The sequence below is a fragment of the Numenius arquata genome, chromosome 1 (assembly GCF_964106895.1).
Source record: "Numenius arquata chromosome 1, bNumArq3.hap1.1, whole genome shotgun sequence".
Taxonomy (NCBI): domain Eukaryota; kingdom Metazoa; phylum Chordata; class Aves; order Charadriiformes; family Scolopacidae; genus Numenius; species Numenius arquata.
The window spans coordinates 66,970,794-67,084,718 of NC_133576.1; the positions used below are offsets into that span (position 1 = coordinate 66,970,794).

Sequence of the window (113,925 nt, forward strand, 5' to 3'; positions counted from 1 at the left end):
GTTCCTCATCCAGGACAGTGTTGCTGAACAGCCGGGAGCGGCACAGAGAAATCCCTGCTACACCACTCATCGTGCCATCTCAGGTACAGATTCACAAACCTGTGTATCTGAAGTAGCGAATTTATCACTAACATCTCTTAGTGAAGCTTACCAAAGAAAACTCAAGTCATTTTACTACCATTCAAAGGAGTTTTACGAATAAAATCAGGGTTGATTGTTCTGGTTTTAATGGGCACTCGTCAAATGTCTCGAGCGTTGGTCAGACACCTTTCACTGCCTGCCTGCGGTTTGGGGATTTTCAAGAGTAAAGAAAGACACACAGAGGATTTACGTTAAGCTCTGTTACCAAGGTGCTGTGGGAAAGGATAACCAACTGGCTTTCCAGAAGATAATCCTGAACGTCTATTGCTCTTCAAGGGGTGGTCACTTTTCTCTACCTCCAACCCTTCAGCTGGAGCCCCCCTTCTTAAAAAGGTGGGGTTTGTGAACGGGCAGGTTCAGCAAAGGGCACTCTCACTGCACACTTCTCCACGGGAGCAGGGCAGACCTCTTCTGCAGAGCCTGTAGCTGTTGTTGCCATTTTGTGTTTAATGAAATGCCTGTTAAATCCTGCTCCCTATTATATTTTGGATAACCAAGTCCCTCTTTTCCTAAAGAATTTGCACAGCTCTTGTAGAGCAAATTATGGTTTTATTGTGGAAGTGACTTGTCTTGCAACACATGAACTCTAAGGATTACCGTACCTCCCCCCAGAAGAGTAATTCCCAGCCCTAGTCCTTTGCTGCAAGAAGTAAAGCATCTGCATTTTTGATGTGGTCCCAGGTGTGTTTTCTTAGTCCAAATCCAGCTGTCTTCTCCATACCTGGTAAGTGTTTAGGGCTACAGCCACAGCTCTAGGTGAATGAGGGAAACATCACTGTCACAGTTGAGGTTTGGGGTGGGAGGGAGTCAAAGGGGAACTGAAAACAAGTTGATCTGGGTGAGCATCAGCATTGTCTTGTCGAGTGCTACCTCTCCTCTTGAATTAGCCTACTGCATACTTAAAACTATGGAAAATGAAGCATAATGGTTTTACTCTTGCCTGGAAGACATTCATGGCTTTCACGTCCATGTTCATAGGAGCTCACTTCTTGTTTTGTTTAGTAACAGGGCAAACTAGGCGGCCAGTAGCACTGTCCTGCTCTTCTTTCTCCAGGCTTAGTGTGGGACTATTGCCTGCACTTTCAGTACTGCTGGGTAGCAATGGTTATGTAGTTTATTTTACACAGTTACAATCCAAAATATATATATATATATATATCAAAAAATAAAGCTGATTGATTGATAGGATTAATGAAGCGTACAATTCCATGGAGCAGTGACACAGGGTCAGCGAAAGCAGCCAGCACTCCCCAGCTTCCTGCTTCTGAAACACTCTTAGGTGAAGATCATTTGCAAATTCTTAATGGAAAAAACACTTTTGAAGGGCCACGTTTACAGTCTATTTACATCGTCTTTTCAAGCTTTATATCTTCCAAGTAAATACCACATGATTACTGTGTGCAAAGGATTTCTTCCAGAGGAAAATACTCGGTCATCTGGTCCGCTATTTCTTTCTAACTTGGACACCTTGACACAAGTCTCCTGGCAACACGTCCTCATCCCCACAGACCCCTAACCATGTCTCTGTAAGCACTAGAATTTAGAAATACTTTCAGACAATTTGATCCATGTTTTCTGCTTTACAGGCAGGAAAGGGCACTGCCAAGTCACCTCCATCACCCAGCAGGTCACAGCTGGGCCGAGCTCCTTCCTCCCTGGAGTCAGGTACAAGGAAACAAGTAGATATCCATCATCTTGGTTATCTCAAATGGTAAAGAATACACCCAGCAGAACGCTGCCCCTGCGCTGACTTGAGCAAGCTTGTCTCATCTCGTTTGTAGAGTCTCTGACTCAATACTTGTCAATACCCCGATTCCAATCCTTAGGCTGGGAATTGTTCCATGTCAGCATCAAGGACCAGGATGCAGCTTGATGTTCATAACGCCCCACAACCTTAGAAGCGCAACAGCCAAATTGGCGACACCACGAACGGCAACGTGGAGAAATCAACCACAGTGCTAGTACCTACTGGTTGTGGGTAGATGCCTACAGGCAGGGATTCGACTTGATCCGTAGCTCCTGCTGCCTTGCTTGATGCCATCACAACCCCATTTTCAGTTAAACAAACCGCAGAAAAAAGAAATGGTAGCATGTTCTTCACTTCCATTGATGCTTTCAGCTTCTTAACTCTCCTGTACCACAAGGAAAAAAAAGATTCAGTCTTATACCATCAAGAAAACAACATATAAGAACCCATAAGGAACCAGAATAAAAGCGTAGCCTCTAACCATTTAGCAGCTTGGCCATAGTTGGCTCTTGGAAAGCACTATATTTAGCTTCCACAAAAGGAAAGAAGCATTTCTATACCACAAGGAGCCCAGAAAAGGCACTAGAGGGACAGCAAGACACTTGCCACGTGCAAGACAAGTAGTGCATTTTCTGTATGTTTCAGTCCTGACCCACAGATTTAAATTCTTTTATTACCTATCTACAATAGGAGCTGCTCCAAGGACATGGTCCAAACAAATAGTCTACATTTTAAAAGGCATATGTCTGGAAAAAAAGGTAGAGGCTCCTTTTTCCTTCTACTCCTCTTTAAAAAAAACCCACCGCTCAAGTATGAAAAGAAACTATTTGTTTAGGAGGAAAATTTTTAAATGAGGAAAAACTCATTTAAAAAGCCAAATATCAGGCCAGGTCTTCAAATGTGGCTCTTAAATCCCAGATAGCCAGAGCCACCGGAAATCAAGGGGTTGCATCAATCACTGCAAAAAAACCTATCTGCCACACACCGGGTTTGCATTCCATTAGGAGTTCAGAGAGCAGGGGGAAAAACAGGAGAAAAACCTGAAGGAACTGCTCAGCCCCTTGCAATGGTTGACACAGCAAACCCTTAGAGGAGGGGAGGGTTGTCACAGGCTGCAGCACAGGAAACCTCATGGCATCCGTTATTTTTTCCCCCCCTTTCAGTACCATCACTGCTGCAACACCCACGGTGTCCTTGCACTCCGCTGTCCCAAAGGGCTAAAAGTCCTTCCCTGCAGCCGGTGCCCATTGCAGGGCGGAGCTGAGCCCCAGGCAGGCAGCTGCAGTTTTGCCAAACTATTATCTGATCCCAAAGGTGCCCACAAGACAACCCCCAGGCTACGCCGGCTGCCGCTCCAAGCCCACAGCGTTCGCGTGCTTCCCTTTTCAAATCCCCAGCTGGTTTGGGGACAGCTTAATCTCCCCAAACAGCCTTGACTGGAAAAGGGCAAGAAACAAGGGACGCTGCGGCGAGAGCCCTGGGCTGAGCAGTGATCAGACACATGCCGAGTCTTTCCATCTAAAGAGCACAATGCAAACCCCATTTGTGAAGCAGACATTCCCCGCAGCGTTGCCATCTCTGCAATGTGTCACTAACGTGAAGCAACTGCGGCAAATGGCTCTTAACTAAGGAGCTTCCCAGTATGGGGAAAAAAAGGAAACCGGCTCCTCCTCTCAATGCACCCTGGCTTTTTTAGTTCAATGTACCTAAGGGTGTTGAGAGCCTGCAATAAGAATTGCCTTAAAAATGCAGATCAACCCAAAGGAGGAGACTACAGCTGCAGCTAAGAAGGGAAGAGGGGAGAACCCCTTTTCTCAGCCCGAAAGGGGCCACAAAAGAGCATCCCCTTTGCCGCTTGACGGGTTACTCGTGAGATTCTGAGCTCACATTCACCCACCTCAATGACAACTGTCCTCAGAGCTGGAAAACCTGAGCCCGAATTACCTGGTCTGCACCAACCACATCAACATGGACATCTTCAATTACGTTTTCTGCTTGACCCTCCTCCGAGACGTCTTCCGTCTTAATCTCATCTTTGCTGGGGGGAGAAAAAAAAAAAAAAAAAAGCTAAGTCTTGAGAAACTTTGTAACAGGTTGCACCCTTGTACAAGTGTGCTTACCACAGAGCAGCTCACATGTTAACATCTGCTGCTGAGATATCCTTGTAAGGTGGCCCAAAGTTCCTAGCTCAGTATTTCCCAGGTATGAAAGAGGTTACACTCCGAGGAACTTCCAATAAAGCAGTTCAGAAACAAAAGTTCATTTAAAAAGGGGCTGGATCTGTAACCAACTACATATTTAATAATTTTGCGTTCTATTTTACTCGTATTCACCAGGTACATTCAACAAGTGTCTCAAAACTTGGAAAAGCATGCGTCTTTTTCGGACTTGTGTTTCATCTTTTAACTTATCAGTATGGGAAATGGCACCTAAAACCTCAATAAATGACCTGTATTAAAGAAAAATATGCCAATGGAGCACTCTTGAGTGCTTTACACAGCTCTTTGCAGAGCTCTTTAAAGAGCTCAAAAGCAGACTCCATAGAATCATAGAATTGTCTAGGTTGGAAGGGACCTTCAAGATCAAGATCATCTAACCATCAACCTAACTCTGACAAAAAACCATCACTAAACCATGTCACTAAGCTCTATATCAACCCATCTTTTGAACGCCTCCAGGGATGGTGCCTCAACCACTTCCCTGGGCAGCCCATTCCAATGCTTAATAACCCTTTCAGTGTAAAAAATTTTCCTAATACCCAATTATTAGTATCCATATTTTTTATATCCATAAAATTACTAATATCCAGGGTTCACCTCCCCTGGTGCAATTTGGGGCCACTTCCTCTTGTCCTATCGCCTGTGACTTGGGAGAAGAGACCAACCCCCACCTCTCTACAACCTCCTTTCAGGTAGTTGCAGAGAGCAATAAGGTCCCCCCTCAGCCTCCTTTTCTCCAGGCTGAACAACCCCAGCTCCCTCAGCCGCTCCTCATAAGACTTCTTCTCCAGACCCCTCACCAGCTTCGTTGCCCTTCTCTGGACCCCCTCCAGCACCTCAATGTCTTTTTCTGGTACGGGGCCCAGAACTGGACACAGCACACGAGGTGGGGCCTCACCAGTGCCAAGTACAGGGGGACGATCACCTCTCGGGTTCTACTCACCACACTGTTCCTGATACAGGCCAGGATGCCGTTGGCCGCCTTGGCCACCTGGGCACACCGCTGGCTCATGTTCAGCCAACTATTATTAGCTCCCTAATATCCAGATTCCCTATTTCTGCGATACCTCTCTTACATCCAAGTTCTGAGGGGTTTCACTCAGGCGTATGTGCATGTTGCACATGGAAATGCACCCCTCTAAAAGGAATTCATCAGTCACACAGTAGTTAATAGCAGATCTGCAGAGACAAGAGCCCTCCTTCATTTCCTGAGATGCAGAAGACACTCATGGTCAGGCTGCAGCAAACAGCCAGCGAGTAACCAACACCACAGCCCTCTCATCAGGACCAGAGGCACAAGAAGCAGGACAGGGAGCCTTCCTCCTTCCTGGTCTTTTCCTCTGCATACTCGATGTTAGTCCAAGGCACGGAAGCCCTGTGGCAGTGGGGGACAATCAGGCTAAAGCAGCAAATGCAGATGACTGATGAAATCAAAATCCCAACCTGTCCTTGGGACACAGCCCATAAGAAAATCAGGAAGGTACACACCCTCTGCCCTTTGCCCATGGAAGTATTACAAAAACCAGAAGCAGAGGTGGACAGAGAGAACCAAACTGTTAACACCAGGACAAGTGAAGGAGCTTGTAAGACATAAAACTCTCACCAGTATCTTCTCCGCAGCCCTCCCGGACAAAGGAATGGCAAGTGTTCCTGCAAGTGCACCTCTCGAGATTTTAGCCTCTTCCTGCTTTTCCCTGCCGCAGAGGCAAGCTGGGAAGGCCGCTGCAGGGCTGCAGCTTTGCTCGCTGCTTCCGTCTGGCTGGTTTCAGGCAAAGACCCTGTAACAGACAGTGAACAGTCTCATTCTCCAGCTTCACTCTCAAAGGTCTTGAGAGGGACAGTTCCAACACGTTCCCTACAGCAGTGAAGCAATGGGGCCAAACTCAAAGGGAGATTTGGAGCAAAGCATTCTTTTAATGAAGGAATCAGCTAAAAGCCACATAAAAGAAAATTAATTTACTTTGCCCACTGGTCATTTTTGCAATCTAGATCTATGATCTTGGCCCCAGTCCACAAGTGCTATCAGTACTGCTGAGTCTGTATAACCCTCAAGAAAGGAGGGCCTTTGGGACACAAAGGAACAAGCTTTCTGAAGGCAGGTCACTGAGAAGAAAATTTCTGAGAAAGCATGAAAAAGAAACTAAAGGATGCTCTGGAAAAATTCCCTTTCCTGCACATGCAACTGCACATGTCCATAGCACTTAGCATTTTTACTGGGAATTCTTTTCATATTGGCTTTACTACATTTAACTAAGTCCCATCATATCCGTGCAATGAATACCTCATTATGGATTGGAAGTCCATGAAGCTGCTAAAGCCTGGATCCAGCCCACCTAACTATAAGTCCTTAAGCTAGGAGTATAATCCTACAGGCTCCCGAGAAATTCAACAGTGAGAAAGACCCCAGAAGATGATTTGGCCCAGATCATCTGGGCTGAAGATCTGAATCAACTTCTGGAAATACCTCTCCTGTCTCTATTATCTGCAGGGTCTAAAGTAAAAACACCCTTAACTAACAACTGAAAGCAGTGAACGAAATCTCAATGGCACAGACAAATGCCAGAGCTTGGTACAGAGCAGAATTCAAGATTATCTGAATTCAGCTCACTCAAAGTCTCCAGACCAACCTTACTGCTACTGAGGGATGAAGAGACCTTTAACAACAACAGAGCTGAAGGCAAAAGCCACAGTTCAAACTGGAAAGTCCACAATATCCACCACACTGTGGTACTGCTAATGCAAAGCATGAAGTGCATTTTAGCTAGGACAAAGCAATACAGCTGATCCAGAACAGAAAAGTTTTCATACCGTTAGACAATTTCCTTTTAAAAGAAGGCATCTTAGATGTGCCCACGGGGGTCCACTCTCCTGAACTGCCGAGGACAGAGCTCTCCTCATCTTCATTTGCCAGTAAAGAGCTTCTGTACCATATCAACGGCTGCCATTCGTCTCCTCTGCAAGGCAGTGGTTCTGCTATATACCTCTGTAAGTAAGCGTACCTGGAGAAAACGAAAAGCAAGCACAAGAAAACTCAGTATCTTTCCTCTCAATATCTAGGGAAGGTATTGCTAGAAAGGCATTTTCCCTTTACTCTCCAAAGGTGAAGACAGGTCTGTCGAAGGAAAAAAAAGGGCATCCCTTTTCTCAGAAATATCTGACATCTCTGAAATACCTGAATATTTAAAATGCAAATGCCTTCAAAGCTAGAAGAGTGCTTCAATTTTAGCATTAGAAACAACAGTAGATCCACAGGAATTACAGAATTACGTCAGTCTCTAGAAAGAACTTCCTGTGCAGGAAAAGTCGCTGCTAGGAGCAGTCTGAACAGAGCAGACCTTTGTGAGGATGCACTCCTTCTCCTGGTGACCCTTTTCTGCTTCATGGACTGCAACACAAAGGAGATCCCAGGCAAGAGATGCTCCTTGTGATTCAACAGTACAGCAGGTCAGGACATGGGGTGTTTACACCATGAATACCTGTTTTGTCAAAATTTTAAAAAAAAGAACAACCAATAAAACCACTCTTCTATAATACCATCTCAAACTCCATCTAATTCTCTCAGGTTCCCAAAAAAATGTCAAGTGTCTGCAAGAAGCTGTTAACAGCTCTGCAGTTATGACAACACACAGGACGTGGGAAGCATTGGTTCAAATCCCTGTTCTGCCTGATTCAATCCAGAGGCTTGACACAGGGCCTCCCTGAATCCCAGGTGAAGCTATCACCTTTTCTGGAGCAAAGAGGTCTCCTTCAAACATTCCTTCTGAAAAACGGGGCATTTCTGACAAGGTCTTTCTGACCCATTCCTACTTATAACAATAAGAAAAGAATACCAAAGTCTGACTCGGGATTAGAAACTGGATACTCACTACATTTCAGCTACAGCTCATCGGTTCAAAATCAAGGCCGGTGTTGTTAAAACAGACGCCAACTTAGCAAATACCAGAAGTGACAGTTTTAACGCCAGCCTGTACAGTATATTATTCTTTCTTTGATTAGGAGTGTGGCCTGGAAAATATCAGACATTTCATTCACTTTGCAAAACAAGAAAACCGGTGCTGGGAGGAGGTTAGGGTAAGCACCGACTCTGAAACAATTAGAGTCATGGACTCTGCGGGCCCCAGGGATCAAGAAAACCGGGTAATGGAATTTGTTGGTTTCGAACAAGAGTGTATTGTAACTACTGTTTTAGGGTCTAATCCAACTGCTATCAATGTCAATGGAAAGACTCCTACTGATTCAGGAATCAGGCCCTTTGTGCTGCTTGTTATTCAATAATTCATTTCTTGTGTGCATGTTGTGGCACAGAGCAATTGACAAGTTAGATATTTTACTGCTATGACCTGGGCAATTACAGGGGAGGAGGTTAAAATCCATATACTTTGATGGTGTTGAAATATACTCCTTTCTAACAAATGCCCATATTCTGTATCTCATCTGTTACAGGTACATTCACACATGTTAGCATACAGACCTGGACATCAATCCTATGATTAATAATAAAAATGAAAATAACCAGATGTTTATTTCTAAAAGTTCATGTTGACCTAAAACATTCCATCCAGTAATTTATGATGGAGCTAAACCTAAATATTTCTAAGAGGAAATATAATCTCCAGCCCCTGCAAGACATTTTAGGCCTCCCAGAATAGAAACTCTTACTCCACAAACATAGTCTGAATGTAGTTGTGGATAAAATTGCAATTTCCCCCCTTGTGAATTTTATTGTTTTCCATTTGTTCCCAGCAGCAGTGGGAGGGTCCAAAGCAGTAAGAACTGAAGTCAAAGAGCATTCCCTGCCAGGTTCTGTATTTCCCACAAAAGTTATCAATGAATAAACCTACCTGAATGTATCTAATACATTCAGGAATACACTTCTGGAATATATCCACTGGTCAAGAAGTTAAATACAGCCCTACGAAAAATGTCATCTGGACTTTACATCTGCCCACATTAATGACGAAATATTTTCCTCTTGTTTAATTAAAAAATACTCCTTGGAGGTAAATGAAATGACAAAGCTTTTCAAGGACGGATTAGCAGAAATGTACTTATTGCACGAGTGTCACCACACAGATGGCAATCGCTCTTTAAAATCCAGACAACATGGACAGAGTTGTACAGAAACTGTACAAAACCAATTCTAGTCATAAATCTCAAAGATTGTCTCTGAGAAAAATGCAAGAACAGAAAAGGCAGTTATCACTACCCATAGCTCATCCGCTTTAGATTTACCAGGGGTTGTAATCAGTATATGTCAAATATTTTTCTTCTGTATTTTGCATTTTGGAGTTGAATCAATTTTTTAAAATATATTATTATGGTAGCTGGCAATCATTAATAAATTGTATTTGTCATGTAAAGTAACAGGAAAGCAGACATTTTACCACTCTCAACCCTTGTTACATAAAAACTGGTTGATGATCCCCATGGAAATTAACTTCCCGTTTAAGACAAAGTGACACAGGAGCAAACAAGTTACACAGAGCTCAGCAAAATGTAGCTCTTGGGGTGTTTTTCCATTTCTGTTGACTTATTCTCCAAAGCATAACTCTTCCTGTCGGGTACAGGAGCGATTTCCTCAGAAATTCAAAAAGGCAGATGTGTCTTAATGTTTCATCTTACATTCCCATGTCTTCATGTATGCTCCCAGGAAAATGAAAATAGCTGTTATATATTTTGCAATAGTTTTTACAGTATCTGTAAATAGAAGACTGAAGTGCAGAGATCCAGATCCAAAATAAGCGGCAAATAAAAGGAAGGTCAAATAGAAGGAAAACTATTACCTCCTTCCCAAAAATGACTGGAGTCAAGGCAGGTGAAGGCAGCAGTAAGAGACATAATCATACGTCTCTCTGTTCAGATGCATAATGTCTCATGATGCCAAAATAAGACTATCATTCTTATATTATTAAATGTAAATATCTAAAGCACTAAAACACAGAAGGCCCGACTGCATCAGGGCATATTCCCCTGTAAAAAGTAAATTCTTGAATTTAAATATCTCCATTATGAATAGTGTCACTATGTTTCTATTCCAAATACATTCCACAGAACTCATGTAATTCAGTCCTGAAGCTATGGGGTTAGATAATTACAGAATAACGGTCTGGGCAATACCTCTTCCTCAATCTTTTCTGCTTTACTTTTCCGTTCAGAATAGCATTCCTGGCCAGTCAAGCTGCAAACCTCTTCCACCTAGTTAATATTGTCTTTCCCTTAGAAGAATTGCCACGAGGCCACAAGTATGTCTGAAAAAGATCTAGAATGCATACTGCACATACAATCTGAAATAACTACTACTACAAAATTCAACAAGTGTCTCTCAAACTAACAGCCTCAGGGACAGACTCATTTCAAAAGTTCACTGAAAAGCAACTTCTGCAACAGTGAAGGTCAAATGTCCCATGTATCCCCCAGGGATACACAAAACACAAACTCTGTATGACTGTACAAGAACTTAACTTACACTAGTCTTTTGTCAGGCTTTAGCAGCTTGTTGGAAAATTCACTGATGATTAACAGAAAGCTCAAGTTAGGAGGCAAGCATTTTCCATCTACTCCAGTCGCTCCTTGAAAAGCAAATTCAATCCCTTCCCTGTTGGAAGAGAAAACGAGAGAGAGAACAGAGCAATAAAACAGACAACTAACAAAAACAATGACCATGGACAAAGTGATGCTACGTGGCACATACTTGTGTATCATAGCTACAGATTCTCTAGATTTCACCTGGTCCCAGCCAAATGTTAGTGAAAAGCGGCGAGCAAGTTCTTTCATATTTGTGAAGGAAGCCGAGGAGAAGTCCATGCCACTACTGCTGTCTTGGCTTTCTGTATGTCTCTGAAACAGCTGCAAAAGAACTCTCAGGTGAGCAACCAGATGTAATCCTACAAAGGCAAACAAAGCACCAGAAAGACACGGAGACAGGCACAGCAATCAACAGTTCGCTTACACAGAAAGAAGCCTCACAAAAGAGCAGGTAAATTACGTGCTTCAAAAGCACACGACTGGAACAACAATGGACTGACACAAAGGACACTGTTGTGCTCAAGAGACAGGCACAAATTAAAAATAAATAGATAAATAACAATATGTGCATACACAGAGAACCAATTCCAGAAGATGATGCCTCCACTGACCCCATCTCCCATTGGGACTTCTGAATCAAGCTCAAGAGGCCTAATTTGCCCAAGAGGATTTCAGAATATCAGAATGCAGAAATAAAGCAGCAAGTTTGGCAGCAGCACAGTCCAATTTCTGAGATTGAGACTGGGTCAAAAGCAAGTTTTGAGCCAAATTAACTATGTTTCGGTATTTTTTTTCCTGACAGAACATGGAGGTAGCTTGTTCCCTTCAACCTGTTAACTCTCAAGGTCAAGCAAAGGCCAAAAAGGGCCTGTTGTCTATGTGATACCTAAACACAAAGTCCTGACTATGTCAGCAGAATATATGTAGCCAAATACTGCTTAGCCTCATCTAAGCTCCGATTTCAGGGGCTAGTTCACAGATCTAAGCCCCTGGCAATGTGCGTGAAATGAGCAAAGCTCATGTATCGGCACCCCCTGGGAGGAGCCTGCTCTGTGGGTTACAGCACGACTCCAAGCTAGAAGTAGCTCTGGTCATGGGCAGAGCTGGCAAAAAGCAGCTGCTAAAACAGTGAACTGGCCCCATCAGTCAGCAGCTGCAAGCCCCAGCAACCGAGACCCTGGAGAAGAGCTGCGCCCCACTTTCTTCCAGAAAAAAAAAAATACTGAAAATACCAGGGATTAAAGATTAAAGCTGGCCAGCCGCAGATACATTTGTGGTTCCTCAAATTCAACAGGAATTGAGGTAGTCCAAAAAATGACAGAATAATATCTTTAACCTTTGTTAAGGTTAAGAAACACCTACAATGTCCCAGGAAACACTCTGTGGTCTCACATCAATCCTAATACACTGTGCCTTTGAAGGTTAAAAACAAGACAAAAAAATCATGCACAAAATTGCATTTTAAAACAGATCTAATGATTAGAAAGGTACAAAACCAACATGCACATAGAAAGTGCAGTCAAGGAAATAATTTCTTCCACTAGTTTTTTTAATGAATTTGAATAATTATGGCAAAGTAGGTAAAAGATTCCAATATGAATACAGCTGTCATAAAAGCCCGGAGCCTCTTGCTTTAATCTTAACCTTACCTGCTGCAGACAGAGAATCAGTGTCTTGGCACTCTGAATTTTGTTATTGTGCCTGGTCCTGCTTAATGTTTCTTTAATTATGTCTCCAAAATCATTGTAGGTCTATTAACAGCAACAAAACACACGAGAATTATGATTCCCCTTCTTTAGCACAGGGAGTACACAAAACACATGATTCTGTTCATGTCAAACAAGAAGTTCATAAAACACTCCCAAATATCAGAACATTCAAGCTAAAAGATGAAAACTGGACTTCTTATATTATTTCATAGGTAAACCAATGGTATGCTCCTTTAAGAGAAATGTAAGGATTAAAGTTCCACTTGAATTGTTGAGCATTTATTATAGCAAAAGAACAAAGCCTACTCAGGAGAGAAATAGAGAGTTTTCTGTATTTAACCAACGCTTGCCTTGGGCCCAATAAAGAACAAGATCCATATTCAGGCATTTCCAAAGTCCTGTTGGTTGACTCAAGGCAACTGCCCGCTCTGTGCTGTTCTCGGCCCTCCTTAAACCCACTTCAGAGTGGCTGAAGCTCTACCAGTTGTCTAAATACCGGGACCCATGTGAAATCTAGGCCATCTGCATATGGACTGTGTGAGCTGTATGAAGTACAGCTATACAGCTGTATGAAGTACAGTACAGAGCCTGGAAAATAAATCATAAGTCATATGAAGAGCGGCTGAAGGAGCTGGGACTGTTTAGTTTGAGGAAGAGAAGGCTGAGGGGAGACCTCATCACTCTCTACAACTACTTGAAAGGACACTGTAGAGAGGTTGGTGCTGGTCTCTTCTCACAGGTAATTAATGACAGAACAAGAGGGAATGGCTTCAAGCTCCAACAGGGTAGGTTTAGACTGAACATTAGGAAAGAATTTTTCACAGAAAGAGTGGTCGGGCATTGGAATAGGCTGCCCAGGGAGGTGGTTGAGTCACCATCCCTGGATGTGTTTAAGACACGTTTAGATGTGGTGTTGGGGGATATGGTATAGGGGAGAACTTTGTTGAGTAGGGTAGATGGTTGGACTCGATGATCCCAAGGGTCTCTTCCAACCTAGACGATTCTATGATTCTATTCTAAGTAGATTAACTGCTTCAATGCGGGAATCTCTATAGTTAAAACACTCTCCCAGCCCTAAACTGCTTGTCTGCAGTGGCCTCTCTGGAGAAACCGAGGAGCAGATGGTTCAAACAGACCTACCCCCAACTCGATTTTCAGTTACTTTGCCTGCAGTGAGGTACCTTTGCAGAGCCAAGAGCAGAGCCTTGTCCAACTCTTGCTTGATTTTACAGCCCTTTTGTGTTTATACAAGGATTCTGAGCCATAAGACCATTAACCCCACATCTTTCACAAACACTGCAGTTACTTTCAAAAATCTAAAATGCACTGATAGGCAAAACAACCTTATTTAAAACATTACCTTCACATAGTGCTTATAGATCTCAGCAGCCGCAGTCATCTCTACCACATTATACACTATTAACTTGCAATATGCTGCAAGAAGACTCCGCTTTCTGTGCAAGTCGTCAAGTTTGCAACTTTCATCCTTTGTCTCCTCCTCTTCTGTCAGGTCTAGGGAAACAAAAGCATTGAAGCTTTGTTCTACTACTTTATTCCAGATATCTCAATTTTAATGACCAACTTTCATCCAAATAGCACAGACTCAGCTGTTCACTCAACACGCTAAGCAACAGATGCCAGTGTCCATTCCGCTGTATGTAAGAAAACACAGGGTTATTTCCATTTCAAAGCCTGCAGCTGATGACAGTGAAAATGAGTTACTTGCAATCTTCTACTCTGATCTTCATAGGGTTTTCACATTTCTACTAGTCAGAATCTCCTTGTACAACACTGCTCACTGCTACAGAACAGAATTAAACAGACTGCAGAATAAAAGGCACGAACACACCAAATGGAAGAGACCAGGCAAACTACAACCATGGGTTTTTTCTTGGAATAACACAGACGCTAGAAAACCATCACATAGCTCATCAGAAACCCTACAAAAGTTGCCATACACAGTCAACAAGAGTTCAGGTGAAATTCTCCAGGTGCTTGGGGAGAACTTCTTGCAGCAGGAGAGCTGAGATGCTCTCTTTCCCGCTATGAATGTAATCTACAAACTGCCACAAGACTTCAGTCTTTAACCTGTCATTTTGATGTGGACTGTTTGCACTTCTAGCATGACTGTGGGCCTGGAAACAAACATAAGGCAAGTGACTGAGCAGAAGTATCTGCAAATTAGAGTTAAAACTAAAATAGGGCAGCTGCCGGCTGTGCACAAAGACAAACGCATCCACGGCATGACAGAATCACTCATTCAGGAAGGAATCTGCAGTGGGGTGACAAAGATCTTCTGTGGCGAGGACTGAGAAATTGAAAGCATCATACAAAGTGGGTCTGAAACAGATTTAAGGCCATCTAACCCAAAACAGGATCAATTTTATGTTTCAGACATATAACATATGCAACCTGAAACATAACCTGCTTCGAAAACTCCCATGACTAGGATACTACAATCTACTTGAGCTATCTTTTCTATTGTATCTCTACCTTTACCAATAAGGATTCTCTTCTACTATCTCCCTGATGCAATTTAGGCCCATCACTTCTTGCATATACACTGTGACCTGGAGAAGCGCAGTGCCCAAAACTAAACGCAGAACTCCATCTGAACAGCTCAAGAGTTTGACACAGCAATCTAGAGCAATGCTTGGTTTTTCAAAGTGTGACACTTAAACTCTGCCTCAAAACCACAATGAGCTAACCATCTATTTTCAAAACACTCTCAAAAGAAACCAGCCTTCACAATAACAGCCTCAATATGGCATCTCAATGTGTTTGAAAAAGGAAACAGAGCAACAAGTACAGAGATATTTCCCACTAACTCTGCCCCTCAACCCCAAATCAAAATCCACTAGTCCTTTACTCTGATGGCTTAGAAGTGTCCATGCATTGACAGAGTCACACTGTAACACTACAAAGCCTTCCTCTAACACCATCACCTGTACCACCAAAGTCAGTTTTACCAAATACTTTTACATTCTCACTCATCCCTGCATTACATCATCCCTTTTCATCCTACAAGTAAACTGGCAGCTATGTCCCATGGTTGATCAACAATGGATACAGATCAGTGAATAACAGCTCAGCCACTTTGTTCATAAAGGGGCTCAACCGAAATAAAACAAAAAAAAACCCCAGTCCCTTTTCCCGATACATTCAGTGCAGATGACAAATGACAGCAAAAGTGGTAGATTGTTTTCCCAGTGATGAGGATGTCTAACCTTTGCTTTCCTCTTCTTCCTCCAAGAAAACATGTTCCTGGATAAACAAAAGCAGTTTTTCCTGAAGTGACGTGCTGGGAAGATAATCTAGAAGTCCGACTGCTTCTTCATTATTATTTAAATCCTGATGACTCAAAATCAGCAACCAGTCACAGAGTATCATGAACGCCTGTATCAAACAAAGCCAAAGAAGGATTTAGAGACCATGTTACTTTTCATGCCACCTCCACTTTGCATCTCCATCAAACACCACAAGTCACAATCTAGCTTCTATCCCTCTTCTTCCTTGCAAGCTAAAGATTACTGTTTGCCCCAACGTATGGTAAAATGCCACAGCTAAGCTCTTCCAGAACTTCTATATACTGTATCCTAAGGAACAAGTATCATACATGAACACCACCTAAAGATTTTCAAACTTCCACATGAATCATTGGACAATTTGTCCACTTTTTTTTTAAGTAATATTCATAGCAAGGCATTAATAATGCAATGACAGCAACTGATCAGTCTAATCAGAAAAACAATGATTATCAACTGGCAAACTGAGTCATTCAGATTCAGGCCTAGATTTTGCAGATGGACCCATGCAGGCACATACCTATGCTTGATTAAAGCACCAACTTTTGTGGCATTTTGACTAACATAACTTTAATTTTCCTTTAAAACAAATAGTTGAAGATTGTTTTTTTAAAGAGTTATTTCTCTGCTAAGAAACAAAAAATAGCAAAAATCAGTAGAAGGAAACACTAGTATGAAAAGAAATGCAGGCATTTAAAAGGAGGACTGAGCACGAACGCCAGTCAAGTGATAGAGAAACACAAACCTTTTCTCTTACATCTTTTTCCTTATGATGGAGGAAGCACATGCAAATCTGACTGAAATGTCTCAGCTCTCTTCCTAGAGCAAAAGGAGTCTCCTAAAAACGTATTTAGGAAAAGTGACAGGACAAATATGTTAGGGACTATGATTCAATAGAGAATTATAGAACAAACAATGGTTACATCTTTCTTCCACGGATATTATTCATTTAAGATAGCAGTTAACGACACTACGAAAGAAGCTGACACTCCAGAGGGCTGTGCCGCCATCCAGCGTGACCTGAACAGGCTGGAGAGCTGGGCAGAGAAGAACCTAATGAGGTTCAACAAGGGCAAATGTAGGGTCCTGCACCTGGGGAGGAAGAACCCCAGGCACCAATATAGATTAGGGGTGGACCTGCTGGAAAGCACTTCTGAGGAGAAGGATCCGGGGGTCCTGGAAGATAGTAAACTATCCATGAGCCAGCAATGTGCCCTTGTCACCAAGAGGGCCAATGGGATCCTGGGCTGCATAGGGAAGAGTGTGGCCAGTAGGTTGACGGAGGTCATTCTTCCCCTCTACTCTGCACTGGTGAGGCCACAACTGGAATACTGTGTCCAGTTCTGGGCTCCCCAGCTCGAGAGACAGGGAACTACTGGAGAGAGTCCAACGTAGGGCAACAAAGATGGTTAAGGGAATGGGGCATCTCCCTTATGAGGAAAGGCTGAGAGAGCTGGGACTCTAGCCTGGAGAAGAGAAGGCTGAGGGGAGACCTTATTAATGCTTACAAGTATCTAAAGGGTGGGTTGAAGGAGGATGGAACCAGACCCTTTTCAGTGGTTCCCAGCGACAGGACGAGGGGCAATGGGCACAAACTGGAACACAGGAAGTTCCATTCAAATACAAGGAACAATTTCTTTACGCTGAGGGTGACAGAGCACTGGACCAGGCTGCCCAGGGAGGTCGTGGAGTCCCCTTCTCTGGAGACCTTCAAGACCCGCCTTGATGCAGTCCTGAGTAATGTGCTATAGGCAATCCTGCTTTAGCAGGGGAGTTGGACTAGATGATCTCTAGAGGTCCCTTCCATCCAACTCTGATGATTCCTTGATTCTGTGATCTCACAGTAGCAACAGCTTACTAGCTATGAATGACTTTAAAATGTCTTGTTTTCAGGCACAGAACCTGGGATAGAAAGGTCAATCCATAAAATTATATACTTCCCCCCCACTTTGGTGCAGAAATGTGACAAATACTAGTAGGACATGTGCATCTGTCACACTTGCTGAGGCTAGTGGTATTCAGCGAATCACAAACTCTTTGTTTCTCCATCTGTAGGATGGGCAGCTCTAATAGCATGTATTCCCTCACTCACTTCAGCTTATCGTTATAAAGCAGTGATAACAATTTCCACTTCAGAGATGCAAGTAGACTTACTGCCTTCTGGAATTGCTCTTCTCTCTCCCTTTATTGACCACAGAGAGAACGCAGTTTAACTACACTGCTAACTTTGGCACTCAGAAACTCAGACACCTCTATTTGTTAAGATTAATCCAGCAAGAGAGACTATTTGACTTGCCCACAGCCACATAAAAAGACTTTCTGATCCTTCACCAGGTCCCAGCTGTAGCACTGCACTGAGCTTTGAGAGCAGCCAATAGAAGAGGAATGCCCTTAGAGGAGGGCTGGATTTCATGCTATGCAACTGTATAAGTATGCAACTGATATATATATAAGAAAGGGGATCCATCCCAGGGCATGCTGAGTTCTTCTCAGCAGAGGGAGAGGCAAAACATTGCCTTAACGCTATTAGGGGGTGGGGGAAGAAACAGTCTTAGAGCTGCTGTCCAGGAAATGTTCTTTTTTTGCTCTTGGAACTTCTGTCTCTGCCAACATCTAGATTTGGCCCTACAGAGAGGGCCGTAACGTTGTGCTTCCAATCAAAATCTGCTCCCATACAAAAGGCCAAATTAAAAAATGTGCTGCCCCATTATCACTCAAGCTAACCGTGTCTAGACTGAAAGGCAGAACATATCAGAGCAGTGAGAGATGCGGACATCCACACAGGAATGGAACAGGACAGGAATAGAGGGTGAATCAGTCCCCAAATGGGTAACCTCCCAGCTAGCGTTTCTCACACAAAACAAATGTCCATGTCAGTGTCCTGTTCTGTACACACAGGAGCACGAGGGGAAGGGGACAGAATGACAGAAGCAGCAGCACTAGGTGTAGTCAGAAATCACCATAAAGAGGAGCCGCACGGGAACACACTCACATGCAAACCAAAGCATAAAGGAGTTTCCCTCTCTGGTGTCTTAAACTAGACTGTCTTCTGAAATACCTGGTACAGCTTGGCACTATATATAAACAATTAAAAAGTGTCAGCTGATGAGAAGATTACCAGTTTCCTCAAACTTTCTGCCAGAAATATGTAAGTAAAACAAGAAAATAAAACCAAAACAAAGCAATAGGAATTTCTGGAGTTTTCATTGAATATTCTTTGTTGCTTAAAAGAAGAAAACAACAAACTGTTTGGCAGTGGAACAAGTTCCCTATCTCCATCAAGCCCCAGGAATTTGATGCACACATTTTGCAGTAAAAATAGAGGTGAACCATTGTTCACATATTCTCTTGCAAACTGACAAAGCATAAACACTTTATAAAAAAAGAGGGCAAGACAGAGAGAAAATGCCTCAACTCAATTTGGTTTCCTCAAGAAAACACACAAATTATCTTCTTGAGAAAGCTTGGTTTTTTTGCCGATCTGAAAACAGAAAAGCAACTTAAACTTCTAGAAGAACAACCCTGGGTTTCAAAATTATGTGGAGTGGCTAACCTTGGAAGGATTTTCTGAAACTGCAGCTAGTTGCCACAGGAGAGAAAAATACGTGCACTGGAGAGCTGGCAGGATCATCTGCAAATAAAAACACGTCTTTTATTTACATGAAAGGCTCAACAGCAAAAAGCTTTGGACTAAACAAAGCATCCAAGCCTGACATTCTGCATGCTGCTTGCATGACCCATTTCTGTACTGTATTTAGACCCTCAAAATAAACACAACAGGTTTACATACAAGCAAACGTTGCCTCCTGAGAAATTTCATTACTAAGGTGCTGCTTCTGCAGAACTCTGACATCTTGCCGAGCTCAATGGAAAATAACCATGTACTACAAAGGGTGTTCACAGAGGCTAACTTTGGCCTAGCTTCTTAGGATTTTTTTGCAATCTTAGGGGAAAGGCAGAGTCCTCCTCCAGCAGGCAATTCAGAGCACTAGCCAAACCTTGGTGCTCTGATGCTCCATCTAAAGGAGTCCACCTCTACCCACTGGCTGCAAAGTTCTCTCTACCCAGCTAAATTTCATCCCTTTCCAAATAACCTCAAGTTCTTTCTTGAAAACATCCATGACTACTAGAGTACTTCCCCTTGTAATCCTATTATATAGCTCCATTTTGGCACCACCAACGCTTGATTTGAGGCAACCAGACAACCAAAAGGCTGCAGTTGAGACAACTAGTAATTATAAACCATTTTCACCAGGAGTCAAACCGCAAGCAACAGGTCTAAAGTACTCTAGTTCCAGGTTACATGCAATCTATAAAGGGCTCCTCACAGTCTCAACAATTTCGTATGTTCTGAGAGAAAAACTGTTCAATCAATGGGAAGTACTGAGCATCACAAAGGATCAATCCAGATGTCAGGTGATTACTCTATCATAGCTTTGGAGAACCTCCAAAATAAACAAATCCACAGCATGAATTTACCAATTCCAATAACATTACACCAAAGACAGTTTCTCAGATCGAGAAACAGTACCTTCCTTATGGACATTGATCTATAAGATTATTTAATATTTCCTAATTTTCCTGCTTTCAACAAGAAAAACCTCTTTCAATGTTAAATATTAACAACTCACCAGAACAGGCAAACTGCCACGTTCCGTTTCAAACACCAGCAACTTTAATGTCTTGTCATACAGATTCCACTTGGTGAGATCATGGGCACTGCAAGTGAAAAAGAAACAGTAATGATAACACTAAGCAAGAAATGAAATCTCACCTGATGAAGCAGGTTACATGTATCCTATTATTGCCTTCATCCGACATACAGCAAGAACTTTAAACAACTAATTATTAATTCTAAGGGGGGGAGGAATGAAATTAAGTTTGTCACGATCTAACGCTGCAACCTTTAGTCCATAGCTTTACAGTCTGCATTCCTACCACAAAACTGCAGTGTCATGAGGAGAGGAAAAAGAAGCTTGAGCTCTGTACCCTTTTCCTATACTCTATCCACACTCTCAAAAAGCTGCCCAAAAAGGTATAAAGAACAGTTTCCCCACCCCGCTTTAAAAGAGTGTTTCTAATACTCTTGAGCATTCACATCTTAACATTTGACTTCTCTTTGCAAAAACAAGAGCAGTCCTAGCACGCAGGATTGGTACAAGACACATTGAGAAGGCGGCCCAATTCCCCCACCCTCTAATATCTTGCATGACAGTTTACTTGGTGAACAATCCCTGGAGAACCAAGCTTTTGAGAAATCCATCTTTTAACAAAGATCAAATACACAAACAAACCAAGCAGATTATATCCGCTGGGAAAAAAAAGGCTGCATTCACTATACCCTCTTCAGACTGACCACCAGTGCTGACAGTGCAAAAAGCACTGCAGTGCTTTGGTTTTTTTTTGCACTGGCAGTGCAAAAGCACCCAGCTAGGAAGGAGGCATCACAGCAAGGATCTCTGTGTCCACTCTCACATCCTAACTCTGTAGCACACACTTCTTAGCCACATTAGAACTGATGCTCCAACCTCAAAAACAAGTCCAAAAAGAATTCCATATCCAAGAGCACAGTTCTGTTAAGAAGAAACTAAACCTTGCAGCACCTCTCATAGGGATCATTTTCATTTGCTTGTGAAAAATCTTATTAAGCCCAGCAAACAAGCAATTCTCATTTTGCATCTGTTGAATCAACACTTAAGTATATAAGAAAGTACATTGTGAAAATAAACATCTCACTTATGAAAAGCTGCTACTCTTCTCAAAGCAGAGTGCATCCGGGAAACTTCTCCTGCATCCGTACAAAATCCTTCTTCCTAAATTATGTAAATTTTGGAAAGAGAAGGGAATTAGCCAGGGTGGGGCAAGGTAACTGCTACGTTCTCTTCCCAACCAACCCGCAGGCTTGAATTAGTCTCCTCCAGCACCCCCCAGTCCCTTCACCTTCAACCACCCTACTCATGCCTTCCTCTACAGTAAAAAGAAAACAACACGTTGACTGCACAGAAGTTTTGTCTAAAGCAATGTCCCTGTCATTAATAAACTCACAGCAGCCTCCCTAGAATACAGCATTGCTAACACAGAGTAAAAACTAGCAATTAGGCTAAACACAGAAGTGCTAACCCTTAGACTCACAGGCCATTCATGGTCCCTCACACAGTTGTCAGGGGTCTCTGGAAAGCTAACTGTTCACATGGTGCTGACTCTCCTTGCTTCCAGCTGCCAGATCACATTCAAAGATAGCTAAAAATATATTAAATACTTTCCCATAGATGCAATTGCTGTAGTTTCCACAAGTATACTACGTGATTATGGGAGACACTATACACAACCAGGAATTAGAAGGGAGGGGTTCCAGGAGAAAATCTCTTTATTTAGATACAGATCACACTATGAAGGAGCTGAAGAATCCCTGGTCTACCACTTATCTTGTTTCTCATAAGTACACATTCTCCTACATTGACATAGATATCTATTTAAGACCAACAAAATAAATCCAATCTGAGGTTAGGGGATTTTTTGGCTTGACACATTTTACAATATCCCAGTGTCCAATAAAAACCTGCCAGTGTTAACTCTCATACCATGGCATGACACCTGTTCATGACGGCACAGTTGATCAGATCAGCTGCAGGCTTCTGTTGTTCAGCTCAGCCAGAAAGCTATTCATATCACCACCAGCTGTTTCTGCTTTTTAGAACTAATGAAAAACTTTGAGGGAGACTCTGCAGTCCTCCTTCAAGGAGAAAGTCATCATTTCAAAGACTACAAAGCTCTACAATCTGCATTACAGACTGCTGGTTTTGTTTTTTTTCCTAGAGCAAAAGTGGCAGCACAAAGGGCATCTTGTGTACAGTAAAATATGTAGAAGTGCAGAACTATACCTTTTTGGGAACAGTCTTATCACCTAGAGATCCACAGCACTTCTTAGCTGATCTTGGACGTGGTATTTTTGGCACAGTAATGGAGCAACTATGGAGCTTAGGTCCAGAATATTCAGAAGACATAAAATGCCTTGATGCTGGTGTGCACTACCTTGTTTATTATTTTCCCCACTCTATTCCTGCCAAAATACATCTGTTTCATTAAAATATAAACAGTCTTTTCAGAGGAGCAAATCTATCTTTGAAAGCTCTGCTCCCCTTAAGCAGAGAAACAGCGGGCAAAGAATAGATCCATATCCCCCTTAATTTTTTTGTCTTCTTTTTTTCATAGGGAAACAGTTTATTTATCTCCACAATGAGCCACAACTCACCTTTTGCCAGAAGCCATCTAGTAGCTGGTTAAGCTGTCCCATCAACTCATCTACCAGTTGAGTTCGGGCACAATCCACCTGGCTGTAGATGGCCATTTCTTCACTGCAGAGGACATAGTAAGTTCTTGAGGAAGCCTCAAGGACAGATATGTCCGAGTGTTTCATCACAATGTCTTTTACCTCTCTCAGCAAAGCATCCAAATGCTGCAAGTGATAAAAGGGGTATTATAGATAAATTGTACAAAAATCCACTTATGCTTTAGATACATATCACTAGGCCCATATATCTCTATAGGTCATACAACCAACATGAAATAAATGACAGTCTAAGGAGCAGAGGGACAGGACTGGAAGATACAACTTTTTTTTTCTGGGTTCATAGCTCTTTTTCATTATTATTGTCTCTGAATCTTCCTAAAGAATGAAGCAACTACTTTTAAGTTCTACTTTAGCAATACGTGTTTGGCACTACATAAAAATGAAGACAAAGGTAGGGAATAAAAAAATTCCTTCCAAAGGACGGGCGTGTCTTCAAACAACAGAAGTTGCCTCCTTCAGCAGCAGAGGATGGAGAATGTTTCGGATCATGTCAGCAACTGGGGCGTTCACTCTTAGTGAGAGGAGATAACTTGTGCCGTTCTGCTGACTTTCTCTTTTCCAGTTAATGTTTTGTGCTGAAATTAACCTAGGAGTGTTCGCCTAACATTACCTCCCCATAAACATCCCTGCTTAAGAATATATTAAGCTATTTCAAGGATTTCATCTATCCATTTCTGACCACCCCTCTCCCATCAGCAGATATACTATCTCCATTCTTATCTTTCAGTTCCTATCATTCCCCAGCAGCTGAGAGTCAGTTTGCAAGGAGAATGAAACCTATTCTGTAGTAAACTCCTGGGAGACACCAGCTCAGACACATGGCATAACACACCCTCTCTCCACCCAACAATGGAAAACCCAGGGCCGGTCTTGCCATGTGAAACCACAAATCACCACAATCCAGGGCCAGTCACAGCATATCAGAACTGACAAGCATTAAGGCTTTTCTTTGGCAGCCCCAAATCAAAAAGTAAAGCATAAATAAGAACACTTTCCTCAAGATATGAGACCATTTCTTTATGTTTCAACAGTCTCCTACTTGTTCCAGGTCCCACTAAACTCTGTACATTGTCACATAAATTTAGTACATTCCACATGAACCGACTACCCCAATTCCTATTCACCTTCTCTAGATGTCCTGTGCTGTAAACATCTAAATCATAATACTGAGGAATCTGCAGAAGATTTGCCACTTTTTGTGCATCTGTTGAATACTGCAGAGAAAAAACAGGATATGAGTACACTGCAGGAATTTTAATGAAATATTTAACATGCATTCACAGAGCAGCTGTTAGTTACCTTTGCCAAGAGCTGAGGAAGCACCATAATAAAGTGTTCAGTGATTTTGGTACAATCTTCCAATTGTATTTTCTTCTCTTTTACTGACAGAATCTGCAGATAAAGCATTTTGTTTCAATTACAAAATCGCTTAGATTTGAATGGAATTTTACATGTAGCCCAAGGTTAACTCACATGCCTTTGTCTAAAGCGTATCAAGCTAAGATAAAGATACTGTTCCATGGAGACAACCAGATGTTTTTTTTTTATTTTTTTGTTAGCCTTAAATTAGATGCAAATCACTTAACAGCTATATCTCATGGATAAAATGCTCACCATTTGCCAATAACATGCTTCAACTGGCTCTCCTCTAATGCCCATCTCCTTCAATAACCACTACTAATAAGATCTAGAGGTCAAAAGACACTGTGTCGTTTCATAAAAATAAGCCATTTTATTTCTGAAGATATACCTACCACCAGGAACATGCTGTCTGACAAAGCACATAAGGCAAAGAGAATATGATTACAGGACAATAAAAAAGACTAAGATGCACTGACTTTTTTGGCTGCACCTCTGCCCACTGGTGGATGACCTTCAGCTGCTTCTCTAACCGTTGCGAGGATAATTTCAATGAGAGCACTTTCGTGGGCATCACTCAGTTCTGTAAATAAATCAGTCTCCTTTCAGCATCACACAAAAGAAAAATGAAGACACAGCAACAGCTAATGAAAAGCCTATTCATGTATCTGAGCAACTGTGGAAGGACACTACAGAAAAAAAAAGATGCAGTGTTGCTAAACACCTAGAGAGTGTTTGATTTCATTTGGAGAAAACTATTTTTCTACATTTACTAAACACAAAACCAATTATTCCTCTCACGGCTAAATTTTTTAGGGCAGTTGGGCTCCCAAAAACACAGGCAGTTTTAATGAAGCCTACTCCTACTGACTACTATCTCATTAAGGACAAACCTGTTTCTTTGAGTACCAACATGCTTTAACTCACTGGCTCTACAAACTTTGATTTCAATCACACATCCACTTCCAGTTCTACTAAAACAGCTACTCATAGAAGCATAGAATGGCTTGGGTTGGAAGGGACCTTAAAGATTTATATAAGTTCACTTTAAAATAATTGTACAAAAAACTAATCCTCTAGAGTGCTAGATGTCGATGAACTTGACTCACTACTCATTTTCTTTTCAGGCATGAACAACAGTCTGAGAATACTGCACTTCAATCAATTAATACTTTTAGATTCTTAAGTTTTGGACAAACAAACAAAAATGTGAATGCTACATAAGCATTACGGCTTAATTATGCAAGCATTCTTGCAAAGTTTCTAAACTAACATTACATAAATACAGAATACTGAACAAAACAAATAATGTTGATATAAATATCACAGTGGTAGTACATTGAGTTGCATCTTCTTTGTGGCCTTGGGGACCACAATTTGGGATCAAAGGGTACTGTAGTATGGAATGACCCTAAACCAGTTGAAGGCAAAGTTAAAAAACAATATCAAGAGATTCATTCACACAAAACTAAGCTCTTTGCTTACCCACCTTCTCCATCTTCTTCAGTATTTTTTAATAGAAGAGCGGTCATGCACTCCCAATCCTTCAGGAATTTTCCTGCCCAGTCCCACAAGCTGTCTATGAGGTATGCAACATGTTTGTGTAGCTAGGGGTCAAAAACACAAGCTTATAGAAGCAAACACATCACTAAAAGAAACAGAGCTTCATATGTTCCTCTCCTTTTTTCTGATTACAAAGCTTTGTCATTCACACATATTCACACACAGTATTCTGTCATATTTAGTTTGAGGCTAATCAACATTTAAACACCATGTCTTCAATCTGATAAAAAGCAGGAAAGGGGGAGGGGAAAGCAAAAAAAGCAGGAAAAGCAGGAAAACAAACCCTTTGTTTTCTCTTTTTAGGATACCTTTCCTTTGTAATTTAAGTAATCTCTTTAAAACTAACTCCCGTATTGCTTTTATATTGCTGATCATAACAACTAAAAATCCAACCCTGAGACTAGAAACGAGTCAACATTTTAAGCAACATCTGTAAAATTCTTTGCAGAAGGATTCAAAACTGCTGTGCCTGAGACACTTTGGCCAGACATAGGTCTGCACTACTGCAAAAACCAAATAGTGAAGTACAGCACTTAAGCTGATAAAACTGTTGGCAAGACTATGCAGTTCTTAGTCAGCATAGAGCCATAGGACAGCAACCCGTATCCTCCTGCAGAAAGACATGAACACACACCAAAAAGCTCTCAGTCAGTGGCATGAGTCTTTCAGGTTGTTTCCAGAAGCTGCTTGAGCACTGATTCTCTCCATTAGCATAGTTGTAAATTAGTTTTAATACAACAGAACAGAAATGTCTTCATTAAAAACTCATCGTAGAGAGCAAAAACATCCCAAACACCAAACGTTTCGGAGCTCACCACCAGAAATAGCTTTCAAAAGGAAGCCAATACTTGATTTAACATGCAACTGTGGGTTTAAAAGGCTTACTGCAGGGGCTATTCTCCTCACCTCGCTCTCCAGGAAAAAACGTATTAATCTTTTCAACTGGTCAGTATTCGCCCCAAACTTCCCTCCTCCTTTGGGCTGAATTTCTTCATCTCCCTCATGACTAAGCAGCCTGCCAACAGAAAAGGAAGTCAGTCCAGTTCTGCCACATTCTCTTTATACTCATTTGCCAATGTAACACTAATTCTGTCAAGATCCCAAGGATTGTATTTCTTCTAAATGTCTACTTATTTACTCCAAATCACGTTACACTTTTTTTTATCAGATGAAAGGAAAAGACATTAGATTGTTTTTCATCATGAGAGATCTGCTGTCCCTGTGGATGCAGAGACTATTTCTGACAGTTTCACAGGTACCCTGCCAGCTTTCTGGACAACAGATGCAGATTCCACAGCATTGAATATATAAAGAGGTAGGCATTTGCTCATGCTTGAAAAGGGGCTTGCTCTAGACTGAATTTAAACCACAACAACAGAGTAGAGATATTACTACCCAACCGTTATTCACATCATGGGACATTTTAGAACTGAAGCTTCTTAAAGAAAGCATAGTATCTTGTATTTATAGGAGGCAATTTACTCAACTTCACAAATACAGTGGAAAAACTGTTCTTCCTCTTCTGCCTGAAGTATGAAGCACAATATGACACTCCAATTTTCATTTCCCTCTTTATGCAAAATGAGTGTGACTGTACTGCTCACCAAAAGACCTTATCCCAAGACAAATACAGGAAGGCCATCCCCGCAGATTAATGGAAGGCCCAAATGGCTGGAATTTATGAGCAGGACCATGCTTCTCCATGTCAGTAAAAGCTCATACTTTCAGACAGTGCTTCTGGTAGTATAATTTATGCCACCTAAGTAAGTAACCTAAGTTTAAAATGCAAACATTGAGGAGATTTCATGCAAACTAAGATGAAGGGGGGAAAAAAAAGCACAAATATTTATACTAACTTTTATCAGTATGACCAGGGAAAGGAGGGTGTCACTAGCACCTCTATCTCACTAGGGCGAACGTTTCTATACTGGCAAAAGTGCCAGAGAGAAGAACTGGGCAAACAAGAATCAGGTTTACAGGGTCAAAATGTCCACACTGCACTGGGAGGCTGGGTAGAAAAAGTAAAGTTATCAGGGCAATCAATTCAACGGCAAAAAGCAGCACTGTTCTGAGAGAAAAAACACCCAATTTATGATAGAATCATAGAATTGTCTAGGTTGGGAGGGACCTTTAAGATGGTCCCAACCATCAACCAACATTAGTCTTTTGTGTTGGTCCTAATATTCTAAGTAAGACTAGCAGACGTGATAGAAGACTCATCAAAACAGAAATTTATCTTCGTTTATCTTTCTGTTGGATTTGGCTCCACAAACCCCAGAACGTCAGCAGTTCAGCTAGACAGGAAGAGACAGTTAGGAGGAGATTCTACACATGTGAGAAACACAAATCATTATCTCTGAATTTTTCCCCACAAAATTCTTGCCAAAATATTTTTATTTTCATTCCTCTTTGTAAGGCAAAATTATTTCTCTCAGCCGTAGAGACAGAATAGTTATTTCTTCTCTTTTTAGCACGCCAACTCCATTCACATCATGCAACCATTGTTATAAGAAGCCATTTATAAGAGTTACTCCTGGGGAAGATAAACCCTGTACTTCATTAACCTGACAGAAAATTGGGAGGGCTTTTTAATCTGCTGCATTTCTCATTATTCAAAGCCTTTACAATGTATACGGCAACTTCCAAAGGGAGAAGAGGAGGCCATTTTTGTGATTAATCACCAAAGCTATGGAAATCCAGCAAATGCCAGGTGATGAATTAGCTTGTAAGAAGCAAAGCAACAGGAAAAGAAAGTAGAAAGAAAGGAGGTATGCTCTCAACATAGCATGGCATCTGTGGATCAGTGAGCTGTTTCATATTCTCTATGTTAGTCTTGCAACTTTTCTCATGCCTATTGTGCCAGGGCTGTGCGGGCGAACAAATGATTACCCCCAGACAGCATTTCTCTTCTGATTCAGAAGAAGAAAGCACATCTACCATCCTCACGGTACACACTTTCAGCAGAAAAATGAATACTTAATGTCCCTTTTAAATAAATCCACCTTCATTCAGAAACAAGTGAGAACACGCAAGAAGTAGGGAGGCATGCAGAGATACCTTTTATAAAGGAATTCCCCAGCTGCTACTGCAAGCGGACGGTGTGTGGTATAAACAAACTGGTATAACGTTTCACAGTCTTCAGCTGATAACACATCCTCACAGTTCCTAGGCAAAAATAACAACGGAAGTTATAGTTCATGTTTATCTGCAAAGAATATTATGAATGCTATGTCCAGCTTTTACTAGACCTGATTCCTCATAGCCGTGCAACTTGTTTACACAGCTAAATTTTTGTAGGGCATATCTAAAAATTCTATCAAATAAAATTAGCGGCATTCTTTTACTCACTGCGTAGAGAAACAGAGGTCTGTGCAAGCCATGATGAATCAGGCCCACTGCATGGACATGAACATTAATTTAAAGTATAATTAAGGTTGATTAGTGGTCATGTTAAAAAAGAGTAATAGTAATAAAACAGGAAAATCATGCCTCTACTTTATGCTTAGATGTTTAATAAACAAGAAGCCACCTTCATTTTGCAATAAAAATTATTTTACATTATTTATTACAGTATTTTAAAACCTATATTCTCTTACACTGAGCTTATACAGTCGCATGTAAAAAGAAATCAAAACTCGTTCTTGATAGCATGCTTATGAATTTCTGCACAAACATACTCAAAGTCACAATTTTTTCATTCAGCTATACATCTTGAGAATACTGTATGCCAGCTAGTAAGCCTCGAATGCTTTATGAGAGGTAGAAATAGTATTAATATCAACCTTTTACAAAAAGGAAACTGAGGCATCAAGGCTAGAAAACCCACTGAAGAGATACCAGAGAGTGAAGCCCAAAGCAAGGATTACAGTTTCAAAATGCCTGCTTCTTACTGCTATAGCAATGTCACTGGCCTAAGCTACTTCAGGCAATGAAAGAGCAACATATGAGATCCTTACGCTTACTACAGCCAGGTGAGGGAAAAGGGTTTTTGTTTATTACTACACTCAATCCTCAGATAGTAACAGTTTAAAACCACCTACAGCTGTGGTCCACTACCTTCTCTAAAACTGAGGATTCATACTCTTCATTTGCTGGGAGTGATGTCTTACAAAAATTAGCAGCCCTTCCTGCATTTGCCCATTTGTCTCCAAACCCATCGCATCCTTCAGCATCCTCACAAATCACTAAGCTCCAACACATCCTCCAACCTGACTGAAAAAAAGTGAGCTCACATGAGGTGAGAGTATCACTGGAGTGTCCATTACAAATATTTTTCAGCACTCTCTGGGATTTAAAATCAGGATGGGGGGGAAGACAGCACTCATTTCTCAAAGCCAATAGCCTCTCATTTATAAAAGTTGACACCCCATGAATTTTAGCTTTACAATATATGTACTCATGTATCACTTGAATTTTTCACATTTTTCTGTGGTTGTTTACAATGGTTACTGGAACAGTAAAAAGGTCTCTAAATGGAAATGTTGATGGTATGTCTCCAAAAGTGATGGGTCAATCTCACAAGGTAATGCTTGCCCTCAACCAGGGCATTGGGGCAGGTTTTGGTGGCCTCTGTTCACATGCAATTCCCTTGAGTGTATACTTGCAGTAATAGGACATACAGAAAGTGCTCTGAGCATATATATCATGAAATCAGCATGAAGAAAAACATTTATGTGACTCATATTCAGCCACCTACAGATGAAGAGTAAAAATGTGCTTATTGAGGTTAAACAGTAAGAAATTGAAAGAGGTAACATGGTGCATTAGAGTACATGAATAAGCATTGGTGTGTCCTGTGAAGCCATGGACAAAGTATCAAATTTATTAAACTTCTACAAGTGAGAGTAAAACAAAGACCGACAACAAATTGCACTCACAGGAGTGAAAATACATGACATAAAAAGTCATAACATATTAAAAGGCTACGGAGACTTTACTGAAATAAACTAGCAGTCTGACAAGGTTTCTTTTATTCTTTTTAATGTCAATCCATTACTTAGTTCTTTTAAAGCACCAGTTTCTGTGAAGCTGCCCTTGTCATTTTCTCTATATATGTTTTTTAAAAATTGTGGACAGCTTGAAAAAGAATTAAATTTCTATACAATCATACCGTGACCTAGAGTAGGCCAACACAGAATCACAGAACAGCTGAGGAAGGACTCTGCAGATCATCTAATCCAACCCCCTGCTCAGAGAAGGATCAGCTAGAGCAGGTTGCCGAGGGTTGTGTCCAATCAGGTTTTAGATAGCTACAAAGTCAGAGACTCCGCAATTTCTCTGGCAACCTGTTCCAGTACTGGACCATGCCCACAGTGAAAAAAAATGGTTTTTTATGCTTAAATGGAATTTCATGTATATACATGCTAGTCAAATGTACACATTTTTTTATTCTTTATATTTCAGGCTTCCTCTTCCTAGTATATTTATGGAAATACTGAATATAGACACACTACTTATGTGTCTCTATTTTAAAAAAATTCCTTGCCTAAATTGTTCAGGTAGCTCAAAGAGCTCAGCAATGTGCCTGCCATCTCTTTGGGTAGAAATTAAGGTCTCTCCAGTACAACTGAAACTGCCTTTCCTTAGAAATTTCCTTTTCTTAGGGAAGGGCCTGGGGGTGCTGGTGGACACCAAGCTGAACATAAGCCACCGATGTGCCCATGCAGCAAAGAAAGCTAATGGTGTCCTGGGCTGCATGAGGAGGAATGTTGCCAGCAGGCTGAGGGAGGTGATCCTTCCCCTCTACTCAGCACTGGTGAGGCCACACCTGGAATGCTGAGTCCAGTGCTGGGCTCCCCAATAGGAGAGACATGGACATACTGGAGGAAGTCCAATGAAGGGCCACAAAGATGATTAAGAGACTGGAGCATCTCTCCTATGAGGGAAGGCTGAGAGAGCTGGGAGTGTTTAGCCTGGAGAAGGGAACGTCAGGGAGAAACTTATCAATGTGTGTAAGTACCTGAAGGGAGGGTGTAAAGAAGATGGAGCCAGTCTCTACTCAGTGACAGGACTAGAGGCAATGGGCACAAACTGAAACACAGGAGGTTTCCTCTGAACACCACAAAACACTTTTTTACTGTGAGGGTGACAGAGCACTGTCGCAGGCTGCCAAGAGAGGTTGCGAAGTCTCCATCACTGAAGATATTCAAAAGCCATCTGGATGTAGTCCTGGGCAACCGGCTCCAGGTGCCCCTGCTTAAGGAAGGGAATTAGACAAGATGAACTCCAGAGGTTCCTTCTAACCTCAGCCATTCTGTGATTCTGAAATCCTAACCTCCTTGTTTATAAGTTTGCCTTCAAAGAGGCTAGGAATTTGCCCCAGTTACATTAATCGACAGCAGTGTTATTTCCTCCCTCCTCAAGACAAGAGTTGGTCAGATGCAATATCTCTGGCCACATATGAAGCACTCCCTAACAGCACAGGAGCAAAGGAGGGGAAAACAACCCATTTTCTTTGCAGCACAGGCTGACAGACACTCAGGACCCCACTTGAGTACCTGAACTTTTTATTTATTTATTTCTTGAATGGGAGGGAATACCTGTATGTACTACTACTACGTTTCACATGCTGCTCACCTGCCACTCCCCATGATACAATGAGGTTTATGCTCGTAATCCTCACTCAAATGAGTCCTTAGGGGTTCTACTTGCCCCTGGAAAGAGTAGTACTTGACTACACCTGCTACCACCAATTCTACCTCAGTAAAGGGGTGCCTTTCTTTTTTACATACAGAAGTCCATCATCAAACATTCAAATACTTCAAATACAGCAATAATACTGCTGCAAATTTACAGCTCTCAGAATGCCAAGCAACAGATAAAGGTTAAGTCTGAAGTGCCTGCCAGTGTTTAGGTGCCTAAAAATAAACAGGCACAGCCTTCTACATACCGATGTCATGACATACCATTTTCTCTGCACTTCAGTGTGAGCATGTCATGAAGAAATTGTTGGGATATTCTGTGGGGAGATCACAGATGCATTTTGTTCTGCATATGGCACTAGTTGAAAGATTTCATATCTTGCTTTTTTGTTCTATTTTACTGTACTCAAGAGACGTGACTGCTGGAGCCGCCTCTCTTGGTCTGTGCTATTGCTTATACCAACGATAACCAACAAAATCCCAACAGTGAAATAAAAATACACCTGAGGCATTTTTTGAAGTATTGCCACCTTATTCTTTTTGGTTTTAATACTGTGCAAGGAAAGATCTTGCACAACATTATGGAGACATTGGTAATCCATGGTATAGCATCTCAATAAAAAAAAAAAATCTGATAATTTTGCATTTGAAGTTAATTTGTTGAACACCCAAATTTGTGCACTGAGCACTATCAACCAAAAAAAAAAAAGTTGAAAGTATTCTAATGGCTGAGATAAAAATTTTAAGTAGAAAACAACAGATTAGCTGATTTATCTCCCTCTTTCTATCCTGCTGTCATTGCAGGTATTTCAAGATGACACTTTGGTGATCAGAAAGAGAGATGATAACATGGTTGCCACTACAGTATGACAAGAGTCCTTTCCCACCCACTTTAAAATAGGATTAGCATGTTGCAATACACTATGATCCTATGATTATGTTGTGATAAAATGCAAGATGCACATTAGACAGATGCTGTAGGGTATGTTGTTTTGGTTAAGAAACATAACCTTAGGAGACATGCAATTATTTTCTCTTATTAACCCTTCAGATAGGAAAGATAAGATTTCAGGATAGATCTCAAAGTTATTGAATAAAGGTGCATGTGCATGATGTCAGAAAATTACTGTAGGTAACTTGCGAGAAAGCATAAACCTGAGAGGATGGAAAAGAGGAGAAGACAGAGAAGAAAACACAGGCCTTTGTTCCATTTTGGTCTTTCACTTCTGCTTTGTTTGGAATAGGCTTGACGAAGTACCACTATAACTCTAACTCTACCTGAGCAGGAGTGCGGTGGACCTGAAGAATCACAGAGGAGCTCTGAAGAGCTCCATGCCCTTCCCTTTTGATAGTACCTGATCTGCTACAACCAAGTTACTGATGTAAGGAATCAGGACCATGCAGTATAATTTGCTTCACTGCTTCATATGCTAATTCTATCAACTTCAGATAACATTTCTTTATTTTTCCTAAAAGCCACTAAACAAAAGGTGGATAATTTCCTTATCTGTATGCAAAGCATGCCTCTCTTCAGCTTATTTTTTTTTTTTACAATCACATGAAAACACTTTTTATAATAGCATTTAAGCCTTCAATAAACTGAACTGTTTTTCTGCACAATGGCTTGACTGAATAACTTTGCTAGATACAGTGCATTTGCCTAACAAATGTCCATTTCTCCTCCAAAGTCCATGGCTTAGCTATAAAGTAACACCACACAATGTCAGAGTTCAGCTCTGTTGACACTGAATTACTTCTCATGAGACATCTACATCTACACTAGAAGCAGTAACTTATATTATTGGCCATGGCATCCTTTGCCAAATCCAGTTTTCAAGTTTCTCCTACAGTGTAGCCCCTCCCTCTCCAAACTAAAACATTCCTCCCAGTCTAGATGAGAATCGGAAGGGATACTTCAGGTTTTTAAGCACAACAGTCATGTACCTCTACTCGACTTGTGTCTCCTGTGCAAAGCAGGACACTGGGAACATACAAGCCCCAGTTTCTTGACTTTTAAGTTGGATTAACTCTACTGACCATTGTCAAAGCACTTTGGTGCTTTGGAGAATTAGTGTATTTATCAGCTCCATTAAAGAGTTTTCAAACTATTTATGTTAAGTCCTTAATGAGTGCAATATACTCACAGTTTTCACTAAAGCAGCTCTTCCAGATTTCAAACTTCAAAGTTCTACATTTAAAACTCAGTTTAATTTCTAGTTACGTTTAACATTAAGGTAATACAAAGAATTTTTACACTGCTATTTACATATTTAAGCTATTTGTAGATTTGTGTCTGTACCTGCACCACTTGTAACCTTTCCTCATTCATCTACTACAGTTACCTAATTACTTTTGCTGTTCTTTTCCAAAATCCCTCTACCCTTTCACGTAGTTAAGCACACAAAAATGAACAGAATTGTCTGGCAGTAGGCATACTAAACTAATTTGGCTCCTAAAGAGCAATGTTTTCAGTAAGATTATTAGTCTCTCATTGTCACTCATGTTTTCTCTCTATTTCCTTCCTAGTTCTATTCCCTCTCAGATCCTTTGCAACATTAATGCTAACAATTATGCATAATTCAGTAGCATTAATAATTTCTATTATGCTAAACCTCATAGGCTCATTTCAGTTTGAGGATTGCTTCATGCTGTGTAAAAATAGAAATCCGCTAGCCCAAAGACCTTGGCATTCAATTGAGACAACATGCAACAAACAAGGAGAAAAAAAATCTCTGCTCGTAGAGATAGACAAGATGAAAATACAAATATGGATATGAAAAAACAGGTAGATGCATAGCAAGAGGGTTTTGAGTCAGCACTGGAATATTTTTTTAATAATGCAACACATCTAAGCAAATTGAAAAGATCGATGTTTTCACTGCCTCTCTAGCTAGCAAGAGAGAGAACGTGAAGGCCAGCATAGCACTTTCGTGGGCCAGTAGCACGCAGAGTAGTCAACGTCCACAGGTCTGGAATGCAGTGATGGTCAAGAGACTGTCAAAGCTATTACCAACATATGTGGAGCACAGCTCCACCGCAAACGTAAAATGTGACAAAAATAATTAACTGGCAACGAGGTTTTGCTGCTCCACTCACCCAAAAGACAATTATGGAAGCCAGTAAAAGAAAATTACTGATACAGTAAATTTTCCCCAAGAAAGTCACAGAGTTCCCAATGGACTAACTGGAGGAAAAAAAAAATACTCCTGGCCAACACATCATGAAGCAAGAGATTTATTCCAAGATTAGAGACATGTTCTAGAGGTCAATACCTGACCAGTTAAGATTATATTATTTGTTAAGAAAATAATCCATGATTCCAAATCAAGTACAGGGAGTTCATGAGACAGAGGTTCTTGCCAGTAGCTTTAAAAATGGAAACTTCATCTGAAGAGTCTTTCAGGCCTCACTAGAAATACAAGTTGAGCAACTAGAACTCAGTTGCCAAGTTTGCAGATGACAAAAATGAGCCACCCAGAGAGAAGCCAATACAGCATTACACTAGCAGCAAAAAAAATTTATTACATCAATGTATACAAATAGAAGAGTCATTTATACAAGCTGTCATTTATTATTCTTTAAAGGTAGGGCAGTTGCTGTCCCCCAACCCCATTTCATGCTTTACTGCATGTATCTACCAAGCAGCATTATTGCTGAATATGCAGATACTGGGTTTGAGCTATGAGACACACCTATTTGAGAGAAGCTGGCCCTGAAACTTCTTTGCTTCTGCAATGGCAGCAGCGAGTCCTTTCTGACACTACTGTAGGTACTGAGGCATGAGCTTTTCCCCTGCTAGAAAGGCACCTTGATGCAGGCTCCTTTTAAGAAGTCCGAACACGTGACTGTCTATGTTGCCTGCATTCTCTTCACACAGGTTTTACAGACTGGTCAGTACTAGTCTTACCCAAGAGAAATGCTGTCACTGAGTTTGCTTATTGAGTCCCCAATTCCCACTTTCATTACTCCAATAACGAAGCCCAGAGCAACTGGGTGTTGCGGGGGGAGAGGGGCAGAAAAGAGGATGGCTACGCAACAGATGAGCAAAAAGAAGGAGAAGCATGTATTTGCTAGGCCTCCACACAGCCTAATTAAAAACAATTTCAAAATGTATTCATTTTACTTATGAAAACTACATTTTATGATAGAAAAATGTCATTCGGAAAACTTTAGAAGGCATATATTCACATTGGAAATCATATTTAAGAAAAATTAGCAAACAATTGCTTCAGGGGAAAAAGAAACATTGATCAAACTTTTATAGCTACAGCTTGCGCTAATGAGAACACGATCCCTTATAATAAAGCCTGAGATGATAAACAGCTGCAGTGCCAGTATAGCACTTGTTAGCTCAGATACAGAACAAGGGCAGCCATAACTGGTGTACAGCATCTTTGTACTTCAACAATGGTGCGCTGGTCCTCCTAGCACAGGGACACGTTATACAGGCACAGCATTGTGCTTTGTTTCAATAGCTACACACCAAGAGAGAGAACACCAAGGGATGTAGAAATGGACGTTGTAAACACAAAACCAATATAACCCTAGCTACTGGTAGCGAAGCCCAGACAATGGTAGCCCCTTCAGAAAAGCATTCTGTGCTTTACAGCATCATATGCTGTTCTGATGTGTATGTTGAAGTAAGTTTCAGGAAACGCCACTCAAATCAATGGACATGAAACGAGACAGGAATGAGTCTAGACTATAAAGGAGCAATTCGACATACAAACGTACTTGAAATTTAATGTAAATACCTACACTACCTTATTATTTGGTCCATTAAGGTCCACATATTCATCTAGCAATGATCAGTACTTCTGGCTTAAACAGAAAAGCAAATCCCGTAAGGCTATTGGACAACACATCACCACTGTACATGGAGGGAAGCATCTGCATCAGCAGAATTCAACTTATACCCTGAGACAGAAGTGACACTTACTGAGTCCTAACATCTGAACTGTATTAACAATGAAATTCAGCGAGTTTTTTGTTCTTATTTTGCATTGAGAAAGGGGGACAGAGAATTTATTCCTCACATATTTTGCAAATGAAGCTATTTCTAAAATAAGCCTGGTGCTCAAGGATGTATCAGAATAGGTTTCATATACTTGTGTAACATTAGTCTAGTTTATTCCCCACACTTCCAGCTTGCCGTTACCCTACCAAATCTACGGCTGGTGGGTAATTTCCCAACAAAACAACTCTCCTATTAGTTTTCCACTTCAGCAAAAACAAAATATCATACACTTGCTCATTTCCTGTCAGTCAGTCTGCTGTGGGCTCAATAGCTCCTGGGTTCTCTGCCATGGAGCCAAGAATCTGGAAGTCCAAATTCCAGCAACAATCTCAAAGCTCAAGGCTTCCTGCATCAGGTGGGGAGACAGGGAAGATGGCAGAGTTCCCTGAGCTTCTGGTCAAGACCTGGCAACTCTGAGACAAGAGATTCCTTGGTGGGGACTTCTGCCGAGACAGGCAGATGCTTTATATGAGAGAAGCCAAAATGAAAACACTGTGGAATTTCCTTTCAGAGGGAAGTATAAAGATATAAAAATGTAGTTTTCATACTGAATCTCAGCACAAGGGTTTACTTAATGTTGGCGTTTCCCACAGAAAGAAAATGCCATGTCTTGAGCAGCTTTAACTGTAACTCTCATCCTGCTAGGAGCAATTATTTCCCAGCATGCAACTGATTACAGGAAGAATCATCAGGATTGTATCTGAATCTTGTTGCCATTAAAACAATACAGTAAATTAAAAAAGAAATTATTTACTGTGACATAAGCATCAAGAGTTTCATGGCTTGAACTGCTACTTCATGGTCCTTGTCCAGAGGCATGGACACAATTCGATCCTAATGGATGTAAAATGACAATAAAAAGATGTGACATGGTTTGTTCTCAGTAAACACATATTTTTGCTACAGCTAGATCTTCTATACGAGTGGAGCAGAGATTTATTTTTATTTCAGTAGCTATTTCCTAAGAGACGTAAGGCAACTTGATTACTACCAAGTAGTTCCCCAGCCCCTGAAAATTAACAGCATGTTAATTTTTTGACTGAATTAATCATGCAGTAATATGATATTTTTATAGATGTAATGTATGCGTTCACAAGAAATCAACTACAGTCTACAAATTAGAAGTGACTGACATCTTGTTTCTAAGATGTTACTACTGGCACTTCAGTATGTTAAATGAAGGTAAGCCTCAAATTACAAGCATTATATAATCAGTTTCTCCCATCAAAAATAAAGTGCGTGTACCTACACATTCCAGAAGCCAGTGCCTTGCTGGAAAGACAATTTGGACTCGAGTCGTAAAGGTACGTCATGGAATAGCAGTAATAATCCCGACCTCCAGAATTAACACTATTGTAACTTGGTACACATGCAAACACCTCAGAAAAGAGTGGGAATCTTCCTGTCCTGTGTACCCAAGTGCAGTCTACATCTTTAAGGCATATTAAGCCTTTGGACTTGCTTGTTTGGGGATGAACAGCTTTCTCATTTAACATACCATTTCTAAATCTTTAGTTTCATTTTACCTTGCACCTTCCTTTTTCTCACAACCCAGCTGCAAGGTGTGGAAGTCCATGAATCCTGAGTTTGAATACTCAAGGGTAACAGAGGGAGCATTCAAACCTCCCGCTTGTGGAAAATGGATTGATGGTTATATGATTACATTTCCCATCACTGAGAAAGCATGACTTAAACTTTGAAAAACTCCTGGTCAGTCTGTGTGTTGTGTGTAGCTGTTTAGGTTTCTTTTTTTTTTTTTTTAGAGGGGAAGGAGTTGTTGTGTTTGGGTTGGGTTTTTTGATTGAAGGATGGAGTTTGCAATAATCTGTTTATATAGCATCCTCCACAGAGAGGTACAAACAGACTGGAGCTGTTTCATCAGCCTGTGAATACCAATCCTGCAGTTCCTTATGCAGCTTACAGCGACCTTCCTTTAATCAGAAAGATAAAGGACTACCACAAAGCTGTTTAAAACAGGTTAATCTTAGATAACCAAGTTTAAATCTGAATTATTTATTTTTAAGATACCAGTATTAATCTATTTCTTGTTCTTTGAGGATGTGCTATATAGGTGTTTTTTTACTATTAGTAACTGCTTTGACATACAGGTAAGCCCTGCAACTGCTGCACAAAGAACATGGATTATCACTACATGCAGGCATTGATTATCTCCTGATTCATAGGGACTGAGATGTCAAATCACAGCACTTTGAGTTTTCTTATTCAAATACTCAAAAAGGCCCAGCCCCAATGGGATAAGAGTAGCTGATGAAATCATTACCAAGGGCAGGATTACAAAAGTAAAGGGCTTACTTCTTAATTGAGTCAGGATGTTGGAATATGATAAAGGCAGTGTACAGGTCAGTGCAGTCACAGAACAAGCTCCCAAAACTACAGTATATCATTTGACTTGTTCGAAAAGGAGATAAGAGAACCTTCAAGATTCATACTGACGTGGTGAATCAATGGAGAACCATTCCCACATCAGTGTGATACATGGTCAGCCAATCCAGTATCTACAAGGTTAACCCTTTATCAGGAGCAGCAGAAAAAAAAGGGACCTTTAGAGTATGAAGTCCTTTGTCATGTGCCAAAGATCCTGTAAAGAAATCTAGGCCATTCTGGATGACTGGTGGAGATAACTGACCACACTGCATGCTAACACTGTTTTGTGCAAGAACTAAAGTGAAACAGAAAATTCCATGGGAACAGAGGGATGTACCTTTGCAAAACTCCTTCATCCACTCAGTCAAGAGGGCTGTTTCTGCAGTACTCTAAGCTCACGTCAGTCAAGAGGGTGGGGAGATCAGCTCTGATCAAAACATCACACCCCATGTATACACCCAACCCAGACTTAACAAATAGCAAACAGTAATCTATTTACCTTGAATCTGCTAGTAAAGAGATCCATCCTGGAAACAAGTTCTTTTCTGCTATAAATTCCCTGCAGTCCCAGAAGACACTTCAACCGCACTTCAGCTTGCTACAAGACAAAGAAATCAGCCAACAATAAAAAACATGTATCTTTGATGTTATTCACTACTGACATTTATATTGTGTAAATAAGAGGTCTTTGTGGGTATCTGCAGCAGTCTACCCAAATACTGACTCATCTTTATTAGTGATATCAGTACCATTTTGTTTGTGTACACACACACACACACACACAGAGAGAGAGAGAAAGCCTGCAGTGAGTCAAACTTAAAGGTGACATCAAAGTTTGTGTTAAAAACTCTCACAGACCTTACAGTTAATAAAAGCAACAGAATGCAAATGATGCAGGAATTGCACTATTTACCTGTTAAAGGGTTACAAAGACAAAACTATGGATGACCTACTTACTACAATCAGCACTCTTCCATACATGAGACTGTTTGCTTCCTTTCAACATTTGACTCGGACAATCACTAAAACACCAACAAGGATTCCAAGAAATTCTGGTCCAGTGAAAATTCCCAGAGGAAGAGGTACATCTCGGAAATGCACTAGCTTTTCATTGTGGGTTCTCAGAGTCAAATGTTACTTTTTCTCCCCATTTCTGTTTTACACTAGGGCACTATATGTTAAGCACTCTTAGAGAAGAGTTGCTTTGAATTTGGCCTAATTAGTTAACTTAGGCAAAATTTATTTATCCCTGCAAGGTGTTATTTCATACTATTAGTACTGCAGCTTCACAGGTGTCTCAAGAAGAGGACTCTTCCTTATCCAGGTTTTAAATTATCTTATGCATATAGCTAAAGCTTTCAAATTACAAAGCTTTAAATGTCATTGCAAAAGTCATTTTGAGGATCTAACACAGAAAAGTCATTATTTTCTGTAAACTTATAATACTAAGGATATCAGCAGAGTCACTTAAATTAACTGCAGGCTCTGAGTCAGTCTTCATATTTCTTCCTTAATTCCTCTTGCTAACAATAGCACTAAGAATAATCAAGGAAACCCAAGAAAGGAGACCACCTACACATAGGCTATCCATTACTACCAGTTCCTGTTCAGCTACTTAAATGGAAAGCAAAGGATGATTCCTAGCAGCAGGCTTTGACCAACAGTTTTGCATAAGACAGCTTTTGCTAGAAATATAAAATGAAAGATCAATGGGTACCGAGTGCTGCTCTGCAATCTGTCCATGACACACCAGCAGTATTAATGCTATATTGTACTTTACAATTAAAGGCCTTGTCTGAGAAAGAGACTGCTGCCCCCACTTGCTGCGTCCTACAGCCACAAGGGCTCCACAGCACAGAACCCACAAACAGTCCCAGCTTGGTACCCATCACTGCACGCTGGCACAAACTCAACTCAGCCAATGTACATCAAGCCTGGCTTCAGCTGCCCTCAGCATTTCATCACAAGGCTTTCCTTGTGAACAGGGATTGCATTTGTGCTTGGGGAAAAGTTAAAAAAAAGGAAAAAAGTTTGTGATAGTTTGTTGAATGGTCATACAGCCCTTGGCTATATGCAGCTAGTAATGTCATTTGCATTTGTCAGTCAGGTGGCATGATTCAAGTGTAGGTCTGCAGATAGAAAGTTTAATACATTAAACTACACTACCTGCCTTCTAAGGTATCCTGTTCCCACCCAAAAGCTCTCAGCCATAATCCCATATGTATATGTTTCTTTTAAGTGTTGAAATTAATCCTAGTAACTATAAACAAATAACTACTTCTACTATGACTAGTTCTGCCGTTTTCCTATGTTTTCAGCTGCATTTTTGCCTTCTCAACTACCTCGCTTTTTCTAGATTCATCATTCCTCGTAGCTTCTTGATCATTCAAAACTACTTCACATCCTTCTAAAACCATCTCACTGCTTACATTCAGCTCCCTTCAACAGTAACGTAGGCAAGTACGAACACTCAGCCACCTACTCCCCTTGCCAGAGCTACCATTCTAATCTTGAGGAAATACCTGCCTGTTTGGTCTTTCAAAGCTGTGACAGAGCGAAGGAGAATTATGGAAGCACATTTTCAGGATGCTCTGAACACACGCTGTCCCTCAGCTGTATCATAGTATATTTCGACCCTGACCTGCAAACAGACTGGCAGAAAACATCAGTAAGACAGTGGGCAGCTCTTGTGACCTCGGAGAGCTCTGCATGGGTTCCAGCACTGCTTAGATCCATTCAGTTATGAGATTTCAGTCTCACCACTATCACAGAGATGGAGCCGTTCAATAAGTCTTACAAATACAGACTGGGACCTGGATGATTTGACGGGGTCCTTGGGCCATGTTTTTTCTCCTCAGCATTCCCCAAATAATGAATTGGGGAAGCTAGGTCTACTTCTGGGTTACTCCTGAATAGTAAAGACAATCCAGCTCACCTGTCTTGTTAAGGTAAAACAATTTAAAAAACCACCCTCCCTTTCAAAATAAATAAATAAAATTAAAAAATCAGTACCTATGCACAGAGCAGAAAACCACTACATTAATATGACCATTTGAAGAAAGAAGTATTTCAGAAGTAGCCATAACCATGGGATCAGTTTTTATAGCCATGTTGAATGGAAGGCAAAACTAAAAACCCTTTGAATTTCCTGAAATTTGCCAGGAGGATCACGTAGTCAGGACACAGAAGTTTATTTCAGCAGCAAGTTCCTGTTTCCACAGGATTTCTTTGGGTATTTTTCATAGTCTAATGAGAAAACCTTAACAACTTGTCCTGAAGTTCCAGACAAAGCTAGTTTAACATAGTAGGAGGTCCCAAGTGTGCACCTCCGTTGTCTTTGCCTTCCTGTCTGATAGTATCTGCCTTCCACTTTCCCCATTCTTATTCTTCATTGTCTTGATTATTCTGGACTTTAACTCTGAACTTTTTACACAGCACTTCCCCTCAACACCTACTGCTCAGATCGGCACTGGTTTGATTGGATCTGGATGCTAATTTAGCAGCTATCTATTCCCTTGGAAGAACATCAGTTCTTCAGCATGAGTTAGGTGCTGCTTCTTCTCCAGCATGAGTTAGGTGCCTGGGTTTCACAAATGCACTGATGGGCGACTGGGCTTACGTTATAACATTGTTCAACTGCACACAGCTGTCAGATTTAGTATCAACTCTTACTCGGTCTTCAAAAATAAAAGGTTACATTATTTCTAGCATAAACCACTCAAAAAAGTGTCTTTACAGCACTGTTCCACAATTCTTACTGGGCCAGAAAGAGATCCTCATATACAATTTTGAGCGTTTTACCACTGAACGTAGAGCATCCTCTTGCACCTAGGAAATAACCTTTCACATGAAAATACAATGTTTCATATCAGGGTATAATGGCAAAATGGTATCTCATGGGGAAGAAAGAATGATTATATTCAAATAAAAGACTCCAAAGACAAAATGTTAATTTTATAGTTACTTCCCCCTCCCCCCTCCACTTTAAAGTTTCCCAAATGACTGAACTTAATCTCCGTTTACAGTACCATAGATGATCCTGGCCAGGTTTTCCCCCACCATTAGAATACTTCTGTGGTTGTTCCACTCTGGGGCCTAAATTATTTGGCAAACTTCTCTATGTTATATTCTAAAAGAAAATTGGCTCTGGGAGATATCAGTTTCTTGCCGCCTACCCCCAACAAGATGGGATGGAAATGCTTATTAAGGAAGAGGAGTGGGAAATAACATTCAGATGTATATAAAAGCACTGCTGCCCTTGTTGCTGCCAAAAATGCCCTGCTCTCATTTTGGAATCAAACAATTTAACAGTGGCTGCAAATCACAAAGCACAGCAGGGACTGCAACCACCAGTAGTGGCACACTACCAGGTCTTGGCCAAATGTGGAATACGGAAGACTTCTCGCTTTATCTCACTCCGCTTGCATCTGCGTTGCTTCCAGATAATAAGCTTTAGAAAAACAACCATTTCCAGTTTCCAATAAATGACACTGGATGAGCTACGTGCATTAATCAGAGACACCAGCTGTTAATTTTCACTGTACAGCACTGGGAATGAAGACACATCATATTCAAAAATGCCTCTTTCTTTTGAGAATTCTCCCAACTGAACATATACCGAAGAGATATTCTGACTAGATAAAATTTATGCAGGAAAAGATGACAGTTCTTGATAGATGTGTTGTTCTGAAAATCTACCACCTTTACTATACTGGCACAACACGGAGAAGTAAGAGGCTTTGTGCTCCCCCTCCTGGATTTGTGGTAAACTACAATTGCATTCACAGAACACAAACATTACTTTAAGCTGACACAAAACGGAGGACGTTTCAGAATTTATACAGAAGCTATATACATTTTAAAAGGTGGCTGCAGAAGTACAGCGTGCCAACTTCAGTAATTAGCCATTCATGATAAATATTCCTATGCCCCTAAAACCTCTCATGCATTTTAGAAGCACAAGAAAAAGCATATTTTTGAGTTACTGTTTTCTTTTGGTTGGGTTTTTTTTGTTGTTTTAGTGGGAGTTTTTTGGTTTTTTAAATGTGCCTCTACTAAAATAAAAAACAAACTTACTATAAGGAAAAGGAGAAAACCCTTTGGGAAATGACTGGTCTTTCTGGAAACATCTTCTATGTCCATGTACTTCCAAATGAGAAATACAACATTGAAGACTATTTTACTATAGGCAATATTTATGTGTTCATTTTTACAAAGAAACCAACATTTTAAACGTAGCCCTCAAATCTAAAAGCAGAATTTTAGTCAACACTTAACATTGCCTGGGCTCAAAGGATACAGGCCATTTTACAATTCAATAATAGCTCCCAATTCAGTAACATATAAAAATAACTGCACACCTGCACACACAGGGACACACACTGCTACAGAACTGGAAAAAAAATGTTCTCTGTTATTTAGTGCTACAGTGGCTTTAAAAACAAAATCTGAAATGGGGAAAAAAGTAAATTCTTTTTTATACCACCTCAATCTTAAATGTCTAATGTCAAGAATTTAAACATAAGGATTCTTTAAAAAAAATTAATAAAAAAAATTTAAAATCCCATCTACTGCCCCCAGAAAGAAAAATTAAAACTTTACCTTATCATACAGCATCCACCCAATGTATTTTAAGTAGCTATCATTTAAAAAAGCATCTGGGTATGTTTTAATCCAGCTGCCAATTTCTTCAATGCAAGTTGCTCGGATCTCAGGGATCACATCACTGTGAAATTGTAAGATTGTAATATTAATACATTTAAAATGCCTAATATATATTGATTATGTTATTTACAATATTTCTATTTTCTGGAATTGCAGAAGCCTGTATAATCCAAAATATTACAAGTTTCTTCATATTAATATTCTCAGTCTTCAAATCAGCAATTAGGCCACTTTTAGGCACAAATGTTTCATGCAATAATTATTTTGTAATTCTGGATATCTTCTCGATCACAAATGCACTGCTCCATAGCCTGCAGGAAGAACTTAACAAACATATACTTATGAGAGATTCTTTCCTAAGCCCAAATTCTATAAAATAATTTAACTGCTACCCTTTCCTTGACACCATCAGGGCCTTCAGGATGTTTAACTTGATTCTGGTATCTGGACAACCTGAGCAAGAGTTTCTTGGGAATGCAGATACACATCAGAGCTTTATTTTTATTCTTACCGGTAACGGTTTAGAAATGTCCCTTTGAAAATAGCGTTCATGATGTTCTGTATCTCTAGAAGCTTATGCTCATACTGAAATACAAAGAGAACTGAATGTTAATATTGGTCCCACATTTCACTGTATGTGAAAAATTTGCATCAGTGCACTTAAAATACTACTGTCATGCAAATCGCCAGCGTTTACACATGGTACCAAACACAAAACAAGTGGTCTGTATCTACACTAGCAACTGGCCTTTTTGTAGCTACATCCTGATGAAAGATTTATCAGATACCAACTACTAACCTGGATAACTGGGTACAGCACATAATAGGTTTGATATAGTGAGTCATACCCTATCAATACACAGAAAGAAACAGCATAACTACTAAGTAATCTTCACATATAGGTCCAAAATTCTCTTTTTATGCACTTAAACAGAGATGGAAGAAAGGCAGACTAGGAAATTTTCAAAATGCACCTATTCCACAGTGAGCATGTATTTTAACCGAGCTCTGAAAATCTGGTTTAGAACTTCTGGAGATTTCTAAGCCACTTAATAAAAACAGTCTCTCATCAACAGCATCAGGAAGGGTGACAAGTTTGTTTTCCCCCTACCCCAAACACACACATTTCCTCTGTTTTTCCCATAAAATCAGACTCATGATGATACTAAAAACCCCTGTGTCACCCAAACACTTCTTCCAACAAAAAAGGGTTTGTTTCTGTAACAAGAGAAGGCCATGGGCATCCAAAACTCAGAAGTAACTGATTCTAAGGTCAGCAGAGAAGGAACTATCCTTGATGTTCATACATCAAGTCACCTCCCCCCTCAAGCCAGAATTATTTCTTATAGTTATAGGCCTGTCTCTGGGAGTCATTATGGAGCTGTCCGGCTGAGCAGGGAAGAAATGACAGAAACTAAAGAGCAAGAAACATACAGGTCATAGCTGAAGTTATGACCATTTTCACAATGCATTACACAAAGATAACAGCTATCCCGTGTCCTTTTTCATTCATTGAAATTCAGTTCAAGAACTAACATTTTGGCTTATAATTTGTATAAGCATATGCAAAACTGCACTCCCACAACACCAGAGCTACTAATGCAATTGCATGTGTGTATGAATCCATATTTAAGTACAGATCAAGGGCTAATGATGCCAATTTAGAGAAGTAATTAGTAGGACGGACATCACAAGTTAACAGTACATAGGTCAGTTATTACCTTAATCATTTTTCTACCTCTCAATCTAGCCAGTCATGCCCACTCTGCACCATGCATTAGGTAAAAACATAAACCTCAAAGAACTGCAGTAACCCAAAAGCAAGCTGTCAGCAATCCCTCTTTTTACTTCTTCACACATCTCCCATAGAGGACACCTGCCTAACCTCTTTCCTTTTTCTCTCTAGCTGGTCAAGTCTATAATTGGTCCTCTTGCCACTTATCCTCTTCTTTTCCACCTCATATAATCTTTGAGCATTGTGCTTGTTGACATCAAGGTTCAGGTGTATGCTTACAACTGCTGTCAGAAGTTTCATTGCTAAAAAGGAAACAAACCCAACATAGTTAGCCCAGCTTAGAAATACACAGCATAAATACATTCACCACTTTAGCACAAAAAGGATATGGTTAGCCAAATCCAGTTTATTATCCAACATATGAACATCACTAGATTACAGTAATTTATTTTAAAGTATAGCGTTTATTTTAAAGGCAGACAATGATCAAAAAAGGAAAATTTGGAGATATTACTGGCAATTTACAACTTTTGTCCAGAGGTCTAGTCAGAGATGTAATTTACTGGACAACTCTCTTCTTATTTTATATAATTTTAATTTTTCTGCAAAAGAATCTAGAGTTGTGGAACAGATGATTTTAAGCACACATACGTCTTCCCCCCCACAAAAAATAAACAAATGTAAAAAAAAAAAAACAGTGAAGCTGGTCCATAAAAGACTGGGAATTTTAACATTTTACTTGAGTTGACAAAAATTCGTGTTTCTTTAGGATCACTAGATGCTGGTTTGCATAGATTTCAAATGGGTTTTTTGAGCCTTCAAAGCCAATGGTATGCTTTAGAACAAATTATACTTCAAAAATTCTTTGCATGGCAGACAGGGTATTTACAGGCTTTAGGAAAAGAAAACCAAACTACTAGGTTTGGTATCATCATGCTGCATGAAAAAAAAAAAGTGTTACAAGCAATGTTCTTTTTAGCACAGGTGCCACAAGAACAGCTCTCTCAAGGAAGCTTTCATAAGTGAAGCATTTAATGTAACCTCATCACATTTATTAGTGGAGGGAGGAAAATAGAAAACTGTGAAAAATCAGTTACTGAAAAAAAAAAAGAAGAATCAGAACACAGCATAATTCTAAAATTATTCATACTAGACATTAAAGAAATTTTCTTTAAAAAGAAAAGAATGGTCTAGACCTATAATACATAAAGCATCCAAATTCCATTCAGATACACATGGGAACAAATTATTTATATTAGAGTAACATAGATTAGGAGGAAGGCACTGTCAATGCATAAGAGAACAACTGCTCCAGTAAAGAGAACTTTTACATTTTGAGCAGTTTTTTTAGTATGCAAGTCAACAAAACTCATGATCTACGGCAATTCTGTGAGTTATTTTACCTGCCAAAGTGCTTGTATGTCTAAATGCTCTGACCATGGAGTCAGCTAAGCCTGTAAGCAGCGAGATGATGGTGTCCATCAAGTAGCTATCATACAGGATGCTGCACTGGCACTGTTGGACAAGCACTGCAATAAATTCACAGAAATTGGCCTTGAACTTCTTCCAATAGGGTCCTGTTCTGATCAGCGGGTAGTCCTCATTGTCCTGCACAAAAAAGAAGAGCCAACAGAAAACACACTAATTAGTTGTGTTTGTGCACACCATTTACATCTCTCCCGCTGAGCATCAGGGAGATTTTTGCTGACAGTTGGCTTCACCTCAGCTCCCCAATAACTTTGTTCATGGTCATTACTCGAAAGTAGGGATATGCAACTAGGTTACAAGCAACGACAGACTAGCCTCATTAGAGCTACACTGTCATGATAGCTCACACCTGAAAGCAATGCATGTGAGGTAGCTGAGAACGGAGAGGTGGGAGACGGTACATGAAGCTGCAGCACCATAAATAACTCTCACTGACATAAACCATGAGCACTCCTGGTCTCTTCTTCCCAGGTAGCAGTGCTTCCCCACTTCTCCATCCCTCCTGTTCCTGCAAGTGCATGGTCAAATCCAGGAGGACACTGAAGTGGCTGAAAGCGAACAGCTAGTTTGCCAAATTGTTTTGCAGTGGTATCAGTTCCCCATGATGGTTCAGCATGTAATTACACAAATGTGTCTTAAACAAAAGATCTGACGCTGCAGAAGTGAAAATAAACAACTGTGGTGTAGGGCAGGATGGGACCATTTTCCTCAGCAGCACTTCCAGCTTAACAAGTTTATCAGGCTACAGCTTAATGGCAAATACTGAGTCACTCACCTATACCACCAGCACCTAAGTCTTCAAAAACCTCCACAGAAACTGTAAGTAGGCAGTACCTTTGACATTTTCAAAAAGCAAGTTACAATAAAGTCACGAGAGTGTTCACAGCACAGTTGATACTGCCAGGAAGAAAGCAGACAGATGGCGGTTCAAACAACTTCTCACACCAAGTGGTGTGCCTCATGTGAGAGGCATGCTAGGAAGACTTTGTAGATGCCAACATCAGGCAATGTGAACATTTATTTCATTTGCACCTCCCAGATCCCAGGAATGGCTCTGAATATTAATTTGCATCCTGATAGTTTCCAGGTGTGAATGGAGCCAGGGAATTCCAAACATCACCCTGAAGGCAGGCCACTACTCAGCTCGTCTGTCACCTTCTCAGAGGTATTCTAACACGCAGGTTCACACCCAGAATAGCCTTCTGTACTTACAAAGTGGATTTTATGCTCTTCTCTTTTAACTTTGTTTCCAAACCACAGGATCCACTGCTTCCTTGAAAACTATACACAAGCACAGACTGATCTCTGGGATGTCTGCAACCCAAAGCACATTAGAAAGTTGGGATATGCTTGTGACCAGGTTGCAAGAGTCAGTTCTGAGCCTAAGAGCAGTAGCAAGCACCAAGACAGAAAGTCCCCAGCAGGCCCCATTACATGCTTTTTGATCATGACATAGACAGTAGAAAGAGAACCTACAACCTTCAAGAAGTACCTACTTGATCACAGTAGCTTACTCCTCAATCTGAAAAGCAGCACAAATACAGAAAGACATCTCACTTTTTAAAAGCATTTCTACTGTCCACGTATATCATACTGGGATAGTGTTTAACAGTAATATGCATAGTGTAAATATAAAGGCAGCTCAAAGGGCACACCACTCTAAATTTAGGCACCTAACTTGGTATTTGCTTAGATTCCCTCCATACCCAGTAGAGAGAAGCAACTCTATTTCCAGAAACCAAGTCAGATTAGGCACTTAACACAGGTTCTTCCAGAGAACCATTCAAATCACTCAACTGAGGCTCTTGCTTTGATTCATCCTGGAAATGTTTCTTTCCTTCATACAGTCTATGGAAAGAGAGGAAAAATCAAAGTGAAGTGCCAACAAGGAGCTACGATAATTGCCCACAATGCTGAAACTCTTTTATAGGAAGAGGCATTACAGAAAAGCTGTTTCCATTCTCAAAATATTCTTTCAATCAAACATTTATGTTTGCAAGAGAAGGTTTTGGCATAACAAGCCTTTGAACAAATCTACCTGCCGAGACTCCGCGTGCAAACACATGTGTGCCTGCGTGCATGCACACATGTGTGCAGAGCTTGCTGGGAGAGATGTGGAACACTCTTGAATACCACTGCAACTTGACATCCACCAGTCTGTTCAAAATGCTATAGGAGCAATTCATCACACCCAATTCAGCAAGTCACCTTCACCTCCCTTTAAAATCAACAGCAAGAAACAGGTACATCGAAAGCCTGAGTGCATTAATCCAAACTAGAGGTCTAAAACAGAGCTGATGAGGCAGACCCTCAGGAGTGCTTGATTATTCACTAATGTGGAGTTTAAGATGACTACTTCCGATATATTTGCCTACACCAGAAACAGGAAATACAGCCACAGAAAATGTTACACTACAGTTGCAGGGAACTACAAAAGAGCCTTACCATGTCCACCGGCCAAGTAACCGTCAGGATCCAAGGATAGGCCACGAATTTCTTGTACTGCAACCCAGTTTCCTGTAGTGCATGAGACAAAATTTTAAGAGCTTTTTGATGAAATGGCACAGTTAATTCATAAAGACAAAAATATCACAAACTACACATCATGTTTAAAAGCCTATTAAAACTTAAGACGTTTGTATTACATGTGGCTCATAAAATCCAATGCATTAAACAAAATCTAATCCCTTCTCATCCTGTTAATTACATTTATAAGCAACTATAGAAGAAAAACACACTTTTATATGAAACTTGAGTTTGCTTGCTACGAGACAACTTGGTTTTAAAATGTATAAACAAACATACACAAGGTATAATCCTCATTAATTCTAAGGTATGCCACCCCAATAAGTCTAAGTATATATCCCTTTCCAAAATTTAGTAACTAGGTACTGTAAAACATCTAAACTCTAGCAAATCACTCTGAGCTGTTCAAATTATGGAGAATTTTTTTCAGCACTAGTATGACTTGATTCAGAGATGTTTCCTCAACTCTGCAATTATTCCAAGACAAAAGGCATGAAATCTACAGCTCTAATAGGCTCAGCGAAGCACAACAAGTATTCCTATCCCCATCTGGCTGTATAGTTATGCATGAAACTTAACTCTTCTGTTGCTAAACATTTCAGCAACAAAATGGGAGAGGGAAGGAAACCTACAAAAGAAAAAAGAACTGCTGCAAGAAATAAAGAAATAAAATGCCACATACAGGAAGAAAAGCAGAAGAGAGAAAGAGAATAGGGGGGGTTTCTTGGGATTTTGGGGGGTTTGTGTTGGTTTGTTGGGTTTTTTTAACACATGGATGAGACCTGAGCTGCTTTTTTTCCAGATTGACTAGCCGCAGCTCTCTCAGCCTCTCCTCATATGAAAGATCATTAACAGTCTTTGTGGCCTTTTGCTGGATTCGCTCCAGTAAATCCATCTCTCTTGTACTGGAAAGCCCAGAACTTGACTCAGCACTCCAGATGTGGTCTCACTAGTATGAGCAGAGTTCATATTTTTGAAATCGCAGTAGTCCTATATAGCACTACTTCTCAGCTAACTTAGTGATTAAGTTACGTTTCCATCTTATTTATGAAAAAGATGAGACAGAACTAGGTGCAAAAAAAAAAAAAAACACACACAGAAGAAACAATTCACTTGAAAATAACAAACTACTTTGCTCTTACTCTTATCATAGTTCTGCTTTAAGAGAGATTGGTTTAATCCTCAAGCATTTTTTCAATCTCCTAATAACTGCAGTTGACATAAAAATGGTTGCTTCACACACTTTTTTTTTCCCTATATTAACACTGGCTTAATACTAGTCATAACATACCAATTAAACAAGCAGAGAGATACTGTCTTTGTGGGAAAGTAACAGAAGATTGTCAAGGAGGATTGTAAATGTGCTCAAGTGACTTGCAGCTGAAGGTGTCGAAAAACACATACATCACACTAATTGTTGTTTAGTCTTGTGTGCTTGATAAGTAGAACATCTGCACTTAGATAACACAGGCCTGTGATGGACTCAGAGGCACCTTATTGAACAAACTTGAGATTCCTGCCCTGCTGTCGGAAAGATCAAAGCACAGTGGAAAATTACACCTGCTTGAATCCCTGATATACAGGCGAAAACAGGAGGTTTGAACTCTCTCACTAGCAAGGACTCTTTCGCTAACAACGAAAAACTCTCTAGCAAGGACCGAGCTCCATGGTGCCTGCGTTCCGGTTTATGTGCCTCTGCCTGGGTGCTGCTTTGGAGATCCCCCAGTTCATGAGGTATCGAGATTAAATATACTCTTCGTATTTCATCCACGGTTTTTGTGGTTGTTCCCATGTCCTGCCTGTGTCAGCCTATAGTCTTTAAAAATACTTAATTCTGTATAAATCATTTTAGGAGGTTTTTTAGAGTCCATTTATCTAAAAACAGGCCAAGAACGTCAGAATTGACTGGATTTAGAATTACAGAAAAAGAAAAAATACAGAGACACAGAGTATCTAACAAAGAGATTATCACTTCCTTCACTAAAGTAGCATGTCAAAATAATGCCCCAAAAAAAAGTTAGGTTTTTTTTATAGCACGCAGAATACAGCTTCTAAGGCAACCGTAGAATCACCCTTTTTGCCCACCAGGACAGGTGAAAAGGTTACACAGCTGTAACACATCCAGGCTGATGATAACAATCACATCTTCCTACCTTCCACAGCACCTACCCTATCGTGAGCGCTATTCAGGGCTAATTTAGTTGGGAAAGAAGTGCCAGATTACTAATTCATATGGCCAGACACGTATCGGATCACTTCTGTCAAAAATTAGCCCAAGTGCTACTATACTTCTAAAACGAAGAAAACCATGTTGGCAAATTCATCCTCTGTGGGAATTTCTACAGCAGCTCGTCTTTGAGAGATGCTCAATTAAAGCAAGGCTGATGGCTGCTGCTTGACAAATCAATTCAGAGGTGGCAAATATAGAAAAAAGGCACAGAAGCAACTGTGAGAGTGCTGCAGAAAATTTGATGTTGGCATAATTAGCCAAGGAGCAGTCAAACAGAGAAACAGTATTGTAAAGCTATACACTCTTAGGAATCTTTAAGAAATGAGATATTCACTATTGTTTTGACAATTATCTAAAAATCAGAAATGCATTTTTTCACCTTTCATATGACATAATACAGTTATAAAAAAAAAAATCACATTACCTTCTGTTTTACTGACAAAGATTAAAATAAAAATATCAGCTAAAAAATATCTTTGAATTAGCTCATCAGTAATCCACAACAGTATTTTTAAAAAGACCTTTCATCCAAATACCAAAGGAACGGTTTACCTGCTGCAATGCCAGGTTATATTTATCTCTATAAAGTCACTATCAAAAGAACTCCTAGCAGAAAGACAGGTTCAGGAAGACTGCAGTTAGATAGCCCTAATAAAACTCTGAAAATAAAAGTGACTTACTAAAAAAATATCCTGCTGCTGCTAAAATGAGTCATTACAACACCAACTTTCTATTATGAAAAACAAGATTATTTTCCTAAATTAAGGAAATGGGACACAGCTCCTGATAAGCAGCAGGAACTCTGCCCAGGTTGGCTATTAAGGTAAAGCCTATTGTTTATATAAAAAAGACATGCAAAACCAAACTTGTGCCTACCTCATCAAAGGTCTCTGTCATTTTTTGCATGACATCCTTCTTCTGCAAACTTTGAAACATTTCTGCTGTTACCATGCCTAGAAAAGTAATGTTTTAAAAAGAACTACCAACAACTGTATTACATTAATCAATTCCAAACCACAGTAAGGACTTTATTTAAAATTTAGAAACAACAAGAAAGGGCAACTCTGTTTTATCTCTGTTTACACTAGTATGGGCAACATATATATAGGGAGACACAAATTCATTTATAGTAGAAAATACTGATGAACAAGAACTGAAATCCACAGTAGAGAAATCTGCCCTTTGTTCTCTGGCATGGCTATTTCTCTGTCCATTCATTTACTTCAAGGATTTACTAAAATTTTGTCCGCTACTAGTATAAGACCACCAAAGATTTTCCATAAGAGAAGGCACATTACTCAAAGACCTGGAAAAAACCTTGAGTGTAAAAAGGTACATTCTAGCTGCTTAAATACCCTCAGAAGTTTCAAGCTAACAGAATAGTCTTCTTATAACTCTTACTTAACATCCTGAAGCATTTCACTAGCAAACTGTCCCAAGAAGTCACTGTGTCTCAAAGTTTGTTATGAAACAAGACAGCTTCACAACCCCCTGATAAAAGTAACTACAATGAGGCAAGAGATTGCTCTCCTAGCCACCAAAGCAGGGAGCTTAATTTGCTAGTTGTTTATTTTCAAACAAAGATACTAGCAACACAAAAGATACTAAGAAATTACAAAACAAATAGCAACGGAAACACTGGATTTTATTTAGAATGGTCATCAAAGCCATCTTCCCTATGTGGGGATTCTGCAAAGTGATGAGACATGCCACTTCGCAACCCTGACCTTGCAAACCATGTTCAAATACAACTCCAAGAGCTGGTATGCTGTAAACACAGAGTCAAAGAATTTAACCAGCAACATTCTTTGCTGTTAGTTCTGCCCATCTGGAGTTTGTCTTAACAAACAGTAAAGATTTTAAGTACATGATTTACTGGAGAGAAAAAAATCCATTTTAGAAAGCACACTTCAGATTACTCTCACCCACAGACAATGGAAAGGGCTAATAAGAGGGTAAATTACCTTGACAGCCTGAACACTGAATGAAGAAGTTGATCAGATCTAAAAGTGCCACATTCCTGTCTTGTTTATAAGCTTCCACCCAGTCATCTACTACAGACTAGAACAATAAAAGAAACTCATTAGTCAGGAGCTGAACACAGCACGCTGCACTCCACCGAGGACATCCAGAATAAAGACACAAACTAACATTGTTCCATCTCCATTAAATTATAAAAGTGAGAATAAACTCCACACCACTTTGTTCCATTTCTAATAGTGCATGCAAAAGGTTCCTTCTGGGCCAAAATTAGGTCTTGAACTGCTCATTCAATGGCTCTAGGCAATGCTGCCATTCACAGACACTTAGCTCCCTGTTAACAGGGAACATAAGAACAGCTTTAATAAATTTAACATACAAAAAAAAAAAAAAAACCACACATCATCCTCATGATTTCTTGCCAGCACTGAGGCAACATTTTCATTTAAACAAAAAAAAAACAAATCACAACACCCCCAAAAAACCCCACCATATTTAACGTCTGCACCATCTAATAATTAATATGTAATTAATATTAGCAATTGTCCCTGGGAGTTCTTCTTCTCTTGTATCTAGTTTGTGCAGAAGGCTGAAACAGTTCACATACTACACTTAAGCAAAAAAAAAAAAACCAACTCCAAATTTCATTTCTAGGGTAGTCCAGCCTACAGCCTGTATGTGACACAGGCCTCTTGGGACAAGCCATCCAGGCTTCAACCCACCTGTAGTGCCACACCGGCCTAATGAATTCTAGTAGCAACAGCCTGGACTCAAGCTGCTGCCTTTCCAAGCCCTTCACATCATGCTTTGCAGAGCAGAAGCTGAGCTCTCAGGGAGCTCTACTGAAGTTAACAGAGCCATAGCATGGCAAAAGTCCATCCACACAAACATCTTGGAAAAACAAGGTCTCGCATCCAAAATAAAAATGTACTTTTCATGTGTGCACACACACACACTTTGCTTACAGACACTACGTACTGGAGACATAAACCTGTATAAAAATATTGGGGGCTCCAGATTTTAATCCCTCATACACATATACAAACATAATATACACATATGCTCACAGAGTATGAGGAAGTGGGCTTCCTCACACTGAAGAAAGTTCCTAAGTATATAGATGCACAGGGAACCTGATTATGCAAACTGCAGTCAAACTGCATTGGAATAGAGGTACAAGAAAAATACCAAAAGCTAAGCTCCCAGAAAAAGGAAAAAAAAGGCCTGATTTTCAGAATCTTGAACAATCAAAGTTTTCTAGTGATGAACCTTTACTGTATTTTTTAAAATAATTCCCTTTTAGCATGTTCAGACATTGCTTAAGGAAGACTGGTTTAGGTACGTACTTCCTTCCTCTTTTTAAATATCTGACAGCTACTTTTTCACCAATTTCTTGAAGATGCATTCTTTTTGAGAGCCATGCTCATAACAGTTTTTCAATCAAACATATTTCTTCCCCACCTGTACCAAAACCAGACAAAATTTCAATGCTTCAGAGTATAAATAAGTGAAATGACCACCATTTATCTGTCTTTCCTCCATCAACTCCACTCAGAATTCAGAGCTAGAAATACCTGCATGGCCTGCTTCCCCATGCTAACCACTTCAAACAACGTGACTGCCTCAACCACTTCGCCATTCTGCAGCTGGCTCACTCTTCTGCTACTGGAAGAGTTTCTCCTTACGTTTTCACACTGTTCTCGGACCTTCCGTTTCTCTCTCTGAAACAAACCAAGCGAACAAAGTACATGAGAAAATGCAACACGTAACAGTCATTCACAGATACATGAATTATCCCCTAAGAACAAGCTTATTTTACTCTCATTGTAATGATTTCCCCAGGGTGCTAACTTTTAAGCTTCAAGGACACTGATAAAGCCTTATCAAACATGACCATACTAGAATTTATCTAGTTCGAATTCTTTTCTCAACAACTAGTCATAAGCACAGGAAGGCATTAACAGCTTCTGAACAGTTGTGTTCTACCCAGAAGGCATTTTTCAGCAGCAGCTATAATTTCTAAAGAATAGTCAGCAAGCACAGAAGCTCTTCTACATCTTTTTTACTCACAGGGTAAACACACAACCTGCAAAGTAACACCAGCTGCACACAATGCACAGTTAAGGAAGAACACACACTGAAATGAACTGACTGTTCAAAAGCCATTATTGAGGCTCTGATGCCAATGGAAATTGGGGGTCAAGCTTTATCCAGTGACTCTCCACTGTATTGCGATTTTTTTTTTTTTTAATATAATTCTCAATTTTGTTACAATTGAATGAGAGAGAACATAAATTCCATAATTTAAAAAATTAAATCAACTTACTGGTGTTCTGAGGTTGCCATTTCTCACACAGCTGCCATTCTGCACAGCAGACTCAGGCACGGTCTCATCATGGACGGCATTCTCTCTGAAACATGTTGAAGGGGTTAACAGTGAGATCACAGAACTACACACTTCAGAACAAACAAGAGAAGAAAATAAAAACATATATATGTATTTTATTATTTTTAATGAATTGTTTGGAAGTTATGTCATTTTGTCACTAAAAACCAAACAGCTAAATGTACAACAGAAATTTGGGGGCTCTTTCAAACTATGAGATTTCCTGTAAGATATACAGATAATTAGAAAACTAGCAAAACTATCAAAGATATCAAGGAAGTAGAAAGTAAGTAAACGAAACAGAAAGCTGATGTTGACTTAAGGCAGCCTTTGTTGACTTAAGAGCTTTGCACCATGAACCAGTAACACAAGTACACATTCACTTCGTGGTTGCTCTGAACAAAACAAGGTAACAACATTTGATGGGTCTACAATTTAAAATGAGAGGAAGAAACTGTTTTACTTTGTCTATAAAACATGCTGAAGAATAAAAGACACATAAGAAATTCCATTTGCAAGTCATTGCTAGCGTAATGGAGGAATAATTTTATAAATAAAGATGCACCTTCTGGGAGATCTGAAGTCATACATTTATCTGCAATGAAATCATGCCACTTTTCATCATTCCCAACGCTAACAATATGCTTTGCCAAAGGTCGTGTTTGAGCAGACGAGCTGGATCCCACTTGTGCAGCAGGTCCAGTACTGGTGGCTGGCTGCTACGGCCTCCTTTTAAACTACAGTGGCCAGGACATGAAGCCAGTTGACTTGTACTATAAGAAGGCACAAAAAGAAAGTAAATATGAGAGTGCACAGTTACTTTTGCTTTCGTGATATGCAACATATCACAAGTGACCACTTTACAAAGAAGAGAAGAGTGTCTTACACTTTCAGATATAGTCAGCTCTCCAATATCCAGTGTTGGCTAACCCAGATGGAGAACTAACTGTGCTATGGACACAGAGCCAGCTCGATTCCAGCTAGGTTTATCAATGTCACGTAACCACTATTGCTGTTCTTCCCAAGACTGCTCTGCAGAGGCAAAGTCTGACTGAAACATATCCTGAGGCTGAACAGCATCAACTGCAGGACCAAGGTCCTGATGTTATTTTGTTAGTGAGAGCAGACAGTTTTCATTTAAACACATCTCTGTTTATTTTTTGAATTTCTTGGGACACTTCACCGTAAGTGATGTAGAATTAGACTTCTAAAGACTCCTACAAAAATCTATATAACTATAAAATTCTATTAAAACATACCAAATTTCTAAATTGTGCAAATGCTTAACTTCCCTATAGAGAAAAGTCCCGTGAAAGTTAAATTCAATTAACACTGTCATGGAAAAGTTCAACATGTACCACAGTGTTTCAGAGATGGAAGCCAAGACAATAGCTCAGGATGAACCAATTCTTACATCAGCTGTGTGGACATCTGCATGTTATAGAAAAGAAAGGGATGAAGTATAGTTCCCAACTGAGTCAGCATGCTATAAGCAATAGTTTGCAAAAGCTTTCAAATATCGTCTTTGATTTGTAACTGCAAGCCACAGAGATTAAGCATCTCAAGCACCACCAGAGACTTCCTAGTTGAAAAGAACAAGCAGCAAGAGATAGCAATATGTATTGCTTTTCTGATGCCAGTTAGCTTTTCCCAGATTCTTCTACAGACCACAAATAAACAAAAAGAATCCAAACATGTTTGTCAAGGAGCTGCTCCTCCTACATGATTAAATCCTTTCACTCTTCATTTCAAAGCAGAAAGCATCATTATGGGGTTGGACTAACATGTTCTTACTTGCACTGTTTCACCAGAACTACAACTGAGATGCCAGCCAACATTGTGGTAACATGTGCTACCTGTTTCTGCACTATACTTCAACATAACGCTCAACACACTCACAATGTTCCTGAACTGTTTGCATGTACTATTTAGCAAGTTACTCCATCCTATAATGAAAATAAATGCATTGCATTTGATTACAGGGACTACAATTGAGTCCAAGTTGAATTAAAACATTTAAATAATGGGAAAAAAATCAGAACTGCTGCAGGACAGTTCAGTCAAGTACTTGTTTGATCATGTACTGCTTTTAATATCTCTGTCTAGAATACCATTTGAAGCTTTAACTCGTGTCTCTTTCCCAGGAACATCCTGAAGGATGGCACTACAGATGGTATCTACTGGCTTGTCAGCTTATGCCAAGCAAAATGTACCTGTAGCAAAAGGGGGTCAACAAAGTAAGTGAATGCCTGGTATATGAATCAGCATGCCTACCAAAGCTCAGCAAAACCTGCAAGAATGAGAAGACTGTTGATCTACAGCTTCCTCATGTTGGGCTAACAACGCCAAGTAAAACAACATCTTGGTGATGAAAGCAGCTAGAGTAACTTTCACACATGCACTAAACATCTGTCTTAAACAGTCAACAAATGTAACTAAGCACTAAGTACTAATAAGCCACTGATTTTCTGAATTGATTTGGTTATCAGTGCACCACAGCATATAGCAATGCCACAGGAAGCACTGTGCTAGAACAGACAACCTACGCAGAAGTAGAGATCTTTTAAATCCAGATACTAGTAATACTCAAGTTTCTCTTTTCTCTGGTTTTTTTGTTTGTTTGTTTGTTTTGTTTGGTTGGTTTTTTGGGGTTTTTTTCTCTCCTTTTAATACTGATGTTTGACGTTTCCATTAAGGCTATTCATAAGGCAGGTACTTAAACATTTGCAGGCATTAGACCAGAGCCTAGAAACTGAACCTCATGAAACCACTTAAAAATTAAATGAGATATTTTAATGGACTTCTTATTAGCACAACTTCAACTTTCTGTTGAAGAAACTATTAAAAGAATTAAGACACCCTCTTATCTTATTGAGCAAAACAGGAACCACTGTACCTAGCTGAGGATGACAAGTGATCACTTCTGCAGCGATCCCTATACATAACTGCATTTAACATTTTTTCAAATATGGGACTGCAACAGTAGGCTTAACAAATTTTGAACCAGATTTTTTTTGGTTTTGGCTCCCCTCTATTAGTCTATACCATACCCAGCGCTATTGCATACCTAAATTCACTGTCTCATGCACCGATAAGAAACAGTTCTCAGCCATTTACTTTGTTTCCATCAGCAATCAGTAGGAAAGCATAGGCAGAATTCCATTCCTTCCTGACCCTAATTTTCAAGCTTGTAACCTGTTACACATGGCTCACAGACTTATTTTAACCTCGCATTCCTGCCACAATATGGCCCTTTCACTAGCACTTGAAGTACTACTGATAAGATAAAAACACTTGAAGTAGGGAGGAAGCAAAATCCTTCAGCTAGTCCTCAAACAATATTATTGTGAGAATTTCTGAGTTCAGCTTTCTCATCTCCATAAATACTTGGAGCAGATTTAGAGACTCACACTTAAAAAGAAAGCTACATCTTTAACAAAGACATAACACATTCCTTTAGCTGTGTAAAAGGGAGAATTAATTTGTTACTGGTAGAATCCTACCTGTAGATTTTGATATTTATAGATTTCAATACAACTGCTTCATCTTTTAGAAGCAACATAAGAAGCTTAGCTAAAAAATTGCCAAGTGCCTTCCTGACACTTCTGAAGCTAAGAAGCTGGCTTCAGATAAAACATACTGGAAAGAATACATGGGAAGCTATATTAACTGTCATCATGGACTATGAGGAATACATCTCTCAGCTTTCCATAGAGCTTAATGAAGCAAAAGACCTGGAGCAGACTTGCTCAGAAGATGACAGGATCAGCAAAGGTTGGGCTGCAACAAGTCCAAAGCATGCAACGCTGGACATCTAAGCAACTTCACTCTTTGAAACTGGATAAGATATGCCCAAGTGCTTTAAATTTATTTATGTCTGCTCTTTCTACTTCCAAATACCATTCTGTAAGTAGTGATACAAATACATTTGGTTTATAGATCACCTCAACTGATGGCTGAAAACATACATTATGAAAGGCAGAAGACCTGACGCATCCCTGACAAAGATAGCTGTAGAGAAGTAATGCCCCCCTCATCGCCAGCATAGGGAGACTACAAATTACTTCGCAGTCTTCCCTCTCAGCATCCCCAAATTTACCACGGAAATGAACACACATGTTGACTATGAATCTACTTATTATTTTTTTCAAAGTAGATTCATTTGCACTGTAGTGAATAAGGCACAAAAAAGCTTGTAAGGCCAAGGTTCCTGTCAATCAGCATAAAACACTACATCAAGAAGATGCTAAGCAATACATAAAAGGGAATAAAACAGAGACATTAGTAATAAGACACAGGGCACAGCAAATCCCTTATTTCTTCCCTCCCACCCAAAATGGCACATTGTAGACCACCCCGCTATCCACAGGGCACAAAATCAAGGGACAGCACCCGAATTTACCAACAAGTTTTACAGACAACCTGCACCAGGCCTTACTTTTGGCTGGGAAGGTTACTGGCTGCGTTGGGCTCGGCTATCATTTCCGCTACATCATTTCAGCAGCGCAGGCAGCAAGCTAACAGGACCAGCGCCGCTTAGGAGGAAACTTCAACAGGATCGGCAGCGCCAAACATTTAACGAAGCTTCGTGTCTTAAAGGCAAAATAGCAGTCAACAGCTGTCAGGAAAAAAGAAAACAGAAAGAGTTAGTTCTAGGTGGTTCCCCTAAAATTAAGTCACAAAGCCCCCTGCAAAACGAAGTCGCAGAATGGGATGTGACTTCGAGAGAAAGAAATTAATTGAAAGAGGAGAATTCGGAGACGGGAGCGCTGCACCTAGCGGGAGCCCTGGCCAGCCGGTGGGTACCGAGCCACCTGGGCGGCTTACCTGACCCTCCAGCCCCCTCAGGCCGACCCCCGCTCCGCCCGGCAGGCTGCCTCAGAGGCATCACCACCGCCCTGAGGAGACGTAACGGGCGGCGGGCCGGCCCTGGACGCGGGGGACCCTCGCCCACCCTTGCACACAAAGGCACAGCGGCGGACCGCGGCCCAAGCAGCAGCGTGAGGAGGAAAGGAGCGGGACAGGGCCCTGCCGCTCACCTGCCGCCGGGGAGGCGCTCCCCAGGCCCGGACCCGCGGCTGCGGCCCGCCGTCAATCACGGCCGGCCCTCAGGGGAGGCGCCCGGCCTATCAGAGGCTGGAGACCGCCGTCACGTGCCCCACGGCCGGTGGGTGGGCGGGGCGCCGGTGCCGTGGGGCTTCCGTAGCGGCGGGGGCGAGAGCGGAAGGACGCGGTTCACAACGGTCCCTCCCCGCTACTGCCCTTGGGGGAGGTGGCGGTGATGGGGCCCGGCCGACTCTTGCAGTCGCTCTTGCTGTGCTGCCGGCGGGCGGCGGCGGCTCTCGGCACGGCCCGCTGCGGCTGTGGGCCGTCCTCTGTCCGCCCGCTCAGCGCTGCCCTTGGCCTGCGGGCGCCTCAGCGGCCGCCCGGTAGGGGCGAGCCCCCGCGGGCGGGCGGCGGAGGTCGGTGGAAGGAGGTGGCGGGAGCCGGCGGGGATGAAGAAGAAGAGGATGATGATGAGGAAGACGTGGAGGAGGAAGACGTGGAGGAGCTGCTGGGCCCCCCTCCGCTGGCCTTGGGACTCGGCGCGCAGCGCCTGGCCGTGGTGCAGCCGGCTGTCAAGTGGGGCCCGAAGAAGTCGCCGCTCACCACGGGTGCGTGGGGACGGTGGGGGGGGCTCTGATGGCGGGGGTCGGGCCAGTTAACCCCTCACGGGGCTCACCAGCCAGCCGAGCCAGTGCCTGCCGCGGAAAAAAGGAATGCTTTGAGGGGGTTAGTGCTGGGAACGCGGAGTAGACCTGTAGTTACAGCAGTAAAACTGCGAAGTATTAGCTGTAAAAGTCGATAAAAGGTGTTAGGTCGGTGTTTTCTTCCCTGACAATGCGCTGTCAGTGACTGCAGATCGGTGCTTTAACTTGTAAATCACGAGAACTTTGGGTCTTGGGCACCAAAACAACTCGGTCCCTAGAGTGTGCAAGTCGCTTGAGGAAAGAGCCTGGTTTCCCCCTTAATTAGCCAAATGTTAATATCCTTCAGCATTCAACCGTGCTGCCTGGCCAGGCAGGCGGGAGTCCTTCAGCCTTAGGCTTACCCAGAAGTCTGCTGAAGAGCAGGAATACTCTCCTGTCCGCAGGAGTGAGGTAAAGATGAGGTCTTGTGTAGTGAAGTTCTCTCATGGAGTACTTTTCTGTAGTTACTTCTCTGCCGGGCAGCTAGAAACCTGCTGCACGAAAAAGGATCTGGGGGTATTTATTGGTCGACAGAAGGCTGAATATGAGCCAGCAGTGTGCCCAGGTGGCCAAGAAGGCCAAGATCCTGGCTTGTATCAAAAATAATGTGGCCAGCAAGACTAGGGAAGTGATCATCCCCCTCTACTCAGCGCTGGTGAGGCCCCACCTCAAGTACTGTGTCCAGTTCGGGGCCTCTCGCAACAAGAAACACACTGAGGTGCTGGAGCATGTCCAGAGAAGAGCAATGAAGCTGGTGAGGGGTCTCGAACTGGGGTTGTTTAGCCTTGAGAAAAGGAAGCTGAGGGGAAATCTTATCGCTCCCTATAACTACATGGAAGGAGGTTGTGTGGTCTCTTCTTCCAAGTAACAAGTGATGGGACAAGAGGAAATGGCCTGAAGTTGCACCAGGGGAGGTTTAGATTGGATATTAGGAAAAAACTCTTCACCGAAAGAGTTATCAAGCATTGGATCAGGCTGCCCAGGGAAGGGGTTAAATCATCATCCCTGAAGTTATTTAAAAGACGGGTAGACATGGTGCTGAGGGACACGGTTTAGTGGTGGTTTTCGCAGTGTTACGTTGATGGTTGAACTCGACGATCTGAAAGGTCCGTTCCAACCTAGATGATTATATGATTCTACTTAGGGAAGCAATTGCCAATGATTCCTTTATAAGGACCTAAATTAGCATTGCTATTCTTAGAGTTCCCTCAGAAATCCTTGTAGCTAGCTAATACATATATATTCATATAATATCATGCATGCTTAAGATATATGATCAACTTGGCCTGATGTCATTTCTCCAAATGCTTTGCTAATTACATGGTTGTTATAGAAAGGATTAAGCGATTTGGAAGTTAGTTTTTATATATATACATATATATGTCAATTTATATATGATACCCCTCCTTGTATTCAAGTTTATTACGCAGTGAACCTGCTAATTATAACAAATTCTCACTTTGCAGAATAGAATTTGTAATCTTATCAGAATTTACATAAGCATTCCCATTTTACATCTGAAAAAAAAAATAAATACAAAGGCACCTTTCTGTCTAGACGTGCAGAAGAATAGCAGTCATCCCTTTCCATTTATTTAGGCCCTCCAGATGAAGAGCCTGAAGTCTGAACAAATGTTTTGGAATGATTGTTGAAACACCACAAGCACAACAGGAAATCTGTGCGTTCTACAAGGAATGCTAACAATATGAGGAGAAAGAGGATCATGGTTATCTTTAAAATTATATTACCTTTTTGGACCAAGGTAACCTATTTAATATACCAATTACATTTTGCTCTCTAGAGAAACTTGACAAATCTGTTTATGAAAAGGGGATCTTAATCTCATTTGGCAAATCAAAACTGGATCTACTGATCTGATATACCCATGGAGTCTTCATGATTTCACAAAGTCCTCAGAAATTAGTGTTTGCCATGTAGATGTTTTTTTTTTTTTTTTAGAAAAAAAGTGACTAATGAACCAGAATACAGGACTGGAATCTGCTGGTTTTAGGAAGTCATAAATCAGTGCAGGTCCTTTATGAATAAGTACCAATGAAGTTGGCAGCAGGATATGTCATATTAGTAATGCTTTAAATATTGCCGCAAAACACTGAGGAATTAATCATGTGGTTTTGTGCTCATCTGGAATAACAGTTTATTTTCCAAGTAGTTATTAATTTCACTTGTTGAGGCAAAAAGCTTGGTAATTTCTTTGCTGACAATACCATTAAAAATTATTCTAAATCAACAACTACAGAAATAATTTGTACTGGCAGAAAGATGCTTTGTATGCTAAAATTGCATCAAACTAAAAGTTTAATTTTTCTGATTATCCTGATTAGCAAGAAAAGACATTTTGCTCCGTGCATTACTGGTTAAAATATATACCCTAATAGAATTTTGGTGTAGCTTAGTCTTTCCATGTTCATGTATGTACTGTAGTTATGTAATTATTGGAAATCTGAGCAAAGTTATGTTGATAAAATTATAATTATAATCTCTCTCCTTTTTTTTTTTTTTTTTTTTTGTTCTTAAAGCTGAATTACAGATTGCTGAGGCCATTGCTCTTGCAGATACCCTTCCGAACTGGACAGTTTTGGATAAAATAATTATCCCTACAAAAAATCCTGACAAGAAGCTTGTTTTTGGCAAAGGAAACTTTCAGGCTTTGACAGGTAAGGACTGAGATTTTTCAGCACTGCATCATTCTAAATGGAAGACTTCTGCAGCTGAACTGTTTAAGGATAGATATGAAAGCTGAAGAGAGAGAGAACTTTGTTTATCCATCATACAGGTTAGCAAACAAACTTCAAAGAATTTTTTTAAGGTTACAAAAGCAACACAGGAATAGAAATAACCCATGCTCACTGAAAATGTGAGACAACTTAATCCCTTCGTTTATGTGATTGACATAAGTGAAGCTGGCAGCTGTTCTTGACATAGTACTAAATTAGTGCAAATACAACTGTTCTGTGAACAAGGAATATGATGCCATTTGATTTTTTACGAGCTCTCTGCTCAGTGCAAAATGGTTTTATATTCAGTATATTTTTAAAAAGAGAATTGACATTTAACACTATTTTGTAATGGTTATCCATCTTTTAGAAAAGATTAAAAAATTGCCCCATGTGACAGCTGTCTTCTTGAATGTGGAAAGAATATCTTCACTAACAAAGGTAATTAATATCAAATCATGTTCTTTACATCACTATTGTTCAGAAGCTATTCATGTTATGAGAAGTAGGGTCAGTTATGACTCTGAATTTGCAAATGGTAATATATGAACCCACCTGGACTGAGTTTTGTTCAAATTGCATATTACATATGTCTAGTTGATATATGTGTTTGCAGCTCTCATGCATGAAATTTTCCAGCAGCCTAATAGCCATTTAGTATAGACTCTGCTCCTGCCTTTGCCCCTGGCTCTACTTAAAATGTTGAAAAAGTTACTCAAGGTCTTTTTCACAAAACGGAGGTGATAACACAGCTTTGGTTACGAAGAATGTCAACATTTTGGACTAGCTATATGCAGAAGTTTCTATACCTATATGGATAGTGTATTTATTTTTCTATAGTTCTGTGGATGCTGTATTGTATTTTGAATGTGAAGTGTAAATTCAGAGCAAGCTTATATTTGAACGTTTCAAATATTTAAACTTTGATTCCTAAGCCTTAAAAAGAAACTGTATCTTAAATGCATGGATTGCATTGAGAGGAGGAGCATGCTTCACTTTTTTTTTTTTTTTTTTTAACACTGGGAGTAAAACAACTGGTGCATGAACTGTAGATGCTCTTTGAAACGCTTAGGCAAACAGAAATAAATGCCTTTTTGGTTTTTTGCATGTACAGCATCATGCAGGGTGTAAAGCACATGCAAACTCCGCAAGCAGACGTTAGTGCTTTGCTGGTAGTTTTGAATGCTTTCCCTGATTATAAAATGAACAGAGATGGTAAATATCTCTAACAGATAGATTTCTTGAGCACTTCAATTTATTGATGAAATGGAAGTTGAAAATGTTTCATTTCACTTTTGTAGATTTTATTCCCTAATTTATAGTGTACTTTCAGTACTAGGTTTGCTAAAAAAAAAAAAAAAAAAAAAATTTCTTCTCGCAAATCTAGATCTTAAGAGCAATTTAACAGGGTTGATTCAAGAAAGTGTTTGAGAACATGTATAAAACACAAGCATTCTGGATTTTAGAGACAACAGAGGGGAACTACTGCGTACTTTAAGTGTCTTTTGCTGAATTAGAGCAAGTTTGGGGTTTTTGGTTGGTTGGGATTTTTTTAAGTATGCCATGAAAAGCTTGTTATGAAATAATTTTCCTGCTTTTCTCTCTAATTTTTTTTTTCATTTTCGATAATCTTTTTTTTCTTTTCCTATGTTTTCCCTATCCTTTCCTGTACCAGCATTTCATAATTATTTTTTGCAAGGGCTTAACCACTGTGATTCTTGATTCTGAGGTTTTCAGAATCCATTAAAGTCAAGGGAAGGATTCTCACTAAACTTGATGGGCCTAGACATAAAGTTCTACCTTATAAACTCTCTTTTTCATCCTTCTTCATGGTCAACCAAATTTTACCTTTGCATGCTCATAATCATTACCCATACATTGAAATGGAACCCTGAGATCCTGAGTTCAGGTGTCCATCAGCTAACTGTAACTATAGTGCTGTGTAGGAATTGATCTACTGGTACTGCGGGGGACAGAAAACATATAGGTTACTTTGTCTTACATGGCTAAAGAAAGAACTAGAAGATGCCTGGGGTGTGAAAGTCTTTGACAGATACACGGTTGTACTTCACATTTTTCGTTGTCATGCCCGGACCAAAGAAGCAAAACTTCAAGTAGCGTTGGCTGAAATTCCACTTCTCAGGTACCTCGAGCTGTGCAAATCACATACTGATACTTACTTATTTTAGTGACTGTTTCTTTACAGTAACAAAAATGGTAATACTGTACTGTAAATAAAAATGCTACTGTTGCTTGCATAGTATGCTTAATGATTGATTAGCGCATAGAAATACTTGTTTTGATGTCATTGTTTTAAGCTTCTGCTGTGCTGACAGGCAAAACCAGAAAGTGTTCAATATATAATCTTACAAAATATATTTCTCATTAAAAGGTCCCGGTTCTTTCTAATGCAGAAGATGGATTCCAAGAATGTGTAGGAATTGGATACATGTATCCCATGTATAATATTGATGGGTTTAATAAGGAAAGCTATGAACAAGGAACATTAAAGGCATTAACTTGTATCTGAATTTTCCACAGTTCTACATTACATGGCCTTGAAATATTTCTCCGTGGAAGTTCGTGTTGCATGGATGTATCAGGGGCATCTTTGGCTCTCTGAAATTTCAGAATAGCCATTATAATTTGCTAGGAGAGTTGCATGACTTTTCAAACCACAGTTGAGGAGCCAGAAAAATCTGGATTTTTTTTCACCAGGCTTCTTGCCATGGGCAGGCTTTATTTAGAGCTCTGTCATTTAGGGGGTTTATTTGTAGTATTAGAATAATCAGTACTGCTTCACATCTGTTAGGCATCTTAGGATAGCTTGATTAAAGAAAATTGCTTCTAATTAACTGTTACTCCGCTGCCAGGTCAAATCTGAAAAATGAGGTGTCTCAGCTAGATCAGCAGAGAGGTGGATCGAGATACATCATGGGCTCAGGTAAAGTCTAAATATTCTTATAAATTTGAGGATACTTTTTTCTCCATAGCCTTGAAATAAATTTAATTGCATCTTATTTTATTTGGAGAAGGCTGGGAGAAAAAACTGTTTGTGCTCTGCATCTAACTAAGTGAATGTACAAAAATTTATTGGAAAGTAATTTAAATAATAAAGTTTTGATCTGTACTGGTTCACTAAGTGGCCATGGACAGAGTACTTGCTGCAACAGGGGTTGGTTTATCATAAGTGTACATGGTTATTCTAGAGTGCTTAGCATATGCTTTAATAATTGCTTATCAGTCTGACTCTGTCTTAGGCAAGAATACATAGTTTTAGTTGTTTATAACTTCATGTGCCCTAGTGCTAACTCACTTGATTTCCAAATGCACGTCACTTGGTTTACTGTTTCTCTTGTAGACTATTCTGCCAATTATTAATTTGTATTTTGCAGGTGAAACATTCATGGAGACACAGAATCGTATCTTGAAAGAAAAAGAACTTAAAATTAGAAATGCCCTGGAGAAACTAAGAAGAAAAAGGTCTTTACTTAGAACTCAGCGCAGAAAACGCGAGTTTCCCATTATCTCAGTAATGGGCTATACTAACTGTGGTAAGCCAAAACTCATGACATTGTAACATGGAAGAGCTTACATCGTCGAATGTTTAATTAGAAACTCTAGCCAGAATCTCATTTCACTGTGAGTAGGCTTTGTCTTTTAATTAGTTTTTAAATTGTGTAATGAATATATATCAATTAGGATGTAGTTAGGAAGCAAATTATGCTTGTTGTAGATTTTCTTTTTTTTTTAATTTTTCAGTCTTGAAGACATGTTTTGGAGAAGTGCTTAGCACCTCTTATGCCAAAAAGATTTTTATACATAGTGCTGAAGACTGTGCTACTTTTGTCCCTTTATATGAATCTTTCTTACTTGATCAGAATAGGCAGAGAAAAGTACATGGGGTTTTAGATCACTTGAGGTGTAGGCGGAAAATTCAGGAGAATTGCAGCAGTTGATCTGAGAAATATGCTTAAGAAGCATTGTAGCTTTTCATTCTGAGGTGTGTTCATAAGAGATTCCAAATACAGCTAAAGTTTTTTTTCTTTTTTTTTTTTTTAATAGCTAACACAAGTGAATTCACACACAAGACATGTATAGTCCAAAGTCTATTTACTGTTTCCAGGTTACAGTGCCTTAAGACCATTTTATTTTCTTATTTAACAGCTTTATAAAAAACAAACTTACCTTGCACTGCTTTTGTTATCAGTTACATACTCAAAGATTTGGATTACACTGTACGTTTTTCTTAAATGTGATGCTTCCATAGTTTTAAAACTGAAGATTCAACAAAATATATATATTACAATTTTGTACACATAATTGAAATACTTTAACTAGGGTATATAGTGAGCACTTCAGTGTAATGACTAAATTCTGTGAAATATTCATTGAGTTTAAATAAATGTCTCTAGTGTTATGTTCATGAGGAAATGCCCGATAAAAGCATAAACCTAATAAGCTCCATATTATTAGTGTTTCTGTTCCTTGTTGGATATAACAAGTAACTGTTAAATTGTTTTATTTGACAACAACCACTGAGGAGTGCATAAATGTATGCTTCCTAGTGCTATTCTGGCAGTGCTCTTCAGATAGTCTTAGAGGTGAGAAATGTGAGAAGTTCACTTCGCAGGTCAGTTCAGTCTTTGGTCATCTTGTGATTTTGTAGCATACCTTCCAGACGTGGCCTTAAATTCAATTCCAAATTATAAAAGTTAAGACTGTCTTTGGATTTCCTAATATCATATAGATACCTAGTCATAGGCTAGATTTAAATTACTGAATAGATATGAAAAGATATGTTACATCAATAAAACTCACCTGAGCCTTGCGAATTAAATTTTTACTTGAAACAAGCCATTAAAATCTTGTCCTTTTTTTCCTTAATTAGGAAAAACTACCTTGATCAAAGCCTTGACTGGTGAAGCAGGACTTCAGCCCAGAGATCAGCTGTTTGCCACTCTTGATATTACAGCCCACGCTGGCTATCTGCCCTCACATATGGCAGTTATTTATGTTGACACTGTTGGGTTTCTGACTGATCTTCCACATAATCTGGTTGAGTCCTTTTCAGCTACATTAGAAGAAGTGGCTTACTCAGTAAGTAGTTCACGATAAAAATTGAGAACTCAAATTAATATTCTTTTAGATAATCCTCACCCCTTCAGAAAAGGCAAAGTTAATTGGCATGCTGTTCTTAGCAAAGTATCTGGCTGACTGTAGTAGTCTCCTAAGATAATGAGGTAAATATCTTACCATAAGCCAATTTTCTGACACTTGAAATTATGCAGAATATATAGATATGAAGAGATTTCAGAAAGGATTTATTTGGAGTATATGCGGCCTTCTCTATGTTATGTAAACCAGATAAATCAGATTTTGCTTATTAAACATATGAAAACCTAAACAGTGCATCAGAATAAGTTGAGGCTGGTTTTCTTACAAGTCAAAAATGAAATAAAGCCTCAGGAATTATCTTCTTTTTAACTTTAAGGTTTCCTATGGCACTAAAAGTGGGTGGTTGTGATGTGATGCAGGCAGCATGTAATAAACATAAATGTACTTTTCCAGTCACTTTCTCATTAAAGTTAGTTTTCTGTGTTATAGCAAAGTGTAAAGCTGCGTATATGCAGACATTTAAACAAAAAGCCTGTATCGTCAAAGGCTGTATCGTAATGGATTCAGTGGTAGCTGGATGCTGGAATGCTTCTGAGGATTAGACTCTTCACTATGTAGTAATAGACTTTCAAAAGCTGATGGCAACTACCCTATTTGTCTCTTATTCTGAAGTGTTAAGTGAAAGGCAAGAAATTTACTTCTCTGTAATTTTTCAGAAGTTTGAAGCAGTATCTTGAGCTAAGATGACAAAACATTTTGAATGCAAATATTGAATTTGGTTGCCTGGTTTTTATCATGGCAAATGTGACCGTGTATGTATTTGAAACTGATAACTTTCGTATAAAGCTTTCTAAGTGAAGCCCAATAGTAATATCTCAGGAGCTAAGAATAAGGAGAATCTTCTGCATTTTGAATGTAAAAGTAGAAATACAAGTTACATGGGTTTTTTTCATCTATTTTTGAAACAGTTTTTGAGCTTTGACTCTTCTAAAACCTTTTTAGAGTTCCCTCTTTTTCTTCTCCAGTATTTTTTTTAAGCCTTATTGTTACACAGCCTTGACTTTGAAAAATTAGATCGTTATTTGAACTTTGAATTCTGTAACTAGCTTGATTAACAGGGTTAGTTTCAGGGTTGTTGGAGGCAATTCCTGCTCCTGCAGAATGAAAGGCTAAGCTGCTACAGATTTTGTTCCATGATGGTACAAAACCCAGTATTGGTTTAATGCTGTTCTAGTAGTTCATTTTACAGTGTTAACCTGCCAGTGTATCATCTAATGGATAGGAAAGTATTTTATACAAATCAGCACTGCAAAAATAGTCTAAAATTTCTGCAACTTGTAACTGGTGTGTTTCATTAAATAACTATCTATCTTGTATATTGATGTTTGCTAGGATCTGATAGTTCATGTGAGGGATATTACTCATCCAGAAACCGTCCTCCAGAAGGCAACTGTTCTGTCAGTTCTGAAGAATCTTAATCTTCCTGGCCATTTATTGGACTCAATGGTAGAAGTTCATAACAAAGTGGATTTGATAGAAAGGTAAGCAGGAGATGCTAAGTGTACTTAAACATTTCTTATGTTCTGGAAGCTTTTTAATTCTTAGTCTAGAAAAGAGTTCCCACAGTTCTGAATACATTTAATAGTGTTTCTCAATGTTTTACATATGTAACTGTGGTCTTAAAAAGAATTAATTATCTTTTAATTACAAAAGAAATCACTTGAGTGATACAAGAAGTGTCCTCTGTAAGAAGGTGCTATTATAAAGTAACACAGTTAAGTTGCCCGTGGTTGGAATATTTTCACAACCTAATCTTCATGAGGGAATGCGCTAGCAATTGTTACCTTCCAGGTATAAACCCACTGAAGAAAATGCTTTAGCCATTTCTGCGCTACGTGGGCATGGTTTAGAAGAGCTGAAAGAAGAAATAGAGAAAAAAATTTTGACAGCAACAGGGAAGAAGATTCTGACACTTCATGTCAACTTAGAGGGACCTCAGCTAAGGTAAATAATTTTGAATTGTAAGAAGGACTTGGAGAAATATAAAACTCCCAATGCATGTCTTAAAATTTCCATAACTTCAATCTGCGTTAAGAATTAGAGTGATAATTATCAAAATTTTCTTATCTATGGAGAAAAAATATTCCCATTAGATACCCTAGAGTCTGCTTCTGAAAGTGTCCTTCACAGAATTCTGTGTGTTAAAACAATAAAACATACTTCCTGAAAGACCATGTCACTGGTCCTAGAGCCAGATTTCTGATTTGAAAGACTTATGAAAACATTATACCCTATTTCCAAACAGCAAGTAGCAAATTAAAAGTTAAGTGATTTAAATTACCGTGATTGGAACATGCTGACCTAAAACAAAGGTTGCATTTTATGCGGTATATCATACCTTTAAGATGCTAATATGCTTTTACTTTTACAGTTGGCTCTATAAAGAAGCAACAGTTCAGGAAGTAGACGTCATTCCTGAAGATGGCACAGCCAAGGTGAAGGTGATAATCGGCAATTCTGCTTTTGGCAGATACAAGAACCTCTTTCCTAACAGTAAGATTTTTATGCCATGAAACTGCATCCTTTTCTAGGAAAAAAAGTGATTTCATTAAGAAGATGTGAAACAAAGTTAATGATCTGTTAGCCTGGGTGTTGAAGAGTATTTCTTCCCCAGTTGATGTTTTTGATGGATTTTGAGAAATGAAGACTTGTTTCAGAAAACTTCTGTTTGGAAACAGTAAGAGTTTTGAGCTTCATTCTGTCAGCAAGTGCAAGGACAGCACTAAATTTTTAATATTAAAACAGTTGTGGGCTGTGGAACCCAAACACATGGAAATCACTGGATGGCATCTGAATTAACCTTCAGAAAAGTTTCTTACATCATATAAATAAAGTTTTTAACCCCATTTTTCAGAATAAAATAATATTTATTATAGATGGTCCTTGGAAAACAAAAGTTAGTGAACAAAATGTTGTTGGCTGTATATAAATAATACAGATAGGTTCATGCATTCTGTTTAAATACATATTTAAGTAAAATAACTGCCATGTGTTACTGCATTGAAGCAAAAAACCATAGATTTGTAAATTTAAGCAATAAAGTTAACCAGGAACATCTTTTACTCATACAGTTTTCTCGCCTACTGTAATTTATCCACAATACCTACTATGCCTCAGTTCTTAAAGAAAAAACATTTAAGTTACAGCAAACTATGAATTTTGTGTGAAATTATTTCAGGAAGGAAAAAAAAAAAAAAAAAACCTGATCCATTATTTATATTTATTAGACAAGAGTAACAAGCCACTTGAGGGTACAAAAGACAGGCAGAAAAACATTCCAACTATGTATAAAGTATGTAGAGGTAAGAACAAGAATAAAAAGCACTGTAAAAAAAAAAAAAAACATGGCATATTTGGGTGTTTACTCCTACATATGGGACTGCATGAGGAGGTAGCATCTTAGCCTTTCATGCTGAGAAGCCTAGGCTGAGTTTGACCTGCTATCAAGTAGCAGTTGACTTCAAACTCCAGCAAACATTAACATCTTGCCAGACATTTGAACTCAGCTTTTGCATATAAAGTGCATCTAAAAAGTGAGGTATATTGATGAAGCTGCATAGTGAACTTCATACAAGGCCTAGTTTTGTTTTAGCCCCAATGCTTGCCATTTCTCTTACCTTCATAATCTTCTGTTATTGCACAGTTTATTTTTTAAAAAAATAGAAAAATAGGATTAATATGCAGTGGCAAACAACATAAAATCCTTGGGTTTTTACATAAGCAAAAAATACTTATTGAGAGGAAAAATAACTATAGAGCTACTAAAATAGGTAAATAAAAGACCAGTTGTGAAGCCCCAAATGAGTGTGACAGAAGCCAAGAATCTGTATTTTTAGAGCAGTCTGGTTTTAGATAAGGAATTTTTCATATTTGATTATTTTCAATGTAAGGTGTATTTTGGCAACACCTAATATAACATAATTCATTACCACAGACAAAACTCTCTAGGGGCCTAGTTTTTGGTATCTTCATCACTGTAGAACTGGCATGAGCGATGAGTAAGTGTTCAAATACACATACAAATCATAAAGAATATTGTGACTAACCTGTTGGCAAACAGGCTTACGACCTCATACTTGGCACATAACAACAGACAGCTGCTTCTAGATCTCTAATGTTAATGATGTATTAGTGTATATATATATATAAATCACATCAAACAGGATTGTCAATACAGTATCTTTGATCTGTCAAAATATTTTTAAACTGTTCCTTTTGTATATTTAACACAAACTATGAAAACAGACAAGTCAGTTTCACGCTAATATAAAATATTGAGAACTGGGATTGCAAGCAGCATAGAATATATTTACAATTATAAGAAAGATAAAATCTTATCACAAAATAATTCATGCAGCTACCGACGTATTTCTCCTTCTTGTTCATATGTAAAATAAAATAGGATTAAGTTCTTGGGACTTTCATTGTTGCCAACTGCTGCTACAGAGTCTAAGCACCTCCAAGTAAATTATGCCCATACCATAGTCCTCTAGAGACTTCAGCCAGGTCTGCCTGCTCTCTTTTCTGTGAAAAGGCCTTGAAACCCTGATGATGCTGAGAGCGCTTTTCTTACTGAGTCTTTAATACACACCTGGTTTAAGATCACTGGACCTTTATGGGATCCAGGATGTTTAAACCAGGACACATTAAATCCAAGACAAAGCTTTTTCAGCTTTTCACAGATTAAGAAGCTGAGGATGAAATGGTATTTGTTCCAGCCCCCTTACTTTGACAGCGTAATGGAGTATTTATTTTTGTGTTAAGTTCTATCACATCTTTGACAAAATCATCGTTTCCTATGAAGTCTCCAGCAATGATGTTAATACATTCTTTCTTTGGTCCTGGATACTGCTGCTTTATCCAGATTTTCAAGCATGGAAGACTCTGGAGTGTCATTTTCTTCAATGATCCAAATGGGTGTACGAGAATGTACCTTAAATTTTCTGTAAGGTTAATCCCTGCTACAAAGAATTTTTCTGAAACAAAAATCAGAAAGTGAGGCATTAAATACTCCTTTGAGAATAGAAACTGCTCAGAATTGCATTAACTCCAGATCTCGTTCTTCTGGGAATCATTAAAATAGTAACTTTACAATCCTTCTGTCTTGTTTCATACCCCTAGCAGTGTCTCGTTGGACTGTCTCCCCTTGTTGCAACTGCACAATGTAGTAAATATACTGAACCAAGCTCGCTTATTGAACCACTCCGGTTTAGCTAAATTTATCTAAAGTACTCATTGCAGACTAAAGGTTCTCCACTAACTAGTCCTCCTTTGTAAATTATGTTTGTTTCTGTAGGGCTTGCTTCCAAATGCCTAGCCTTCCCCCGTGAGGGATGGGGGAACACAGAGTGCACCCACAGGAGCGTTTTCCTTTGGCTGGGCAGTCTGCTTTGGAAGCGGCTCTCCCCTTCATCGCCCCATGTGTGCTATCACAGAGCTGCGTCAGAGGTTGTGAACTGAATTTCTTTCAGCTCAGGCTACACCAGCGTGCTTGAGCCCTGCTGATTTTTGATGTAGCTGTAGCCTTCACGCACCGTTCTTGTAGGGGTTTTGGTTTACAACAAGGATAGCATAATCATAGAATCACAGAATAGTTTGGGTTGGAAGGGACAGTTAAAGGTCATCTCGTCCAACACCCCTGCAATGAACCGGGACATCTTCAACTAGATCAGGTTGCTCAGAGCCCCATCCAACCTGACTTGGAATGTTTCCAGGGATGGGGCATCTACCACCTCTCTGGGCAACCTGTGCCAGTGTTTCACCATCCTCGTTGTAAAAAATTTCTTCATTCTATCTAGTCTAAATCTACCCTCTTTTAGTATAAAACCATTAGCCCTGGAGCTATCACAACAGGCCCTGCTAAAGAGTTTGTCCCCATCTTTTCCGTAGGCCCCCTCTAAGTACCAAAAGGCCACAATAAGGTCTCCCCAAAGCCTTCATGCATTTCCCTCCCCATCAGCAGCGCTTAAAGCAGCAAGCACTGGACTGCAGGAGCAGTCTCCTGCCTGTGAGAAGGACACCACCTAGCTCTTCTGTGCTGAGGCCTTCTTTTCCATGGGGTCATGCAAGCAAAGCAGCGGCAGCAATTTATATAGTCTACGCATATACGTACACTGATGCCTGTTATTTGCAGCACCAAAGATGAATGTTGCACTCGCCCACGGGTGGGCAGAGCGCTCAGAAACACGGGCGCGTCTTGTGCATACAGCACGCACAAAGTGGTTCCATCCCTGTGTGCTATGAACACCCAGCTTCCTATTTGTTTTGCATTGCTCCACCTGCCCCTCGTTTCCCCCCAGAGCGACTCCCTGTGCCTACCTGGACGGCCCATGTGCTTCATGCGCTCCAAATACTGGATAAGGGCGCGAGTGGCAGTCTTGTTTCCCCACCAGTATGGGATGGCAGGCCACAGCTCGCAGTGCTCCTCCACTTCCACATCCTCCTCGTAGGAGATTATCACCTGATGGCCATGCTGCCACATGGTCCGCAGCGTCGGCACCACCTACAAGAGAGTGCGCCCAGGCTGAAGTCAGCAACGCAGCAGTGTTCCCAAAATTCAAATACCAGTAGAGAGGCAGTTCAAATAAAGCTTTTAAGTGCACAACCCAGTAGGTCGTTGGCTGGCTTACAAGCTGCAGGAGCAATAGGAGCCTGGGAACTTCAGCAGATTCCTCCTTTTCCTCAAACAATTCAACTATGGTAAAGTACGTAACTCAAGGTCTTACACCTATGTTAGAAGAAACCACCCCCATGTCAGCCCTTGTGCACATACCGCTCCGGAAAATTTGGTGGGAGAGGAAGACACAGCCTGTCTGGTGAAAGGAGGTAGGAAGGGGACAAAGCCCTTACCCCCAGCTATAGGAATACAGGCAGAGAAGGAGGAGTAATTTTGGCAAATGCCCCACATTGATCCAATTTGTCACTGTAGCCATCAAAGAAAGTTGAACTGCTTAAGACTTAGTAAGACTAAATGTGAGTCTTCAAGAGATATGTTAATTCTGATTTCTCTAAGTGGAAAGTTTCTGAAATTGGGATGGTCCAGGCATTGTGAATTGAGAGAGGGGAAGCCTTGAGTCAGACACCCTCTCAGACAGGCAGATGGGCTGAATCACATCTGTTAAATTTAAGTGTTTCAATATGAAATGACATTTTCCAATCCTCAGATGTTACCATCAGACCAAATTGAGGCCCTCTGACTAGTTTTATTTGCAAAACCAATGTATTTAATAGGTATTGGCTTTTTAAGAATGTTGTGGTTAAAAGCTGTCCGTTGCTTGTGAAAAGAAAATGGTGGCTTTTTGATGTTCCAATTAACTTATTAATTAAAATAACAGCCAAAGGCAGTTGAAATTGTTTTATGTAAATCTTTGAAGAGAGCCAAGGGTTGAATAAACATGGGAATCCCTCTTACTTCATCCAAGAGAGTGCAAGCCCCAATTAGGTCAGAAAATACTACAAAATTAAGACACAAGCTACTCAAACTACAAAAATCTGTGGTTGACAGAAGCCGTTGCTTTACTCCAGCCACCTTTCTAAAGCTGGAACCTCTTAAAAAAAACAAAGAGTGTGGGATAAGAGGAAAAAAAAAAAAAGCTAACAGAAATGTGTGCATGAGCACAGGTGCTTATTTTGCAAACAAAGCAGAAATGAAACTAGATGTCTAACAAGGGATTTTTAAACACCGGTAATCCAGATCAAAGGAAGACACCTTGAATAGTTAAGGCAAATTAAAATTTTAAACGCAATGTAATGTTGTCACGCTGTGGCCTGTGCCAGTACTACATACGGACCTCTCTACTTAGCAGTTGCTTCATAAATACTTCAATGCTTACTTTTGTACGACGACAGAGTTGCAGTCTCGAAAGACAGTAGATACCAGATTATTTTAGAATAAGTGAACAAACACTTGGTCATTTAATGTTAAATCTGAATCTGTGATCCTGAAAAACACCACAGCTACCTAACCTGCAATGGTATCCCTTGTGAAAATGGTGAGATCCATTGTGCTGGTCACAGACCTCACAGAAATAAAGTTGTCCTGCTTGAGGGAAGTAGTCAGCTTCTCTTTTCTCCAGTGCCTTTTCTCCCTCCCCTAGAAACAACTCGTAAACGTTCTTCTTTCTTCAGTCAAGTGATCTCAAACTGTTCATTCATCACCTTCATTTAACAAACTATCAGCAGCAGCTTGCCCCTTTTGCAATTAATAACTTCTTTTCTTCTTAAGAGCTGGCCATGTGTCTGACAGCAAAATTGACCGTGTTCTCCAGTATTGCTTGGCTCATCCATAACTTATGCACTCCAGTTATTTGGGGAAACAATAAAACAGTGTCACTCAGGTCTTCAGTTATTCAGCTGAGGCCTGAATATTCAGAATCCCCTAGTTTTGCTGAGAATTGTTCTATTTTAACTATGCTGTACAAAATGCTTTGAAATGGTAATACTCATGCGATAAATCAGCTTCAAAGGCTGAATTCGAACCACAAACAGGGTCATCATTATGCTGTACCCCTCACATCTCCAGAGAAAACCCTCTGTTCCTGTGTATCTTTGAAATGTTAATTGTTTAACTGTTAAAAGCTCCTACACCTTGTAAAAAAAAAGAGGAAGCTAAAAATCTCAACTCCTAAAATTTAGCAATCAAATAATTTCTGATTATTTAAATTAAGGCTCTTCTGGAGGTCTGGGTGACTGAAAGCATATTAGGCTGGTTGGAAGGTCAGCTCCAGCTCACATCCAGGAAAGAAAGTCAATGCCACCAGAAATGCACTGAGGGAAGAGATGCTATTAAGAAGGACCTCAACAGGCTGGAGATATGGGCTGACAGAAACATCAAGAAGCTCAGCAAGCTCAACAAAGGCAAAGTCCTGCACCTGGATGGACTATCCCTATGCACCAGAACAGACTTGGGGCAAGTGGGTAGAAAGCCACTTTGCAGAAAAGGACCTGGAGGTCCTAGCGGACACCAAGCTGTGAGAGTGGTCAAACGCTGGACCAAGCTGCCTAGAAAGGTGGTGGAATCTCCAGCCTTGGATATATTCAAGGATGGATGTGACACAGCCCAACATAACTCTGAAGCTGGTCCTGCTTCATTCATGGTGGGGTTGGACCAGATGACTTCCAGAGATCACTTCCAACCTAAACTATTATAAATATCATAAAAACTCATGTATAATTACTGGTGTGAAAAGGCAGAAAATGGATTCTTTAAATTCTATAAATATAGTACGAACTATATTTATAACACACCCCATTTTTTTTCCCTTTTGCTTTTTTTTTTTTTTAAAAAAAAAAAACAGACAGGTGACTGGTTGGCAGTTGAGTCCCTACTATTGTCCCACAATTCAACAGACATGGCAGACAAATTTAAGTCCCTTCTTCACACTGTGGGATGTAGGTTTGCTTTATCTCTTCACTTTTATTAGGTAAAGATCTATCTCTGATGCAGCAAATGTTACTTTTCCTACACTAAAAATACAGTGAAAATAGAATATATCTAAAAATTTGGAATCAAAGATCTTGCTGTAATATATCATTCTTAAAGGAGGAAAAAAGGAACTCATACTTACATTTCTGGGACACAGTTTACACTGGAAAATCTCTTTTATACAGGCAATAAGATGACAATGAAGTCTCTTGGTTAATCCATCAAAATTCCTGCAGGCTAAGATAACAACTTCCTGAGGATGAGTTTCCAACCACCTTAACACTTCCCAGAGAATATCCTACGAGAGAGTCACAGCAACTTAGAAAGCCATCTATGCTATGCAGGGAAAAGAACAAAAATCCAACAGAGCACCGATGGTAGGGCAGACTCGCAATCGCAGATGAGGGATTGATGCTCCAGTCTCACTTGTAGCTGCTGAAACTAACTTCCAGTCCTGATGATTTTCTCTAGTTTGAAGCCCCCACATTAGGAAAACAAATAACCTACTTAGAAAACCTTGGGCCAGCATTTTCAGATTATGATGGCTTTTATTTAAAAGAAAGAGCACTGTTTTTATTGCTATCCCAAAGGTAAGGACCAATACCTGTACAGTAACAGTTGTGTAAACCATATGCACAAAGTACAAATTCATAGATGGATCATTAGCCTTGTGGGCAATCCTGAAATCCAGATATCTAACTCCAGCCTCTAGTTGCTCTGTCACAGTCAGTACCTGAAAGGTGAAACAGAAGACAAAGGTCCTGAGAGCTTGGAAGATATTTGTTTCTTCAGTTTAGAAAGCTGAAAAGGGTGTACAAAAATAGCCCTATGACACTTTCACAGGGCTTTCATCTTTAAAATGGCACTATATGGCAGCAAGTCACAACTGTGAAGTATTTTACTCTCTGACAAGAGGGATCCCGATCTCCCAGTATGTGGCACATACTGCAGCTACAGATTAGATTAGTTTCTGACCTCTGTCATTGTTGCGGTCTGAAAGTTAGAGTACAATTACTGTGTGTAAATACATGATTACTCCTCACAAGATTATTCATATGAACAAAAGTTGCAGAATCAGCACCTTAGAAATGCTGTATTTATTTTATTAGATCAAAGACTTTTATCATGGTTGTCTCTGCGGAGCTCACTCATCCCCAACAGAAGGAAAAACAAAAATAGAAAGAAGTACTGGCTATTGTTCTTTTTCAGGATACAGTCTGTTTAAAAGTTTGAATTAACCTCTAGAAGTCCTACAAAACAGAGGTCCTCCTCTGTTTTCACTTCCCTTGGACCTCTACTACTGGATTTGAGGGCTGAATGGACTGATAAAGCTGAGTTTCTGGGCCAAAAAGTCCTGAATGGTATGTCTCTTATGTGTATCAAAGCTCTCTTTGCATAAGGAAATAGAATCATTTTAATTAAATACATTTGAATACTAGTTTGTCCCAGTTCAACCTGCAACTTTTAGTTCACAGACAGAATACACTGTACTGATTTAAGTCAGAAAGGATTCAACAAAAGCTAAATCAATACAAGGCCTTGTGCATGAATAAACACACTCCTAACTTCAGTGCTGAGACAGAGCTTTGACACATGGCAGGATGCTCACCCTGCCTGGCTTCAACCATCTACATTTCTCTTCTTAGGATGGGAATTTACTCTCCCCAGCCTGTGCCTGAGCTGCAGGGCTGGGGAGCAGCCCAGCCCCGGGGTGCGGGTGGTGCGATGGCTTGGGCCAGCAGCTCCCTCTGTGCCTGCTTGGTCACCACCAGGCTGGAGCAGCTGAAGGACTGATCCGTACCCAAGTCCCACCTTCACTTGGAGCGCACTGGAGATGGGAATGTGTATGGCTCTATGTCATACATAACCTTAGTGGCCAGAAAGAGTGCCAGATGAAACAGTTGCCCTGGACTGCCCTTTGGATGAATTAGTTTCTTTCCATTGACTGCATGGGAAAACTACACAAATGAGACTCCCTAATTAGTCACGAGGATTTGGATACTGAATTAGTATGAACGTTGCCCCGAAGGGCAAAATTGAAGAGGAAGCCTTGGGGACGATGCTGCTCAGTGCTGCAATCTCACACCAGACATCCAGGGCACGAGTGGAAGCTACACACCTCACATCAGCCACTGTGCAGGAAAGATTTGGGCCTCTAGACTGACACCCATAACAGCCAGACACCACCTCATAGGCACTGGGCCATCCAGGAACCTGTGGGTCCTACCACTGGTAGGGATCCTTGATCTTTGTTCTGGATACCAAGGGGTGGAGTCACCTCCTGGAAAAGATAACTCAAGCCCCACAGAGCTAAGGAGGGGCAAGATTGCAGCCATGTCTCTTTCCCCTCAGAGCGAGGCCACTTCCCACTCAGTAAGCTGGGTTTGGACACGAAAATTACTATAATGACGCAAGGAGCTTGTTTGTCACCGACGGGGTCACTTCACTGGCCAGCAACCCACTAGTCAGGAGGTATCAAACATTGGCTTAAGTCTCAAAGCAAAAAAGCAGCTCAACACAAGGCCCTGTGCCAAGCGAGTGCCTTTCCATATCAACTCACAGAATCACAGAATTTTCTTGGTTGGAAGGGACCTTTGAGATCATCGAGTCCAACCAACAAAAAAAAAAACCAAACAAACAAAAAAAACCAATCAACACCAAACACTAAAACCAAAACAAACACCCACAACCACACACCACACCTACCCACAAACCAACAATCTCGGGCACTAGAGCATGCCCTGAAGTGCCATGTCTACACGTTTCTTAAATACCTCCAGGGATGGCGACTCCACCACCTCCCTGGGCAGGCTGTTCCAGTGCCTGACCACTCTCTCAGTAAAGTAATTCTTCCTAATATCTAATCTAAACCTCCCCTGCCGCAACTTCAGACCATTTCCTCTGGTCCTGTCGTTATTCCCTTGGGAGAAGAGGCCAACACCCACCTCTCTACAACCTCCTTTCAGGTAGTTGTAGAGGGCAATGAGGTCCCCCCACAGCCTCCTCTTCTCCAAACTAAACGAACTCACTGCTCCCGTTATATATTTGGTATCTGGTAGCGTCTGAGCCTCCAGTTTGCCAGGGCTGCTCAAACACAACAAAAGAAGCCTAGGCATAATTAGCACTATTTATCAATTATTCAGTTTTAATTCCCTAATAATGAAGTACTCCTTCAAAAAGAACAAAAGTGAAACAACTTTTGGTACCTCTTTGATGCCAGGAAAGTCTGTTCTTCAGAAAAATCTTCAAAAGGTCTAGCTTAAATCATGATCCCCAAATTTGTCTTTAACATACATTTGTGAGGAACAAAGAGATAACTACTAGCTTAATATTTAGACATTTTAAAAAATTAAACCTTATGTGAGGGACCACACCTTCATTCTCTTAACATTTATGGAAAATAAATTCCCTTCAACAAGATTTTTGTCTCTGCTGCTGGGTGAAATGCTTAAACAATATAGATGGGGAAAAAACCTGACATCTCACACAACAGTGATAGTAAAAATGACAAGCATTACTTTATGAATAAAGTGCAAGAGAAATATCTCCTTTAAAGATTACAGTAATACCAAATGCTATTTATAACAATAAACATATGAACAAGAAGATGAGTTTCTGGTACCAAGTGGCCAGCTTTAAGCAACACCCTTGTCTGTGTATCATCCCTGCCTCACCTTTTTCCTATGCTTTTTCCCCACAAAAGGAGATCTGGTATGTATGGCACCTATCTCAGAGCCCAGTGTGCTGGTTCTGCATAGGATAGAATTATTTTTCTTCACAGTAGCTAGTATAGGGCAATATTTTGGATTTTTGCTGCAGCGTTGATAATACAGGGATGTTTTAGCTATTGCTGAGCAGGGCTTACACAGAGTCAAGGCCTTTTCTGCTCCTCACACCACTCCACCAGCAAGCAGGCTGGGGGTGCACAAGAAGGTGGGAGGGGACACAGCTGGGACAGCTGACCCCAACTGACTACAGGGATGTTCCAGACCATGTGATGTCATGGTCAGCAATAAAAAGCTGGGGGAAGAAGAAGGAAGGGGGGAACATTCGGAGTGATGGTGTCCATCTTCCCAAGTAACAGTTACATGTGATGGAGCCCTGCTGTCCTGGGGATGGCTGAACACCTGCCTGCCCTTGGGAAGCAGGGAATGAATCCCTTATTTTGCTTCGCTTGCAGGCATGGCTTTTGTTTTACTTATTAAACTGCCTTTATCTCAACCCACACGTTTTCTCACTTTTAACCTTCCGATTCTCTCCCCCATCCTACTAGGGGGGAGTGAGGGAGCGGCTGCATAGTGCTTGGTTGCTGGTTGGGGTTAAACCACAACATCCAAGCATGGTATCTCGTGAGAGCGCACATTTCTGGGCAGTAGGCTATGCTTTCATTGCCTGCAGGAGAGCGTGACCACTCTCAGCACTGCAGCACAAGCTTCAACTTTGCCCAGGGATGATGGGAATGCTAGACAACAGTTACCTGTGTCGTAGACCACTTCATGATAATGGGGTGCACAATGCAGGGCATACATTTGTTCAAGAACTTCACCAGCTTGGATTCATTGCCGCTAACAGTAGAGGTTTTATCCAAGCAGTAGGTCATAGTGTCATGACTCCCTGTAGAATACAAAAAATAAATGTTACAGAAAAAATGTCATTTCTTAACTACTCAAGCACCACAACACATGGTTATATGGCATGCGCACACCTGACTTGCCACCCCATTTCCAAATCACACACCTGTATTGCCTGACAGCCTATGTAGTTTTTGGCAAAAGGGTGGGATCTTCTACAGAGGCTGCTGACATGACATTAATAAGCTTAGTGTGAAATTCTCATGAAAGGAAGGCATGAAGACTTTTCAATACAGCAGTCCCCATCTAAACTACACATCACTGTTGTTTGCTTCAAACCACGATAAAATGGCCAGTTTCAACTAGCATCTTGCACTGAACTAATTATCTTGATGAGACAACCCACTTTTTTCAGGGAATAGAGAGCTGAAGGCTGAATTTATCTAGAATTTGTCCTGTTTTCAGAGTTGTGCAAACGTGGGATTTCATATTCCCGTCATCTCTGCACAGGAAAATATGACTGGAAGAAGAAGTTCATCTTCTTACACCTTTGACTGGACCAACTTCTAACTTGGCACTTTAAGCATTTGTATCTTAAATATCTGGTAAAAATGCCCTCGTGAAGTAAACACCCACATCCCCTAGAAAGCAATATTAAGAGGTGGGCGCTTGAAGGTGTCAGGGGCAAATCCAAGACTAAGTTTACATGTGATAGATGGACAAGATCCACCTTGTATGGACTTCAAAAATTACCTGATTCTTTTCCAGCACAGGGAATTACATAGGGGCAGGCTAAGCATCAGAGGCAAGTACAGCCTGCCTAAATATTTTACTTCTTTGAAGTCTTAATAAATTTGACACATCTCTTGCATCACGTTTAGATTAAACTCTTGTTGCAACTCACAATTTCTTTGGGACAGGCAACCAGTGATTTTGCCAGCTTTTTCTGTTCCATTATTTATTCTAATTTTATAAGGCATCAATAAGAAAAGCTAACAATTCAGTGAATTAACTTGCTGGGATCTTTACAGAGTACCTGCAAGGAATTTGGGTATCATTTTGGTTATTAAGTCTTCTGTCAAATTGCTACCTGATGCTAGGAATTGCTTTCTGGAATGGTCGGTCAGTCTTACTGTTGCCAATGGCAATATTGCTCGTAGCCAAGGAAAAGGACAAGATTGTACTTGAAATAAAGAAAATTCTTTGAAACTGTCAATAATGGTTTAGTTTTGCACTCCATTTTATCACCTTTTAAAATCTGTTTTTTTGTCTATTTTCCTGCTTTAAACACCCAAACCAAGCTCACTGGAAGATCTATAATGAGGGCATGCAATCAAAGAAGTTTGTCTTAGAAGATGTAAGAGTCAAACCATTAAATATCCATGGACCAAATCCAAGTCTGAGAGAAGTGAACAGGATTCCATCGATGGGTGTTGCATCTACTGATGCCAATCAGCAAATAGATAGTAACCTCTTATTTAGGAGTTTTCTTGTGATGTCAGTGAGTTACAGTAATGAAAGGAAAATAGGTATACCCATGACACAACAAATATGATGCTAAGATAGTGAGCTATCACAAAAGCATGTAGCTTCAGAGCTTGAAGCAACATCTCCCAGCAGCACTGTGCTCAACCTGGTACAAACACAACACTAATTACTGACACTTGCCTCTGTTTCCTCATCATGCCTTCAGAATGTACTCTCTCACGTTTCCTGCATGCCTTGTTGTCTTCGCTATCTGAGATAAGCTTCCGCTTCCAAACTGGGCTTCCCTGAGTCATTGCTCCCTCTGAAATCCTGCCCGAGCTGTCTTGACCTGCTTGATCTTGATCTGCTTTTGCTCTGACCTGGGCTAGACCAGTTTTGTAGGTCAGCTGGACAGCCACCAAAATCTTCCAAGCTAATAGCCTGCAATGCTGTGTAAAAGTCCTCCAATGTTTGCTGAAATGGGCTTGTCTTCAACAATTCTTTTCTTCCTGCCTGTTCTCCATGCAGGCATAGTCACAAGAACAACAAACATTCACAAGAATAACAAGATCACCATTATTGGAAAAGCCAGAAAGTCAAAGGCACACAGCAGCAGGTTCTCAGCTTTTTACAATGTCCAAAAAACACCACCATGAAAGCCTTTTAGAAACAACATAGTTCCTTTTCCACCCAAAACCACCACTGAGAATGCTACTGACTTTTTCAAGGATTTTTGCAAGAGGAACAAAAAAGATTGAAAAAAAAAAAAAAGGCAGGGGGAGGAAGCGAAGAGGAGAATATTGCCTTCTTCTGTCACAAGACAGGTAATTATTTTCTTCTCTTGATGGTTTAATAAAAAAATCTAGACTTTTTTTTATAATATCTGTCCTGGGATCCTCTTACATAGGCTTTATCCAAAACAGATGTGCACTTGTTCTGAAGTTAACATCAATTTAAATTGCATATCCAAGAAGTCACCATTAAATAAGTTTCTGGGTTTCAGTTTTAACTGAAACTCCACATTCCATTAGTTCATGAAGGGCAGAAAAAAAGAATATCCACCACAGTTTTTGGGTCCTACCAGGGCTGCACCCACTGAAGACAAGATCTGATTTTTCCCACTGTCTCTAAATATACATCTTTGGTAAAGTTAACCTACAATCCTGTAGCCTACACAAAACTTTCATCTGCATGCTGTACTGCTTTCCACCCCAACTATCTGTCGCATCTACAGGTGTGAGAGAAAACATGGGCTAGGCTTTTCTTTAGTACTATTTTCACTGTGGAGGCAAAGGGAATCACCCAAGAGCTGACAGTCCTCCAGTGCCTCCCCATTTGCCAGTGAAAACAGGTTCTCCCATAACTTCTTTGGACAGAATGAGGAAAGAATTAAAAAAAAAAATTAAATCATCTTTTCAAAGCAGTAGAGAGAAGCAATAATATGATCAAAGACAGAAGTCTGAATGCAGTACCAATGAGGACATCACCTATAGCACAGCTGTCTTTACCTATAATAGGATAAATCCAGTTTTTGTAAGCAGAAAAGTCACAGTCTACATTAATAAAAACATACGTTAACTCAAAACATCCTCCTTTTTTTATACCTTCACAACCTCTTTTAAACAGTACAAGGAAAAAAATAATAAGATAAAATGCTATTTCTCTCCTTTTGGAAACATTTTATTATGCAGGAAGCACAAGAAAGAATTAGGAAAATCTCACCACTGCAAATGCTCAGATTATTAACACTGGTCCAAGATGATGCACAGTGACTGCAAAGGGGTCCCTCTTTCTTTCCTTCCCTCAAAAAAAAATATATCCTTTTTTTCCCCTCCCCTTCAAGAAACCCCAAACATTACAGACTAAAAGTATTCACATGCACACACAGGTCACACAAACCCTCCCCAAGCCCTTCTCCCACACACTTTCCACACACTGACCCAAATAATAAATGTAGCCATCCTGAAATGGGACAAACAGGATGTTCCAATGCTTAAATGACACACTAACAAAACAGCGGAGAACAAAAGTTAATCTTTACCTGGAAGGGCTAAGTTATAGAGGGGAACATCCCAGAGCTTCTCTGGTAATTGTGACATCCACTGACCATTTTCATGGCACTGGCGAATAGAGGTTTGCAAAGGGCCTTCCATTAGTGCCTGCTCTACAACTTCATAGGGTGTTCTGGGAGGAAAAAAAAAAAAGAGAAAGAATAAACCACTACATATACTGTGATTGAATTAATGCCTTTGCACCCGTGCAGAACGGATTTATACATGCTATAAAATGTCAACCCTTCTCTCAAGTAGCAAAATTGCAGCAAAATGTCAAGAGCTCCTTGGCCACAACACGCACCACTTTTGATAACATTGTCTCTCAGCACAATGCCAAGGGAGGGTTCCAGCTTCGGGCTTGTAAATTGACCAACTGAAAGAAAAAATAGAGCCAAGACAAATATGTGCAGCTTGGTTGGTATGGAGAAATTACCATCTACATCGGCAGTTGCAACATCATGAGGAGTAACCTACCTCAAGCACAAAACAACGTCTGTTCACTGACCATTTGCAGCCCTGGGAACGTGGCAGTGGGACTGATGGCAGCACCAGGACAGAGGCTGACTCTGCAACCCTCAGGCCCCTGGAGAATACTCACCTTGAAGCATCAATTCAGCTGTCACAACAATACCTCTAAGGAAAGCCTTGACAGATATGTCAGGACATTGGATTTTCAGATCACGCTGGTTTCTGGGGTCAGAGGCAAACTTCCATCTTCTTATTCCCTGTTTTGAGAAGATCTCTTGATGTCTGTTCTTATCACCCCTACTAAGCCAATGATCACAAGTACTTCAGTTTGGTCAGACCTTCCTGAAAACTACTCTGGAACTGTTCCTTCTTGGATACAAGCCTCTCTGGGATCTTCTGCAAAATTTGTAATGGTCATGCAGGAGTGCCAGTAGGTAAAACCTAGCTGAGAAATCATGGTCATCATCAGGGCCTACTAGAATTATCCTGTTCATTTTTCATTTTATGTTCTCCTGGATGATGCAGAACATGAAGATGAGCTCTCCATGCCTTTTTTTTTTTTAACTAGAATGTTCCTGTAGTTCACGTAGTGTTTTTGAGAATGAAAGCTAGTCTTTCTTTTCACTGTTTTAAAGGCTTTAGCTATTTTTCCACAGCTATATAGTGGGACTCTTTCTTTTTGATCATGGCATAGTGTTCACATATATTAATATTGCACCTTTTTTAATCCTTTTTAAAAAAGCTGTCACTGTGAATGATTCCTTCTTGTCTGCTACAGCAATGGCAGTCAGATACGTACTCATGCAGGTTTTGTTATCTGCCAAACTTCCTCACTGGTCCCATCTTGGCACATTCATTCCTGAGATTGCTTCTCCGCAAAGTTTTCTTTGGGTTGCTTTTGGGAGGTGGCTGGTTTTTCTGGACTTACAAGTAATCCGTGCTGCTTATATGAAGAAACTGTGGTTTCCTTAAATATGGTGCAGTAGATTTTTTTTTTTTTTTTGGTAGCCACATAGGGTCATCTGAAAGAATGCAATTCCTGAAGTTGCCTTAAGTTTTATGTCCACACCCCACGTAACTGATAGTATCTGCTTTTATGTCTGCCAACGCATGTAGCATCACTTGTCCAGCCTGCTTTTGCTGTGCCTTTGGTGTGGCTTTGAAGTGGTCTCACTGAGTACGGCCACCCCAGTTAGATAAGAATGGGACCATGTTGACTGAGGGAAATGCCAAGCCACCCCTGGCACAGAGACCAGGCTGCACTTGTCTGGTGTGTAATCTGGGGCTTTCCTCCTGGTGAAGAATAGATACCTCTGAGGTTATCCATACACACAAGGCCAGTGCATAAGCAGGAAAGAAGTGGTTTAAGCCCTCTCTTGCTCCCTTTGTCTCTTTATTTTAAAAAACAAATATTTGATGGACCTTGTGCAAAGTCAAGTGGAAAAACTCCCATGGATTTATTTAGGGAAGAAAAAAAAAAAGGTGCAGATCTTTTTGTCCTGCATAAGCAATCTCTATATACCACACCTGATACTCTTATTCTTGAAAAAAAGTTCAGATCTCAGGAAGACCAACTCATCCATCCTCTGGCCCGGCAATTTAACATGACAAGCTTCTGCCTCCTGCAGACTCCTTGCTCAGACAACAGATGTCTGCAGCTAATCTTGTCCCCTTTTGCTGTGTTCCATGCTTCCTCAGACCACTGCTCACCCAGGTCTGCTCCACTCTAGCCTATGTACCATGTAGCATCAGCGTGGACAGGGGCTGCAGATGCTTAAAATAACACTGCTATTTAGTAGTTGCAAAAGATTTGGTAGTCTTTCTCCTTCCCCAGCTCTGAAGCTGACAGGAGCTGTGAGGATGCAACACTCCAGTGTATGGCAGCACTTACGTGGGTCCTGTAACACAGACTAGAAACCTAACTATAAGGACTGCTTTTCCTCATTTCCTTAATTCCTCTGTTCCCCAAAGCCACCCACACACCTCCAGAGCAGGCACGCAGCCCCCCAGTGAGCACCAGGGACCTGTAAGCACCACCAGCCCGCCACATCTCAGCCTGGTACAAGCTCCTGTGCACCAACAGCACTCCCAGGATGTGTCCAAAGGTATGGATTTACCTGCTGCCACCCCTTCCTGCCACCACATGCTCTCACCTCCTCACTTGGGCTAACATGGGCACAGTCCCACAGCTAACAGAAAAAAAGCTGGTTTTCTGCCATGCTAGTTCCTTGCACCAGCTCACCACTGAGTCAGGACAGCCCAGTGCTGGCCCACACTGAGGAAGTCCCTGTGGAGGCAGCAAGCACCGCCATTGGCTTTGCCAGGCTGTACCACAGACCCTCAGCATTGCCCCACCAAAACCCACAGGCAGCATGTTCTCAGCCCCACACAAGCTGCCACCAGTCTCTGGAGGACCAGGACACTTCACAAGGAGTGTCCTGCTGGGCCTGGGGAAAGCCAGCAGAGAGCAGGAACAGCAAGATCAAGTCATGCTGCCGTCCTACAAACATGGACTCACATCTCATCCTCCTCTTCCTCCTCTTCTTCTTCCCACCTCCCTCCACAGCACCCTGAGGCTGGGGATGGCAGCCACTGGTGGTGCACAGCAGGAGCAACAGCACCACAGCCATCTGCTGATGAAGTCCCGCTCAGAAGTGACTGGACCAGATTTTTGGCCCGATCCTGTGCACAATGCAAGCCCGAGATGCTCACACCGCCACCTCCAAACTCAGCTGCTACCTTGTGTTTGACAATGTGGGGTACCCTTCAGGCAGAAACCAAGGCTTGCCTGCAGAAATGCAGTCACAACCGCTAGCTACCACCTCTTGTGACTAAATCCAAAGCTTCACAAAGGACAACTGTGTCTTTATTCCCCCCCTTCCAGATGGGCAAGCCCACCTCCACACCTTGCCACGATTAACTCCCCTCATCCACGCCGGCTTTCTGACCCGACCTTGGGTGGTCTGAGCGCGGGCAGCAATTTCATTTTGAGGACTACCAGGACACAAACAATCAACAAGCAATAGAACAAACAATATGCGTGCAAAGCCACTAGAGATCACACTCCTCTGACTTTGGGAGCATCAGGTGGGATCTCACCCGGCTTGTGCCCAAAAACGTGCCTCGCACGCGCAGCCCCGCCAGCCCGCAGCTCTGGGCGACGGCCGAACGCCAGGCCGTCCCGGGAGGGGGAGATACCATCAAGGAAGCCGTGACGATGATGACATAAATAAAAACACTTGCCGCGGCCGACCCAGAAGCTAAGGAACGTCACGGGAACGACAGGAAACGTTTTGACGAGAACCGCCGGCAGAGCGAGGAGCGAGCCGCCAAGCCCCCTCAACCCCGAGGCGCAGGGGCGACAGACACCACGGGGATGGGCTCAGCGCCTTCCAACCCCGCTGCCCCCAGCGGGCTGCGCCACCCGGACCCTCCGGGCGGACGGATCCCTCCCTCCCTTCCCAACCCACTTTTTGGTTTGGTTTGCCTTTTTTCTTTTTTCTTTTTTTTTTTTTTTTTTAATTGCTTTACTTACTCCGATGAAGGGTTTCGCTGCCATCTCAGCTCCTCAGGGTGACCGGCAGCGGGCAGGAGCCTCGCGCGCTGCCTCCACTGGAGCCGGAGAGAGGGGAAAAGTGTGTGTGTTGGGGGGGGGTGGGGGTGTCGGGTCTGCCCAACCCCTGCCCCGCCCCGGCCGAGTCAAGTGACCGCAGGTTTGAGGAAGGTGAAGGAGGGGCGAGAGAGATGAGAAGGAAGAGGAGGAGGAGGGGGAGGGGGAGTAGGTGCTGGTGAAGTGGCGCTGCCCGAAAGGCTCAGGCGGGACGCGTAGCGGAGCGAAGGTGTACTGCTGCGGGAGGGACCTGCGGGCAGGGGACAGGCGGAGGAATGCCAGGGGAACACCGAGTAACAGTAGTATATATATATATTAGTACCTTAGTTGCTTGCTTTGTCTAACAAGGGTTTCCACTTCTTTGGTTTGCCGAGCTAATACACGATTCCAGGGGGCTGGAGCACCTCTCCTATGAAGACAGGCTGAGGGAGTTGGGGTTGTTCAGCCTGGAGAAGAGAAGGCTCCGGGGAGACCTTAGAGAAGCCTTCCAGTACCTAAAAGGGGCCTTACAGGTAAGATGGGGAGGAACTCTTTATCAGGGAGTGTAGTGATAGGACGAGAGGTAACGGTTTTAAAGTGGAAGAGGGTAGATCTAGATTAGATATTAGGAAGAAATTCTTTACTGTGGGGGTGGTGAGACACTGGAACAGGTTGCCCAGAGAAGCTGTGGATGCCCCATCCTTGGAAGTGTTCAAGGCCAGGCTGGATGGGGCTTTGAGGAACCTGGTCTAGTGGGAGGTGTCCCTGCCCATGATAGGGGGTTGGACCTAGATGTTTTTTAAGGTCCCTTTCAACCTAAACTGTTCTGTGATCCACTAATTCTTTCCCTCCTCATTAGCTTGTACAGCCTGTCATGTGTGATAAAATTCGCTTACGTTTACTATAGTACCTTGCAGAAATCTAGGCAAGCTCCTCAAAAGTTATTTCTGTGTAAGAAGGTGGGAGGTAAATAAGTGAGTGAATGGCATTTGGGGGCAAACATGTAAATTCCCACTGCAGTTTTGGAAGCAGGGTGCCTTCTCAGTCTTCCCAGAGTGGTGAAGGAAGCTTCCCTACTTCACCTCCTTGTTCCTAAAACACCTTAAAACACAGAGTTCACAAAGTAAGGAGTGGTAAGCTGAAACTCCAATGGAAAGAATGGATAGAGAAGGTTCACTTCCTTTTGTCCTCCACAGGGCAGCATTCCTAGAGGGCCACCTACAGCAGAACTGGGATGTGACTACTCCAGGATCATATCTTTGTCAGGATTAGTGAAAATTCAGGCTGCTGCAGTGTTGTGCTTCTTAATGCAAGGATGTATTTTCCAGATACTCCTTTTTCACTGTCTCATTTTTGCACGAGGCAAAGCGAAAGGAAGAGCAGTGTTCTTGTACAGAGCCCAACTTGCTACCCCACCAACAGCAGCTGGACCAGATTAACATTTAGCTAACCGAGTCATTCCCATGGGTGAGTCCCAGGATGGCAGGACTGCCTGGGCTTCAGTGTTATGCCACAGTTCAGACTGCTGCTTACATATCAACTCTTATAGAGTATCACAAAACTTGCTAGAGGTAGATGCAGAGTAGACATGCAGCAGGTTGTAAAGCTAGGCACAAAAAGGACAAAGTGCCAAAAGGGATGAAGTAGAGCAAAGGAGAAGGTAGTAAAACAAAGATGCTATTTAAAGGCTCTATGGTTTTGCGCTGCCATGATACAAAGTAGCTGAGACCAGTTACAGGAGAAGTAACTGTTACTGTGCCCTTCGTGGAATGAAGTAACTGGGAAAGTATTTCAACCAGGAAAAGTTAGGAGGAAAAATCAGACAAAGTCAACTTTAATTCTTCATTTGCCTGAAAAGTTAAGACCATGGAAGTGTGACAAAATAGCAATCAGGTGGCCTCTGGATACCACCAAATGCAGTACTGCCAGACGTGGTTCTGGTCTTGTAAAGCCAACCTGTGTGAAGTTGTTAGAACTAGCAGGGAAAATATGACTGTAGAAAGGAAAATTTAAAAGCTATTTTTGTGTTGATTTGAAATGAATAACAGAAAACTCAAAAAGAACCATGAAACTGAAAGCCCAAAACATTTTATTCTGAAGGCATTACAACAGGACTTTACACCGTAGTAATGTGAAGTATCTGCTGACTGATGTTGAAATTATCTTGCAGGTCTCAGCTCAATGAAAATACTCTATGAGAAAATCTCAAGCCCTCTCCAAACCCTCCTAATTCCCAGCCTTTCAAGTCTGAATCTGGATGTCCATTCTTCTTCATTTGCACTGAATTACTAGAGATGTCAAAAGAGTTGCTCCTGGTTTAGTCCTGAGATCACAATCTCTCTAGAGGAATTTAGGAAACCCATAAAATGAGGCACGACAGGAAATTAATCAGCAAGCGATTAAGGCCTGAATAAGCATGTCTCCCAAGGAGGGGTCAAGGCAAGGATAACTTTTAGCAATATTTGCAGAAATAACAATAAGCAGATTTCAGGATGAGGAAGCAGGGGGATGAAAAAGCCCAAGATGTCTCAACCCCCCTCACAAAATAAATGTCTGCATTAAAAAGACCAATAGTGGAGTTCAAAAGTATTGGCCAAAGAAGAACTTACTCAGAAGGAACTTATCAGATTTTGAAGCATTCAGTAGTGAAAAGAATTGAAGCTTGTAGCTTCTGAGAGCGTCAAAACAGGCAGATACAGAAGCTTCAGCATAGGCATTCATGGAAATACAGGTCTGATTTATAGATGTGGCTCAGAGTGAACTCAAGCACTTGTGTTCACTTTTGGCCTCCTTATTGCAAGAAAGACATTGAGGTGCTGGAATGTGTCCAGAGAAGGGCAACAAAGCTGGTGAGGGGTCTGGAGAACAAGTCCTATGGGGAGTGGCTGAGGGAATTGGGGTTGTTTAGTCTGGAAAAGAGGAGGCTGAGGGGGGACCTTCTTGCTCTTTACAACTACCTGAAAGAAGGTAGTATTTCTTCACCAAATAGGTTGTCAAGCATTGGAACCGGCTGCCCAGGGAAGAGGTGGAGTCGCCAGCCCTGGAGGTATTTAAAAGATGTGTAGATGTGGTGCTGAGGGACATGGTTTAATGTAACTTGGCAGCGCTAGGTTAACGGTTGGACTTGATGGTCTTAAAGGCCTCTTCCAATCCAAACTATCCTATGATTCTGTGATTTCTGATTTGTTAGTCACAGTGACACCAGTCATAGAGACTTAAACTGGACTTTATACACTTTAACAGCTTTGGCTTCCTAAAATACACTGCACTCAGTTTGAGGGAAACCAATTGACTTCAGAGAACTTAGAGGTTTATGAGATTTTTTTTGAATGCTTACAATACTTGGGATGTTGCATGAGACTTTTTTTTCTTCCATCCCAGTTTTTTGTTTTCAGACCACGGCACACCTTTTCTCTACGCTGTAACATACAGAAACACCACTAAGCATTTAAACAACCTTAACTGAATTCCCTGGATTTGGGGTGTTTGTTCTGGGGATGTTTGCAACACCCTGGCAACGTGTGTGTTTACTCCTGCCCTGACTTACTGATAAGTCCTCTCAACCCTCACCTAATTTCTGTCTTTGGGAACAAACAAGCGATGGCTCCTGAGAAGAGGGGGGATCAGCAGGGAGGCAGCCTGCAGCACCAGGGCAATAAAAACACCTGGGAAGAAAAATGCAGCCCAGACCTGCTGGGACCTGGTTTCTGGTTCTCTGTGTTTGCCTCTGGTTACCAGACCACAATGGCTACTCTAAGCTTGCAGTGCTGTCAGCAGGACCACGATGAGGCTGGGGGGGGGAGGCACAGTATGGATTCCTCCTCTGCACCTGATCCCCATGCTCAACGAGGTGCCTCTGACAACCTGGCGCCGGCCAACAGAAAACTTTGGGCAGAAGGATTTGGGTGGGATTTAGGTTGCCCAAACACATCTCAGCGTGCCAACGCCATCACGAAGAAACAGCCCTCGTTTATTTGCAACAGGCAAATTCAGTGATAAGATTTAACGGCTGGTAAAAATGCTGCTGTGGTGGTGGGACATGGTGTACAATACTGCTCCCTTCACATGATGGATTCTCAAGAGCCAGGGCTACATGAGACGGGTGTTTTTCTCATCAGAGTTTTGCAAGATGAGGGAAATGTTTTGACTTACTTCAAAATAACAGAAAGGAGAAGAAAAATTAGAGTTGAATTCTATTAGCTAAATTTTAATTGAAATTTTTGAAAAAAAAAAATTGAAAAAGAAATCCCTCAAATTCATCCAATTTGACACAGTGCCAATGTTAACTGAGGCTTCAGTGGGCTTGGGGCATGGTCCAGGCAAAACAATTTTCCTCTCAAGCAGAAGCAACTGAGATTTTAATTTCAACTTAACTACACCAGTGTTGAGAAGAGGGGTTAAAATGCCATAAAAAGCAATTAGTGTTAAAGCCAGTGTGCTTCATGTTTGGCACCAACAGCGTTTAAAACAAGACACTAAAATCCCTTCCAAGAGGTCAAATACAAAATGGGTTGAGCACTGGAGGTGTGCAGTGCCAGGAGGGGAAGGGCTGGAGAAATGACACGTTTCCTCACCCCATGGGAGAGACTCCTGCAACCTTCTTGTTAAAAAGGGTGCTTTCTTGTGGCACATCCTCTTAGGATCTTGGGGTCCTTCACACTCATTCATCTTTTTGATGCACCGCACTGGTGAGCAAAAGTACCATTGTGTTTTGAGAGCTGAGGGAACACGTGAGAGGAGGAAGGGAGAAATGAGCACAAAGAGAGGGCTGATGCCGCACTGCCCCACAGACACACCAGCTGAGCGAAGCTGCTGCCCTTGAGACTGGGATTTGAAGTAGTATCTTACCTATGGCAGGGAAAAAAAAATAAATTGCACTTCAGGGAAAAAGGGCAAGAAACTCCTGCAACAGACTGCCTGCTCACTGTCAAGAAATTCAGCAAATGGACGTAAATCTTAGAGAATCCGGGGGAAAGAAATTGAGATGGCCACATTAGGTCTGCAGGGCTAGCCTTTAGTGCTGATTGTCTGCTGGTCATTTTGTGATAACAAAGTCCGTGAGAGTCCTGCAGCTGAAGCCAGTCAGGGAGAGATAGGAACTATGAGGTGAACTGGTTCTTCTTGTCATCTTGCAAATAGATAATCATCTACTTTGTCCCCTGGGCCAGCGGATCAGCAGATCACAAAGGGACAGCTGGCATATAGATGTACAGGAGAGCTGCTCATAATGTCCTGCTAAAAAGAGAAGCTTGAGGGGGAGATAAACAAACCTCTCTCCTCAGACCCAGCATCTGAGAAGGTATGAGCAAGAAGAGAACCAGGCTTTTCTGCTAGAACCCATTCCAACAGAGAGAAGGAAACTGGGGAGACACAAAAAATAAATGCATTCCTGTCCACTAGAAAGGATTTCCAGTTAAGGGGAGAAGGGAAACCTCCTCCTCTCTTTCCTCTCTTTGCTCTGCTAATTTGTTATCTAGTCCTTCAAAATTGTGCAGACAAGGTAAATTCCTGAGCTGCTTTCTCACCACAGACCCAATTCTGCATGAATATGTCTTTCTTTTTTCTTTCCTTTTTTTTTTTTTTTTTTTGGTAGCTGGGACAGGTCAGAAACAAAACCCTCTACTCTGACCTCCTGATCCCTGGAGAAGCTGAAGCAACAACCTAGACCAACACCTTTCATCCAAGAAGGCAGTTCTCAGAAAGGCAGCAGTCTGGGAGGAGGTGGGGCTGCAGCATTACACTGGAAAAGGCAAGACTACCAAGACACCATGCCCTGCCCATGTCTTTCCTGCGTGCAGCTCCTAACTTGGTGGCAGACTACGGGGAGGAGGAAGGATTTTTTTTTTTTTTGCTTAAATTCATCACTATGGTGAAACTGAGGGAGTAAGTCTTGTCTCCTTCAGCAGCCATAAACAACATTATTCCTGTGATCAGTTGTGAAAACTAGGTGTCTGTGTCCTCAGGGAATAAAACCTTAGATACTGGGAAAAGATTGAAGCTAAGAGAGTCTGGATCGTGAGACCTTAACTCCTGTGGTTCTCATGTTATCTGCATGAGGACAGGGAGGCTCTACAGAGAGACTTAGACAGGTTGGATTGATGGGCCAACATTAAAGGTATGAGCTTCAACAAGACCAAGTGCCAGGTCCTGCACTTGGGCCACAACAACCCCATGCATCGGTACAGGCTTGGGGAAGTGTGGCTGGAAAGCTGCCTGGTGGAAAAGGACTTGGGGGTTCTAATTGACAAGCAGCTGAATACGAGCCAGCAGTGTGCCCAGGTGGCCAAGAAAGCCAATGGCATCCTGGCTTGTATTAGAAATAGGGTGACCAGCAGAAGTAGGGAGGTGATTGTCCCCCTGTACTCAGCACTGGTGAGGCCACACCTGGAGTATTGTGTCCAGTTTTGGGCACCTCAATACAAGAGAGATATCGAGGTGCTGGAGCGGGTACAGAGGAGGGCAATGAAGCTGGTGAAGGGCCTGGAGAATAAATCATATGAAGAACGATTGAGGGAGCTGGGACTGTTTAGTTTGAGGAAGAGGAGACCTCATCACTCTCTATAACTACTTGAAAGGACATTGTAGAGAGGTTGGTTCTGGTCTCTTCTCACAAACAAATAGCGATAGAACAAGAGGGAATGGCTTCAAGCTGCAACAGGGTAGGTTTACACCGGACATTAGGAAGAAATTATTCACAGTAAGAGTGATCAGACACTGGAAAAGGCTGCCAGGAAGGTGGTTGAGTCACCATTCTTGGATGAGTTTAAGAGTCGCTTAGATGTGGTGTTGGGGGATATGGTGTAGGGAAGAACTTTGTAGAGTAGCGTAGATGGTTGGACTCAATGATCCCAAGGGTCTTTTCCAACCTAGATGATTCTATGTAGGTTAAGCCTTGATGGCTCTGGGCTCATAATGGATCATTGGGGAATAACTGTAAATAATCTTGTAAAGTTGGTGGATGCTTTTTTCCTCATGCATTACCAATTTGTACTGTCAACCATAACCATAGCCTGTGGTGAAGCAAGACCTTTTAAGGGCCACACTTCAGCAATTTCACAGACTTGGTGCTTCTGTTTGGTCGCTGAGTGCATTTCATATGTATCGGGGCACATGAGCAGAAGCATGCAAGGCTGGATGTTTTGGGCAGTGCAGGCATGATCTGCAGTAACCTGCAGTAGAAGTTCATCTTCCAGCAGGACTTAACAGTGCAAAACTGTACAAGTCATCCATAGCAGAGAATTTAGGTGCAGGGCTGGTAGCAGCTGAGCTCAGGATGTCGATCTGGGTCAAACATTGCTAATATTAAAGTCTAGGATCTACAACAGAAAAAAATGACATAAGTTTCCAAAGGGGCCAGATAACCTAAGAAAGTACTTCATCTTTTATTACATTTATATATTTGATTACAGAGTAACAAAGCACCTTTGTGACCTCCCACGCTACCACAGAACAGTAATTTATAGCATAGTCATTTATAAACAACTACATGGAACTACTATATATATTACTGAGCCTTTCTTTACTGTCAACAGGGACTAAAACCCACTGTCCATTGATGGACCATTTTCCACTGGTACTGTATCAGGAATGTGGAGATGAAAACTTGCACAAGATGCACAAGGGCTGCAGCTACTGAGGCAGTCCCAATCTTGCACCCTCAGGATAGCAGCTCTGCAGGAATTGTAGATAAAAACATTCCAGTTAACATTTCCCACCTACAGACCAAGTCTGCGTTATGTTTTATCTTGCCAGAGCTAATTCATCAATATCCAAATATACACTCAATATGGCCCATCTCCCCCAAACTTCATAATAATAATAATATAATAAGTACCCTTCAAGTTGTTATACAGCATTTTTGGATAGGTGATGTTGCTAGCACTGCTGTGCACAACATACAGACTGCAATGTTGTCTGGCCAAAAAAGCAGCTTTGCCAAGCCTCAAAATACAATGTTAACAAACCACCTTCTATTAAAAGCAATGGTAAAAAGCCGCTTCAATGCCCTGGAAGCTCAGCAGTTGTCTGAATGAATGTCACTGTCTGTGTTTGAGGAAGTAAGCACAAGCAGATAGAGAGGAGCTGCTCTAGAGGTGACCGAACCATATCTGACTGTCATTTGTTTCATCACATGAGTTAATTTTCCACAGCCATTTCCTTTCAGTTGGACTCAAGATGGGCTAAGACTTTTCTAACCACCCCCTGCCCTATCAGGAAAAAAAAAATCCACTGCTTCTTATAAACAAATCAAATCCTACACAAGACTGAAGACTGTCTGGTTTGACAATTGGCTTTTCCATGGACTAGGATGTTCCTGACTGTCAGGTTTTGCTGTAAAAACAAAGCTGTTTTTTCTTACAGTTATATACCTTCGTATCTATTTTACCTGCAGTGATCATGGCAATGGCAATTAATCAATTCATAGTAATAAAGCACAATAATAAATCTCACTTACAGGAGCTTATGAGCACATTTATTACAGTACACATGTTAGAAGCTGCAGGGAGCAAGAACCTATGCGACAAGTTGAAATGCAAGTTTTTCCTGTTTCCTGGTTACAACTGAAGAACATGATGGCACGCCCATTATTCACGGTTGCATTTATTAACTTTTTTTGTATGAATAGCTGTGTTATTGAGATAATGTCATTCAGTTCTTGGGTGTGATGAGAACCATCAGCCACAGATTCAGACATTACTGTAAATATACTTGAAGCATTTCTGATCCTGAAATGGTCCTCAGGCCCTCTGATGTAGACAAAACTTTGTATCAGTCTACAGGGTTAGATCCTTATTTTCAGTCTCTGCTTCATACTGAAAGGAAGCTCACGTAAAGCCCAGGGCTCAACTATCAGGGAAAGGAGGTTAACACAAATCCAAATAATTGGTGGTTTATAGGAAATAGAATTTAGCAACTAGGGGTTTTGTTTCATTTTGGTTTGGGGGATTTTTTTACGGAAATTAGATTTATGCAGTTGCTTTATCTTGTACTTTTTTTTCTTCCTCTTTTCTTACCCCCGGTACTTTTTAAACCACAAGCTGAGTTCAACCAAAATTATATCAGCCATAGCATGAGGTTCTTGAGAAAAGACTTTCTTTAATGTTTGATAACCTGATGAACAGGCCCTTGGGTTTCAAGCCAAATGCGGAGGAGTGGACGTTGCTTGCCTCCTGGGGAGGTCATACGGTAGAACCAAGAGGGTAGAAAGTTCGAGAAAGTTTATTTTCTCTTTCTTCCCTCGGCCATAGCTGGAGGGGGCTGGTCACCCTGCAGACATCTGTACACCATAGGGTGTGCTTGCTGATGGGAGCCAGTCTAGAAAGAGGTCCTGGTGATTTGGCTTTAAACATCTACCTTATAGGCCTTTACATCTGATATCCTGCCAATCATCTCCTTGTGTAGTGCTGTAGCACCAAGTGGAGCAAGCCCCAAGCAGCCTGTCCCACCCCGCATTGTTTTGGCAGGAGGTTGGACTAGAGACGTCCCTGAGGATCCTTCCAGCCTGAGCTGCACTGTGAGCCCACGGCCACATCCCAGGCCAGGAGATGGTATTGGACAAACAGAGAATTAGAAGGAGGCTAACAAAGTTAAAGCCAAACAGTCCTAGCCTCATGGGACATACACCTTGCCAGACTAACTTGATTTTTAGATTGGGTTTCTTTTTAGCAGATGAATTATATGCAACCACACTGTTGTACGCCTCTCTCCTCCCATCACATCTTCTCTTTCTTCCCAGCAATTTCTGAATACAAGCTAACTTCACTCTAAAGTCAACAGAGAGAAAAGAGCACATCTAGCATGCTGTTCACCTAACCTATTTCAGATTGGCTTAAATGGAGACATACTGCTGCCGAAGTTTTCCAGCTGGTTTCTACCCCCTGAAAGCCCTTCCTAAGGGCACTGGTTTACTAAAGATTCATATTGCAGGTGCCTTTACTTTTTCAATGGAATGACCATGGTCTCCAACCTCACTTTTCTTCCTGCTGCTTGTCCCTTTCCATTTTGTTTCTGATCATGTCGGCAAGAGACTCAGTCATCTTTCAAAATATCTACTTTCCTTAGTACAATCGACCGCGAGATGTGAAAAGGTCTGCCTCACACATGTAAACTTGCTGCTTTCCAAACCTTCTTTTCTCCACTGGATCTTGTGATCTGCAAGGACTATGCCTACAGCTTGGGACACAAAGCTATTTCTCAGCTCTGGGGTAGAGGAGCACAATAGGGTTGTGTCCCAGACCCACGTCAAGGTGAGATCCAGCCATGCACATGAATCTCTGTGCTTCTCATGTCTGTACAAGGAGCTTGAGCAGGTCCCCTAAATCAGGAGACAATCAGGAGAGAAGAGTCTGTACTTCAGGACAGAGGCAGCCAAAGACATTGAAGATTTTTTGCCCATCATGGGAAGTATGATAAATTTAAAACAGTGACCCATGATGGCTCACAGTGGCACAGTAAGGCAGGTAGTCAAGTCAGGCAAAAGTCAGCAAGGTACCACCATGCAGTACAGATGAGAGCTGGCAGTTGGAAGGCAAGCAGATAGCTAAAAATAAAACATGGTTCTGCCGACTCTGCATTCCCGTTTTACCCACCAAGTGGACTACTGTGAAGGGCAAGTGCTGGTGCCGTGTTCCTTCTACTGCAGCTTGAAAGCAGATTGTGAGATCGTTAGTTAAAGCTATGACATCATTGTAGGGCTGGGCGAAGGGGAAAACAATGGTCCTAAAATGATAAAAAATTTCCTGAGAACATATCCATAAGGCATCAAAACATGCAAGGCTTGTTCACTCTTCACCCAGCAATCCCGAGCTTCTTGTTTTTAAAATGAAAATGAGCATAAAATCCCCTAAATTACTTCAGGCTTGTAGGTGTTAGCACGAGGTTGAGAAATGCAAGTCCCTTACAGTCTCAACACCCTTTGCTCTTACAGACAGAGTTTAAGAGAAGGTAATTCTACAGGAAACTTAAGATACAACCAAACAAACACATTTATGCAGCAGTCTATGTTCCCTTTCATTGCTTTGCTTACCAGAGCATGATTCCCTAGGGAACCAAGACCCATGATGTTCTTGTGTCAGAATGCTTGTGTACAACAGGAGAACTGTGAACTTGCAGCTCATCTTTGCTCACGTGTTAGTTATGGGCTCCGTATACCACCAAGATTCGCCCTGATGGTAAGCATTGGTGGTCAGGATGTGTTTCTTCCCTCAGTTCTTCCAGTGTGGGCTTTCTACCCATGCTTTCAAAGAAGAGCAGACCAACAGTGATGTAAACAGACAGACAGAGCTGCTATCTTAATGGCACGTTAGTGGAACCACCCCAAAAACAGAAGTCCCCAGCTTGCTCAAGGCCTTGGCATGATAATCACAGATAAGCAGAAGTATTTGCACAATCTCCAGTTATTATTCAATCCAACACCTAGGGAAAAATGTCAGACTATTGTCTTGCAAAAGTGCAGAGTGATGTCAAGGGGCATAAAATTTCTTACACAAGCCTTGTCAATTCAGGCTCAGAAAAACACAAATAAAAAGGTGACTCACATATTCTAACAGAGGAGCCGAGTCTCAGGCTCCACGTCCAGCAGTGCACGCATGAGCAGGCATGTCCCTTTGTATTACTGTCCCTCTCATCTTGATTAGGCTTCCAAAACAAAAGCTAACAATTTTGCTCGCTACATGAAAAATGAGAGCTGGAAAGCATGTTTCTTTCTTCACTCTTCCTTAAAACTTCTCTCCAAGGGCTAGACCATGGGCAAGAGGCAGAGCCTCTCTTTGAAACGCACGCAGATGGACAGAAGTACCAAAGAAATACGGATTCATATGTTTTCCCACAATTAGTAAGCCTAAGGAAGTCTCTGGGGAGTTTCTTAGACACACACAATGTGCCCCCAAGTTGTGCATGCACATGCCCCCGGGGGAATGGAGAGGAATACAGATATTTCCTAAACAGAAATTTCCCAGGTATTTAGTCCTTGTATGGGCATATGGCAAAGGAAAGCTCCTCATATTAGGGCAGCCAAAGTTCACACAGCCGACTCCCACTGTCATCCCTCCCCACACGTACACAGTCTTCATTTTCCTGAGGGTATTATGCTCTTTAGCAGCATTTTGATTGCTTCACCCGTCAGATCTTGGCATCACCTGGAGTTTCATCTGAGGCAAGCCCGGCATGCACTTGGAAGTCATTCCTGCCAGAGGATTGGAGCCACATGGCAGAGGCTATTGTAGAGAGCAACCTCTAGGGAGCAAGTCATCCCATCCCAAACTAAAATCAAACAAACTGCAGCCTAGAAATGCCCATTTCATTTCACTAGGCTCTTGTAATGCTTATCGCAACTAGCTCCCCTGACAAGCTGTCCCGGGAGAGATGAAGCTCTAATTGGAGCTAATTGGGCAAAGTTGCTTTAGGCTGTTGCAGAGAAGTAGTTTGCTGACAGCAGGCCAATGCTGCATGAATAGGCATGACTGATGGTTCCTATTGGATCAACATACTATGAGACGATGTGGCAGTTCAAAACAGGCTGAGGTCAGGCATAGGCACGCAGTTCACCATTAGCCAGAGCATCTGACAGAGCTGTTGTGCATGCTTTTCCTTTGCAGCTTGGCTTTATGGCAGCCACAGAAAGGCAGACAAACAATACCCGGTCCATCACAGAGACTGCTGGTACAAGAGAAATTGCCCAGCTTTTCTGACATATTTAAAACAGCTGATTGAGGGTTTTTCATAGAATCATACAACGGTTAGAGTTGGAAGGGACCTTAAAGATCATTGATTTCCAACCCCCCTGCCATGGGCAGGGACACCTCCCGCCAGATCAGGTTGCTCAAAGCCCCATCCAGCCTGGCCTTAAACACTTCCAGGGATGGGACATCCACAACTTCCCTGGGCAGCCTGTTCCAGTACCTCACCACCCTCACAGGAAAGAATTTCTTCCTAATATCTAATCTAAATCTCCCCTCTTCCAGTTTAAAACCATTACCCCTTGTCCTGTCGCTACACTCCCTGATAAAGAGTCCCTCCCCATTTTTCCTGTAAGTGCCCTTAGGTACCAGAAGGCTAAGGTCTCCCCGGAGCCTTCTCTTCTCCAGGCTGAACAACTCTCTCAGCCTGTCCTTGTAGGAGAGGTGCTCTTACATCTTCATGCACCCTCCTCTGGACCCGCTCCAACAGGTCCATGTCCTTCTTATGTTGGGGGCCCCAGAGCTGGACACAGTACTCCAGGTGGGGTCTCACCAGAGCAGAGCTGAGGCGTAGAATCACCTCTCTCAACCCGCTGACCATGCTGCTTCTGATGCAGCCCAGGATGCGTTTGGCTTTCTGGGCTGTGAGCGCATGTTGCTGGCTCATGTTGAGCTTCTAATCCATCAGTACCCCCAAGTCCTTCTCCTTGGGGCTGCTCTCAATCTATTTGTGCATGGGGTCACCCTGACCCATGTGCAGGACTTTTTATAGGAAGCCAACACTTTGTGTCATTATGCCCAAAAACTGTGAATTGCTTGAAGACTCACGATGTTAGATTTACTGTGGCATCAGAATACGGCTTCATCATGAACTGATTCAACCTCAGGTCTTGTCTCAGATGTATCATCTATTTTCTAGAGTACTAAATTCAGCATTTAAAAGGAGTTTCAGTAAGAAAGCATGACGCCAACAGAGGTCAGTGCATCACCGTAACTCAGTATCGCCTAATCTTATCTGGTAAAAATAGGTCACCTTGTAGATGACGGTTTTTATTTAAATGGGGGAAGTGATTTAAAAGATATTTGTAAGTAACATCTTTCAAGAGGAATCATCCTAGTCACTAGTGCTTCCTAAGAATGATAATAGAAGAACAAACAACAAAACTCCCTGTTTTTAAAGGAAAAGAAACAACTCTAGTGAACCTAGAATTTTTTTACATTAATTCCTCCTCCACCCCTCAACCACACACAAACATTTAAAGCAGATGCTAAAAATAAATGAAAAGTTTATAAAATTACCCTATGTGGTTTTAATTATTAGAAAGGTCACTAAGGTGTCAGGAAATACACCTTATGAACTACAGCTAACCTTAGGATACAGTCTTTTCATCAAGAAGCAACTGTACATGGAAATGTGCAGTTGAAATGGGTAAAGCCATTTCTCAAAGTAAACAGAAGGTTTGCTCTCTTCCCTATTGAGAAATCCCTAGTGACAGATTGTAGAAAATAGCAACTCTCTCAGTGACCTGCCTCTTAAGGAAAATCAAGAGCAAATTCCGAGGATAGCCACCTCAACACCACCTCTGGCAGCTTAGGTGCCTGCATGCTGAGCGGAGATCACCTACGCTGAAGAAGTGGTAAGGACACGCTCAGAGCTGACTCAAGTTCCTCCCACTCACTTTTGTGAAAGTGGGTGCAAACAGACCTCGTTGGCATCAGCAGTGAGTGGGAGGAGGATGAAGCAACAGCAGCAGCCAGAGGAGGAAAGATGGAGTCTGCAGGGCTTGCTCTCAGTTTTCCTGGGCATTAATTTTTGCCTTCCCTTCTCTCAGCAGTTACTCCCACTAGTTCCCATTACCAACCCCTACTGCAGTCCTCATGTCACCAAAACCCACCAGGTGTTAGTGGAGTAGGATGCAGCAGATGGGGCTCTACTGGGGCTTTCCAAATCTGCTAAAGATTTCTAAAGCAATCCTGTTTGTGCCTCAGTTACCCAAGAGTGGAGATGACAGCGCTGATGTCTCTCCAGCTCTTCCAGGCAGATGGTCTTTGTGTATCTGTACCAAGTTTTCTCTAGCAGGATATCAACTGTCCTTGGTGTCCTTTACAGCCTACCCTCATACTGGCAGTGTAATGAACATCACATGCTGCAGAGAGGGTTATTAATCACAAAAAAAGAAAGCTCTTATCAAATGAGGGGAAACAAATTGAACAATGCCAGGCTGCAGCATCCCTTAACTGAGAGGAGTCCTATGCCAACCTACACAAACCTCCCCCTGAGAACAGAGCTTAGAGAAGTCCTCCAAGCACCAGGAAGGTAAAAGTGACCATTGTCACTGCTCAGCCTCACGGTCTAAAGCGAGGCACAAGCCTACGCCACCACCCAGTGATCTCCCTGGTTACATTTTAACCTTTTGGCCAATGACACCTACATTTGAGAGAGAAGTCCAGGTCACCAGAACATTAAGGCAGCATTCAGCTCATCCAACTTCACAGATACCTGCACTGTAGGCACCTACTGATGTCTCCACTACCTAGCTAAGACTCCTTTTGCAATCAAAGGGAGTAAATAATTAAAAGGTGCAATTCACTAGCCTCAAGTAGACATCTAAAATCAGCCTCCTAAGATACACCCTAGAGCTGCCTGTTTCTCTTCTCCACACAGTGAAGAATTTGTTGGTTTCAAAGCAATAACCTTTCATCAAAGAGCACAAATGAGCTGTCTGGAGAAGCGGAGAGAGCCCTGGCCCAGGTGGGAGTCTGGTAGAGGGGACAAGAGCACACAGCTGTGGCTGGTCATCCCTGGAGCGCTGCCTGCAGAGTATTAAGCGATCCCATACTGGAAGACACAATTCCAGAACCCAAATTGTTCCAGGCCAGCAAAGGTACAACCTTCCCCAAGCCAAGATAGCACAGTCAAGTTTGCCCATAACAGTCTATTTATGTTTTTTTTGACAGGAGTAATTTCTGCTGAATCACTTAAAAAAAACCTCCAAACTTACACAAACTGTCCCCAAAAACATTCATGCTATAGTATCATCTCAAGCTAATCTTCATGTTTTTCACTCCTTTGCTCCACAGCAATTTCCAAGATCATCTGGAGCTTCCATCTGCACTTTGTAGCTGCTAAGAGAAAGCATACACCTGATTGAGACTTTCTGTACATGCACTGAAAAGGTAATTTTATGTTATATTTCCAGTGACTGTGGCTGTACTGGCTTTCCTGAGTTCCCATGACATGAGCAAGTCCAAGCTGCTCCAAAGAAGCAGCCTCCACATTTCTCTTTATCATCACCTCATCTTCCATGTTGTCTCACCACTGATAGCTTTCTCTTTCCCTTCATCTTAAAATCCTTCCAGTGTATCAAAGCTGTAATATCAGCTCTTTCCAGAAGATACCACAGTCTTGACAGGGTATTCACCCACGTCTTCTCTTCCCTAACATAACTTAGGTAACTTCTAAACACGGAGTTGAACACTTTCTTCTTTAAGAAGACAGCAGCTGGTGAGGATGAGGGTCTTACACCTCCTCAGAGGTCATCACTGCTTGCATTTACAGCTCTCATGAATCTTATTTTGGTGCAGGAGGAGAACCTGATATCACCACCAACTGTATCGTTGATTTTTGGGTTGTCAGTATTGCAATATGCAGCACAAACAAACTCAATAAACCAGTACTTTAAGCGGCTCAAGCAATCTAAAATCTTTGACAAAACAAATTAATCCACAGCTACCTCTGCCCTTCAGCTGTTCTCTTGTGGACACCCAGTTCCTGCTCATACACCTCCTGAGGCGATGCCTCTTGCTCCTGCAGCCTTTTTCCCAGTCAGGCCCATCTGCTGACCAAAGTCACCCTGCAGCTCATCCAGCAGTCCTGTTAATAGTTCATAGGGCAAGTGGCTTCTCATTTTACAAGAGTATATTCAAGTGAATAGATGTTCAAAGTTCTGTGTCTCTCCTTTGTAAGCTGGGCGTTATTACCCTCTGAAATCTCAGTCCACATTGACACAGAGAGATAACAGCAAGAAGGTAGCAAAGATGTGAATTCACAGTTGTGTTTGTAAGTCAAGTCTGACACTGATGTAAGTATGGAGCATGATAGAGTCAAGGTAAAATAAACAAACTATGCAAAGCCAGGTCGTTTCAGCAGGGCAGCGACCTCTTTGTTCTGCCAGGGACCTATTTACCCGCAGCAGGTAGCAGGCGAACTTTTTTAAATCAGCTACTTTGTGTCTGTCCTCTCTCTCGTTAGCAAAGACACCATCTTTACAGTTTCTCTTTAAGGTGAAGTAGATAATCAGAACAAGAAATAGATAAACAAAGATTTCTAGAAAAATCATTATGTCTCCTTATCCAGGATCAAGAAATATGTTTACACCTTCTTTCCTGCCCAGAGTCCTAGGCACAACAGTAAAAGCCAGTGCAGCAAACCCCACATCCTAGCTGCACTTATGAATATTTGGAGAGCCTCAGTCTCCAAGACTCAATGACACGTCTTTTCAAGAAGGCAAGAAAGGGCAGTCACATTGTCCCACAAGGACTAGAAAGCACAAGGACCAAAATCTTCCCAGCTGAAGGCCTATTCCCAACACACACAAAAGCATGCAAGAGGAATAAGATTTGTCCAGCCTGGTATAGGTTAAATATACATTAAACATAGTAAATACTTAGGAAAACTTACAAAAGGCAGGATGTACAGACCAATCCTTTACAAGGGAAGTCAGCTCCCATTAGTCACTGCTATCTTGTTGACAAGCTGTTTTATGTTCTGGCTGTGATCCGTGCTGGGGAGATACTCCATCAGCTCATTACCCCTGGGCAGGCAGCATCCTCCCTGCCGTGCTTCTCATCGTGTGGGTCTGACCCACACCAACCACCTACTCAGTCACCCAGTAACCATCTCAGAGTGTATCCAAAGACTATAGGTACCATATTGTTCCCTACACACACAAAGGGAATGAACCCAGTCCCATACCCACTTCCTTCATGCCTTTGTCCTGCTCAAGACAAAGGGCCTTAGCCCCACTTTGGTTAATGAGGCTGGAGAATACTCCCACTGTGGTTTTCCATCAACACTTTTTTTTTAGGAAGCAAAATCACAAAACAGCAGCTTCTGAAATCTGAAGAGAAGTGAAACAGTGAACCTTTGGGTCACAGCGAAATTCATCTTCAAACCTTTCTTTAGGTTAGGAAGCCGTGCTGTGATGAGAAAGATCCCAAAGCACTCGGACTTTGGAGTCTGAGAGCAGCATGCGCAGTGCCTCCCTTTAGAGATGGAGGAAGGAGTAGCTGGAGAATTACAAACCAGTAAGCCTGGCTTGCATGCCTGGGGAAGCTCCAGAAAAAAATTGTGGGGGTATTCAGAATTTCTCAAGAGCAAACTGTTTCAAAACTATCTACTTTCCTTTTATGGCAGAGCAAATAGCCTAGTGGATTGGCAATTTTGAAAATAAATAATTGTTGGGGTTTTTTTTATTAAATAAGGTATCTGCACACACTTCCTACTTTTTTTTAATTAAAGGTTAGGACACTTGACTTACCTCCAAACATCCTGCCTTCACATTCCTTTCCAGACTGGGTAAACAGGAAATCTTGCATAATTGTCAATGTTCCTTACACCAGTTTGGCATTGACATGGTGCCAAAGGGCATTTAACATCTTTGCTCTTAAGAACCCCCAGAAGCTTAATTACTGTTGGAATTATGACTAGGGAAAAAAACAACAGCTCAGTTGTTGAGCAAACATTAGAATGAGGTGAACTTTTTATTTCTCAATCAAGTTGTCTTTGTGCAGCTCTGTGGACTCACATCCCTTCCAGGGCAAGGTAGGATTGAAGCAGAGCAATGGGCCAAGAGGCTTTTTCCCTGTTTTACCAATTATTTGGTCAAATAGCACAGAAGCAAAGTGCTTGCTAATGACCCAAAGTAATCATCTAGAATAAACGTCTGAAAAGTACCTAATGTGGGTTTTACAGCAGACTTCAGGTAACTGCATTGAAATAAGGCTTTTTGGAAAATCCCATCCAATGTCCAAGTATATTCAATAGCGCTTAGTGAATAAAGTTCTCTTCTTGGCCCCCTGGATCTCAAATTTCTTTCTGAACTGTGGCCCAGTTCAACTAGAGGGGCAAAATATACCACCTAACCTTCCTCATGTCACATCCCCTTTGAAACAGGTAGGACGTTGTGCTGGGTCATGTGGTTTGACCTGCCCTCTGCCTGATCTGAGCTCAGAACCTCCTGCTTGTCAGCAGGCCAGAAGGCTACCACATAAGAGAGTTGGGCATTATGGATATTTTAAAAGGAAGAAATCAACCCAGCTTTGCTCTTTAAAAATTGCTATGAGGGACTCCGGGCCAGGCAAGGGATGCTAGTTCTGGAGAAAACAGCTAATTCTTGGAGCAATCTGCATACAGCCCCATGTATGTGTTTAACATTTGTGCATGGCTAACCACAGTTTCTCTGCTCCTCCATGCATAGGTTATTGTGGGAAATCATCCTCATGAGGCATTGAGTACTTACTCCCTGCTCATAGCATCTGAGGGCTAACTCAAGGCTTTGAATAGCAGCGGTGGAAAGGCCAAGTATCTCAGAGAAGACACTGAAACATCTGGTCTGGTAAATGATGAGTATTATTGACTTCTTTGTAACATCACGTAGTGTCAGCATTAAGGACTTGAAAATGTATTATGTGCTGCGCATCTTCCCAGGCAGTAAAAAGATAGCAAATCCAATGCAAAAGCTGGATGACACTGGATATCTGCAGGTCTCAAGCATTCTCAAATAATGAAAGGATCACAACGGTTCGGTGAATCCAGCATAGTACTGGGTTGTTATTTAAATAGCCTCTGAAAATACACCTAGACATTGTGCTTTCTGCAGCACTGTGGTGTAATCAGCTCCTGTTCACTGTGCAGTGAACTGAAGGTTATGGAGTTGCAGGAGACCAGGATAGCCTTGTCGGGGCCCAGGTTTGCATAAACCCAGGAAACACTGAGAGACACCCTCCACAGCACTCTCTGTTTTCACACAGGCTCATCTGCTAGCATTTTCCACAATGCATTTTATTTACTTACATGCTAGATGATATTTCTGCCCTGTGTGCAGACCACTCAGTAGAAGCAACAGGAGGAGGTGAGCAGCTTCTCCACTTCCATTGTTCACCTGCTCAGTCTGGCCAGCTTTTGGACAGGACCTGGCTCACTGCAGGTATGCTGAGGCCTTTGGGGAAACTTCAAATTCAGGAGTCAGCTTTGGTGTAGTCACTGGTGTGGGAGAAAACCCTCCACAGTTTGGGCAAAGGGAGAAACGTTGATAGGCCAGATTTGCCCCCACAGAGAAGAAAGAGGAGGTGAGCGTAATGCAATGATAAATCTGGACAGATATATACAGCATTGAAGGCAAAGACAAGGACTTCAAACTCAATACTGAGCAATATGGACCACAAAGAGACAGAAGAAAGCTGATAAAAAGGTGAGATTACTGTAAGTAGAGAAAGAAGCTCAGGGGGAAGAGAAAGGAAGAAAAAGAAAATCTAAATGGAAAAGGGACAAAGGAGGAAAATACTTGAAACAGAAGAGGAAGAGCATTGTAAGGAGGGGAATAAAAACGTGAAGCCATACATGCAATAAGAAGATACGTAAAGCAAAGGGAAATCCATGTGTATCAGTGCAAATATGACCCCTGAGAGGATGACTCTAAGGAGCATCTCTTTTTGGTATCACAGGCCATCCTGGTAGCTCACACCCTGCTTGTACCCTGCCTGTGTGTGGTCACTCAGCACTTTCATGGTAATATCTGAATGCAGAAAAAAAATTATCCATAATCATATTTTAAATGTGGTTGCATAGTTTATTTTCAGCAGCATAAAGGGTGTCCTAAAGATAAGGTAGAAGAATTCATGACAAGGCAAATGGAAACAGGGTAGCAAAGATGTAAAAATGGAGCCTGGATACTACAAATAGGTCTGATCACCAAGAAAACACCTTGGGTGAAGTCCCACAGCAGAGCAGCAGTCCAGTTCAAGTTATCACTCTTAAAATGCTTATTAAAATCTGCCATCC

General features: G+C 41.3%; 3 protein-coding genes across 3 annotated transcripts; 1 reads left to right on the top strand and 2 right to left on the bottom strand.

Annotated features, from left to right (window-relative positions):
- Positions 1-3,802: 3,802 nt before the first annotated feature.
- LOC141470035 (cohesin subunit SA-2-like) lies at positions 3,803-62,453 on the bottom strand. The gene is made up of 31 exons (XM_074155952.1): positions 62,410-62,453; positions 57,912-57,996; positions 57,160-57,306; positions 55,570-55,666; positions 54,482-54,558; positions 51,295-51,366; positions 48,765-48,969; positions 47,512-47,663; positions 46,138-46,211; positions 45,564-45,687; positions 40,462-40,560; positions 38,332-38,411; positions 28,977-29,084; positions 26,826-26,934; positions 25,846-25,963; positions 24,836-24,939; positions 24,297-24,389; positions 24,122-24,211; positions 22,899-23,102; positions 21,383-21,459; positions 20,278-20,365; positions 19,200-19,277; positions 16,392-16,484; positions 15,569-15,737; positions 13,702-13,853; positions 12,282-12,383; positions 10,799-10,953; positions 10,574-10,702; positions 6,916-7,106; positions 5,711-5,885; positions 3,803-3,926 (listed from the first exon to the last, which is right to left on the bottom strand). The coding sequence occupies exons 1-31, from the start codon at positions 62,451-62,453 to the stop codon at positions 3,803-3,805; spliced, it is 3,615 nt and encodes a 1,204-aa protein (XP_074012053.1).
- A 678-nt stretch (positions 62,454-63,131) lies between these two features.
- GTPBP6 (GTP binding protein 6 (putative)) lies at positions 63,132-74,686 on the top strand. Its single transcript, XM_074146690.1, has 10 exons — positions 63,132-63,625; positions 66,238-66,375; positions 66,806-66,876; positions 68,448-68,578; positions 69,309-69,379; positions 69,831-69,989; positions 71,327-71,535; positions 72,946-73,094; positions 73,405-73,557; positions 73,985-74,686. Exons 1-10 carry the CDS (start codon positions 63,253-63,255, stop codon positions 74,124-74,126), a joined length of 1,596 nt encoding a protein of 531 aa, XP_074002791.1. The 5' UTR covers positions 63,132-63,252; the 3' UTR covers positions 74,127-74,686.
- Positions 74,687-76,296: 1,610 nt separating this feature from the next.
- Positions 76,297-89,228, bottom strand: PLCXD1 (phosphatidylinositol specific phospholipase C X domain containing 1). The gene is made up of 6 exons (XM_074146701.1): positions 89,117-89,228; positions 85,515-85,651; positions 81,642-81,770; positions 81,180-81,335; positions 77,932-78,115; positions 76,297-76,589 (listed from the first exon to the last, which is right to left on the bottom strand). The coding sequence occupies exons 1-6, from the start codon at positions 89,226-89,228 to the stop codon at positions 76,297-76,299; spliced, it is 1,011 nt and encodes a 336-aa protein (XP_074002802.1).
- Positions 89,229-113,925: the final 24,697 nt, after the last annotated feature.

What these genes read in the sequence shown, in the direction of transcription:
- LOC141470035 (XM_074155952.1), bottom strand. Translation starts at nt 62,453, where the DNA reads ATGATAGCCGAGCCCAACGCAGCCAGTAACCTTCCCAGCCAAAA. An exon ending in AGAGTAGCAGCTTTTCATAA is followed by an intron (nt 20,366 to 21,382) that starts GTGAGATGTTTA and finishes TTTCACTTGCAG; the next exon opens with TGCCCATGATCTCACCAAGT. An exon ending in GTGGCAGTTTGCCTGTTCTG is followed by an intron (nt 19,278 to 20,277) that starts GTGAGTTGTTAA and finishes TTTTATTTGCAG; the next exon opens with ATGATCCTGCCAGCTCTCCA.
- GTPBP6 (XM_074146690.1), top strand. Translation starts at nt 63,253, where the DNA reads ATGGGGCCCGGCCGACTCTTGCAGTCGCTCTTGCTGTGCTGCCGGCGG. An exon ending in TAGAAGAAGTGGCTTACTCA is followed by an intron (nt 71,536 to 72,945) that starts GTAAGTAGTTCA and finishes GATGTTTGCTAG; the next exon opens with GATCTGATAGTTCATGTGAG. An exon ending in AAAGTGGATTTGATAGAAAG is followed by an intron (nt 73,095 to 73,404) that starts GTAAGCAGGAGA and finishes GTTACCTTCCAG; the next exon opens with GTATAAACCCACTGAAGAAA.
- PLCXD1 (XM_074146701.1), bottom strand. Translation starts at nt 89,228, where the DNA reads ATGGAAGGCCCTTTGCAAACCTCTATTCGCCAGTGCCATGAAAATGGT. An exon ending in ACACAACTGTTACTGTACAG is followed by an intron (nt 81,336 to 81,641) that starts GTATTGGTCCTT and finishes ACTCTCTCGTAG; the next exon opens with GATATTCTCTGGGAAGTGTT. An exon ending in GAAGCACATGGGCCGTCCAG is followed by an intron (nt 76,590 to 77,931) that starts GTAGGCACAGGG and finishes TTTTTGTTTCAG; the next exon opens with AAAAATTCTTTGTAGCAGGG.